Source organism: Mus caroli, unplaced genomic scaffold (assembly GCF_978045245.1).
Source record: "Mus caroli unplaced genomic scaffold, Mus_caroli_1 scaffold_11, whole genome shotgun sequence".
Taxonomy (NCBI): Eukaryota; Metazoa; Chordata; class Mammalia; order Rodentia; family Muridae; genus Mus; species Mus caroli.
This window is the reverse complement of record NW_028227266.1, coordinates 113,441,317-113,583,355: the sequence shown is the minus strand read 5'-3', so window position 1 is coordinate 113,583,355 and position 142,039 is coordinate 113,441,317. Positions and strand designations below refer to the sequence as shown.

The 142,039-nt window shown below is 47.3% G+C and overlaps 2 protein-coding genes, 1 non-coding gene and 1 pseudogene across 7 annotated transcripts; all 4 read left to right on the top strand.

Moving 5' to 3' along the window:
* The first annotated feature begins 3,323 nt into the window (after positions 1-3,323).
* LOC110302500 (small ribosomal subunit protein eS17 pseudogene) lies at positions 3,324-3,767 on the top strand (annotated as a pseudogene).
* Positions 3,768-10,937: 7,170 nt separating this feature from the next.
* On the top strand, positions 10,938-64,753 carry Cnot10 (CCR4-NOT transcription complex subunit 10). Of its 5 annotated transcripts, none has more exons than XM_021171734.3 (20): positions 10,938-11,219; positions 18,141-18,235; positions 18,926-19,087; positions 21,699-21,849; positions 23,298-23,440; positions 24,309-24,395; positions 24,886-24,969; positions 27,769-27,886; positions 31,328-31,477; positions 32,661-32,863; positions 34,702-34,823; positions 35,972-36,148; positions 38,950-39,027; positions 48,819-48,932; positions 51,540-51,670; positions 52,549-52,584; positions 52,773-52,900; positions 57,232-57,307; positions 58,270-58,446; positions 64,509-64,753. In XM_021171734.3, exons 1-19 carry the CDS (start codon positions 11,198-11,200, stop codon positions 58,422-58,424), a joined length of 2,232 nt encoding a protein of 743 aa, XP_021027393.1. In that variant the 5' UTR covers positions 10,938-11,197; the 3' UTR covers positions 58,425-58,446; positions 64,509-64,753. The 5 variants fall into 5 exon arrangements, with proteins under 5 accessions (XP_021027393.1, XP_021027392.1, XP_029337528.1 ...); XM_021171733.3 differs by having other exon boundaries at positions 38,947-39,027; XM_029481668.2 differs by having other exon boundaries at positions 11,216-11,350; positions 38,947-39,027.
* On the top strand, positions 47,922-48,026 carry LOC115031982 (U6 spliceosomal RNA). Its single transcript, XR_003837637.1, has one exon. It is a non-coding gene; the product is annotated as a U6 spliceosomal RNA (small nuclear RNA).
* Positions 64,754-87,414: 22,661 nt separating the features above from the next.
* Trim71 (tripartite motif containing 71) lies at positions 87,415-140,248 on the top strand. The gene is made up of 4 exons (XM_021173355.2): positions 87,415-88,358; positions 127,467-127,634; positions 137,027-137,161; positions 138,797-140,248. Exons 1-4 carry the CDS (start codon positions 87,546-87,548, stop codon positions 140,246-140,248), a joined length of 2,568 nt encoding a protein of 855 aa, XP_021029014.1. The 5' UTR covers positions 87,415-87,545.
* The last annotated feature ends 1,791 nt before the right edge of the window (positions 140,249-142,039 follow it).

The following is a 142,039-nucleotide window of genomic DNA, read 5'->3' as shown; positions in this document are numbered from 1 at the left end:
AGTTCAGAAGCAAAGGGTAAAGTCTCACATGCAGGTCTTGTGTGGGCCTTGGGGCAGTAACTACAGTTTTATCGAGGTAATGATGACCACAGGTGTATGACTCCAAGGAATAGCATCCCATAATCCTTCACTCTGTCTTCTAGCTCTTACATGCTTTCTTTACATGCCCTCTTCTGCAAGGTTTGCTGAGATTTAGAGAGAGTGATGATGTCACAGACTGTTGAGGGCTAGGACCTCACCCATAGCTTATTCTCTTCATCTTAAGCAGCCTCTGAGTCTCTGAGTTCACCACTGTTCATCGCACCGAGAGTTTTCTCCACCTAAGGCCAGCACTGCATGTGTCTCTCGGTATTCAGGAGGCCGCTTGCTGCTGTGCCGGTTTACGTCACTGAGAGATACTTACTCTGAGAGAACTAGCAGCATCCATGCTTTTCGGGTATGTCACTTCCTCCTGCAGACGTAGCCCCACCTCCGGAGCCCCGCCCCAATTAAGACAGCTCAAACCTGAGGAGCTGAGCAATAGATGCTGCCGGTTTTTACAGGTAACCGAACCCACATCACATGCATCTCTTGCCCCATTACACCTATGTAACAATGAGCTGAACATCACCACTGCCCTGCTTTTCAGAGGAGAGACTGAGGTTCACGAAACTTCAGTTAGGGGGTGTACAGGCTAGTTTTATGTCAACTTGACACTGGCTAGAGCTATCTGAAAGGAAGGAACCTCAGTTAAAAAATGCCTCCTGCCGGGCGTGGTGGCGCACGCCTTTAATCCCAGCACTCGGGAGGCAGAGGCAGGCGGATTTCTGAGTTCGAGGCCAGCCTGGTCTACAAAGTGAGTGCCAGGACAGCCAGGGCTATACAGAGAATCCCTGTCTCGAAAAACCTAAAAAAAAATTAAAAAAAAAAAAATGCCTCCATTAGATCCGACTGTAGGGCATTTTCTTATCTAGTGATTGATGGTAAGTAATGCCATCCTTGGACTGGTGTTCTGGGTTCTCTAAGACAGCAGGCTGAGCAAGCCACGGGGAGCAAGCCAGTAAGCAGTGCCCCCTCCAGAACCCCTACATCAGCTCCTGCCTCCAGGCTCCTGCCCTGACTTCTTTTGATGATGAACAGTGATGTGGAAGTGTGAGCCAAATAAACCCTTTTCCTCCTCAAGTTACTTATTGGGTATGGTGTTTCACTGCAGTAATAGAAACCCTAACTAAGACAGGATTGCAGAGCTAAAAGCGCAGCCGCCATGACAGAAATCAAAACGGCAGGATCACTCGCTTTTTCAAAATGACTCCCGGGCCACCTCACTTGAACACCTCACCTTAGATGTCTAGTGATGTGATGAACTTGTGACTGAAGAAAGGGTTTGTTCCATCTTATAGGTTATAGCTCATCTGGGGGAATACTTTTTACTGCCTTCCTCCCCGTTGCTAGATCAGCCTGCTTTTTGCTGTTGTTGTTGTTTTGTTTTCAGAGATAGGGTTCTTCTGGGTAGCCCTGGCTGTCCTGGAACTCACTCTGTAGACCCAGATAGCCTGCAATCAGCAAAGATCAACCCGCCTCTGCCTCCCTAGTGCTGGGTATAGAGGTGTGCACCACCACTGCCCAGTGAGCCTTGCTTTGTTTTTATACTGCCCAGGACACATGCCCAAGAATATCACCACAATGGGCTCAGACTGGGCTTTCCCACACCAAACACGATTCAAGAAATGACCACAGCCTTGCTGTAAGCCAATCTGATGGAGGCAGTTCCCCAACAGCCTCCCCTCCTCCTAGATGACTCCAGCTCATGTCAAGTTGACAAAAACCAAACAGAAAAAGCAAACAAAAACAACACCAAAGCTTGCCCAGCACATCCACCACCATTGGGGCTCATGCAGCAAAGGGAAGCCAACGAATGGGCCAAAGAAAGGATCTAAAAACATGAGTGTACCTCTGCAAAGCTGGGTTTGGCCCAATCCAAGCTATTTATTCCGATCTGCATTTGAGTGGGAAGGAGAAAATATGGTTTAACCTCTTCATTAGTCAGACCTCCCCACTCTGACTCAGCCCCATAAACAATAGAAATAATTAGACTGAACAATTGTGTTTGTTCCCCTGACTAGACACAACCTGCATTTAGTGACGGAGGGAAGCAGCCAGGAGAAGGCGGACTTGGCTTTTTCAATTCTTCCTGGCAAACATTTTTTTTAAAGACCTGTTGCTTATCTTATGACCAGTATTTGTAAATATATATAAGTAATATACATGTATATATTATATATTCAAGACCATAAGAACTTTATTTGGCTGGGGGGGGGGGTTTCAAGACAGGGTTTCTCTGTATAGCCCTGGCTGTCCTGGAATTCATTTTGGAGACCAGGCTGGCCTTGAACCCAGAGACCTATCTGTCTCTGTCTCCTGAGTGCTGAGATTAAAGGCGTGCACTATGACTGCCCCCAGCTTATTTCTTGTTTTGTTTGTTTGTTCGCTTGCTTGCTTTTGGGTTTTGTTTTGTTTTGTTTTGTTTTGAGACAAGATCACACTCTGTCTTGGAACTCACAGTGCAGACCAGCCTGGCCTCAAACTCACAGCATTCCACTTTCATCTATCTCCTAAGTGCTGGGATTACAGGCCACCATGGCGGCCTCGATCAAGTCTTTTTACATTCATGTTGGAACAGGATCCACAATATTGAAAGTTGAAACCCTTGGGGAAGTTATTGGTGGCCCACGCCCTTAATCTCAGCACTCGGAGGCAGAGGCAGGCGGATTTCTGAGTTCGAGGCCAGCCTGGTCTACAAAGTGAGTTCCAGGACAGTCAGGGCTACACAGAGAAACCCTGTCTCGAAAAAACAAAAAACAAACAAACAAACAAAGATCGAACACTCTCAAGGCTGTCTCAAAATGCACACTCTGAATGTAGTCTGTGAGATGGTGCCCTCTAGTGGCCAATCATAAATTCGGGTTTTTTGTTTTGTTTTGTTTTTTGTTTTTTGTTTTTTTTGTTTTTTCTGTTAGAAATGTGTAAGCAAAGTCACACAGTCTAAAAGTGATGCCGCCGTTTAAGGCATGTGCTGCAGTCACACGGGAGGTAAGTGTAGAGACAGCCTGGGCGGGGAAGAACATCTCTGAGGTCAGAATTTGAGGTTCTGGGACACAGATGACAACATCATCTGTGGACATAGTTCATGGAGGGTAAGGTGAGCCATCACTCAGGCTTGACCCCTTGGGGGCTTATAGCTAGGAACCTGAGATGATCTGAAGAGCTTTTTCATAAAGTTCATTTTTCAGGGACTGGTAAGATAGCTCAGCAATTAAAGAGTATTGGCCTCGTACCGAGACCCGCCAACATGGGCTGCGTTCGCACCAAGACCGTGAAGAAGGCGGCCCGGGTCATCATCGAGAAGTACTACACGCGCCTGGGTAATGACTTCCACACCAACAAGCACGTGTGCGAGGAGATCGCCATTATCCCCAGCAAGAAGCTTCGGAACAAGATAGCCGGCTACGTCAAGCATCTGATGAAGCGGATTCAGAGAGGGCCTGTGAGAGGCAGCTCTATCAAGTTGCAGGAAGAAGAGAGAGAGAGGAGAGATAACTACGTTCCTGAGGTCTCAGCCCTAGACCACGAGATCATTGAGGTGGATCCCGACACCAAGGAGATGCTGACGCTTCCGGGCTTGGGCAGTCTCTCTAACCTTCAGGTCACTCAGCCTACGGTTGGCATGAATTTCAAAACACCACGTGGAGCTGTTTAATCTGTTATGCCATATTTTCAATAAACCTGAAAACAAACAAACAAACAAACGAAGAGTATTGGCCTCTTCCAGAGGTCCTGAGTTCAATTCCCAGCACCCATGCATAAGGGAACCTGATGCCCTCTTCTGGTATGCAGATGTATATGCAACAGAGAACATCTTAAATAAATAAAATTTTTTAAAAAGCATTTTTTAAAAATTGTATTATTTTATTTTACTTTATGTGTATGGGTGTTTTGTCTGGACGCATGTCTGTGCACCACGTGCATGCCGGATGCCTACAGAAGCTGAAAGGACTTATCTGATCCTCTGGAACTGGAGTTACAAAGGTTATAGTTACAACCACCATGTGGTTGCCGGCAGCCAAACCTAGGTCCTCTGCAAGGGCAAGAAGTGCTCTAACCACTTAGCCATTTCTCTAGCTCCTTGGTCTGACCAGTTTGTGGTTGGTCTCCAAAATCCTAGGACACAGAGACTAGTCCAGGATCCCGGTGCTGGGCCAATGTTTTGGGCCAGGCTGTGTTTGCCTGACCAGGAAGGGGAATGGATAAAGATTTTTCATCTTAGGGTGGGGGAATGGTGCTCCAAAGTCCTATTGTGTTGTGTAACTCCAAGAAGGGTAAAGATTACCAGTCTTAGCACACTCCCAGGCTCCTGCAGGAACCGAGAAGGAGGCGGGAAGTCAAGTTTCCTGAAGGCTTAATGTAGCCTCTTTCTGCTAAGCTGTGATTGTTGCTTCTCACGACTACTTTGACAATGATTCGGCGTCTTCTAGGAGACACATCTCTGGGTGTGTTTGTGAGAGAGTTTCCAGAAAGGGTGAACTGAGGAGGGAAGATCCAGGCTGAATGTGGGTGGTACCATCTGTCTTCCTTAGGAATTCTATTGCTGCAGCAACAATAGAAGCAAGGAAGCATAACCAAGAAAGTAAGTCTGGGAGGAAAGGCTTTAATCAGCCCACATTTCCATCTTGCTGATCATCACCAAAGGAAGTCAGGACAGGAGCTCAGGCAGGTCAGGACCCTGGAGGCAGGAGCTGATGCAGGGCCATGGAGGGGTGCTGCTTACTGGCTTGCTCCTGGTGATTTACTCAGCCTGCTTTCTTTCCTTTTTTTTGGGGGGGGGTGGTTTACAAGACATGGTTTCTCTGTGTAGCCCTGGCTGTCCTGGAACTCACTCTGTAGACCAGGCTGGCCTCGAATTCAGAAATCCACCTGTCTCTGCCTCCCAAGTGCTGGGATTAAAGGCGTGCACCACCACTGCCTGGCTCAGCCTGCTTTCTTATAGAACCCAGGACTGCCAGTCCAGGGATGGTACAGTCCATAATGGGCTGGTCCCTCTCCTTAATTAATTGATCATTAATTAAGAAAATGTCTTTACAGCGAGATCTTATCAAGACATTTTCTCAATTGAGGCTCTGCTCTCTCTGATAATTCTAGCTCAGTGTTTTTCAACCTTTTTAATGCTTTGACCTTTTATGGATCCCCACGTGGTGGTGACATGCTACTTATTCATGGTTACTCCATTACTGTAACTTCGCTACTGTTATAAATAGTAGTGTAAATATCTGATGAGCAGGATGTCTGATGGTCAGGTGTCTAAGGGTGTCTCAACCCACACGTTGAGAACCGTTGCTCTAGCTTGTGTTGAGTTGATATAAAACCAGCCAGTGTACCATTCCGTGGCCTGAGCTCCCAGACCGAATAACTAGCAGGAAGAAAAGAGTATTCACACAGAGACCCTGCATAGTGGTGATGCCTTTAATCCAGGAACACAAGAGGCAGGGGGATTTGAGTTCAAGCCAGCCTTGTCTACAGATTGAGTTCCAAGGGCAGCCAGAGATATTCAGTGAGATCCTACTTCTAAACACTTTGTTTGTTTATTTGTTTGTTGTTTTTTGAGACAGGGCTTCTCTGTAGCCCTGGCTATCCTGGAACTCACTCTGTAGACTAGGCTGGCCTCGAACTCAGAAATCCACCTGCCTCTGTCTCCCAATTGCTGGGATTAAAGGCATGCACCACCACTGCCCTGCTCTAAATACATTTTTAAAGAGTATACTGACACATCTGATGAAACTATCAGGAGTTTCTGAAAGGACTCAGTAGGTAAAGGTACTTGTCACCAAGTCCAGCAATCTGAGTTCAACTCCAGAAGCCACATGGTGGCAGGAGAGAATTGACTCCCAAAAGTAGTTTTCTAACCTATACACACACACACATACACATACACACACACATGCACACACATACACACATGTACACATATATACACACATACTTACACATACACACATATATACACACATGCATGAACACACACTTTTTAAAAAAATGTGTATGAATATTTTGTTTGTGCACCATGTGCACTGTGCATGTCTGGGGCCTATGGAGTTCAGAAGAGAGCATCAGATCCCCTGGAACTGGGATTACAGACAGTTGTGGGTTACCATTTGAGCAAGGGAATAGAACCCCAGTCTGGAAGACCTCTGAGCTGTCTCTCTAGCCACATGGAGTCGTTTTTTTTTTTTTAAGATTTATTTATTATATGTAAGTACACTACAGCTGTCTTCAAGCACTCCAGAAGAGGGAGTCAGATCTTGTTATGGATGGTTGTGAGCCACCATGTGGTTGCTGGGATTTGAAATCAGGACCTTCGGAAGAGCAGTCAGTGCTCTTAACCACTGAGCCATCTCTCCAGTCCCTGTTTTGTTTTGTTTTGGTTTTGGTTTTGGTTTTTAAGTAGAACTCCAGCTGAGTGCTCCAATTCCCTTCTCTTTGCTTCTCCATCCATAGAGATGTAAACCAGCAGCTTCCTACTAAAGCTATGGAGATGCCTGCAGCCAAGATCTTCCCACTACAACAAACTGTATCACCTCAGACTCCAAGCCAAAATACACCCCCTCCTCTCTCAAGTTCTTTCTTATCATCTGTTTGACACAGAAAGAGAAGTAGCTAATACATTAGTCTAGTACCACTCCCCCATCACGAAGCTCACATACCCATAACTGGATTTTTATCAGTTCTGAAGCCTTGCATCTCTCTGCCTTCCAAAGAATACTGGTGACCCATTTAGTTTGTCTGTTTTGTTCTTGTTGTTTCTGACTCTGCACATTCCTTTCTGTCTCCTTTGGGTAGGCAGGGAATCTGTATGATTTACCCAATGGTGTAATTTATCCAGCCTGGCTTTTCCTCACTGGGAGCCAGCCATTGACATTTGTCAATATAGTTGCCAATGAATGGTTTCTATGGTAGAGGCAGAACACTCTCTTCTTGGTATGAAAGGTTCAGGAAAAGTCACAGCTCACACCAACAGTTCAGGGACATTTAACATCTTTGCTTACCCTCATCCTTTAACTTGCAGTGCCTCAAAAGTCCTAGAGACATAAGAGACTTGAAGAAGTTCACTATGGAGAAGGGACAGCTGTTTCATAAACTGGGACTCTCCAAAGGAAACTGGGGAAGAGCAAGAGAGAGGGTGTTCCGGAAAGATGAATAACTAGATGAGGAAAATCGTGTTTAATTCATCTAAAAGGCACTTGCATCTGCCTTTTCTTCAACCAGAATCCTTCACTGACATCTCTGCACAGTATGTGAAAAGAGATGAGTTACAAGGCTAAATACACTGTGGCTGATGATATAGCTTTATTGGTGGGATGTTTGCCCAACGTGCGTGAAGGCCTGGATTCACCACATATACCAGGTAGAGTGATGCATGCCTGTAGCGCCAGAACTTGGAAAGTGGAGGCAGCCTGTTTGATTGTCTTTCCTCTCTCTTTCTTTGTGCGCATGTGATAATGTCAGTGAGTGGAGGTGCCCATGGAGGCCAGAAAAGGAAATGGGATCTGCTGGAACTAGTTACAAGCTAGTTACTTGACCTGGGTACTGAGAACTGGACTCACGTTCTCTGGAAGAGAAGCAGGCACCAGTGGCCACTCAGCCATCTATGCAGTCCCTGCTCTGCGCACCCCCCTTGTTTGACTTTTTGTTTTCATTGCTGTTGTTTGTCACAGGGTTTCACATATCCTACCAAGCTGGCCCCGAGCTGGCTATGTAGCCACAGTTGTCTTTAGAAGTCTGCTCCTCCTGCTTCTCTGCCTTCCTTCCAAGTACTGTCGTGAGAAGCGTGTGACGCCTTGGGTCTTCCGAGACAGGGTGTCGCTCTTCACCTAGGCTTTTCTGGAAGTCATACTGATCCTCTGGACCACTACTTTCCAAATACTGGGATTAAAGACACATAACACCGTACATGCCACAGTACACATGCTACATTGCGCTTGTGAAGGTTAGAGAACAATTTTCATGAGTCCCCTCCTTCTACAATGTGGATGATGCCAGGGACTCAACTCAGGTCATCAGGCTTGATGGTGAATACAAGTCCTGAACCATCTCCCCAAGCCTTATATGTTTTTTCTTTTTCCTTTCCTTTCCTTTCCTTTCCTTTCCTTTCCTTTCCTTTCCTTTCCTTTCCTTTCCTTTCCTTCCCTCCCCTTCCTTTTCCCTTCCTCCCTCCCTCCCTCCCCCCTCTCTTTTTTAAATTTATTTTTACTATTTTTTTTTTTTTTTTTTTTGGTTTTTCGAGACAGGGTTTCTCTGTGTAGTCCTGGCTGTCCTGGAACTCACTTTGTAGACCAGGTTGGCCTTGAACTCAGAAATCCGCCTGCCTCTGCCTTCTGAGTGCTGGGATTAAGGCATGTGCCACCACACCCAGCCTTAAATTTATTTTTAAAGATTTATTTTATTTATTATATATAAGTACGCTGTAGCTGTCTTCAGACACACCAGAAAGGGGCATCAGATCTCATTACAGATGGTTGTGAGTCACCATGTGGTTGCTGGGATTTGAACTCAGGACCTTCGGAAGAGCAGTCAGTGCTCTTACCCTCAGAGGCATCTTGCCGTCCCTACAATAAAATTTTAATGATGATGTTGTCATACAGCTAAAATCCTCTCTATTGTTTGTATCTTAACAAATGGCCCTTAGCTCTGCAGATGCTCAAGAATGGTTTCCATAGCAATGTCTTTAAACTGTAAAATTAACAATAGCTGGGACTGGAGAGATGGCTCAGCGGGTAAGAGCACTGACTGCTCTTCCAGAGTTTCCCAGTTCAATTCCCAGCAACCAAATGGTGGCTCACAACCATCTGTAATGGGGATCCGATGCCCTCTTCTGGTGTGTCTGAAGACAGCAACACTGTACTTATATATAATAAATAAATAAATCTTTAAAATAAATAAATAAAATTAAATTAAACTTGAGATAAGATTTTGCTTCCAGTCTAGTTTGCTCTCAAATTCAAAATTCTCCTGCCTCTGCCAGCCAAAGCTGGAATATTATGCATGTGTCACCACATCTGACCTCTAAATTTTTTGCTCAAGATTTACACCAGCAAAGGACTAGCTTTAAAACCAGGAACCACTGTAAATATTTTAATAAAATATTTCATGACTTTTTTCTTCAGGCAGAGTCTGATCTTGCTTATATCCCTGATTGGCCTTAGAATAGAAATCTGATTTTGAAATCTATTGAATCCTGTGGTTGCATCTAACCATGATTTGCTTAATTTATTTTTTTACATTATTTGTTTGTTCGTGTGTATGTGTTTGTCTACAGATGTGCCACTGTGTGTGTGTGTGTGTGTGTGTGTGTGTGTGTGTGTGTAGGTCAGAGGACAACTTGTGGGAGCCATTTCTTTCCTACTACCATTTAACTTCTGCAAATCAAATTCAGGTCATCAGGCTTAGTGGCAGGCATTTACCCTCTGATCTATTCTGCTGGTAATTGGCTTATTTTTAAAAATAAAAATAAAAATTTCAAAGTCTTATGAGGAGTACCTGGTGTGATGGCGCAGTCTTTAATCCAACACTCGGGAGGCAGAAACAGGCAGATCTCTAAGGTCAGCTACACAGAAAATAGAAAAATGTAAACCAAATAAATAGCTCCATGTGATTTATTTATTTATGTACTTAACTATGCTCCCATCAAAGCACCATTTGGGTCACTTTACAATTCAGTGCTGTTGTCGTTTATATATGAAGTTCCCCTCCCTCAAAAGCCTCCATATAGGAGGCCCGGACCCCAGTCCTTGAGAGTGATAATAGGATTCCAACAGTTTGGAGCTATCCTTGGATTCATCCACTTGCATCATTAGGAAGTAATGGAAATTAAGGAGGTGCGGCCCAGTGGGGCTAAGTATCTCAGTTGCATGTGCCCTTGGAGGCTATTTCTTCTCCCAGCTTCCTCTGCTTCTAGCATCAGGAAGGCAACAACTTTACTCTGTCACTTGTGCCCTGGCACAATGCACTGCTTCACTAATGGTCCAAAAACAACGGAACCAAGTGACCTGGGACTGAAAACTCTGATACACAAGGCAAAAATCCATCCTTCCTCATTTGAATTCTCCTCCAGGGTATTTATCACAGCATCAAAAAGTCTTACACAAATGCTTTTAATGTCTGTTTCTCTCCGTGAAATGAACCTCTGTTATTATTGTTTGTTCTCTAGAAGGGAAAGGAAGGATGGAGTAGGTGCTTCTGGAACCCAAGGCTATGGTCATTGAGCAAAACCGGAACCAGTTCAGGGTTAAAGACTGCCAGACAGGGATACATAGTGAGATTCTGTCTCAAAAAATTAAACAAACAACAAACAAACAAACAAACAAAAACCTGTCACGATATGGGCTGGAGATGAGATAGTTGGGAGCTGGGTAGTTGAAGAGTGGGTATTGTTTTTGCAGAGGATTTGAACTTGAATCTAAATCATTGTGCTTAGTAATCGTGATGCATCAAGCTTTTGTCTTAGACCGACCTACCATAGTAAGTTAATGATTGCAGGACTCGCAATCAGAGAAACTGCATGCATAATGCAGTCTGAACGGCTTTTCCAATTTGGCTACAAATAACAAAACAGCTCTGAAACTTAAAAAAAAGTCTTTTTTATGGGGGAGGTGGCCTCCTCTAACAACACCTCTCTCATCCTCATTGTTGTGGGAAAACAGTCCCTGTGAGACTCAGCGCTTAACACATAAACCTCAGGTTTGGTGCCTGCCATTTTGCTGGAGTGCGGAACAGAAAGTCCCTCCCCTTCTGTGTTTCACTCAGGACCTGCACTAGTGCACTTCCGGGTTTGCAGAAGGACGCGCTTCCGGGGCCGAGGCCAGCCCCAATTCCCACGCCCAGATGGCCCCGCCCCGGAAGTAGCGTCTCCCTTGGCCGCGACAGGACGGAAGCCGTGGATGGCGGGGAAAACAGCCCTGCACCGGCGGATGTGTTGGCGCTGTTGCTAGACGACGAGCAGTGACTTCGTCACTTCCTCAGCCCGTGGCCCGCCCAGGACCTTAGCCGAAACGACTGGAGCGGGCTTGAGCTGAAGAGTTGTCCCCCGCCGGTAGGACTCACCACCAGCCCGGCGGCGGGAGTCGGGGCCACGCCACCTGCAGGGAAGAACTCGAGCCGAGGCGGGAAGATGGCTGCAGACAAGCCTGCAGGTGAGGCGCCCGCGCCGCGACCCAGGGGCTGACACTGCGCGCGGGGACGGCAGGGCCCGCGTGGGGGACCCGAGGGCCACTTGACTTCGCTTGGGTACTTGTGCCCTTCACTCTTCTCAGCTGTCTCTACTGTGAGTCCAGTGGGTTTTCTGCTGTGACCCATCTTGATTCCATTGCACCCCATCTTGATTCCACTGCATTTGCCTTGCTCTCCAAGTTAGTGCTGGCCCAGGAAGCTTGAATTTGTCACGCCGCTGTCCAGACGCTTCAAGGGAAAGTCTGTCCGGGCACACACGGTTGCCGTAAGGCCCCCAGGCTCAGCCACTGAAAAAGTTCCCTCTGGTCTGCGTGTCCAGTGGAGTCATTCTGAAAACTGTCTATAAAGAGGCGTGACGTTTCACTGTGTCTTCTGCCTGCTCTCACTTACCTTGTTCGTCATCTGATTTTTCCCGAGCTCCTCGAGATTAACTTCCTTTTTTAAAAGTCTTAATTATGTGTGTGAGTGCAGGTGCCTGCCGAGACTGGAAGAGGACATTGCGTCTACTGGAGCTGGAGTTACACAGTTGTGGGCCATCACTTGTGGGTGCTGGGAACCCAGTCTTGGTCCTCGGCAAGAGCAGCGAGTGCTGTTAACCGCTGAGCCATCACCTTTCCAGCCCCAAGATTAAGTTCTTTTTTTTTTTTTTAAGTTATTTATTTATTTATTTATTTATTCATTATATGTATGTACACTGTAGCTGTTTTTCAGACACCCCAGAAGAGGGCATCAGATCTCATTAAGGATGGCTGTGAGCCACCATGTGGTTGCTGGGATTTGAACTCAGGACCTTCGGAAAAGCAGTCAGTGTTCTTAACCACTGAGCCATCTCTCCAGTCCCAAGATTAAGTTCTTAATCTCTGTGGGTTTTCTGTGTTGCCCCATCGGGAATTTTTCCCATTAGGGAATTGAGAGCCCATTCATTACTTGGAAAGTCTGCTATATTTCTTTGAAGAAAGTAATGTTTAGAGAGTGGGGCGGGATTGATTGATTGATTGATTGATTGAGGCAGGGTCTCACTATGTATGTAGCCTTGGCTGTCCTGGAGCTTGCTATATATAGATCAGGCTGTTCTCAAACTCACTAGACATAAGGCCTCCTGAGTGCTAGATTAAAGTGTGCCATTATACCCACTACCATAGCATTTTAGCTAGGTGATCAGAGAAAATCTATTGTGAGGTGATTCCTTTTTTTAAAGTTATTTTTTACTTTGGGTGTATGCACGTGAGGACAAATGCCTGAAGATGCTGTCCGAGGAGTTGGGTCGTGCAGAGCTGGAGTTACAGGTAGTTGTGGGTGCTGGGAATCAAACTCAGGCCCTCTGAAGAGCAGTATGTGCTTTTAATCACTGAGCACCAAGGTGATTTGCATGTCTTGGCTTTCAAGGATCAAATCCAGTCATCAGGCTTGAATCCAACCATCCGGCCACAAGTATCTTTACCCACCGAGCCCCTGCTGATCCAACTCCTGCTGGGATAGTATTGAGCACAGATGTGAATAAAGTGAAGGAGTGATCCTGTTGGTGTGGGAGGCAAGAAGGGTGCCGATTGCCCGTCCAGGTCTAGACAGGGGACCGGGACTGTCCTTGTTAATCAAAACAGTGCTGCTTCTGCGAATCATTTCCCTGGAAGCAAGCGTCTTACCGGATCCAGGACTGCCCAGCCTGAGTTCCACCTCAGTCACATGGCATTCCCTCACTGCTTCATTCCTTCCTTCACAGAAAGTCTGGGCAGGCAACCTTCAGATGATGATGTGAATGTAAGACAGCCCTGCCTCTGAGGACCTGCACTCTGAACCTTTGCTGGCTTAAGTGGCATGGTTCTGGCCGTTGGGTCCTCGTAGTTGCTCTCTTACACTTTTCTTTTTTTTAGGTTTTTTTTTCGAGACAGGGTTTCTCTGTGTAGCCCCTGTCTGTCCTTGAACTCCCTCTGTAGACCAGGTTGGCCTCAAAAGCAGGAAATCCACCTGCCTCTACCTCAGAAGGCTGGCATCAAAGGCATGTGCTGACGCAGCTGCCAGCACCACTACCACCCGAGTAGTACTTTACCAGCACTTTACTCAGTGGGTAAAGGTGTTTTCTTTCAAGCCTGACACCTGAGTCCATCCCCAGGACTCATGTAGTAGAAGGAGAAAACTGCCTTCTCCAGGTTGTCTCTGACACACGCACACACAAGTAAACAGTAAGCAGCAGCCAGTGTTTCTCTCTGGTAGTGGTGAAAGGGGCAGAAGAGACATGTGAAACTTATTTGGAAAGTGCCAGCCCAGGGTCCAGGAAGTGAATGGGAGACACAGTATATTCCATCCCTGCTCTTGATCCACCATGAGCTCTGAGAAGCCGTGGCAATCACTTCGTGTGGGAGGTTTTTTAAGGGGCCTCACCGTGGGCCACACAGCCTCTGGAAGCCGTTTTTGAAAGTAGCACATGGGGAGAGGATTTGTCTGTGTCGCTTCCTTCTGCTTTCTCCTTCCAGTTGGTCAAGGGCATCTAAAAGGGAAGAACAGATTCCCTGTGTGTCTCCTTGGCAATTGATCAGCAGGATCCTAAGCTCGGATCTTCCCGCCTCAGCCTCCCGAGGTGCTGGGATCACAGATATGTGTCATCACGCTCAATTTACCTTGTTAATGGATGCTAAGTGTCCAAGAGCAAATGGCAGCATTTCAGCCTTTGGTGAAGCCCCGTGGCTGTGATACATGCAGGAGTGCCTGTGTGTGAGAGAGATCCAGTGATCAAACAGAAGTCAGCAGGCTGTGGTGACACACGCCTGCCATCCCAGCACCTGGGAGTTTGAGTCAGGATATGGACCCACAAGGTCAGTCTGGGAAATGTGAATTCCAGGCCTTTCTGGGAGATAGACTGAGACCTGCCTCAACAAAACCAGAGAAAGCTGCCAAAGAGCAGAATGGAGGTGGGGCTTGCCATGTCCTTATTAGTATTCAAAGCGGGCCTTCAATTCAGTGTCCCAGCCTCCATGTGCCACTGCGCTCAGCTGCCCCGAGGACAGACAGTGCCTTGCTTTAGTTTCGGGAACTCGTGGACTCCCATTTTTTCCAACTCCTCTTGTTTGAGGGATTAGAACTGTAGAATATAACCCCTTTGTATGTGTTCTCTCTCTCTCTCTCTCTCAGGGGGTGTGTCCATGTGTGTTGTGAGTGTGTGGTACATGCACATGAGTTGTATGGAGGCCAGGAAAGGACACATCTTCCACTCTCTTACTCTCTTGATATAGGATTCTTCAGTGACCCAGAAGCGAACTCTTTGCTACGCTGGCCAGCTGGGTACTGAGCTCCTGGCACCCTTCTGTCTCTGTCCTGGTTGGGTTCTCCTGGCACCCTTCTGTCTCTGTCTTGGTTGGTTGTAGTATGTGCAGCTGTTCCCAGCTTTGATGTGGGTCTGGGGAGTCAAACTCACATTGTCACACTTGCAGAGCACGCACTCATGCCCACAGAACCGTCTTCTCAGCCCATATTTTTTTGTTTGTTTGTTTTTGTTTTTCGAGACAGGGTTTCTCTGTATAGCCCTGGCTGTCCTGGAACTCACTTTGTAGACCAGGCTGGTGGGGTTTAGTTTTTCTTTGGGTGGTAGAAACCACATCTGAGCTGTCCTAAGAGCTCCCTGGTGACTTCAGTGAGGGCTGTCATGTCAGTGCCTGGAAGGTTGAGGGAAAAGAACCTTCAGGTTAATCCTTGGCTACATAGTGAGTTTGAGGCTAGCCTGGGCTACTTGAGAGCCTGTTTTAAAACCCAAACAAAACAAAAGGAAAAGACATTGTTTAAACTCTGCCTTGCCAAGGCATTGCTATTTTGTGTCTGTCTGTCTTACCCTTTCAGCATAGTGTTTTCAGTCTCCCTGGGACTGTGTTTGCACAGCACAGTTTGTAGTCATCCTCCAGTCAGCTTTGAAGTGTTAACATTCTGTGTTGGAATATGTCCGTGCTTTCAGTTAACTGACCTTCAGTTTGGAAGAGGTGTTACATTTCTTTTCTGTGTAGTTGAAATCTATAGGGGTGGGGTGTGTGTGTACGCGTGTGTGGTGTTGTTATTGTTGTTAGAAATGAAGTCTTTCAGTTTAAAGAGTGTCAAGGTTTGCACATCCGAGAGCTCCGTTGGCCTGTGTCCCCCGTGTTCACCAGGCCAGGGCAGGAGGGACGTGAAGCTTCAGGAGGGACGGTCGTACCCGCTCCCCATTGCCAATGGAGACACACTGTGGGATTATGTGCAGACACTGTCGGGTAAGAAGTCAGTAGCGACAAATAGTGCTTGTCTCTTATAACATTTGAAAACCAGGTTCCAACTCTGCAATGCACAATAAATTAAAAAAAAAAAAGTGATCTCATTGAAGTAGTTTTGTTATCCTAAGGTAAAAGATGTAGGTAAACGATGGCTTGACTGATATGGATGTAAAAGTATTTATGCAACTCAGTTCTCAAATGCACATAGAAGTGAGCTGCAGAGCTGGTCTCTTGACCTTGAGGTTGGCCCGTTTCCTGGGGAATTTTGAGACTTTTTTCTGTTTTCTAGGGATGATGACAGCAGTGTCCATATGAATCTGATTTTAGTGGTAGATAGATGCTTAAACTCTTCAGTGTCCTAGATGGGCATTGTGGCTCATCCTTTAAGCCCAGCACTTGGGAGGCTGAGGCAGGAGGATTGCCATGATTTTGAGGCTAACCATGGGCTTCATAATAAGTTTGAGGCCAGCTTGAGCTAGTATTAAAACCGTGTCTCGGTGTGTGTGTGTGTGTGTGTGTGTTGATTTTTGAGGCAGTCTCTCACTGTATTACTCAAGAAGGTCTTAGACTCAGTCCTCCTTTCTCCACCTCCCCAGCGCCAGAGGTACAAGAGTTCTTAACTAAAATCACTGATGCTTAGGCCCAGGTGACTCATTAAAGAATGTCCTCTAGACCTATTATTGTGCTGTACATCTGCAGTCTCAGGACTTGAGAGACAGAGATAGGAGAGTCAGCAGTTCAGAGCTGGCTTTGGCTGTATGGAGAGAATCCTGGGCTATCCTACCTCAAAAAATGGGCACACCAAAGTAAGAATAATTTATACTTAAATTTCTATTTTAATGTGTGAGTATTTTGCATGCCTGGTGCTCTCAGTGTTCAGAAGAGAGTGTTGTATACCCTGGAACTGGATAGTCATGAGTTAGCTGCTGAGCCATCTTCCTAGTGGTCAAGAGAATTTAAAGAGGAATGGGAAGTGGAGTGAAATCCTCCATCCCAGAGGTGATTATTTAAAGTTGGAAGAAGAGCCTTGAGTCTGTGAATATTCAGATGTTGTATGTATGTATGTTTGTCTTGTCTGTCTGTGTGCATATCTTTACAGTTGTTCTACCCCTAGTCACTTCCCATCAACACTCCCTGTGGTTCAGGGGCTCAAACCCAAGGCCTTAACTGCAGGCAAACACCTCTATCACTCAGCCAATTTGGATTGGTTTTGGTATTCAGTATGGAGCACTTGTGAGTCACCCTGTAACTAGGATGTAAACCTGCTGTCAAATTAAGTATTTTACTTTAAAAAAAAAAAAAGAAAACACAAGGCATCACTACCTTCCTGGGGTTGGTCTGGACTCCTGATTCTCTAGCAACTTCCTGTGTCAGCTTGCTGGGTTTTTGGTTTTGTTTGTTTGTTTGTTTGTTTTTCGAGACAGGGTTTCTCAGTGTAGCCCTGGCTGTCCTGGAACTCACTTTGTAGACCAGGCTGGCCTCGAATTCAGAAATCCGCCCGCCTCTGCCTCCCGAGTGCTGGGATTAAAGGCGTGCGCCACCACGCCCGGCTGTGTCAGCTTTCTGAACCAACAACATTTTTTGAGTTAAGAGTCTCCTGTCTTAGTCTGGTCTTGAGCTTGCTAACTGAAGATGACTTTGAACAACTGAGTTTCCAGACTTTACCTCTGCAGTGCTAGGCACCCCTGTACTTGGTTTATGCAAGGCTGGGGATTGAGCTGAGGGCCTCAGAGGTGGTAGGCAAGCATTCTGCCACCTGATTTCTGTCCTGTTTGCTTATTCATTTTTGGTGTTGCTGGGAATTGAACCCAAGACCTTGTATGTAGTAGATAAGAGCTTTTCCACTGGGTCATTGCAGTCCCAACTCACTATTGTCTAAACTCATACTCATTTGATGAATTAGGAGGTTGCATTTCATTTGCCTTGAAATAACTTCACAGGAAGCATGCATGGTGTGTGTGTGTGTGTGTGTGTGTGTGTATGTATGTATGTGTGTGTGTGTAAGCAAGCATATAACTCGGTTAATACTTAAACCTCAGCCTGACCTCACAGCCCTGAAATAGTCCTGAAGAAGTTATTAAGACTCTGTCCCTCTTCCCAATGGGGACACATTGAATAAATCCCCCTTCTACTTTTTACTGTTAATTTGGCTATTTTAATTACTTAGGAGGGATGGGTGGCCAAATTTTGTTGGGGCACAGGCTATGACCTCAAGTCTGGTAAGCAGAGCTCAAGGTTCTAAGTCCCCAGAACACACACACAGACACACACACAGGTGTGTAGGGGCACCTACACGTAATCCCAGCTCTTAAGAGGTAGAGGGAAGGAAGATCAGTGAAATACTAAGTTTGAGGCTATCCTAGACTACATGAGACACTGTCTCTAAACTTAATTTCCACCCCCAATCCCTGAAATACCAAAACAGATGGAGGAGAACAAACTCATTGTCGAACTTCATTTCTTGCGTGTGGGCAGACATGTGGTGAGCTGTGAACTCAGGTGGAGGTCAGGATAACGTGTGAAGTTAGCTCTCTACATCCTGTAGGATTTGGGATCAAACACAGGGGTCAGGCTTGCATGGGAACAAATATTTTTTCTTGCTGAACAGTCTCCAGTCCCCACTGCCACTTCTAAAGAAACCTTGTGTGTTTGCAGATCAGGGAGCAGAGAAGCATGAAGGGGCAGGCCAATCATCTGGGGTCACGGACCAGGAGAAGGAGCTGTCCGCCAGTGCCCTCCAGGCCTTCACAGTAAGAAGCGGCTTTCCTCTTCACCCTCTTCATCATAAGTCAGGAGTTAACTCAAAGGAGAATTAGGTTTAATTTTATGTAAATGTGGTAAAAAGATTAGAAGTACTTTTGGACTACCCCCAAGTTTTTGTTTTCACGGGCATGTTTTAACTCTAGCGATGTTTGAGTCTTCTAAATTTAGATTTGTAAATGTGTGGTCAGTCAGTCTTTACATTCCCCTGCTCTGTTCAGATTTTGTCTTGACTGTACTTGAAAGTGAAACACCAAATATTTGTTGTCAGAATTACAGCCTTCCTGACATTAAACAATATGGAAAACCCCTGTGTTAATTATGTACATACATTTGATATGCATTAGAAGAATTTGATTTGTATTCAAAGTATATTTGCTACATCTAGCCTTTGGAATAATTACATCCTTTTCTTGGCTAGTCTCTGCTCTCCATAACCTGCCAGCAGTATGTGTGCATCATCTCTCGTATCTGGTGTGCATGGTGGCTCTTATCTGCAGATGTAGAAAATACCCAACACGCTCGCTGTTCACTGACTCACTATTGCTATACGTAGGGGACTTCTGCTTTAAAACATGAGGAAAGACGAGGGAAACATGGAAAAGCTGTATTGTTCTTAAAGCTGATATGGAATTTTGTGTATATATGTGTGGTTTTGTTTGTCTTTTGTTTCTTTTTAGTCTGGAAATTATGATGCCTGTCTGCAACACCTTGCCTGTCTCCAAGATATAAACAAAGATGATTACAAAATTATTCTGAATACAGCAGTAGCTGAATTTTTTAAAAATAATCAAACAACAACAGATAATTTGAGACAAACACTTAACCAGCTGAAGAATCAGGTGATAATGAATTTAACTATAAAAGTTTGTTGTGCTAATCTGTGAAATACAAATAGTTAAGGAAAAGAAATGTTATTTCTTGCCTGATGTTGATGACAGAGTTTCTACTGATCTGAATCCTTTGTTGCTATAGTTTTTGCATAGGTTTAAATGATAGTCTAACCCCAACACTGAGGAGGCCCTGTCCAGCCAGCCTAACCTATTTAGCAAGCCCAAGGCCAGTGAGAAACGCTGTCTCCAGGAAGAGGTGGGGAGCAACAGAGGAGAGTACTGATGCTGACCTAGCCAACGCAGGAGCTTCATACACAGGAGCACACAGCAAGAATCTTAAATAAAGTAAAACAAATGCTACTACAGAAAGAGCTTCCTTCCTGTAGAAATGCAGTTCTCTCTATTCAGGACACTTCTTAGTGTATACATAGTGACTGAATAATGAATGGAGAGCTCTCTTGAGCAGATCCACCCAAGTCTTTTCTTCCCTGTGAATTGCCTGCTATGTCAGGCTTAGCATATCAGTGACTGAGATCTGATTATGGACCCCTGTGCTCTGTGAAGCTTTAGGTTCAACACCATCCGACACCAAGGTTGTCAAATCCATGTGTATTAAACCACGGCGCAATTTAGGGGAAATGCCAACCTTAGAATTCATCTAATAACCTTAGACAGTAATTTTGTTTTAATTTTCCTTTTTGAAAAAGCTTTTTAAGATCTATTCATTATATATACAGTGTTCTGCCTGTGTGTATGTCTGCAGGCCAGAAGAGGACATCTATAACAAGTCTTGTTATAGATGGTTATGCGCCACCACGTGGTTGCAGGGGATTTGAACTCAGGACCTCTGGAAAAGCAGCCAGTGCTCTTAACCTCTGAGCCACCTCTCCAGCCTGTGTTTTAATTTTTATGATGGCAAAGAAATGTTAGTTTTAATGTGGCTAGAATTTTAGTTACATGTGTTGTACATAATTAGAGACTTGTTGTGAAATGTAAAGAGGTTCTAGGCCAGCCTGGTTTACAAAGAGTTCTAGGCTAAGTCAGGGCTATATTATGAGACTCTGCCTCAAAAACACAAACAATAATCCTGGCATGTGGTGCATTCCTTTAATCCCAGCACTCAGGAGGCAGAACTCTATTAATTTTAAGACAGCCAAATCTATATAGTGAGACCCTGGTTTTTTTGTTTTTTGTTTTGTTTTTTCGAGACAGACTTTCTCTGTGTATCCCTGACTGTACTAGAACTCACTCTGTAGACCAGGCTGGCCTTGAACTCAGAAATCCGCCTGCCTCTGCCTCCCCAAATGCTGGAATTAAAGGCGTGCGCCACCACTGCCCGGTGAGACCCTGTTTTCAAACAAATAAAAAATGATAATAAAATACAAACCCGGTCTATAATCCTAGCACTTGAGAAGCTAAGGCAGGAGGATAACTGTGTTTTTGGAAGTCATCCTGGGCTATATAGAATGAGAGCTATATCGGAAATTTTTTTTTTTTTTTAAATATTGGGGAGATGGGCTAGAGAGGGGCTTAGCATTTAGAGTTAGGACAGTTACTGCTCTTGCAGAAACTCATGTGGAATCTGACAGGCATGCTTGTACCCTACAGACATGCATGCAGGTGAAACAGTCATACACAAAAATAAAATAATTAAACCTAAAAGTGGGCAGGGGAAAGAAAAGAAATGAAAATGTTAGGTCAGTGAGATTGCTCAGAGGGTAGACGCACTTGTGACACAAGCCGGTCCTCTGGGCTCCATATGTGACTGACGCTGGTCCCCCCCCCTCATCGTGTGCTGAAGAGATGCTCGGTGGTTCAGAGCACTGGCTACTGCTGTCCCAGAGGACCTGGGTCTGGTTCCCAGCATCTGGGGGGTAGCTCACAAGCATCTGTAACTCGAGTTCCAGGGCATCCAATGCCCTCTTCTAGGTGTACATGCATACCTGCAGGCAAACACACACACACACAGGAAATAAAAACAAAATCCTTTTTAAAGGCTTATTCTAACCACCAACTGCAATGCTTGGGTTTTGTTGCTTGCTATTTTTTAAAACATAGAATTTTTATTCTATGAGACTAGATCCTTAAATATACCCTGGTTTTGGACAACATAATTAAGACTAATCTCTCTCATAAGATAAATATTTGTATTCTCACTATGTAGCTTTGGGGACTAATTAAAACCTGAAGGTACTATTTTGTCCTTGTTTTGTTTTTTTGTTTTTTTTTTCAGACAGTTTCTCTGTCGCTTTTGCTGTCCTTGAACTCACTCTGTAGAGTAGGCTGGCCTGGAACTCAAGGATCTGGCTATTCTGCCTCCCTCCCAGTGGTGGGATTAGGACGTGTGCCACCAGCCTGACAGAGGTACTACTGCCGTGTAGGAAAATCAAAGATGTGTTGGAGCTGGGCATGGTGGCACACATCTGCACCCACAGCTATTCAAAGGCTGGCCTGGAACTCACTGTGTAGCCTCAACTGACCATGACCTTGTGTTAGTTCTCCTGCCTCAGCTTTAGGTGCTGAGCTTACGGGGGTGTGCCACACACCTCGCTGAGTTCTTTTCCTTCTGCTGTTTGTTTCCTTGCTGTTGTTAGAGTGCATTCTGCCCGGATTGTTTCAGGTCCACTCGGCTGTTGAAGAGATGGATGGGTTAGACGATGTTGAGAACAGCATGCTGTATTATAACCAGGCAGTCATTCTCTATCATCTGCGCCAGTACACAGAGGCCATATCTGTGGGCGAGAAGCTCTATCAGTTCATAGAACCTTTTGGTATGTCCTCTCTCTTGCAAATTCCTCTATTGCTTTTACCTAGATGACCTAAATCTAGCTATATGGGGGGAAAAGAATGGGAGAAATACATAACTCAGTAGAGAGCTTGCCCTGTGAGTGTGAGGGCCTGAATTCAGTGCCCAGAGTCCACATGAGAAGAGCTGGGCCTGTGGGACATGGCTGCAATCCACTGCTGGGGAGGTGCACAGGCAGATGTGTTGAGAATTCTGGCTAGATAGCCTGGCTTTCTTAAAGAGCTCCAGGCTAGTGAGATGCCTGCCTCAGACAACTAGAGACAGGGACTGGAGAGATGGCTCAGTAGGTAAGAGCACCAGCTGCTCTAGTGCATGAGTTCAGTTCCCAGCACCCACATAGCGAGCTGCTCGCTCTGACAAGATCTGATGCTTTCTACTGGCTTCATCAGGCAGCCAGCATGCATGGAGTGCACAGACATACATACAGGTAGAACAACTAAAGTAAACAGTCCCTAAGGAGCAACAGCAGAGATTCCTCTGTCTTCCACACACGTACACACATACTCAACTGCATACCTTTTTACACACATAGAAAATGACCAAAAAATTCTAAATTAGTTTTCAGTCTAGAGAAGGCCAGTTTTCCTTTAGCACTCTTTCCCACCTGGTTTTTAAAGGTCCCCCACATGCTGTCACATGCCTGTAATCCTAGCCTCCTGGACTTGGGCAGGAGAACCAGATGTTTGGGGTCATCTTCTGATACAGCCTAGGTTTGAGGCCAGCCTGGGCTTCGTGAGACCCTATCAAAAAGGAAGGAAGGGACAAAGAGGGAAGGAAGGGCGAAAATGAACTGTTGGGTAGTGCAGAAACTTCTTGTCTCTTCTTTGCTGTTGAATACTCTCTTAGGGACCTTTCTTACCTTAATTTACATGAAAGATTAGGAGGGCTGGACAGTGGCTCCGTGGTTTGGAGTACTTGCTCTTGTAGAGGATCTGGGTTTAGTTCCCAGCCCTACTTGGCAGCCAACAACTGTCTGTAACTGTAGTTTCAAGGGATCCAATGCCCTGTTCTGGTCTCAGCATGCACCAAGAATACACATGTATACAGGCAGGATTTTTGGTCATTTTCTATGTGTGTTCATGGGTGTGCAGTTGAGTGTGTGTGTATATGTGTGTAGAAGACAGGAATCTCTGCACACTTATAACACTCATGCACATAAAATAAACATTTGTTCGCCTATAATCCCAGCACTTGAGAGGCAGAGGCAGGCGGATTTCTGAGTTTGAGGCCAGCCTGGTCTACAGAGTGAGTTCCAGGGATAACGTGCTGCTTTCAGTCATGGCTTTAGCGGCATCCTTTGCTTGGGGGAAGACATGCTTCATTTTGCAGGGCGGTGTCCTATTTGTGGGTAAGCAGAGATGTATGCTCAACCTTGGATTATAACTTTTCCTATTTGTGTGTTTGTTTTGCCAGAAGAAAAATTTGCCCAAGCGGTGTGCTTTTTGCTCGTAGACTTGTATATATTAACCCACCAAGCTGAGAAAGCTCTGCATCTTCTTGCCGTCCTAGAAAAAATGATTTCACAGGGTAGCGGTGGCAAAAACGGGAAGAACGAGGTGAGTTCCAGGCGCTGGACTTAGAAGTGTGACCAGTGTCTGTTGTGTGAGATAGTATCCTAGCAGCTTATGGAGATGGAATTCACAGAAACTAATATCTGACTTACCCTTGTAAACTGTGTGTAAAGTGTTCCATTTATTAATGTTTACATGTTTCACATTTCTCAACCCAATAGGGTATGTTAGAGATTCCGGTTGAATGCTCTCAGCTTCACTCCTAAACCTTGTGTTGTCAAATATTTCATTTTCATAATATTTGGTACTGTTAATATTTGGTAAAATAGGCCTTAGTTCAGTAGGTGTGTGTGTGTGTGTGTCTGTGTGTTTCTGATCTGACAGTAGGAACACTTTATGTAATCCTTGTCCTCTGGGCCCTCTGCCGGGGAGGGGCAGATGGAGTACAGTGAGTTGAACAGTTTGACCTATCAGAAAAGGAGGGATGGAGCCGAGGAACTGGGGGAGCTGGGAAGGGAGCAGTGTCTGCAAGTGTGGGCAGTGGCTGGGGACATTTTCCCACTGCAGGCAAAGGGGGTTTGAGGTCAGGACGGTGGGAGATTGAGGGCTTCCTCAGGAAGCTGGGCTTCAATGGTGCTGGCAGTTTTTACAGTGGAGAAGGGTATAAAGAGACAGAGTCTGTCTTGGGTTTTAGAGGGGCAGTCTTGAGTGGCACCTGTGATTTTTAAATGGGTCCCTCATCTATGAGTTTCCTGTAAGTGTGCCACGTTAGTGTGCCATGTGACTCTCAGTCCCTAGGTGTGGGCTCTGCAGTAGCTTCAGTGTGGAAATGGCCTCTGGGTACTTGACTTAGCTCACCTGGAACTGAGTTAGCGTCCTAACAATCCGATTGACTTTGTTTCCTATTTTATAGACTGGCAATAACAGCAGCAAAGACGGAGCCAACCCTAAGGCTGAGAGTGCAGCTCTAATAGAGGCTGCCAAGTCCAAGATACACCAGGTACGCACGCTCACAGAGTGGGCAAGCAAGCGGCAGTGTGAGAGGCACGAGAGCACTAACTCAAGGCGGTGCGCTTACTCAGGTTCAAAGGCTTGGAGTTGAGAGCGCAGTTATCCCTCTAAATACATTTTGCTTGAAATATATACATTGTAACTTCTATAAATTACTGTATAGAAGTTTGAAGTAGCCTGTAGTGTATGATAAAGTAATATATTGAATTTTAAATTTATCTTATGCAGATTTGAGTTTGTAGGTTTTGCTCAGGGGTAGAGTGATGGCCTGCAATACATGAAGCCTTAGTTTCTATCACCAGCACCACAAGAAAATAAAAAGGAAACAGATACTTAAGATAATTTTAGTTGCATTTGTGTATGACTGGCTTTTGACTATGTTGTATGCAAATGAGAGTTAATGTCCTGGACTGGCGAGCAAAGCTTGAGCCTGTGCAAGTGACCCACCCCTCTTATATGTTTCCATTCCTCATTGGCAGTACAAAGTCAGAGGGTACATCCAGATGAAGTCCCTGAAGGCTTGCAAAAGGGAAATCAAGTCTGTCATGAACACAGCTGGAAATGTAAGTTCCTCCTGGGCTTTCCTCTGGCTGCTCACTTTCTGGCTTTCTTATTTAGACGGTGAGGATTGTCAGTTCGCAAAGGTAAAACATATGTCTGTCACCCCAGCTCTGAGGAGGGCTTGCTGGCTTCCAGCCTACCACTGGAAACACTCTCCAAGTTCAGGGGGAGCTTCAGCAGACTCAGCAGAATAGGGAAAGGGTAGGATATCTGCTGCCGTTTTGTGGTGTCTGCACACATGCACACACACACCTACACACATACACTCGAGTAAAGAAATCCTGGACTTTCTTTATGGATGGAGGGGTTGGTGTTTGGTTGTTTTTGTGTGTGTGGAGGGGGTTGTTCTGTTTTGTTGGGGTTTTATTTTGGTTTGGGGGGTTTTATATTTGTGTGGTTGGTTTGGGTTTTGGTTTTCGAGACGGGGTTACTGTGTGTAGCCCTAGCTGTCCTGGAACTCACTTTGTAGACCAGGAATGAGTCCCAAGCACTAGATTAAAGGTGTATACTACCACCACCCAGCTAATAAATCCTGTTTTTAAAACTGATACCTAGAATAATCCCTGAGACTACAGTTGCTTATTGACCAGATCTCTGGGCCGACAGAGAGAAAGGACCAGACCATAGACAGAGGGTATGTTAATAAGTGAGTAAGTAAGTCCTGGGATGGAGATCCTCAGAGAACAGTGTCCAGACCTTTGTGTGCATTTGCATTCTAAATCAGTGCTCTCTGGAGGCCCCTCCAGTGTGAAGATTTAATGAGAGTGGTACGAAATCCAAGCCAAGAATTTTGGAATAGAAAGATTGGTGCCTGAAAACAAAACTTTGGAATTTCTTCTCTTCATATAGGAACATGGTTTCTTTTTATACTTGCAAGAATAACTGGTTATTGGGAATTAATGAAAGGAGAACTTGAATCCTAAGAAAGGAGAAAGATTGGGGATAGCTCAGTGATACAGCACTGGCCTAGCACCACACAGTCGACCTTGGGTTTAGCCTCTAGCTCAGACAGACAGACACACACACATGGATTCAGTTCTATCATTTAAGAGGTGGAGGCATCAGGAATTCAAGGCCAGTCTGGGCTGAAGTGTGACCATGTAAAAACAAGGGCTAGAGAGTTGGCACTCACTGCTCTTGCAATGTGAGTTTGATTCCCAGCACCCACATCAGGCAGCTCACAATTGCCTGTAACTCCAGTTCCAGGGGATCTAAAACCCTTCTCTAACCTGCAATAGCACTGAACACTCATATACCTATAAATAATAGTGAAAATAAAACCTTAAAAAAAAAAAAAAAAAGACATCCCTCCATAGTGTGCACATAAATAGAAAGCTTGGGTGTGATGGCCCAGGCCTGCAGTACCAGCTTTGGGTGTTAGACTCGGGCGGACCAGCTTGGGTTCCTATGTGAGACCAGGTCTTTTCAAAAAAGCAAGGGTGGGGAGGCTGGAGGGGTTGTTCGGTAATCAGGAGTAAGTACTACTATTACAGGAAGACCTGAGTTTTATTCCCGTCAGCCATGTTGGGTGGCTTACAGCCTGCTATAAACCTCAGCTCCAGGAGATCTGACATCCTGTTCTGGTCTTCATAAACACCCATACTCAATGTGTCCCCCACTCCCACATACACTTACACATAAGTTAAAAAAAATAAAGCTTTGTTTTAATGCCTTATTGCTGTAAAGAGACTCCATGACCAAGGCTACTTGCAAAAAAGGAAGCCTTTAACTGGGGCTTGCTTACCATTTTAAGATTTAGTTCATAACGTGGTAGGGAGAGCGGACAACGGTGGCACAGGCAGACATGACACCGAGAAAGTAGCTGCAAGTTCTCTAGCAGGATCCCCAGACAGCAGGAAGGGAGAGCCTGGCTTGAGCCCACCCCCCAGTGATATACTTCCTTAACAAGGCCACACCTCCAAATCCTCTCAAGTAATACTTCGGACCAAGCATTCAAATATCTGAGCCTGTGGGCGTCATTCTTATTCAAACCATACGATCTTTCTTAAAAACAAAAAGAACTACAGAAGACCACTCGCTAAGTTACTGTTCTGCTGCTCTGAGGAGCCACCATGACCAAGAAAGACTCACAAGATGAATTGTTTAATTTGGGGCTCACAGCTCCCGAGGAATAGAGTCCATGACCATCATGCTGAGGAGTAGGCAATTGGGCAGGCATGGCGCCGGAGCAGTAGCTGCGAGCTTGCATTTGATCCTGGAGCACAAGGAGTAGAGAGCTATCTGGGAATGATATGGGCTTTTTAAACTGCAAAGCCTGGCCCCCGTAACACACCTCCTTTACCTGGGGATCAGGTTTTCAAATATATGAGTTTATGGGGCTGTTTTCATTCAAGCTACCATGACCATCAATTTTGCAATGACCATCAAAACAAAAGTTCTAGTTTGTGCTGTAAAACTGGCTTTTAATTAGCCAGACCCAGGGTTCTGTGCTTGTATTCCCAACTCCTTAAGAGGCTTAGGTAGAAGATCACTTGAACATAGAGCAGGCTGGGCGCAGGGAGGATGCAGGGAATGAAGACAGTCTTTTGATACTCTGCGCGTATGAGTTATAGTGTTGTTGTTGTTGCTGTTGTTGTTGTTAAGGTGGTCACTCACAGGCTTTTCTCTTTGAGACTTTGGTACTTTAAATAACAGGTCAGTGAGCATTTAGAAATTGTTTTCTATGGCATGATTTATCCGATTGATTTATGTCCTAAACACTTCCATGCACAGCAGTATGTCACAATCGTGCAAAAGACAACTGAAAACAAATTTTAAATCACTTTTATATTCCTTTACAGTCTGCACCTTCCCTGTTTCTTAAAAGCAACTTTGAGTACTTAAGGGGCAACTATCGAAAAGCGGTGAAGCTGTTAAATAGTTCAAACATTGCTGAGCATCCAGGCTTCATGAAGACAGGTAAAAGAAAACTGTAAAACTTTAGTTGATCTATTCCTTCTTGCTTGGGGTTCCTCCCACGTACACATCCCAGGTTTCTTCAGAGTGACTTCCATTCATTTTTAGGTAGAAGTGTTCTAAGCCTGGTATGGTAGCACACTCTGATCCCATCACTGCGCAGACTGGAGCAGAGAGAGGATTTTGAATTTGAAGCTAGCCTGGACTGTCTTTCAAAACTCTGTCTTAAAAAAAGGTTTTCATATTTCTTCCTGCAGAGCATTTACTGAGATTTTAGTGTATATATCATCTGCACATTGGAAGAGGACTCATTACATTTTTGCTTTATTTTAGCCTTCCCTGTTCCTGCTCCATTCTGAGAGGGAATGCTCAGTGTTTGCTTTTGTTTTGGATTCAGTTCAGATGCATGCATAGCATGTACCTACAAACCTGCTCCACCTGGCCCGACTTTGCTGTCTTGAGTTCACTGGAGAGTGGAGCATGTCTCTTTTTTCCTATTTCACAATCACTCTAGTCTCCTGGGTTTGTGTAGCTTTGAGTCTTGTGTATCATGTACGGATGACCTTGAGTTTTTGGTCCTCTACCTCCTCAGGGTAGAAGTACAGGCATGTACCACCACACCTGTGAGTGTGATGCTGGGGATTGATCCTAGGCCTAGTGAGTGCTAGAAAGCACCCAACCTATAAACCACATCGCCAGCCTGTTCCCCTGGGTTTTATTTCTGATGTTTTTGTTGTTGTGGTATAAAATGATCTCTCAAATCACAAGTGTGCTGTGAGGAAAGTCAACTGCAGGTCAAGAGCCAGACATGAAGTAGTCATTGAGTCAGTTCATTTGTCTGCGTTGTGATTTGCTAGTGTTGAAATCCTTAATTTTTTTCCATTATGATTTTTGTTGTTGATAAAATATGCTTATTAAAGAATATTTAGAAGATAAAAATGTAGCTTAAATTGCCTGTATGCCATACCTAGAATGAGTCTGTTGACACATTTTAGCGTGCTTACTCTTGTCCTTTGTTTTTCTTTGAGATACAGCTTTGCTGTACAGCCCAGGCCAGCCTGCCTCTTGCTGACTGTGATCAGACCCAAAGTCTGATTCGGAAAACGGCTTTTCCATCACTAAACTAACTTACCAGCCCCTTCTCTTCTTTTTAATATCCCTGCCTAATTTAGAGCTCAGGGCATACAGCCTTGGGAAATGGGCAGTGAATATCCTGTTACCAACTCGTCCGTAAGCTGGTGTTTTGTGTCATGAGGGTAAAGTAGGGCATGCTAGTTAGTACATTTACTGTAATTTTCTTTTGTTTTGAGACAGTCTCACTGTATGACTCTAGCCAGCCTCAAACTCAGAGATCTGACTCACTCTACCTCCCTACTACTGGGATTACAGGTGTGAAACACCGTACTCAGATTCACATACAGAAGACTGACTACCTTTGAACTGGCTGTGTAACCAAGGAGAACCTTGAACTTTGATGTTGCTGCCCCCACTCTCAAGTGCAAAGATTGTAAGCACATGCCGTCAACTCTGCCACCACACAGGCCTCAGGGAATGGTTCATTCAGAAAGTGAAAGCTAAGTTTAGGTTATTTTCGTTGAATCAAAGGGAAAAAAAAAATCTACCAACGGAAAGCATTGGAATGTAAAAATAATTAAAAGCTCAGTGGTTAGGAGTGCTGACTGGTAGAGGACCTGGGTTCAATTCCCAGCACCCACATGGCAGCCCACAATTGTCTGTAATTCCAAGATCTAACACCCTCACATACACATCCATGCAGACAAAACATCAATAGAGATTAAAAATAAAAAAAGAAATTGTAGAAGGAAACTGGAATGAATATTCTACTTTGTGGTGAAGAATGCTTGCTTGAACATTACCCACAATCTTGGAGAGATAGCTAAAGATTTGACCACAAAATACATTCAGCTTTTGTGATTAAAAACACAAACATGTGTTAGCACACACCTTTAGTCCCAACTCTCCAGAGGCAAAGATCTGAGTTCAGGGCTAGCCTGGTTTTCAGATCCAAGTTCCAGGACAGCCAGGGCTACACAGAGAAATCCTGTCTTGAAACAGAAAAACAAAACAAAACCATACAAGATCAAGTCACAGAACAAATGATAACTGTTGGTGGGCATGAGTTTTCCAAACATGTGACAGGTGACAAAGGCTTCTGTGACAGTCTCTAACTTAAAGGGCAACTGATAGGCCAGATGAAATAATGTATAAGCTAAGAAATAATGCTCAGGGCTTGAGAGATAGCTCAGCAGTTAAGAGCACTGACTGCTTGCCGGGCGTGATGGCCTTTAATCCCAGCACTCGGGAGGCAGAGGCAGGCGGATTTCTGAGTTCGAGGCCAGCCTGGCCTACAAAGTGAGTTCCAGGACAGCCAGGACTATACAGAGAAACCCTGTCTCGAAAAACCAAAAAAGAAAAAAAAAAAGAGAGCACTGACTGCTCTTCCAGAGGTCCTGAGTTCAATTCCCAGCAACCACATGGTGGCTCACAACCATCTGTAATGGGATCTGATTCCCTCTTCTGATGGATCTGAAAATAGATCTTCTAAAAAGAAAGAAAGAATGCCCAGTTGGGTATGGCAGATGACACCTGCAATCCCTGAACTCTGGAGGCTGAGGCAGAGAGATTGCTAAGCAAGCCTCAGTTCCATAGTGGTTGTAGGCCACCAGGACCAGTGTGAGACCCTCTCACAATGAGAATAGTGCCAGGGTCCTACCAGATAGTAGAGTTCACTGTCATATGCAAAGCCCTGGCTTTCATCCCTAGCACCACACAAACCAGGTGTGCTGGTATCTGTCTGTGATCCCTGCACTCTGGGAGGTAGAGGCAAGAGAATTAGAAGGTCATTTTCAACTACAGAAAGTTCAGACGAGGTCAGCCTTTTCTGCACAAGGTCCTGTCTGAGGTGGTTGTTAGTATGATGGATGGTAGGTGGATAGATGGAGTAGAGTGGACACTGAGGCTTAAGATGAAGCAGGCTTTGTAGACTCTGTTTTACCGCATACATTCTCCCTGCTATTCTTCATTTAATGTATTCTAGCTGCTTCTATGTGTGTGTATGTTCAACTTAAGACCTTGTACATATTAAGCCATCTCTACCATTGAGCTGAACTCTAGCTCCCATGTTTAGGTGCTTCACAGCTTACAGTTTGTACAGGATTTCACTGTGGATGTGTGGCATATATATTAAGTTACTGTTTTTTATCATTTGTTAAAAAGAATAAGATCAATAAAAAAGTATCAGGGTTGTTTTAGAAATCCATCAAAACAGGGTTTCACTCAGCTTTGCTCTATGCCTCGTGAACTGTCCTGTAGGGACTGACTGACTTTCCAAATCGGTCAGCTAACTGACAGCAGCTAGGTCCGCTGTCTACTGGAGAGACTGCAGAGACAGACGCTGTGTGTAAAGTCGTTGTGTTGTTCCAGGTGAATGCTTGAGATGCATGTTCTGGAATAACCTGGGTTGCATCCACTTTGCCATGAGCAAGCACAATTTGGGGATTTTCTACTTCAAGAAGGCTCTGCAGGAAAACGACAACGTCTGCGCCCAGCTCAGTGCGGGTAGCACTGATCCAGGTGAACAAGCACTGGGGACCTGCAGTGTCCTCCTTGACACACATGGTTGAAATAGCAAGTGTTGGGGAGGGATCTGGACGTGGGAGATACATTCAGGGCTTGGAGGATGAGACAAGATGTCCTAATCAAAGGAATAGCGATCATCCAGGGGGAGAGTGATTCCAGCCTCAGAGAGCAGAGCTGAGAGGTCCTGGAGCAAGCTGACCAGCTCATTCGGGAAGCTGCAGCTCAATGCCTGCTAGAATAAGACAGAAGGATGGCTGACGAAGATTCTCCACCTCAAGCTTGGGCTTCCACATGTACACACACACACACACACACACACACACGAAAACACATAGACATAGCAGAAAAAAAAGAAAAGACCAAAACATCCCATGACCCTCAGTTTGCTATGGACTTGGATCAGTAGTCCTGAGTGGTATGCCATCCAGTTTTGATTAGTCATTAGGATTTCTGACTGTGGGCTAATATTATTATAAATTGTTGGCAGAGCTTCACAAGTGATGGTTTGGTGGCATCTAAGAGCCTTAAAGCTGGCTGGAGAGATGGCTCAGTGGTTGAGAGCACTGACTGCTCTTCCAGAGGTCCTGAGTTCAATTTCCAGCAACCACATGGTGGCTCACAACCATCTGTAATGGGATCAGATGCCCTCTTCTGGTGTGTCTGAAGACAGCAACAGTGCACTCACATAAAATAAATCATAAAAAAAAAAAACCTTAAAGCAACTTGCTGAAGTTTGTCATTTACGTTCAGATTATATGGATCTTTGATCAGAAATGCTTAAAATCAAGCATCTTTCTAATTTTTAAAACCATAAACATTGATGAAAAATGTATTTTAAATGGCAAGTGGTAGTCTTGTAGACTCTGAGTCACTGAGAAAGTGTAGCACATGGTAACAAAGTGGCCAAGCAGTCTGAAGGAGGGCAAGGTGCTGTAGTTCAGAAAGCCAGTAACTCACTCAGCTCTTCACCTCCCTGAAGCAATACTGCCAGAAGAGCTGGCCCAAGCCTGGGCATCTGTGTCCTTCCTAGCACAGACATCTGACATGAGTGGCAAGTACTTGGGGAGTTAGGCATGGAGAAACCATCTGGGAGAGAACCATTACAGTGTCACATTGGAGTCACTGGTACTAAACATGGAAGTGTTTACTTGATCTATTCTCCACATTTTATCACAAGGCAAAAAGTTTTCTGGAAGACCCATGTGTACATTGCTGACCAACAAAAGATATGAGCTGCTCTACAACTGTGGGATCCAGCTGCTGCACGTCGGGAGGCCTCTTGCTGCCTTCGAGTGTCTGATTGAAGCTGTTCAGGTGTACCACGCGAATCCTCGTCTCTGGCTACGGCTGGCTGAGTGCTGCATTGCTGCCAATAAAGGGGTGAGTGCTGCTTGAGGAGCTCTTGAGTCTGTTTCTCCTCTTCTACACTTGGTACATGGAAAGCAAAAGATACTTGGGACTGGAGAGATGGTTAAGAGCACTGACTGCTCTTCTGAAAGTCCAGAGTTCAAATCCCAGCAACCACATGGTGTCTGAAACCATTCGTAATGAGATCTGACACCCCCTTCTGGTGTGTCTGAAGACAGCTACAGTGTACTCACATATAATAAATAAATAACTTTAAAAAACCTGGGAATCTTAAGACCTCATTTCCGTTTTCACTGCCACTGAATGTAAATCTTCTGCTAACTGTCACTTGCTTAGCTGTAATTCTTGGCAAAGGGTTGATGCCAGTGAGGAGTCTGTGTCAGAACAGTGAGGAGTGGTGGCTCCTGCCGGGCCTGGGCTGTGCTGTCTATAAGCACGAGGGAGGTCTCTGTCCCAGGGGGTCAGAGAACACCTGGCTCTGATGGAGTGTGGACAGGAGTGCATTAAACAGCACTCCCTCCAGTGACGCTGTGACAGTCACATATCTTCTCTGACACACCCGTCCTCAGTGTCTGAAACTGGGCTGCCCTGAGCTGTTCTCTGTTGGTAGCAGCCTCCTGAGTCTCTGGCTGAGCGGGGTCGCTGTAAATTGGGTGAAATAAGAATTACCAGGTGCGGGCTGGTGAGATGGCTCAGTGGGTAAGAGCACCCGACTGCTCTTCCGAAGGTCCAGAGTTCAAATCCCAGCAACCACATGGTGGCTCACAACCACCCGAAATGAGATCTGATGCCCTCTTCTGGTGTGTCTGAAGACAGCTACAGTGTACTTACATATAGTAAATAAATAAATCCTTAAAAAAAAAAATAAAAAAGTGGCTATGACAGTAATCCTAGCACACAGGAGGTTGAAGCAGAAGGATTGCAAGTTTGAGGCCAGCTTGAGCTACAGAACAAAATCCTGTCTCATACACACACAAAACACAAATTCTTTTTTTTTTTTTTTTTTGATTTTTCGAGACAGGGTTTCTCTGTGTAGCCCTGGCTGTCCTGACACTCACTTTGTAGACCAGGCTGGCCTCGAACTCAGAAATCCGCGTGCCTCTGCCTTCCAAGTGCTGGGATTAAAGGCGTGTGCCACCACTGCCCGGCTAAAACACAAACTCTTTTTAAGATTTATTTATATATCATATGTAAGTACACTGTAGCTGTGTTCAGACACTCCAGAAGAGGGAATCAGATCTCATTACGGATGGTTGTGAGCCATCATGTGGTTGCTGGGATTTGAACTCTGGACCTTCAGAAGAGCAGTCGGGTGCTCTTACCCACTGAGCCATCTCACCAGCCCAAACAAACTCTTAATTCTAAAAGTTGGTGCTGGAGAGGCGGACACTTGCTTCTCTTGCAGAGAACCTAGGGTAGGTTTGTAATCTCGTGGTCGTACACAGCTGCCTGTAGTTGGGGGGATCCAAGCCCTCGACAGCTTCCACAGGCACCAGGTGCACACGTGGTACATATTCATATCAACAGGCAAACATTTGTGTACATAAAATAAATACATTATAGAACATAATAACTGGGGCTGGAGGGATGGCTCAGAGGTTAAGAGCACTCACTGACTCTTCTTCTAGAGGTCCTGAGTTCAGTTACCAGCATCCACATGGTGGCTCACATCCATCTCTAATGAGATCTGATAATCTCTTCTAGTGGGTCTGAAGACAGCTACAGTGTACTCAGAAATAAAGACATCTTTAAAAAAAAAAAAGCCATAATACTTGTAAATTATTTGTCCATATTTTATGCCATTTTTACTGTTTCTTTACATTTTATCTTAAATATTTTTTGTTTTCTAGACTTCTGAGCAAGAAACTAAAGGTCTTCCCACCAAAAAAGGCATTGTACAGTCTATTGTTGGTCAGGGATATCACCGTAAAATAGTTCTAGCATCACAGTCAATTCAGAACACTGTCTACAAGTAAGTATTTTCCCATGAGCCAGTGTGTCTCTGTAATAACACTGTCCGTGCTGTGGTTTTAGTGGGCAGTAGCTGGGCTTGATCATTTCACAGGAGGAATTGCTTTGTGGTGACAGTTTATTGCTACATCAGTAAACAGGCCCAAACTGAGTAAGTCTGTAGTGAGTTGGTCTGTCCACTGTAATGATGGTTTAGTGCGTGCATCTGTGGATGCAGAAACTGTCCAGGCCCTAAGGAAGCACACTATGCATTGCCTGCCATGAGTCAGAATGTCCACAAGAGGGCATTTGTCTCCTTCTTAGCTCATGTCTGCTTCCTAGAGAATTACTCCTCAGCCTTGTCTGTGAGTTCCCATCCAAGGATTCAGCCAACCTCTGATGAAAAATATTTACAGGCAAAAAAATTATAACCGTGTTGACCGTGTACTGACTTAGGTTTTAAGTGTGCACCACATGCATGCCTGCTTCTCAAGGAGTTGAGAAGAGAGCATCAGGTCTCCTGGAACAGTTACACATAGTCCTGAGCCACCATGTGGGTGCCGGAAGTCAGATTCTACAAGAACAGCTGGTGCTCCTAACTGCTGAGCTGTCTCCAGCCCACCCCATCTAGCGTACCTCCATTCTCATGGCTCCACCTACAGTTGCCTTGCGTTAGTACTGGCAGTGCAGAGTCTCCTCCTGTTCTGATGTATGTGCTTGCAGTCCTTTGTACTTTTATGTCTTGTATGAGATTTGGGGTTGGATTTTTTTTACCATTTGCTTATAACTGCTTTTATTAAACTTTTTATACATGAGAGAAAGTTCAGTAACAGTTAATGATTCTGGGTTTTTTTTTTTTTGGTTTTTTTTTTTTTGAGATAGGATTTTTCTGTCTTTACCTCTGAGTGCTAGGATCAAAAGTATGTGCCATCACAGTTAATGATTCCTTATAGCAGAAAAGTCTGGCCGGGCGTGGTGGCGCACGCCTTTAATCCCAGCACTCAGGAGGCAGAGGCAGGTGGATTTCTGAGTTCAAGGCCAGCCTGGTCTACAGAGGGAGTTCCAGGACAGCCAAGGCTACACAAAGAAACCCTGTCTCGGAAAAAGAAAAAGAAAAGTCTGGTTTCTTTTTCTACAGTCTGTAAAGCTTATTTGTCTTGTTCTTTGAAGTGACGGTCAGTCTTCAGCCATTCCTGTAGCCAGTGTGGAGTTTGCAGCCATCTGTCTCAGAAATGCCTTGTTGCTGTTACCTGAAGAACAGCAAGATCCCAAGCAGGAAAATGGCTCCAAGAGCAGCAGCCAGCTTGGAGGGAACACGGAGAGCAGCGAGAGCAGCGAGACGTGCAGGTAGCCATCCGTCACCTGACACTTTCAGAGGTTTAGTCCATTCTTGTCATAGTAGGGCATGTGGTATCACACAGGCAGACATGGTGCTGAGTTCTCCGTCTGGATCCAACCGCAGCAGGAAGAATGAGATGCTGGGACCTGGCTTGAGCTTTTGAACACTCAAAGCCCACCCCTAGTGACACACTTCTTCCAACAAGGCCACACCTTCTAATCCTTTTAAATAGTGCTACTCTCTGTTGACTAAGATTCATATATATGAGTCTAAGGGGGCCATTCTTACTCAACCCACCACAGGAAGGCAAGGGTTTGGTCTTGATCGCATACTGTTGCGGGAAACTGGGACAGGAACTGAAGCAGACAGAAGCTGAGGAAGAACTCTGTTGCATGTGGTTTTAAAAAACACACCCCTGCCTTTGACCTAGACAGCAGCAGCCCTCTGGCCCCTCTCAGCTTAGCTCTGAGTGTGAGCGGGGCTGCAACTTGCCCCACTTCTGGCTGGCCTAAGAGCTGCCTCGCTCTACGGCTCGCTCTCAGCTTCTCTTGTATTCCTCTTGGCTTAGCTTCACCAGGCTGCCATAACTGACCCGTTTCTCTCTCTCTACCCCACTTTGCTCCTCAGATGGAAACACTCAAGACAGTTTTATTACTTTAGAACTTGCCTGCTAGCACAGTTGCTGGGCACAGAATCTCCTGCTCTAAACTTATCATCCCACCTGTACCAGCCAGCCTCTGCAGACCTCCAGTGGCAGCAGCCGCTGGTTCTAGCTTCTCCAAGATCTTGTATGATTGTTTCATGCTTCTCCTTCCAAAGCCTTCTCCTCCTGGGACCCAGAAATCCCACCTGTCCCTTCTGCCCAGTGATTGGCTCCTGGCCTCCTTTATTGACCAAATCAAGAACCAATTAGAGAACCAGATCTCAGTATCAGCACCTCCCCCTAGACAGGCCTATTCCACATGGCTTGCTTCCCATAGCTCACTGTGCTTTTTGACATAACCCAGATGCATCTGTCCAGGATGACACCATCCACAGTGGACTGGGTCTTTCTGTGTCAGTCAGCAGTCAAGAAAAAACCCCACAGACTTGCCTCTAGGCCTTGTCTCAGTTGAGGTCCCTCTTCCCAAGTTACTCTAGCTGTGTCAGTTTGACAAAAAAACTAACCAATGTACCCACCTTGGCAAAAGTCCTTTAGGATTTCTTCAGCAAACCTGTCTGTCTGTCTGTCCTTTAGATAGCTTCCCAAGCTTCCTCCAGCAGTTCCAAAATTCACTCATACCAAAGGAGAGACAAGTTGAGTGAGCAGAGCACTTGAAACAAGATAGGCTCTTCTTTCTTAAAGAGTGGCTTGGAGGCCAGAGCCAGGTATGATGGCACACTCCTGTGGCCCATTCTGGGAGCAGAAGGACAACAAGCTGTATACTAGCCTGGGATATGTAACAGAACCCTGTCTGGAGAAATAGGAAAGAAGAGAACCACAGTTAGGATAACAGTGGGGATATTTGAAAGTCATGTGTGCCAGAGACAGTTTTTTTTTTTTTACATTTGTTGACTATTAGGAGCCAACCTGGGGTGAGGTGGAATTTGCCTTTAAGCTAAGCACTTGGGAGACAGGCAGACAGGCCACTATGTGTGTTCCATAGCACATCTATGACCACAGATAATCACATACACACATTTTTAAAAGTATATATATATATGTGTATATATATATATATATATATTTTTTTTTTTTTTTTTTAAGTGCCAACTAGATGTGCTAGCACACACCTTTTATCCCAATAGTCAGGAGACAAAGACAGACAGAGGTCAGCCTGGTCTTCAGCTTGAGTTCCAGGACAGACAGGGCTGTTAAGCAAAGAAACCCTGTCTCAAAAAAAAAAAAAAAAAAAGAGTAAGCAAGAAAAGCCAAGCCTTTTTTTTCCCCCTGCAAATCAGCTTCAGATAGGTAGTGAGCCTTCTGCCTCAGCCTTCCTGGTGATCAGAGGTGTGAGCCACCATGCCCTGCTGGGAGGTCTGCTCTCTAGTATCACCTGTAAACTGCATCTCCATTCAACACTTTTCTTGATTATTAGACTTTTTTTTTTTTTTTTTTTTTGGTTTTTCGAGACAGGGTTTCTCTGTGTAGCTCTGGCCGTCCTGGAACTCACTCTGTAGACCAGGCTGGCCTTGAACTCAGAAATCCGCCTGCCTCTGTCTCCCGAGTGCTGGGATTAAAGGCGTGTGCCACCACGGCTCAGCTGATTAAAGGCCCACACCATCATGCCTGGTTTATGAAATGCTGGGAGGGAATGAGGGCTTTCATACTTGTTGGATGAGCACTCTATCAGCTGAACCACAAAACAGTTTATTTACTAAAGACATTTTGAGCTGGCCAGTGGTGGTGCACACCTTTAATCCTAGTACCTGGGAGGCAGAAGAAAGTGGATCACTTGAGTTTGAGGCCAGCCTGGTCTACAGAGTGAGTTCTAGGACAGCCATGGATACACAGAGAAACCCTGTCTAGAAAAACCAACAAAAAAAAAAGGAAAGGAAGAAGAAAAAGTTGAAGTGTGTAAATGTGCTTATGTAGTAGAGATGTTGCCGCCAGAGATTGTGTAAAAGTACTGTTGTGTGCTAGGGAAAATACAGTAGTGCAGTGAGATTGTTTGGAGTTAGCATGTTTGTAGTGCTAGGCCTTCGTGCAGTCATTGCTCCCATTTGCATATGTTGTTGTCAGAACTGGGTTGGCGTGGAGTAGGAACAGGAGAACAAATTGCACAGTGGTGTTTCTTTCCTACCTAAGAGTCTTTCTCTATTTCAGCAGTAAAAGCCATGATGGAGATAAGTTCATTCCTGCTCCACCGTCTTCTCCGCTGAGGAAACAGGAGTTAGAAAACCTCAAGTGAGTACCTTAGGTGGAGCAGCCACTGGGATGAGCACCTGCCCTTGACCCCATCACACCACTGCACATATGCATGGTGGGCCCCACTGTGCGGGTCTGCACTAGCTGGGGCCTCTGTGCAGCACTGTCTTCTGCCTGTGAGCATCCTACATGACCTAACAATCCAGCCTTCCCTTCCCTCACCTCACCTCACTGCTAAAGCTCCAGGGTGTGCAGCCACACCTGCCTTTTCCATGGGTGCTGGGAAGCAGAGTCGGGTTCCCACACCCACACGGCAGTGCTCTTACCCACTGTCAGCTGCAACCCCAGTAAGCTTATCTGAACAAACTGGGATGGTGAGGCCATAGTGCTGGGGAGGTAGGTAGTGCTGGGGGAGGGGTAGGTAGCCAAGGACTTGTGCATGTTGGGCAGGTACTTCATCGCTACCATTGAGCTAAGCCCCACCCCAAGTTATAAGATCCTGGTTGGCTCTTATTAGACAATACTTCTCTGAAAAAGTAAGTTTTCTAGTGAGCTAAACAAAGGATGTTGGCTCATATACAAAAAAAAAAAAAAAAAAAAAGGACTAAAGAAAACAAAGATAAAAGTCTCAAAACTAGGAGCTGAAGAGATGACTCAGGGTTTAAGAACACTAAATCTACCAAATACACTAGTCAGTCCAGGGAGCCGGGAGACCTGCAGGAGCCTGCCTCTGCCTCCTAAGTGCTTTTGGGTTTGGGATTTTATTGGTGGTAGTGGTTTTTGTTGTTGTTTTTTTGTTTGGTTTTTAATTTTTTAATATCACTGGGCCATCAAGATGATTTAGCCAGTAAAGACGTTTCCCCACCAAGTCATGTCCTTGTGCTCAGTAACACTGAAGGCACAGTATAGGGGTTTCCTGTTTCCAGCAGAGCCGATGCGGGGGAGTCATCTGCACCACTTTTTAAGATATATGATCAATCTCGAGTTTTCATTTTTCTCTTCTTTCTTTCTTTCTTTCTTTCTTTCTTTCTTTTTTTATCATATATATAGTATTCTGCCTGCATTTATGCCTACATGCCAGAAGAGGTCATCAGATCACAGTATAGATGGTTATAAACCACTATGTGGTTGCTGGGAATTAAACTTAGGACCTCTGGAAGAACAGTCAGTGCTCTTAACCACTGAGCCATCTCTCCAGACCGAGTATCAGTTTTTCATGTGCATATAAAAGAAGACAAGTCTAAAAACTCCATTCTAAGCAGGCTAAAGACAGGTAACAGATAGTTGAGGTACTTAAGAGATTCTGTGTTAAATCAGAGTCTTTCAGAAGCCTCCTGGAGGCTGGGATGTAGTTCAGTTGGTGAATGCTTTCTTGGCATTTACAAAGTCCTGGATTTTTATCCCCAAAGCTAGCCCTGGTCACACAGGCCTGTAACCACAGCACAGTGAAGGTGGAGGCCGGAGGGTATAAAGAATAGATAGCCGGGCAGTGGTGGCACACGCCTGTAATCCCAGTACTTGGGAGGCAGAGGCAGGTGGATTTCTGAGTTCAAGACCAGCCTGGTCTACAGAGTGAGTTCCAGAACAGCCAGGACTGCGCAGAGAAACCCTGTCTCAAAACACCAAAAAAGGCCGGGCATGGTGGCGCACGCCTTTAATCCCAGCATGCGGGAGGCAGAGGGAGGAGGATTTCTGAGTTTGAGGCCAGCCTGGTCTACAAAGTGAGTTCCAGACAAACAAACAAAAAAACAAAACACCAAAAAAAAAAAAAAAAGTCAGCCATGGTGGTTCCCGCCTCTGATCCTACCAGTTCAGAGATAGAGAAATACTATCTCAAAAAACAAAGAGAAATAGAAACAGGGCCTGGCTTCTTGCTGAAGGGCACTTGCTATTTTTCCAGAGGAGACCCAGGTTCAGGTTTAGCACTCACAGTCAGTTGGCTCACGGCATTGTTAGCTCCAATTCCACAAGTTAATGGGAGGCCTTCTTGTGGCTTCTATGGACACAGCACACAAATTGGGCACATTTACCCACAAAACCATTCATACATCTTTTACGATGTCAAGATACATCTTTTTAGGAATACTGATTTCCCCCATTGGGAAGTGTTTCAGGATTGACTGATGGGGCTGGAGGTGTGGTTTTGGTGCTTCAAAGCCCACGCTGGGGTTGGAGAGTTTTGTGAGGACCTGGGTGGGATTCCCAGCACTCATAGTTACCCACAACCGCCTGCAACTCCAGTTCCAAAGGATTGCATGCCCTGTCTGACCTCCATGGATAACAGGCATGTACATGGTACATATACATGCATATAGGCAAAGCATTCATACACATGAGATAATGCACACAAATCTTTAAAAATCACGTGTTATGGGCTGGAGAAATGACTCAAAAGGTAAGAGTTCTGGCTGTTCTTTCAGAGGTTCTGACTTCAATTCCCAGCAACCACATGGTGCCTCATACAATCTATAATGAGATCTGGTGCCCTCTTCTAGCATGCAGTCATACACTCGGACAGAACACTGTGTGCATAATAAATACATCTTTAAAAAAATAAATAAAAACAAAAAACTTGTTGCTCTTCCCAAGATCTGGTGTTCCATTCCCAGCGCTCAGGTCAGGTAGCTTACAGCCTACTGTGATTCCAGCTCAGAGATCCAGTGCCCTTCTCTGATCTCCAAGAGTTCCTGCTCATATGTACCTGACAATATACACACTATTAAAAATAAAATTTAAAAAACGAAGAAAGAATGTGAGCTCAGGATGGCACTAGGACTCAGTAGACAGAGATAGACAGCTCTGAATTTGAGACCATCCTGTTGTGTATAGCAAGTTCCAGACCAGCCTAGGTTTATAATGATGACACCGAGTCTCAGAGAAATAAAAGTGCAGAGCTGGCTGCCCTTCTAGAGGACCTGGATTCCATTCCCAGCACGCATGTGATAGCTCACAGCTGTTTATCCCAAAGATGTCAGAAAGACCATCAACCCAAATCATCATGGCCAAATTAATTAAGGCAAGCTTTTTTATTTATGTACACGGGCTGCCACTCCTGAAGACAGGGTTCAAGAAATCAGCATTGAACATGACAAAGACAAGGTTTTCATAGCTCAGGGGTAGGAAGTTCCTAAACGGGGGAGGGATCTGGCTGACAAATAAGTTGGTTATAACCTTCTGGACAAAGCCGTGGTTGTAAGGTAGTCATGGCAGCGGGTGGGCATAATAACATCTTGACAGATGGTTGTGACCTCCTGAATAAAGGAGCGCTTGCAGGTAGTCACAACACCTTCTGAAACAGAGATGCAACATTTTCTTAGAGCGGATACTTTGAGAGAACATATGATGTTTAGAAAGGATATAGGTATAGTCCAACCAACAGTGGATGGTGCTGGATGGTATTGGTATGCCTTGCCATTCCTTACGGGTCACTGTTGGGCTTGGCTGACGATGCTGGGTGAAATTGGCACACCTTACCATTCTCTTGTCGGTCATCATTTGTCATGACTTCATAGAGACCAAAAAACATCTAGTGGTGTTCTGGTGGCTTCTTGCCACTTCTGCAGATCCAGGCTTATTAATAGAGCCTTACAATTTCTTGTAGGTCACTGCCATTACTAATTCGTAAATGGTGTTTTCAAATGGATCGAACTGCCGCTACTGATTTGTGTACAATAAACTGCTGATATCCTGACAGCACAGATTAGATTTGCTCCAAAAAATATTTCTAAACGGTCTACATCCGTCTTTGCTCTAGTAGTCTTTCCTTTCCACTACTTTGGTGGGTAATGGGCTAGAAAAGAAATTAAAACATATAAGAGCCCTTATTTAAAGTAGGTTTTTTTAAACCTACAGAGAAGGTTTCTGTTTGTCTTTACTGTAAAATGGCCCAAGGTGAATGCAGGCTGGTTTATCAACCATTGTTCCAGTGTCAGGTGACCTGATGCCCTCTCTGGGCTCCATAGGCATGTACACAATATACACACACACACACACACAAAGTCAGTAAGACAACAACAAAGGATGCTGTTATCATAGATAATATTGATCAGGACTGGTTGAAACTTGGTGGCCTTTATGTCCTAGACTTTGTGTTCCATGCCCAACACTGCCAAGAATTTATTTGATGTTAAAAATAAGGTGCTAGAGAGTTGGCTCAGTGGTAAGAGCACTGGCTGCTTTCCCGGAGGATCTGGGTCCAATCCCAGCACCCACAAGGCAGCTCATAACTATAACTCCAGTTCCAGGGATCTGATACCCTCACAAAGACATACGTGCAGGCAAAACAATGTACATAAAATAAAAATAAATCATATTTAAAATAAAAATAAGCTGGGTGTGGTGGCGCACACCTTTAGTCCCAGCACTCAGGGAGGCAGAGGCAGGCAGATTTCTGAGTTTGAGGCCAGCCTGGTCTACAGAGTGGGTTCCAGGACAGCCAGGGCTATACAGAGAAACCCTGTCTTGAAAAACAAACAAACAAATAAATAAATAAATACATAAATTAGAGGGCTAGGCAGTGGTGGCTCACACCTTTAATCCCAGCACTCAGAGGCAGTGACAGACAGATCTCTCTTTGAGTTCAAGGCCATCCTGGTCTAAACAGTGAGTTCTAGTACAGCAAGGGCTACACAGAGAAACCTTATCATTTACAAAAGGAGGGGAGTGAGGTGTGATGATGTATTCATGTAGATTTGTTCATATAATCTCAGCCCTGTGGAGGTAGAGCCTGGGAGGTGAATGGTTGAAGGTCACTCGCAGCTACATAGCAGCATAGAGTTTGAGGCCAGCCTGGTATACAGGAAACCCTGGCTCAGAGGGGCCTGGGGGCATTGATGAATACAAGGTCATGGAGGCTTACTGTATTTTCCTTTCTTATGTGTGTATGGATGTTTTGCCTGTACTCAGTACACATGCACATGATTTAGGATTTCAGAAAAGATGACAGCAGTGCTAGGGAGGTATAGGAATCATTGCTGGAACCAGGCTGGGGAACGTCTGTACAGGAAGTTAGAATCAAAGCACACAGCGTAAAAGCGAGTTCTAAGTTGTCTCTTAGTAAGAGGTTCCAAATTGGATAAAAGGAAATGTTCAGGACAAACATAATTAGTTAGCCCCAGTGTAACTATTGTACAAACATAAATCTTGGAAGGTTAGGTAATTCCCTAGCTCCTGCTGTGATACCCTTTGAGTTCTTTCTCCGTTGATTCAAAAGACCTCCCAGGGATTGTTGTTCAGAAAAGGAGTCCAACTGAGAACTGACTGAGAACATGCAGGAGGCAAGCGTGGTTAAGGGTTATGTTTGTCTTGAGGTTTTCCCCAGGGCAGGACAGGTGAGACCTGCTGGGTGCTCTGCCTTGCCTGGTCTTCTCTGTATTGTTCTTCTTAGGACCCAGCCTACCCTCCCCATTTCAATTGGCTTTTGGGCTTTTTGTTTTGTTTGTTTCTATTCGATGCATAGCCATACTGTGTAACCCATAGTGATCCTCCTGCCTCAGTGTCTCCAGTGCTGAGGTTACAGGTATTTTATGACTTAAGTATGGTTTGCTAAAGCCTGCCTATCCGGTAAATTCTCCAGAAACGAGCCTGCCCTGTCCTGCACCTTATTTGCACTGTGTCCACCTTAGCACCATTCCATGTGCCTCCAAGGAAAAAAAGAATCCTGAGAATGTGGTAGCTCACACCTTTCACCCCAGCACTAGTGTGGCAGAGGCAGGAAGATTTTATGAGTTCAAGATTAGCTTGGACTACTTAAGTTCCAGGCTGGCCAGGGTTACATACTCCTGGAGGTGCTATAGCCACATGTAAGGTCCGTACTTGTAATCCTAGGACCTAGGGGGGAGAGCGAAGTGAATGGAAAGGCCAGCTGAGGCTACTTTAGCAGACCTCTTGGGGACTGCAAATGTGGCTCTTTCCATAGATTGCCTAGCAAGTGCTAAGCCTTTGTTTCTGATCCCCACCACAGCATAGAGGACATGGTGGTCACACTCTGAGAATCAGATTATAGCTGGCAGGTATTTTTTTTTCAGGATTTCTTGTAGAGAAGTAGAATAAGCTTTGTAGTTTGGGACTATTTGTTCTAGTTTTGTTTCTTTGAGTTCTTACATTTTTCACTTTTGTCGTGCATTGGTTTTGTTAGCCAATTTTTCAAATGATACTTGTTGTGAAATTGCATTGTAAAGACGTTTTCTTTTGGAAAATGGTGGTTTTGGCTGTGTCAGCCTCTTCCCCTTTGGTTGGGGTTTGCAGTGTCTGGACTGCTTTCCTTTCGTCCCCAGGGCATCCCTCCCTCGGACAGTTCTTACTGCCTTGGCTTCTGCTGCTGCTTAAGGAGACATCCCCTTCACCTTTCCTTCCTTCCTTCCTTCTCTCTCTAGTTGTTGTCTGAGGACTTAGCTGGCTCCTCAGGCATGTGCTGTAGAGTGAGGGTTTTGTCAGATTCTCCACAGGGGGCAGAAGCTCGAGTGTCCGTGCCCTTGCCTCTTCCATCTTCCAGTCGGATGAGCTGTCAGATCCACTGAGCGTCAGGTAAAACAGATCAGACAGTGACTCCAGGGTGTAGTGTGTGTTGGGGATGGGGAGTATTTTAAGTAGCAATGATCAAAAGTAAAATGATTTCCTGCGAGGGCTTAGTAGATAGAGCGGGGCGAGTTTCTTTTTGTTGTTCAGAGCCTATGGGAAATAGTATTTTCTAACAGGAAACTGAGTGGAATGGGTGCTAAGAAGTGATCTGGAGTGTATTATCAGGCCCCAGGAAGAGGCATCGTAAAAGTTGGTTCAGGGCAGGGAAGCTGCCTAAATTCCCTTGATCTGGATGCCAGCCATATTTGTTGGTTTTGGTGCTGAGGACTGAGTGTTAGCTAAGGTATCTACTACCGAACCATCCCCGGCCCCCAATTTTATATTGACATATTTAAATGTCAAAGGAGGTTGATTTTACTAATAGAATCTTTTTTTTTCTCCTAGAGACAGGGTTTCTCTGTATAGCCCTGGCTGTCCTGGAACTCACTTTGTAGACCAGGCTGGCCTCTGCCTCCCCAGTGCTGGGATTAAAGGCGTGTGCCACCACGCCTAGCACTAATAGAATCTTACTGGTGCTGTGGTAAAGGTTGGGGAAACAGTGACTCTCTTGCACATAGGTATGCTGTGGGCTTGCTGGAAAACTAGCCTGCTGCAGAGCTTCCGTGATTGACTTCTGGACCCACAGTGACTTGACAGTGGGCTGCAGCAGTAATAGCCACCTACTGTCAGGAAAGCCTGCCTCGTGTGGTCCTGTTCTGGGCACCAGGAGCTACAACGTGCTGTGGGAACCAAAGAAAGAGGGGTCTACTGCAAGTTTTGCTTTTGTTGTTTTTCTTTTGCTTTTTTTTTTTTTTTTTTTTCTCTGAGACAGGGTTTCTCTATTTAGCCTTGGCTGTCATGGAACTCACTCTGTAGACCAGGCTGGCCTCAAACTCACAGAGATCCGCCATCCTCTCTGCCTCACAAGTGCTGTGATTAAAAGCCTGCACCAACACACCCAGCTTGTTGTTTTTCTTGAGACAGGGTCTTGCTGTACTGTCTATCCTAGCCTTGACCACTGTCCTCCTGCCTCTGCCCCCAACGTCTTGGAATACAGATGTGTACCACCATGCTTGGCATAGCCCATATTCTTTAACAGTACCTGTATACCTCCCAGAGAATAGTGCAGTGTTGATAAGTGTAGAAAACTGTGCTGCTGCTCTTAAAGAACTTACTTTTTGCCTTCATTGGAAGAGCCACGGGTAAAACTGGATTTAAAAAAGGATTAAACATTGGACTGGTGGACTTCTTCCGCTGCTGGAGACCCTTATCCTCAGACTGCAAGTGCAAGGGTCTGCATTCAGTCCTAACACTAAGTAATTTTATTCTCCCTTCTAACAATACAGGTGTGACTGTTATTTTTTTTTTCTTTATGTGTATGTGTGGTTTCACTGTTTGTACCTGGTGCCTATGACGGACAGAAGATAGTATGCTATCCCCTGGAGCTAGAGTTACAGACAGTCGAATCCAGGAATCGAACCCAGGTCCTCTGCAAGAGTACCCAGTACTCAACTTCTGTGCCATATCTCGAGTACCCCCTCCTTCTTTAATTTTATTTTTCTAAATGTAACCAGGTGCCCTGAAACACAGTATGCTTTTGCTTCTGTCTTGGTGCACTGTGTATTTGGAGAATGTATAGCATTGCTGTTCTTAAATAAAAACACAAAGGGGTTAGACCGGAACTAGAAGGTAGCTCAGACATGCACATTACCTTACTTTACTGGGTAAAAGTGCTTGCCGCCAGTAAGACCTGAACTCAGTCCTCAGAATGTACACGGTAGGAAGAGAGAGCCACCCCGACGAGCTGTCTCTGGCCACTCTCCATGTGATGTAGCACATACATGTTCACACACACCCAAGATAATTTCATTCAAGTAAAAAGGCTTTAAAACAAAATAGGAGTAAGAAGATTGGTGTGAGCCGGGCAGTGGTGGTGCACACCTTTAATCCAAGCACTTGGGAGGCAGAGGCAGGCAGATTTCTGAGTTCGAGGCCAGCCTGGTCTCGAAAAAACAAAAAAAAAAGAAAGAAAAAAAAGAAAGGAAGGAAGGAAAAAAAAGAATCAGAGAAAGCCAAGTTCGGTGACATTGAGCTTTCACCCCAGTATGCTAGATGCAGAGGCAGGTGGATCTGAGTTTGAGGCCACTCTGGTCTATCTAGTAAATGCCTGAAAGTGACTCGTGTACAATCCTAACATTGGGGAAGCTGAGACAGGAGATTTGCTGTGCGTTTTGAGGCCAGACTAGACTACAGAATAAGGCCCTGTCTTTCAGCAGTTGATGGGGCTTGAGCCTGTCATTCAATACTTGGGAAGCTCCTGTCTAAAGCCCGTCTAGACTGTAAGTTTGAGGACAGTCTGTAAGACCCTTTTTTCCATCCTTTAGTTGACAGCATATATACCAAAATTGGATCAATGCAGAGATTAGCATGGCCCCTGTAGAAGGATGACATGAACATTTGGGGAGAGGTAATGGGTATGGAAGGGCAAGGACGGCAGTATACATGGCAGGCAGTATACATGGGAGGCAGTATACATGGCAGGCAGTATACATGGCAGGCAGTATACATGGCAGGCAGTATACATGGCAGGCAGTATACATGGGAGGCAGTATACATGGCAGGCAGTATACATGGGAGGCAGTATACATGGCAGGCAGTATACATGGCAGGCAGTATACATGGGAGGCGTGGAGGGAGAAAAGGGAAGTGATGCAATTGTAACCTCAATGAAAACATGTGTTAAAAAAACAGAGCTCACCATGCAGCCCCATCCCTCCCATCCCTGTCTTCCTCCTAGTACTGGGATTCTAGTGTGTTTCCAAGCATGAAAATATATATAGGTACATATTTGAAAAGTGTATTTGGGCCGGGCAGTGGTGGGGCATGTCTTTAATCCCAGCACTTGGGAGGCAGAGGCAGGCAGATTTCTGGGTTCGACGCCAGCCTGGTCTACAGAGTGAGTTCCAGGACAGCCAGGGCTACACAGAGAAACCCTGTCTCCAAAAGAAAAAAAAAAAAGAAAGAAAAGTGTATTTGGAAACATGTCCTACATGTCGCTTCACCCTTAAACCTTTGTGTTTTAGATTACTTTTTGAGATTATGGTATAATTACATCATTTCCCTTGCTGTCTCCTTCCCTTCCCCCTGCTCTCAGTCCGTACAGTCTGCTCTGTCCTCACACTGTTACTTGTTTTCACAGCCTTTCAATATTGGACAAAGGCACCGCTGACATCCGTTTAACTTGCATCTGGTCTCCTCTCTTTGTGTTGTAGGTGCTCCATCCTTGCTTGCAGTGCTTATGTGGCTCTGGCCTTAGGTGATAACCTCATGGCTTTGAACCATGCAGATCAGCTCCTGCAGCAGCCCAAGCTGTCTGGCTCTCTTAAGTAAGTATGACTTCACCTGCACTTTGCTTGTTTCAGAGTTTCTCATGGCTCTCTACATGGCTCGCTCTACTCTCCAGTGGGATGTGTGCCAGTGAAGAAAGCACGTGGGCAGGTTAAGACTCTTAATCCTAGGACTTAGGAGTGGGGACAGGAGGATCAGGAATTCAGAGCCAGTCAGATACTTACCAGGTTACCCTGAGCTACTTGAGACCCTGTCTCAGGTTAAGAAAAGGAGGGAAATACTACTCAGCTATTAAAAACAATGAATTTGGGCTAGAGAGATGGCTCAGTGGTTAAGAGCAATACAATTTGCAAAACAAGAAGAAGGGAGACCAACGTGTGGATACTTCATTCCTCCTTACAATAGGGAACAAAATACCCATGGAAGAGCCGGGCGTGGTGGCGCACGCCTTTAATCCCAGCACTCGGGAGGCAGAGGCAGGCGGATTTCTGAGTTCGAGGCCAGACTGGTCTACAAAGTGAGCTCCAGGACAGCCAGAGCTATAAAGAGAAACCCTGTCTCGAAAAACCAAAAAAAAAAAAAAAAAAAAAAAAATACCCATGGAAGGAGTTACAGAGACAAAGTTTGGAGCTAAGACGAAAGGATGGGCCATCCAGAGACTACCCCACCCTGGGATCCATCCCATAATCAGCCACCAAACCCAGACACTATTGCATATGCCAGCAAGATTTTGCTGAAGGGACCCTGGTATAGCTGTCTCTTGTGAGGCTTTGCCAGTGCCTGGCAAATACAGAAGTGGATGCTCACAGTCAGCTATTGGATGGAATACAGGGCCCCCAATGGAGGACCTAGAGAAAGTACCCAAGGAGCTGAAGGGGTCTGCAACCCTATAGGTGGAACAACAATTTGAACTAACCAGTACCCCCATAGCTCGTGTCTCTAGCTGCATATGTAGCAGAAGATGGCCTAGTCGGCCATCATTGGGAAGAGAGGCCCCTAGGTCTTGCAAACTTTATATGCCCCAGTACAGGGGAATGCCTGGGTGGGGCGGGGTGGGGGGTGATAGGGAACTTTCGGGATAGCATTTGAAATGTAAATAAAGAAAATAGGGGCTGGTGAGATGGCTCAGTGGGTAAGAGCACCCGACTGCTCTTCCGAAGGTCCAGTGTTCAAATCCCAGCAACCACATGGTGGCTCGCAACCACCTGTATCGAGATCTGGCACCCTCTTCTGGAGTGTCTGAAGACAGCTACAGTGTACTTACATATAATAAATAAATAAATCTTTAAAAAAAAAAAAAGAAATTGTGCTCCCTTCTTAAAAAAAAAATAAAAAAAAAAAAAAGAAAATATCTTATTAAAAAAAGCAAAGGAGGGAAGCAGGAAGGACAGACAGGCAGTGGTGGCTCATAACTGCAAGCCTAGATCGAGAAGCTGAGACAGGAGGGTTAGTTGCTTTTAAGTTCAAGGGCTCTGTCCTTAAAGACAAAACAAAGAAACACAAACCAACAAATCCACAAATGTTAGTCCATAGTGTGTTTGCCTCTCATGCATGAAGTCCTGGGTTCAGGTATAGCATCCACATTGCGTGTGCCACATATGCGTGTCATCCTGGCATTGGTGGTCACGGAGTATGGGCACCAAAAGCTGAGGGTCTCCTTGGAACAGTACTGCGGATTTTATTTCCTTTTAGACAGGACTTCAGTATGTGGCCCTGGGTGGCCTGGCTGCCTACCTCACCTCCTGTGCTAAGACTAAAGCTGTGCTCCACTGTTCCTGGCTTAGGATGTGGGTTTTGTCTGTTTGTTTTATTTTGTTTGAGGGGTTGTAAATTTAATTACTAGCACGTGTGTGAATGTAGGTGTACAATAGCCATAGCATATGTGTCACACTCACAGGGAAAAGTCAGGGGACAACTCCAGAGGCAGTTCTTACACTCTACCTCTTGTGGGTTCTGCTGTGGCACTGTGATGTGGGTGGGGCAAGACATCACAGATGGCCAGTCGATGGCAGGCATATAGGCCTTCCCATAATGCCCATGTGGAGCTTGGAAGATGGCTGTGCTTGGCATTAGTTCTGACTTCATGGGGATTGAACTCAGATCCTTCAATGTTTTTGTTCTTGGATGTTGTTGGTTTTGTTTTGTTGGGGTTTTGGTTTTTGTTTGCTTTTAGTTTGGTTTGGCTCAGTTTTCAAGATCGAGTTTCTTCTGTAGCCCTGTCTATCCTGGAACTCACTCTGTAGACCAGGCTGGCTTTGAATTCAGAGATCTGCCTGCCTCTGCCACCCAAGTGAGCATGCAGCTACCGTCACCACCACCCAAGCTGTTGTTTTTTAACTGTATTACTTGTTTGTCTGTCTGTGGTATTTGTACAGATAGTGGTTGGGGTGGTACATATATGTCATGGTATGCATGTGGAGATCAGAGAACAGCTTACAAGACTTAGCTCTTTCCAGCACACGGGTTGGATTCAGGAAATAGGCTTGTTGTAAAGAGTTAGCCTTCTTGCTGGTTAGACGAACCTAAGTAAGCTTAGCTTTCAGGTCAGGGCGTGAAGTATAGGACATGCATGCCCAGTGTCTCTATGCATTTAGCATTTCTGTGATGACCTGTTACTCAGACTGGAATTTGCATTTTCATTTCAGATTTTTGGGCCATTTATATGCCGCAGAAGCCCTCATCTCCCTCGACAGGATATCTGATGCCATTACACACTTGAACCCAGAGAATGTCACTGATGTCTCCTTAGGGATCTCTTCAAATGAGCAGGACCAAGGTTAATGAGGACACATTGATGAGAACTCGCCCCTGTGGCCACTCCCGAGCTGTGTAATTCAGGACCTGTAGGACCCGAGGGTGTGGCTGTGAAGGGAAGGAAGTGAAGCTGGCCCTCCGCGCTTACAGCTGTTCTTACTGTGTAGTAATTGTTGGCTACAGAAGGCTGGGCACTGCCTGTCTCATGGCCTAAGTTCTCACTCAGAGGCTGAGATGTTAGGATTCTTCCCTTCCCTTCTATTCCCTCCTCCCTTCTTCCTTCCTTCTTTCTCCTTACCTTACCCTTCCTTCCATCCATCCGTCCATCCTTCCTTCCTTCCTTCTTTCCTTTCTTCTTTCTTCCTTGCACCCTACACACAACTCCTTCCCCTTGCTCCCAGTTTTTTGTTTGGTTTTTTTTGTTTGTTTGTTTTTTTAAAGAGATGTAATCTCACTGTTTGCCCAGGCAGGCTTCAAACTTCTGGGCTCATGCCATCCTCTGACCTGGCTGGACCTTTTGAGTGCTAAGATTGCAGATATTTGTGCCAGCTCACATGGCTTAAGATTTATTTTGGTTTGGTTCTGACACCTTTTTTTCTATGAACTGATTCCACTGTGCAAGAAGGAATGGAGACATGGTTTTCAAACAATTTTCAGTCATATTTAAGTATCTGAAAATCACCCATGTAAATTAGACATGGGTGATTCCATGTGGTCCCCTCTTGACGACTCACTCACTCAGGTGGGGTGGCAGTGAGCTTGCAGCCCGATACCTTTAGCAGAGCCTCCACAACTCCAAAAGCAAACACTTGCTCTTGTTAAGTTCCTACTTGGTAAGAGACTTAGGTGTTAGAAGATGTGCTGTTGTCCTGCCTCAGATCTATTTTCATGTATTTGTAGGATCAGACAAGGGTGAAAATGAAGCAATGGAATCCTGTAAGTAAGAAGTTTTGTAAATCCTTAAGTAGCCTGGCCTGCATCCCAAAGACTTAGACCCTGCATCTCTGTGTCCTTCGTGTATCTGTCAGCCTGAAGAGTAGTGCTTTGTCCCAAGTGCTCAGCGTGGAGCGGTGCTCTCTGTCCTCTGCACAGCCCCTTCATCCGTATCTACGCTCTCTCCTCAGCTGGCAAGCGCGCCCCTCAGTGCTACCCCAGTTCTGTGAACTCTGCCCGGACTGTGATGCTCTTCAACCTGGGCAGTGCCTACTGCCTGAGGAGCGAGTACGACAAGGCCCGCAAGTGTCTGCATCAGGTGAGAGGGCAAGGGGAGAGGGTGGCCCTCATGCACACCAGCCATGAGAGGACCTGGGAGTTTATGGAGTTTGTGACTTTTGATTGAGGTTTGTGGTCAGTTTATTAAACACCTGAAATATTTTTCCAGGTTTAAAATATTATTGGGAACATGGCGGGGCACATTTTTAATCCCAGCATTTGGAAAACAGAGACAGGTACATTTCTGAGTTCAAGGCTGAGCTGACTTACAAAGAGTTCCAGGCTATCCAGAGCCTCCTAGTGAGACCCTGTGTGCTGCCTGGTTTGTATTAGCTTTATAGAAGCTAGATTCATTTAGAAAGAGTGGCTCTTTAATTGGAAAAATGCCTCCATAAGATCTGACTGTGAGCCAGGCGTGGTGGCGCACGCCTTTAATCCCAGCACTCGGGAGGCAGAGGCAGGCGGATTTCTGAGTTCGAGGCCAGACTGGTCTACAAAGTGAGTTCCAGGACAGCCAGAGCTATACAGAGAAACCCTGTCTCGAAAAACCAAAAAAAAAAAAAAAAAAAGATCTGACTGTAGGACATTTTCTTATTTACTGGTTGGTGGTAGGTGATGCCATCCCCGGGCTGGTGGTCCTGGGTTCTATAAGACAGCAGACTGAGCAACCCATGAGGAGCAAGCCAGTAAGCAGCACTCCTCCATGGCCTCTGTATCAGCTCCTGCCTCCAGGATCCTGCCCTGTCTAAGTTCCTCCTGACTTCCCTGGATGATAGGCTATAAACTTCAAGTGGAAATAAACCCTTTCCTTCCCAAATTGATTTGGTCATAGTGTTTATCACGGTGCATGCCTTTTATCCCAGCACTCAGGAGGCAGAGACAGGCAGTGAGCTCGAGGCCAGCCTGGGCTATAGAGCTACTTCCAGGACGGCCGGAGCTACACAGAGAAACTCTGTCTCAGGAAACAAAACAAAAAGACATTATGAGAGAGCCTGCCTCCTCACATTATTGGGGAGACTGTCACTGAGAGTGACCCCACTCCCAGGAGACATGGCAGCTTCCAGACACTGGGCTCACATAGGCAACCTTGGTGTGTGTACACGTGACGGCTTTATCATGGGAAGTAACCATCTGAGAGCTTGGTGGTATTTAGTCAGCATTTCAAATACAAAATCAAAACATGGATGCTGATCTCTCCAGGGAGACTTGGAGGGGCTGAGCAGGTGAGCTGTAAACTGCAGAGAGGTGAAATGTCTTGTCAGTGATGGAGCTTGGTATGTACCAGCCCTCTGATGCTCTCTGACCCCAGGCCCTGTGGCCAGCAGGGCTTTGATCTGCAGTTAGTGTGTTAGTCCCATTCAGATTCTCGTACGGCAGGTGGTCGTGGCTGCTGCCTTGCAGGAAGAGACAGATGAGGTCAGCTCTGTTGGGGTCTCTCTCAGGTTTGTTTGTGGTCTCTGTTCTTTGGGTTAATCCAGTGGCAGGGCCGTTGTTAATTGGGAGGCCCACCGTGTCTAGAACGACAGAACAGTGACTTGGAGAGTCAGAAAGGGCTCTGAGCTGATGATTCCAAAATCCCCCCACCTGTGATTCTGAACAGTCAGCAGCCACGTGCCATTAAGTCTCAGGAAGTTGTTACCTTGAATTCTCTTATTCAAGGCGAGCGAGCAAGACAGACAGACAGACAGACACACAGACAGAGACAGACAGACTGTGGTCTATACAAGGAATAACAGCAAATGACCTGTGGTTACTAGCCCTAAGAGAAAATTGAATTAAAAACAAAAACCTGCACATGTGTATGTGTGCATGTGTATAAGTTAGAAAACAACTCGAGCCGGGCATGGTGGCGCACGCCTTTAATCCCAGCACTTGGGAGGCAGAGGCAGGCGGATTTCTGAGTTCGAGGCCAGCCTGGTCTACAAAGTGAGTGCCAGGACAGCCAGGGCTACACAGAGAAACCCTGTCTCGAAAAACCAAAAAGAAAAAAGAAAAAAAAAAAGAAAACAACTCGAGGTTATTAACTTAGTTATTTCCTTTACCCCTGATCATCTCAACACCTTCACCCCCAAACAAAAATGAAGATGTGAGTATCCACAAAGTGTATTGGTGCTGCCCACATAAAGCCCCACGTGCAGGCATTACCTTCCAAAGAAAACTGTTAGCCGCCTGTGTGGGAGAAGCACATCTTAAGAGCGAGTCCAGTCTCTGGGGAAGGCATAATGGTGCACTAGGAGGCAGAGGTGGCACAACTCTGGGTGAGATGTGCAGCAGTCCTACACATCTGTGTCCACCCTCAGCCTTCCTTCCATGCATTTCACATTCTCTGTCAATCAGGTAGGCGTCTGCCTTACAGAGCAGCCGTACAGAAAGAAATTTAGTCTCAGCTTATATTCACATATTCACTTGCCTCTCTTCCACTTGAGTGAACTTTGCTTGTTTATCATTAGGGAGTCTCCTGTCTTAGCTGGGCATAGTAGCATGCACCAGTATTCTCACTAAAAATTTAAGGCTGGGCTGGGCTACAGTGAGAGACCTTGCCTCAAGTAAATTGAAGGGGGGGGGAGGGTATTTGTACAAGAATATTTTCCTACTTTTATTAAAGAAAGAAGCAAAGTGGTGGGGAAACAGAGTACTGAGACTCCTGAAGAGGACAGCCAGGACCACACAGAGGGAAGGACCCTGTCCCAAACAAAAACAAAGTAGCCAGGCCTTCTGAGCACACCTATAGTTCCAGCACTCAGGTGGCAGAGGCAGAGGCATGTGAAACTCTTTGAGTCTGAGGCCACCTAGTTTACAGAGTTCTAGGACAGCCCAAAGAAACTCCCAGAAAATTTTTATTCTGAATAGACAGGAGTAAACCTGGCTGTGTGACCAGAGTATAGACTCAGTAATGCGCAAAGCAGCAGAGGCGTAGTAAGAGCTCCCAGGAAAGGGGAGACACAGTCTGTTGGTGCAGCCCTGTAATCTTCCACCTGGGGAGACAGAAGCAGGGCCATTGAGATGTTAGGGTCAGCTTGAACAGCTTCATGACCTACCATCTCCAAACAGTGAGAAGCTGGGCATGGTGGCCTTCAGTGGAAGGCAGAGGCAGGTAGACCTCTGAATTTAAGGACAACCTGACCTGCATAGCAAGTTCAGACATTCCATGGCTGTGCAGTAAGAGACCCTTTCACGAAGAAGAGATGTAAGATAAAAAGTCAAATTTGTGGTGCTGCTGAGGTGGCTCAGCAGTTAGAGCATGTAGAACACCCTGTTAGGTGTTGACAGTCACCTGTTGACTCCAGCTCTAAGGATCTGAAGGAGTAGATATGACCTCTGAGGAAAACAGGACCAGAAAGATGATTAGCTGGGAAAATTCTCACCCTCGAGCCTAATGGCCTAAGTTCAACACCCCCAGGACCCAGTGGTGGAAGCAGCTTGTACTGTGGCACATGCACTGCCCCACACTTGCAGTAGAAAAGGAATTAGGGACTGGAAAGAGTGCTCAGCTTCTTCTGTTTGTTTGTTTTCAAAACAGGATATCTGTAACTCTGGCTCTGACTGTCTGAGAACTCACTCTGTAGAGCAGGCTGGCCTTGAACTCAGACGCCCACTGCCTCTGACCTTACTCGGCTGAGGTGGCTCAGCTGTTAAGAGCACTCCTTCTTGCAGAGAGCTCAGGATTGGTTGCCAGCATCCACCTGCTGGCTCACAACCATCTGTAACTCCAGTTCTGGGGATCTGAGGCTTCTTCTGACCGCCTCAGTTTGCTGCCGTGGATGTGGAGTACGTGCATGCATACATGTAGACTGGCAAAACACATACACATAAAAATAAACTGTTGTAGTCACACAGACCTGTAACTCAGCCAGGTCGAGGTCAAGGTTAGAAGTTCAGGGTCGTCCTTGGCTGAATACCCTGGGGTTGCTGTCTCAAAAAATAATTAAGGGGTGGGGAGCCAAAGGCAGTGCTGGGGAAATGGGTGGAGGCTGCGTAACCTACGTTTTCATCCATACATGAGGGAAACACTTAGTGAGTTTAATAGTCGTTAGGTTTCCAGAAAAAGCAATGCTAAGTGAGGTGGCGTGTTCCTGTACCCTGTATCCTGTACCCAGCGTATGCGGCCAGAACATCACCCTGTGTTGAATGCCTATCATCCCCTTTTGGCCATAAATAGCCAAGCATAATAGCTCCAGGCACAGGACATTCAGTGTAAGAGCAAAGGCAGCTGGAAGACAGCATAGGCACCAAGGGGTCCTGAGAACAGGACTCTAGAGTCAGCCTGCCAGCCTCTCATGGAGAATGTCTCTGGGGACTTTGTGTCTGTTGTGATATCTTGGAGTTGTGTCTTAAACTGTTGGTTCTCACTGGTCTCTCTTGTGGGCAAAGGCGGCATCGATGATCCATCCTAAGGAGGTGCCCCCTGAGGCCATCCTGCTGGCCGTCTACCTTGAGCTGCAGAATGGTGAGTGAGTCTCTTCAGGGTGTTGACCCTCAAAAGTGCTCAAGAATTTTGGTGTAGCTGCCATCTCTTCAAATTCAAACTCAGGACAAGGCATGTTGGTTTGTAATTAATAATGAAAGCATTTGAGAGGTAGAGACAGGAGGTGATCAAGACTCTTCTGTCTCTAAAAGAATACAATGTAAAGCTTCACCGTCCTTGTGAACATGGCCCATGATTTCTCTTTCTTTTTTCTTTTGTTTTGTTTTGGTTTGGTTTTGGTTTTGGTTTTCGAGTCAGGGTTTCTCTGTGTAGCCCTGGCTCTCCTGGAACTCACTCTGTAGACCAGGCTGGCCTCGAACTCAGAAATCCTCCTGCCTCTGCCTCCCAAGTGCTGGGATTAAAGGTGTGCGCCACCATGGCCGACTCTGGCTTGTTATTTTTATTCTTTTGTGTTTGAAATGGGTCTCAGTATGTTGCCCTGGCTGATCTGGAACTTACTGTATAGACCAGGCTGGCCACAAACTTATAGATCCACCTGCCTCTGCCTCTTGACTAATATATATGATTAAATGTATATGCCACTGCTCCAGACCCATTTGTACAAGAACTGTCAAAACAAATCAAAGCCAGGCACTTGGGAATCGAACCTGGGTCCTCTGGAAGAGCAGCAATGTTCTTAATCTCTGAGCCATCTCTCCAGCCACTGCTGTTTTTATAGTTGAAGGGACATTAAATGCCTGGCACCCTGAGGGCTTGGCTGGCTGAAAGCCAGGACATCTGAGTTGGTAGTCCTGAACCCCTTCATTTGTACAGCCTACATGTATATAAAGACTTGTCTGAGCATTGGTTCCCTGTGTTCATGTGCAGCCAGGGTGGCAGGGCAGACCGTCTAATAGGGCTCCTTCATCTCCTTTTTAGGGTTCTGGCACCTTGTTCTATGAAGTGCTGTGTGCCTGGTTCTCCATAATGGACTGTTTTTCTAGGTAATACGCAGCTGGCCTTGCAGATGATCAAGCGGAACCAGCTGCTCCCCGTAGTAAAGGCGCACTCTGATGTGAGGAAGAAGACAGTGTTCCAGCCCGTGCACCCCATCCAGCCCATCCAAATGCCAGCGTTCACCACCGTGCAGAGGAAGTGAGAGCTTGCCTCAGGAGGCCAGGGTATGTTCAGGAGCCTTTCCGTTGTCCTGCAGGACAGTGGCAAAGGTGCTGGCATGGAAGACAGTTTGAGACTATTGTACCTGCTGGGTTTTATGCCAGAGAGTTACTTAAAATTAAGGTCTTACAACCCACTTTCAGGTTTTATTTAATATCTGCAGTCTTTTAATTGTGAACCATTGTGTTGAAATGTCTATGTCTAGGCATTAAAACATGTTCTTATCAGAACAGTTTCGTAGTCTGTTTTGGAATAGTTTAGCAACAGATTTATTGTCAAAGTTGAAAAAAAAAAACCTAACAGAAAGAAACATCAGCTCTAACCCTTTCAGAAGTTGACCTTGGGGTATAGGAGGTGAGGTAAATTGGTTCTCACCTGTAGGGTCTAGTCACTGCTCTGTTGCTGAGAAGAGATGCTGTGAACAAGGCAACTTAGGAAGGAAAGCAGTTAACTGGGGGCTGCCTTACAGTGTCAGAGGGTCAGTCCATTATCAGTGTGGCAGGGAGCTTGGTGGCACATGAGGCGCTGGAGCTGAGAGCCACATCCTGTTCCGTAGGCCAAGAGTGACTCTGGGCTTAGTGTGGGCCTTTGAAACCTCAGAGCCCACTCTCCACACTGCCTCCAACAAGACCACAACTCCTAATCCTTTCAAATAGTGCACACATCCCAATCCCTGATGACCAAACATTCAAATCTGCGGGCCTCTGAGGCCACTTCCCATCAAACACCACAGGGTACGACTGAGTCTAAAGAGACAACTAATACAATAGGACTCTCATTTACTGAAAAATTCCTGACAGTGCAGCTGGACAGATGGCCAGTGCTGAAGATTATGCTGGTCTTGTAAGGAGTCAGAGTTCTGTTCCCTCCACCCAAGTGACACACAACTGCCATAGCTCCCAGTGCAGGAGTATCTGAGAGCATCTTCTGGTCTCTGCAGGCACCTGCACAGATGGAGTGCATATAAGCTCAGTGATGGCTCACACGTGTGGAGGGGTTTCCATCCAGCAGCATGGCTGCTCTGATGAGGGATCACGTCCAAAGACCTTCTGGGTCTATGTGATCGAGCCAGAATGCAGACATGCCCTGGATTACAGTATGATCTGGCTGGAGTACAGCCAGGTCCGTAGTACACACCTTTAATCCCTAACAGTGAAGGTAGGGTTAGCCTATAAAAGGAAGCAGCTATGTTTGAAAGTGACGTCTAAGTGACGGGCTGACAGAGTGCCAAATCTGAGAAAGATTTAACTGAATGAGTCAGATAGGACACACCCAGCTCTCAGGAGAAGAAACAGAAAAGGGTTTTGGTTTTTTTTTTTTTTTAGAATTATTTATTTAGTATGTGAGTACACTGACGCACCAGAAGAGGGCATTGGATCCCATTACAGATGGTTGTGAGCCACCATGTGGTTGCTGGGAATTGAACTCGGGACCTCTGGGAGAGCAGTCAGTGCTCTTAACCACTGAGCCATCTATCCAGCCCAAAAAGGTTATTTTTAAAGAGCAGCACAGAGAGGGTAGGGAGTGGGGTGCAGTTTTACAGAGACAGGTTACAGGTGCAGACAGAATGAGCCAGAGAATAAGGATCCAGATTAGAACAATTTGCCAGAGTTTGAGGCCAAGCACAACAATTCAGTGAGAAACTGAGAGAAACCAGATTGAATAGTCAACCTGTAGCAGAGTTTGAGCCAGAACAGCTGAGTTGAACCAGCCTGGCAGTTTAGAAAAGGTGAACTTATTCAGTAGTAACCCTTGTTGTTGTTGTTGTTAAAGATTTATTTATTTATTATATGTAAGTACACTGTAGCTGTCTTCAGACACTCCAGAGGAGGGAGTCAGTTCTTGTTACGGATGGTTGTGAGCCACCATATGATTGCTGGGATTTGAACTCAGGACCTTTAGAAGAGCAGTCAGTGTTCTTATGCCGAGCCATCTCTCCAGCCCCAGTAATAACCCTCTTAAGACAACAATTACATTTGTCAAATAAAAGTTACTTTTACACACATACACATAAACACATAGATAGATAGATAGATAGATAGATAGATAGATAGATAGATAGGTGGGTAGGTAGATAATCTGTTATGGTATGGCCCTCCTTTAATCCCAGCAATCAGGAGACAGACAGGCCAATTCCTGTAAATTCATAGTGAGTTCCAGGGCAGCCAAAGCTACATAGTGACACCCTATCTCAAAAAACAACAACAAAAAAGAAACATACTACAGCCCAGCATGGTGGCGCACGCCTTTAATCCCAGCACTGGAGAGGCAGAGGCAGGCGGATTTCTGAGTTCGAGGCCAGCCTGGTCTACAAAGTGAGTTCCAGGACAGCCATGGCTACACAGAGAAACCCTGTCTCAAAAAACCAAAAAAAAAAAAAAAAAAAAAAAAGAAAGAAAGAAACATACTGCAACAGCAACAAAGAGAAACGATAAAAGTCAAAACCAGAGAGACAGGCACATCCCTGATCTGGCCTGCTTCAGCCTGTTCTAGTCTTAAGAACCTTACCAGGCAATTCAAGGGTCATTGCAGATCCCTTTACAAAGGAGCTGGCGCTGTAGCCCGTTTGTACATTAGCAGAATGCTTATCAACATGAACAAGACCTTGATTTCATCCCCTGCACTGCAAAAACTTGGGTGTGGTGGTGAATGTCTGTGATCCCAGCACGTAGGAGGTGGAATAGGAGTTCAGGTCTGCATTGGCTACCTACCAAGTTCAAGATGCAAGCAGGAAGCCGGGCATGGTATTGCACACCTTTAATTCCAGCACTCAGGAGGCAGAGGCAGGCGGATTTCTGAGTTCGAGGCCAGCCTGGTCTACAAAGTGAGTTCCAGGACAGCCACTGCTGCTACACAGAGAAACCCTGTCTCAAAAAAAAAAAAAAAAAAAAAAAAAAAAAAAAAAAAAAAAAGATGCAAGCAAGAATTTAAAAGTTTAAATGCTTTTTCACAAAATAAGGTGTGTGTGTGTTGTGAGATTGCAATTCTGACAATTTGTTGATAGGCCACACACTAACTTTAAATTGGAAAATAATGTGGCTATCCTTTAGAAAATATAAATGCCTCCAGGAGGCATTGACCAGGTGTGGTGCTGGGCAGGTGGTTTTCATTTAGGGGTGCTCTTGGTGTCCTCCCTCCCTCCCTTCAGGTCCCTGGTGCAGGGACCACTTTACCACGGGAAGTGTATATACCAGCTGTCTTAATTATTTTGGCAGCCTGTTTGGGGCCTGCAGTTTCAGAGGGTTAGAGTTCATGGTCATCAGAGCAGGGAACAGGGTGTTGGAGCAGTAGCTGAGAGCTCCTGTGTTAGTCACAAGCACAAGGCAGAGAGTGGAGACTTCACATGGCCCTCTATGACATAGCCACACCTGATCCTTACCGAGCAGTTCTGCCAACTGTGGGACTGAGCGGGCTGTAAATCATCCCAGCCATACCTGCTGGCTTCTCAGGCCCAGTCAGAGGCAAGTGGACAAAGAACTTCTTCAGAATGGGCCTCACTCAGGTGAGCTGCACGCCAAGTTTAGCCAGGCTGCTTCAGGGATGGTGGGAGAGGAGTGTTATCTGCAGAGGCTGTGAACTGAAAACTGCACGAATAGGTGTTTTTCTGGGGGTTCTGTAACTGGAGTTACAGATGCTTGTGAGCCACTATTGCGTATGTAGTAGGATGGAACCCATGCCCTCTGCAAGAGCAAACAATGGTCTTGTTTGAAACGGGCATCTCTGTAGACTAGGCTGTCCTTGAACTCACAGAGATCCACCTGCCTCTGCCTCCTGAGTGCTGGGATTAAAAGCATGTCCTACAACACCCTCCCTGCTCAGCCTCCAAATGCTGAGATTACAAGGTGTCTACCATCACGTCCAGCTTTCCTAACTCATTTGTATAGAGCAAGTTTCTTCTGTTAGCAGTGGGTGTGAAAATTAAAGTAGGATTCTTAAGGGAAAAAAGGCCTGAAGAACTTGCCCCACAGCTGACCCCAAGCTGCACCCATACACCAAGAAGGACTTGACCAGAGCTACCCCCTAGCTACTCCCTAGCATCAATCAGTCAAACATTAGTCTGGGGCTGGGGAGATGGCTCAGCGGGTAAGAGCACCCGACTGCTCTTCCGAAGGTCCGAAGTTCAAATCCCAGCAACCACATGGTGGCTCACAACCATCCATAATGAGATCTGATGCCCTCTTCTGGAGAGTCTGAAGACAGCTACAGTGTACTTACAAATAATAAATAAATAAATCTTTAAAAAAAAAAAGGATAGTCTGGTTGTCTCAGATGTACTTTCAGACCGTTTGTGATTGTTCACGCTCTTGCTTCAGAGCACCCACCTACCTGTCGGCTTACAGTAGTCATTCAATTAATTAGATGCTTGCCAGGGTAGACACCCCTCACGTGCTCCCGTTTTTCCTATAAAACCTTGTCCCAGTGAGAGTTCAGGGCTGCTTCACCAAACCATCTTGTGGGCTGGCGGTGAGTAAGCCCACACTCGAGTCTGTAACAAAGAGACCCTAATGTGATTGCATCGGAGTCAGCTCCTGGTTGGTCTTTTGGGCTCACGAAGGAGGCACGACAAGGCCAGACTGGGCTAGATAGGGCTCCATCTCTTAAAAAGGCAGATGAAATAGTTCAGTGGGAAAGGAGTTTACCAACGAGCAGGCTGGGCTGAGGTTAGTCCTGAGGGTCCACGTGATGGAAGGAGAGAGCCCGGGACTACAGACTGTCCCATGGCCTCATGCCTGCCTGTGTTGTGGCACACTAAGTAAGAGACAGTTAATATACTAATAAAAATAATTAGTACAGTTGGATGATGGTAGAGGAGAAGCCTGGCCCACAGACCGGATGAATCCATTCGCCTTCTGCTGCCTGTGGGCCCTGAACGTTTGAATTCACACTGCTCCCCCTCCTGTGCACAAGTCTCTCTGGACCCTCATTATTGGAAGCCAACAGAAAAAACTACTGAAAATGTCATGGATCCCATGTCAGTCTGGCACTTGATTCTTTGTGCCTGAGCTTTGCTGAGTGGCAAGGATGCCATGCTCCATGGAAAGAAAGGACCCGTTGTATTGGTTGACGCCACACAAACCAGTACCAGTCACCTGGGAAGAGGGAACATGACTTGAGGAAATGGCTTCCCCAAACTGACCTGTAGATAAGTCTGTGGGTCATTGTTTTGATTGTTGATGGATGTGGGCTCAGCCCATTGTGGGCTTTACCACTTGTGAGCAAGTATAAAAATGGTGTCCCAAATTAAGCCTGGGAGCAAGCCCAAGGCACTGTGTCTCCATGGCTGCTGCCTCTGATCCTGCTTGAGTTCCTGCCCTGATATTTTATTTATACATTTTATATTTATAAGTTAATATTATTATATGAATTTATTAGTTATGTTATAATTTATAAATCATTAATTTATATAATATTTATATTATTTATACACACAGATATATAGATTTTTTTTTTCATTAAAAAAGTGAGTGGGCCAGTGGTGGCACAAACCTTTAAGTCCAGAACTCCGGAGGGAGAGGCAAGTGGATCTTTGAATTTGAGGCTAGCTTGGTCTACAGAATGAGTTCCAGGACAGCCAGGGTTACACATAGAAACCCTGTCTCAAGAACAAACAAAGTAGGTAGGGGTGTGTGTGTGTGTGTGTGTGTGTGTGTGTGTGTGTGTGTGTAGGTCCCATGTAGCCTAGGCTGATGTAACAACACAACAACTAAAACGTTTATTTACTTAGCTATTTTGTGGCAGTTGTCTTAGTCACTGTTCCAGTTGCTGTGAAGAAATACCATGACAGGATCTGGAGAGATGGCTCAGCGGTTAAGAGCACTGACTGCTCTTCCAAAGGTCCTGAGTTCAATTCCCAGCAACCACTTGGTGGCTCACAACCATCTGTAATGAGATCTGACGCCCTTTTCTGGTGCATCTGAGTTACAGTGAACTTATACATACTAAATAAATAAATCTTAAAAAAAAAAAAAGAAAGAAATACCATGACCACAGCAACTTAGATAAAAGGAAGCATTTAATTGGGGCTGGCTTACAGTTTCTAAGGTTCCCTTCATTATCTTCATTTCAGGGAACATTGTGGCAGGAAGATGGAAGTGGTGCTGGAGAGGAGACTGGAGAGAAACACTGGGCCTGTTCCCTGTGATGCACTTCTGCCAGCAAGGCCACGCCTCCCAGTCCCTTTCAAGCAGTGTCATTCCCTGAAGATGAAGCATTCAAATATGAGTCGATGAGAGCCATTCTTGTTCATGTCGCCATAGTAATGGAGGTTGGACCCAGCACCCAAGACTGTTATAAAGAATTTTTGCTTTGGTGGTTGTTGTTGTTGTTGGGTTTTTTGTTTTGTTTTTGTTTTCTGGGGGGTGTGGGGTAGAGACAAGGTGCACCCCAAGCCTACCCTCAATGACTCAGTGGCTTTATCAGCTGAGCTGTGTCATCACCAGACCTTTGAAAAGGTTTTGGCCATCATTCTAGCTCTCTCTCTTGGTGTCTCTGTCTCTCCTTCATGTCCCCTCTCCAAGACTGCCTTTCCCCCTCCCCGTCAGTCTGTTGCAGAAGATATGTTGCATGGTGTGATCTTTCCGGTAAACCTTGCCTGTAATCTGCCAAGGTACTTCCATGGCATAAGTCCTAACAGTAGTAGTGTTTGCTTTTGAAACAGGGTCTCTCTATTCCTGATGCCCTTGAACTTGCTTGACCAGACTAGCCTCAAACTCACAAATCCACCTTCCTCTGCCTCTCAGCACACCAGAAGGCAGAGAATGACAGATTTCTGAGTTCAAGGCCAGCTTGTTCTGCAGAGTTCTTCCAGGACTTCATATACAGTGTAGCCAGGGCTAAGCAGAGAAACTCTGTCTCAACCAAACAAAAAACAAAAATTTGCAAAATTTGAGTGACATTGAAATATGTGAGATTGAAGCCATTCTGGACGGTATAGCAAATTCCAGGCCAGCCAGGGTTTCATAATTAGACCTGTCTCAAAGGGGAAGGGAAGAGAATAAGAAGGAAATTAAGAAGATGGGTGAGAGGAGCTGAAGGTATGCAGAGGATGGGGCTCAATTCCCAGAATCCACACGGTGGCTCGAAACCATCTGTAGCTCCAGGTCAATAGAGCTGATGCCCTCGTCTGGCCTTCGTGGGCACATAACCTGCTGGCAAAACACTCATGTAGAGTTTCATGCTATTTTTCTTTCTGGGCTTAGCAGTGTTCCCAGGGGCCTGAAATAGGGTGGCCCCTAACAGCCCCAGGGGCCCTCAGTATTTGTGTCCCTTGCCCCTTGTGGAGTAAAGGTTGAGCAATGGCCCAGGATAGGTGCCTTTGTCAATGGTCAGACTGGATCCTAGAAGCCAACGGGCCCGCCTAAAGCAAGCACCCCCTGACACAAAGCTGGGAGGCTGGCGCAGAGGCTCGGCTGGCCGGGTGCGAGTGGGCTGTCACGGAAGGAGGCAGCGAAGTTCATTAGCCTCCTCATTTGGGGCAAAGCGAATCCGTGTGGTGACACACAATTGTCTTGGAGGATTTAGGGGGATTTGCCCGAGTGTCCCGGTGGGCCCCTAGCCTCCTCCTAATCCAGTCCACATTTCAGACTACTTAGGAACGCATTAAATGTCAAAGCCGGCGTTTAGGAAAATATCTACATTTCGTATGCATCGCCCGGGTCAAAAGAAAAGCCAAACCGAACCTTCCAGCTTTTGGCGCGAGAGGCACTCTGTGTGGTCCCCAGTGTGAATGGGGAGGGCCTCGCTCCCCTCCCAGGAATGCGGTCCTTTCTCTAGGGGAAAATGCTAATGTTTTGTTTCTGCCTTGGCTTCCCCAGGCGCGGGGGCGCCCCGCGCGATTGTCACCACCACATTAGCATGTGAGCAGCCCCTATCCCCACCCACACACCCCAGCGCGGTCCTGACTGGGGACTTCTGGGACCCGGGCAATGGCCAGCTGCCAACATCTTGCCACTGTCCACATCTCCGCTGAGACCTCAGGAAGCTAACCGAGGCAACCCTGCAGGTGGGGAGTTTTCACTCCATACGCGTTGATTCTTTAATGTACGAGAAAAAACTTTATTGTAGCTGTCCCACCAAGGAAATCAAAGTCATTGGAACATCTGGGGTCCCGCTGCGATCTGTGGCCTTATCACCAGGGTATCCTGCACACGATGTGACGCTTCGCACGACCTCCAAGCTATTCCCAGCGGGGACAACCGGGAAGGGGTAAGGCCAGCCCGCGGGATCCCTCTGGGAAGCAGCAGAGAGGCAGAGTCTCAGGACGCCGCCGGGAACCCGCGTGGACCCCGGGACGCCGAGCGCCACCTAGCGGCAACGCGGAACAGCCCAACAAATTCTCCGTTCTCTTCACTGATGACTAAGCATGCGTCATCCGTTCCTTTCCACTTGATTCCCTTCTATTTATTTATTTATTTATTTATTTTTTTCGTTTTTTGAGACAGGGTTTCTCTGTGTAGCCCTGGCTGTCCTGGCACTCACTTTGTAGACCAGGCTGGCCTCGAACTCAGAAATCCGCCTGCCTCTGCCTCCCGAGTGCTGGGATTAAAGGCGTGCGCCACCACGCCCGGCCCCCTTCTATTTATTTTGTTTTACTTATTTGAGTGGTTATTTGACTAGGGTTTTTTTTTTTGGGGGGGGGGTTTCGAGACAGGGTTTCTCTGTATAGCTCTGGCTGTCCTGGAACTCACTTTGTAGACCAGGCTGGCCTCGAACTCAGAAATCCGCCTGTCTCTACCTCCCAAGTGCTTGGATTAAAGGCATGTGCCACCACCGCCCAGCCTGAGTTTTTAAAGAAAGGAAAAATACTGCTTTAGCTAAGTACTCCAAGTATTTTGTCAAGGACAATATTTTATGGCTTTATGCCGAGGCTGGGCCAGGCAAGCATCTATTAGTTGGATAAATACCATTAATAAGTATTTCAGCTGGCATTGTGGCAAACGCCTGTCTTGCCTGTAGTCCCTAAGGTAGAAGATTGTTCAGAAGTAAGCTTGACTCGGGAGGCAGAGGCAGGCGGATTTCTGAGTTCGAGGCCAGCCTGGTCTACAAAGTGAGCTCCAGGACAGCCAGGGCTATACAGAGAAACCCTGTCTCGAAAAACCAAAAAAAAAAAAAAAAGAAGTTTAAGCTTGGCTGCATGAAACAATGGAGTGAGAATTTGTCTCAAAAATCAAACGACAGAGACTGGAGAGATGGCTCTACAGTTAAGAACACTGGCTGGCTGGCTGGGCTGGTGAGATGGCTCAGTGGTTAAGAGCACCCGACTGCTCTTCCGAAGGTCCAGAGTTCAAATCCCAGCAACCACATGGTGGCTCACAACCATCCGCAATGAGATCTGGCGCCCTCTTCTGAAGACAGCTACAGTGTACTTACATATAATAAATAAATAAATCTTAAAAAAAAAAAAAAACACTGGCTGGCTGACTGCTCTTCTAGAAGACCCGGGTTCAATTCTCAGTGCCCACACATCTGCAATTCCAGTTCCAAGGGATCCAACGCCCTCTTCTGGTTTCCTCTGGGCACTGCAAGTGGTGCACAGAATACATGCGCGCAAAACACCCATATACAAATAAAATAAAAATCAAACGAGGCCAGAAAGATGTGGTTGGTTGCCCGTACCTTTAATTCAAGCACTCAGGAGGCAGAGGCAGACAGATCTCTGTGAGTTGCAGAACAGCCGGGGCTACAAAGAAAGACCTTGTCTTCAACAACAACAACAACTTCTCCAGTTGCTGTAGTGTAAAAATAAATAAATAAATAAATAATGATGATGATAATAGAAAGTCAATTATTGGTCAGTTGAAGGTCAGTCAGCCTTTTTTTTTTTTAATTTATTATATGTAAGTACACTGTAGTTGTCTTCAGACACTCCAGAAGAGGGCGCCAGATCTCGTTACGGATGGTTGTGAGCCACCATGTGGTTGCTGGGATTTGAACTCTGGACCTTCGGAAGAGCAGTCGGGTGCTCTTACCCACTGAGCCATCTCACCAGCCCCCAGTCAGCCTTTTAAAGCCCATCTAGGAACCTGCTCTTGGCAAAACACAGTGCCCCAGAATGAGATTGGTAGGGTAGTGTAGAGGAGTCCAGGATGAGTTGGAGAGTGGACTGAAGGTATATATAATTGAAATACATGGTGAACATCCATGAAATTCTCAAATAATAGGTTTAAAACATTTGAAACATTTCCGTTTAAAAAAAAAAAAAAAAGTATGTGTATAAGTGTTTTGCCTGGATGTGTGCTGGAGCCATGGAGGCCAGAAGAGGGCGCTGGACCCTATGGAACTGGAGACAACTGTGCTCTGCTATGTGAGTACGAGAAGATACCCCTGTTTGCCCTTTTAACGTGAGGCTTCTGTTGTTGTTTTTGTTGTTGCTGTTGTTACTATTATTATATTCATTGGTGTTTTCCATGAATGTCAGTCTGTGTGTAAGGGTGTCAGATTCCCCTGGAACTAGAATTACAGCCAGTCGTGAGCTCCCACATGGGGGTTGGGATTTGAACCTGGGTCCTTAGGAATGGCCAGTGCTCATGACTGCTGAGTCATCTTACTAGCCCCTAAAACAGGCTTCTCTATACTTGGCTGGACCGGAAGATTTTAAAAGTGAATGCCACCATGGCAGATAGCAGGAAGACAAAAAGACAAGCGTGCTTCCTCTAAGTTTTGCCGTTTTGTTTTGTTCTGTTTTTTTGGTTTTTTGTTTGTTTGTTTGTTTTGTGGTCTCTCTACACAGCCTTGGCTGTCCTGGAACTCATTATATAGACCAAGCTGGCTTGGAACTCACAGATCTCCCTCTGCCCTCTGCCCCAAGTGCTGGGATTAAAGGGGTGTGCCACTACCACCTGGCTTTCAGATTTTATCTAAATAAAAGGTAAACTGATTTCCTGAAAGCACCCGTCATCTGTTGGTTTCTTTTACTGGTGGTAATCTGTCCAGCCTCCCGAGTGCTGGTAACCCAGGCACATTTTACCTGTTAGATTCTAGTTCTAGTTCTAAAGATCGCCACTAGGGGGCAGAGGTGAGCTGATAAAGGAAAAACAAACAAAACAAAACAGACGCATCGAATCCTAGTTCCCTCTCTTCCTAGCGGTGAGAGCCTCCTGTGCTTCTTGGCCTCTCTGAACCCGTTTCCACTATAAAATGAAGCATGCGCTCACTTCCGGGCCAAGACAGACAGATTTAGCTATGCTGCCAAGGAAAATGGGAAGAGGCCTCAAGGCAGCCACTGCCTGACGGAAGGAAGCACATCTGATCCTTTACTCGGACTCAGTCACAACGGCAACCAGGTGTAGTGCATTAAATCTGTAATCCTGCTGGGCGAGGTAGTCCATGCCTTTAATCCCAGCACTGGGGAGGCAGAGGCAGGCGGATTTCTGACTTCGAGGCCAGCCTGGTCTACAGAGTGAGTTCCAGGATAACCAGGGCTACACAGAGAATCCTTGTCTTGAAAAACCAAACAAACAAACAAACAAAAAACAAAAGCAAAAACAAAAAGCCAGATTTGATTAACCCCAGCCCAATACAATGATAGAATAAGAGAGAGAGCCTGGCTCTACAGCCAAGATGGAAAGGGAACCCACGGTGAAAAACTTGCCCCCACGCTTTCAAACGAGTGTAGTATGAAGCACACACATGGTTGCACACAGAAGCAAATTATTCTCTCTATTTGATGTGCATGACTGTTTTGACTGCATGCGTGTCAGCACCATGTATGTGCCTTGTGCACAGGAGGACACCAGATCACTTCAGCCCCAATCGCTTGTTTTAAGTGAAAAATAAAACACAGCTCTTACAATGGGAGCCATCATCAGAGACAACTACAAAGAGGGTGACCAACCAGGGTTCAGGAGAAGGCCTCAGAGGGAGCCTGTGCTTAGCATGCAAGGGAAGGTCTGAACTAGGAACCCCTCCAGGAGGGAGGGAGGGAGGGAGAGGGAGAGAGAGAGAGAGAGAGAGAGTGGGAGCAGGGATTGGGGGCAGGAAAATAAGAAATTTCAGTTCAGCCAGGCGGTGGTGGCGCACGCCTTTAATCCCAGCACTTGGGAGGCAGAGGCAGGTGGATTTCTGAGTTCGAGGCCAGCCTGGTCTACAAAGTGAGTTCCAGGACAGCCAGAGCTATACAGAGAAACCCTGTCTCGAAAAAAAAAAAAAAAAAAAAAAAAGAAATTTCAGTTCATCTTCAGCAATATAAGTTCCTGGTCAGTCTGGTATGAGAAATTTCTTTTGGCTTGTTTACTTTTTAAAGATTTGTTTTTATTAGTAGTTGTTGTTTCAAGACAGGATTTCTCTCGGTGTAGCCCTGTCTGTACTGGAACTCACTCTGTAGACTCAGAGATCCTCCTGCCTCTGCCTCCCAAATGCTGGGATTAAAGGCATGTGCCACCATGGCCTGGCTGGCCTGGCTAGTGTGTGTGTGTGTGTGTGTGTGTGTGTGTGTGTGTTTTCAGATGCCTGTGGAGACCAGAGGTATTGTATTCCATATTCCACCAGAGCTAGAGTTTATGAGTTTTTTAAAAAAGGTTTATTTACTTATTTTATGTTTATGAGTGCTCTATCTGCATGTACACCTGCATGTCAGAAGAGGGCATCAGATCCCAGTGTAGATGGTTGTGAGCCACCATGAGGTTGCTGAGAGTTGAACTCAGGATTTCTGGAAGAACAGCCAGTGCTCTTAACCCTGGAGCCATCTTTCCAGCCTTCAACGAATTGTTTATGAACAGGAACAAAGGAAAGAAATGGACCTAAGGGGGTGCTGTGTAGTATACCTCAGGAAAGCCATCCTAGGACCTAGGAGTCCTAGGTCCACTGGGTCAAGGTGGCTAGATCCAGCCCCACAGCTAACACACAGTGTCCTCTCAGTCAGAGGAGGGAAGGGACTCTTCACTAAGATCCAAAGTGGGGGTGTTAAGTAGCGTACCCCGCCCGGTCCCACTCTGCTTGAACAGGAACCCTAATTAGGTGCACCCGTGAGGGTCCACCTGCCAGACCTCGAGGGCAGTCCCACTGAATTAAGATTCAATTAATCGAACTTTAAGGGCAAGAGAAAGTATTTGTAAAAAAAAAATCATTAAACAGCACATAAAAGGCTTTGAGGGACTTGCAAGGATGGGAGAACACAGCCTGGCTTTTGTTAAGGTACTTCGGGCCCAGTGAGTTAACTTTTTCCAGGAATTTTAACAAGATAGTGGTCAAAGTGAAATTTGTTCGCGTGGTTTATTTAAGGTTTTACAAGGCCCTGCAAAGAGTCGATGCCCTGAGTCTGGAAGCACAGAGCTGCTGACAGAGGTGAGATGCCGTAAGAGAGGGGAATTCTTGAACATGTGGCCCGAGACAAAGAAACCCAAATGGAGAGCTCTTGGGGTCCCGAAAGAAGGCATCCTGGGGGCTGTCTTGGATCCAGGGGACCTGACAACTCTGCACTTGTGATCTTGAGGGAAGGAAAAACAAACCCAGACAGGACATTGAGACAACCGATGAAATGTGAACGGACTGTGGATTAGATAGTAGACTTGTATCAACATGGGATTTCCTGATTTTGATAACGGCACTTTGGTTGTATAAGATAATGTTCGCCGTCTTAGGAAACGCACCCGGAAATGGTTGGGGTGAGAGGGCCACAGGCAGAAGCAGAGAGTTGATTCGTAATTGGCAGAGCCTGGGTGGCCAGGTGCCTGTGAGTTGGTAGGCATTATTATGGGTTTTGTGGCTGGGGTTTGTGTGGGTGAAATAGAGTCTTTCTGTGTAATTCAACACAGCCAGGAACTGATGGTTCTCCAGGATTCCCAAGGGCTGGGATTGCAGGCTTGTGGAGTTTTCTTTTCTTTGCGGGGTACAAGACATCTGGAAGGGCGTTGAAGCTAGAACCACACACAAGCTAAGTATTGAGCTGTATCTTCAGCTTGCCTTTTTTGTTTTTTTTTTAAGATTTATTTATTATTATACATAAGTACACTATAGCTGTCTTCAAACACACCAGAAGAGGGCATCAGATCTCATTATGGGTGGTTGTGAGCCACCATGTGGTTGCTGGGATTTGAACTCATGCAGTCAGTGCTCTTACCAAGTGCTCTTACCCGCTGAGCCATCTCACCAGTCCAGCCTTTTGTTTATTATATGTGTTTGTATGTGTATTTGTGTGTGAATGTGTGCGGGTACACTTGTGTGTGTATGTGTGTGTGTGTGTGTAAGGCATCAGGTTGATACCACCACCACCACCATCATCATCACCACCATCAATTAAGTAATTTTGGCAGCGCTGGGGAATTAAATACAGCACCTCCCACTGTAAACTTCTTTTTTTGTTTTTGTTTTTGTTTTTCGAGACAGGGTTTCTCTGTGTAGCCCTGGCTGTCCTGGAACTCACTTTGTAGACCAGGCTGGCCTCGAACTCAGAAATCCGCCTGTCTCTGCCTCCTGAGTGCTGGGATTAAAGGCGTGGGCCACCACGCCCAGTGATTTTATTTTATTTATTTATTTAGACACAGGGTCTCACTGTGTAGACAGCCCTAATTGGCTCACTCTGTAGACCAGGCTAATCTTTTTTTTTGTTTGTTTTGTTTTTTTTGTTTTTTTTTTTTTGGTTTTTTCAAGACAGGGTTTCTCTGTGTAGCCCTGGCTGTCCTGGCACTCACTCTGTAGACCAGGCTGGCCTCGAACTCAGAAATCCGCCTGCCTCTGCCTCCCGAGTGCTAGGATTAAAGGCGTGCGCCACCACGCCTGGCCAGGCTAATCTTAAATTCCTTTAAAGTCCACCTGCATCTGGTTCCCCAAGTGCTGGGATTAAAGGTCAACCAGGAGAGCCAATCTGCCCACATTTTAAAAGGATGGCTGGGGTCTGGTGGTGTTAGCACATGCTTTTAATCCCAGCAGCACTCAGGAGGCAGATAGGGGTAGAATTTATATGAGTTCTAGGCCAGCCTGGTCTACAGAGTGAGTTCTAGGATAGTCAAGGCTACTCAGAGAAACACTAGCTTACAAAACAAACCAAAACAAAACAAAAAGACAAAAAAGAAAAAAAAATAATAAAAAATTTTGAGGGTGTGAAGAGATGGCCCAGCAGTTAAGAGCTCTGACTGCACTTCCAGAGGTCCTAAATTCAATTCCCAGCAATCACATGATGGCTCACAATGGCTCAGAACCATCTGTAATGAGATCCGATGCCCTCTTCTGATGTGTCTGAAGACAGCTACAGTGTACTCATATACATAAAATAAATAAATCTTTAAAAAATTAAAACTAAGTTTTTTTTTTAAGATTTATTTTATTTATTATATGTAAGTACACTGTAGCTGTCTTCAGACACCAGAAGAGGGAATCAGGTCTTATTATAGATGGTTGTGAGCCACCATGTGGTTGCTGGGATTTGAACTCAAGACCTCCAGAAGAGCAGTGAGTGCTCTTAACTGCTGAGCCATCTCTCCTGCCCCAATTTAGTTTTTTTATAAAGATTAAAAAAAAAAAAAAAAAAAAGATTTATTGGGCCGGGCATAGTGGTGCATGCTTTTAATCCCAGTACTGGGGAGGCAGAAGCAGGCAGATTTCTGAGTTTGAGGCCAGCCTGGTCTACAAAGTGAGTTCCAGGATAGCCAGGGCTATACAGAAAAACCCTGTCTCAAAAAACACCAAAAAAAAAAAGAAAGAAAGAAAGAGATTTATTTATTTAATGTACACGAGTACACTGTAGCTGTCTTCAGACACACCAGAAGAGGACATAGGATCTCATTACAGATGGTTGTGAGCCACCATGTGGTTGCTGGGAATTGAACTCAGGACCTCTGGAAGAGCAGTAGGTGTTCTTAATCCCTGAGCCATCTCTCCAGCCCTCCAAGTTTATTTTTAATGTATTACTTTATTTTTTTCATGTGTTTGAGTGTGTTGCATGCATGCTTGCATTTATATATGTGTACCGTGTGCATGCTGGGTGCCTTCAGAGGCCAGAGGAGAGCATTGAATCAGTGGAGTTACAGACAGTGTGAGCCTCCATATGGGTGCTAGGAACTGAGCCTGTGTTCTCTTGGAAGAGCAGCCAGCCAGTGCTCTTTCCTTCTGGGCCTTCTCTCTGGTCCCTACTTGTTTGTTTATCTATTAATGTTAAGGATGCTGGGCATAGTGGGGTCCTTTAATCCCAGCACTCTAGAGGCGGGTGGATCTCTGTGAGTTTGAGACCAGCCTGGTTTACATAGTGAGTTCCAGGACAAACAGAGATGCCAAAATAAATAAATAAATAAATAAATCCTTTAAGGTAAGTTCTCATGCTGGCTTTGAATGAACAGAAATCTGTCTGCTCCTGCTTCCAAGGAATGCCGGGGTTAAAGGAGTGGGCTCCCTCCCCAGCTTGTTTTCTCTTTTTAAAATTATTTTCACTTTGTTCATTTTTTTTTTTTTTGGTTTTTTTTTTGTTTTTCGAGACAGGGTTTCTCTGTATAGCCCTGGCTGTCCTGGAACTCACTTTGTAGACCAGGCTGGCCTCGAACTCAGAAATCCGCCTGCCTCTGCCTCCCGAGTGCTGGGATTAAAGGCGTGCGCCACCACGCCCGGCTTGTTCATTTTTTTAGTGTGAATGGGTGTGTGTATCTGAATTGTGGTCTACCTATGAATGTGTGGGGACAACTTGCAGGAAGACGTGGGTCTCTCCTTCATCCATGTAGTTCTCAGCATCAAATGAAGGCTTGAGACAGTCTCACTGCTAGCCCTGGCTGAGGTGCACTCTGTAGCCCAGGCTGGCCAGGCTCCCATTGAATTCACAGCAATTAGCTTCCTGCTAAGTGACTGCAGAGGCTCCAGGTGTGTGCCGCCAGGCCTAGCCTCAGTGACTCAGTGACCAGAGATCTGAGGGAAGATAGGCCACAGGATTGGGAAACTACAGACAGGGACAGGTCCCAAACACCGCCAGGCCTGACCTGTGTAGACAATACTTGGAGCCTCCAAGTCTGGCCCAGGTATGGTTGCGCAAGGGGCTCATTACCTGAAGGCTGCAGGCCCAGTCCCAGGTCCCCCAGAACCGTCTGGAAAGGAATGTTAGAGAAAATGTACCTGGTATAGCCACTGAGGCACTACTGTAAAGTTTCCCAGTAAGGGCAGTACCTGACAACAACCTTGCCCTACTTCCAAGGCTGTACCCAGAGAAGCCGAATTTAGCATACCGGAGCAATTTCTTGAAGATTTGTTACTTTTTGGTTTTATTTTTGTTTTTTGTTTTCCAGACAGGGCTTCTCTGTATAGCCCTGGCTGTCTTGGAACTCACTCTGTAGACCAGGCTGGCCTCGAACTCAGAAATCCACCTGCCTCTGCCTCCCGAGTGCTGGGATTAAAGGCGTGCCCACCACGCCCGGCAGGATTTATTACTTTTATGAGTATGAGCATTTTACCTGCATGTGTGTATGCATGTGCACCACCTGTGTGCCTGGCACCCTAGGAGGTCAGAAGTCAGCCTCAGATGATCCCCTGGGACTGAAGTTACATAAGGTTGTGAGCCACCATGTAAGTGCTGGGATTTGAACCCAGGTCCTCTGGAAGAGCCACCAGTGCTCTTAACCACTGAGCCATCTCTCCAACCCTATTAATCTTATTTTTAATTGTATGTGTCCATGTGTGGATGTGAACACATAGGAGCCGTACCCTCAAATGCTAGATCCCTAGAGCTGGAGTTCCAGTTTCCTTTTTTTTTTTTTTTTTTTTGAGACAGGATTTCTTTGTGTAGCCCTGGCTGTCCTGGAACTCACTCTGTAGACCAGGCTGGCCTTGAACTCTGAGATCTGCCTGCCTCTGCCTCCTGCATGCTGGAATCAACTATGTTCAGCTCAGCGCTCTACTTCTTAACCTCTAAGTCACCTTTCCAGGCCTTACTTGGTCTTCAAAAAGGAAGGAAAGCGGCTAGTTTTGACAATATGGAAAAGCCTGGACGACACCAGGCTCAGTGAAGGAAGCTGAGCCCAGAAAGATGAGCAATACATGATCTCAGGTGTAGAATTCAAAGGCCGTACATTGGCATGCATCTCTCTGCCGTTCCACTTACTCAAGAGGCTGAGGCAGGAGAATCGGGAATTTGATGTCAGCTTGGGCAATAGAGGCAACATAATGAAAATCTGTTCATAAAAGAAAATTGTGGGGGCTGGAGAGATGGCTCAGCGGTTAAGAGCACTGACTGTTCTTCCAAAGGTACTGAGTTCAAATCCCAGCACCACATGGTCGTTCACAACCATCTGTAATGGGATCCAATGCCCTCTTCTGGTGTCTGAAGACAGCTACAGTGGAAATAAATAAATCTTTAAAAAAGAAAAAAAAAAGAGGGGGTGCTTAGCAGTTAAGAGCACTGACTGCTTTTCCAAAGGTCCTGAGTTCAAATCCCAGCAACTACGTGGTGGCTCACAGCCATCTGTAATGAGATCTGACACCCTCTTCTGGTGTGTCTGAAGACAGCTACAGTGTACTTACATATAATAAATAAATCTTAAAAAACAAAAAAAAAAAGAAAAAGAAAATTGTGGGCTGAAGAGATGGCTCAGTCGTTAACAGCACCAGCTGCTCTTCTACAGGACCCAGGTTTGATTTCCAGTGTCACGTGGCTGCTCACAACTCTTTCTAACTCTAGTCCCAGGGAACCAACTACAGGCAGATCACTGTGAGATTGAGGGCATTCTGGGCTATCTAGTGAGTTCCAGAACTACATCCACATTGAGATCTTTTGTTGTTTTTATTTGTTGTTTTTTGTTTTTGTTTTGTTTTCGAGACAGGGCTTCTCTGTGTAGCCTTGGCTGTCCTGGAACTCACTCTGTAGACCAGGCTGGCCTCGAACTCAGAGAAATCCACCTGCCTCTGCCTCCCGAGTGCTGGGATCAAAGGTGTGTGCCACCACGCGGGGCCCACATTGAGATCTCGCCAAAAACAAAAAAAGGAAAGAAGAAAGAAAGTGGGAGTGGTCACACGGCTTTAATGTCATCACTTGGGAGACAGAGGCATGTGGATCTCTGAGTCCAAGGCCAGCCTGGTCTAAAGGAAGGGAGAGGAAGGGAGGAAGTTGTATAGTTAGTTGAGTCTGGTAGTGGTAAAGTGTTTGCCTATACTTTGCATACAGGAAGTCCTGAGTTTGATCTCCAGCACTGCATAAACTAGACCCTAGTGGTTCAAGCATTTGGAAAACTGAGGCTGGAGGATCAGAAGTTCTAAGTCATCCTCAGCTGCACACTTAGTTTAGAGACACTGTCTCCAAAACAAGCAAATAGCCCTCCTCCCTCAAACAACAACAAAACTAGCAAACTAACAAAACCTGCCAAACAAAACGTTAGCACAGCATAAATCAACTCAAAGAAATTATTAGTGTGTCAAGGTCAGGGGCTGGGGATATCTCCTGGGCAGAGGACTTTGACCAGTGCAGGGGAGACAGGGTTCATCCCTCTAGGGAGGGAGGGGACCTTAGGTGCTTGGATCAGGTGCTTAGATGTAAGGAAGTCTGGAGGTGGGGGGCTCTGTTGTTTCAAAGATTGATTTCTACACAGCAAAGGACTTTAAAATTTAGTAACAGAACTATCATGAAGCTGAGTGTGGTGGTCCAGACCTGTGGTCCTGACCTTGCTCTGGAGAGGCACAGCCAGGGGGATTGCCACAGACTTCAGGTCAGCAGGGACTAAATAGTGAGATCCTGCCAAACAAAGAGGGCTGGCAAGATGGCTCAGTGTGTCAGGAGGCTTGCCGCGGAGCCTGAAGGTCTACATTCACTCCCCAGGATCTGCATGTGAAATGGAGAGAGCCAACGCTCACTGACTGTCCCCTGTGCTCTTACATGTGTGCACACATGCACATACACATATGCATGTACCCATACATGCAAACTAAGTAAAAAATGTAATAAATTTAGGGCTGCAGAGGCAGCTCAGTGGTTAAGAGCACTCTCGCAAAGGACACAAATTCAATTCCCGGGACCCAGTTGACTTCCCAATCATTTGTAACTTCAGTTCCAGGAGATGTAACGTTGTCCTCTGGTCATGGGCATCAGGCAGACTTATGTAGGCCAAATATTGGTCCATCATTTTAAAATTCCATCTGTCTGTCTACCTACCTGTCTGTCTATGTATCTATCTATGTATCTATCCATCTATCTATCTATTGATCTATCATCTACTTATTATGTGTGAACATATGGGTGCATGTATGCCACAGTGTTTGTGGCAATCAGATAACAACTTCTAAGAATCAGTTCTTGGGCTGGAGAGGTGGCTCAGTGGTTAAGAGCACCGGCTGCTTGCTCTTCCAGAGGTCCTGAGTTCAATTCCCAGCAACCACATGGTGGCTCACAACCATCTGTAATGGGATCCAGTGCCCTCTTCTGGTGTCTGAAGACAGCTACAGTGTACTCATATAAATGAAATAAATAAATCTTTTAAAAAGAAAAAAAAAGGGGGGGTGCTTAGCAGTTAAGAGCACTGACTGCTTTTCCAAAGATCCTGAGTTCAAATCCCAGCAACTACGCGGTAGCTCACAGCCATCTGTAATGAGATCTGATGCCCTCTTCTGGATTGTCTGAAGACAGCTACAGTGTACTTAGATATAATAATAAATAAATCTTTGGGCTGGAGCAAGCAGGGACCCAAGCAAGCGGGGTATTCCAGAGCGAACAGAGGTCCTAAAATCAATTCCCAGCAACCACACGAAGGCTCACAACCATCTTTACAGCTATAGTATACTCATATACATAAAATAAATACGTAAGTAAAATAAAAAATCATTTCTTTCTCATGCTGTCAGGTTTAGTTGCAAGTCTCTCTACCCACTGAGCTATCTAGGTGGCTCTCCCACCATTTCTTTCTTTTTAAAAATATTTATGTATTTTATGTATATGAGTACACTGCTGCTGTCTTCAGACACTCCAGAAGAGAGCATCAGATCTCATTACAGATGGTTGTGAGCCACCATGTGGTTGCTGGGATTTGAACTCAGGACCTCTGGAAGAGTAGTCAGTGCTCTTAACCCCTGAGCCACCTCTCCAGCCTGGCACTCTGTCATTTCATTACAGCTCACAGTTTTGTGAACGAGGAATTCAGACTGCCTAGACTGGGCTATTACTAGCTTGGAGAGGTTTCTTTCCAGATGGCTTCACTCGTAGTATACCTGTCTGGACAGCCAGGAAGCTGAGTACCAGTGGCCCCTCTGTGTTCCATGGAACCTCTGAGGCTCTTCTGGAAGGGAAGTCAGTCTTCGTGGTGGCTTGTCTCCAGGGTTAGACTGGGAAGACCTTGCTTCGCATCTTCTTTCGGAGCCTTGCCAGTAGGATTCTAGCGGAGGGGCTTAGGGACCAGACTAGAGACAAACTGGAGGGAGAGGACTGGGTAGGGACAGTCAGGCCAAGCATCTTGGTGTCCATTTTCTACTTAAAGGGGATCCCTGAGAGGAGGGACCAGGGGAAAGACTGAAGGATGATATTAAACAGAAACTGGGAGAAATGCACACAGCTTTCCCACCATCCATTCAGATAGCATTTAGCATTGTTTTTGATAGCGTTTGTTTTGTGTGTGATGGGGGTGTGTGGAAATGGCATGCACGGGGGTGGGGTGGGGGGGAGATTCTATCCTTCTGTATGAGTCCTGGGGTTCAAATCCAGGTTGTCAGACTTGGTAGCAAGCTGAGCCATCTAGCTGGGTGTCCCCTAATGATTATTTTAAAAAGTCTACTTATTGTGTGGTGGTGGTGGTGATGGTGGTGGGGCGCTTGACTTTAATCCCAGCACTCTGGAGACAGAGGCAGGTGGATCCCCGAGTTTGAGCCCAGCCTGGTCTACAGAGTGAGTTCCTGGACAGTCCGGGCTACACAGAGAACCGTGTCTCGAGTAAACAAAAAATAAACAATAAAGTCTATTTGTTGAGGGATGGAGAGATGACTCAGTCGTTATGAGCACTGTTCTTCTAGGGGACCCAGGTTCAGTTTTCAGCATTCTCAGAGTTGCTCACAAACGTTTGTAACAGTTGTCCCGGAGGCTCCAATGCCGCCTTCTGCCCTGCGCAGACCCGGCACACACGTGGTTCGCGGACATACATACAGCGGAACGCCCATACATATACAAAGACTTGGGAAGCATCTGTTTACTGAGCTTGTATGAGCTGGGTACTATGGGAAGCTCTGTGCATTTAGAAGCTTATTCAATTCTGATTGGCTTTTTGTATTATTCCACTTCTGTCGACAGAAAACTGGAGGGACGCAGAGTAATGGAACCAAAAGGAGTTCTAAACACTTTGTTTCTGAGACCAAGTCTCAGGTAGCTCAGGCTGGTCTTGCCCTCGCTGTGTAGCCAAGGATGACCCTGAATTTCTGACTGTTCTGCCTCCTCCTCCGGACAGCTGGGACTAGAGTCCCACAGTCAGCCTTTCCCTCCTCCTCTTTCTGGTTATTCTGAGCAGTTGTGCTTAGGAAACTCTTTTAGCTGCTGCATGCAGTCTGGAGTCACTTCTACTCAAGTCACCTGAAGGGCTGTCAGCATTGTTCACCATTGTGCTATTTTTCTTCTCTCTCTTATTTTTTTAAATATTTATTTATTTATTTATCTATTATATATAAGTACACTGTAGCTGTCTTTAGACACTCCAGAAAAGTGCATCAGATTTCATTACGGATGGTTGTGAACCACCATGTGATTGCTGGGATTTGAACTCAGGACCTTTGGAAGAGCAGTTGGCACTCTTAACCGCTGAGTCATCTTACCAGCCTCTCTCTTTCTCTCTCTCTCTCTTCTAAAGATGTATTTATTTTTATTTTATGTGCACTAGTGTTTTGCCTGCACGCATGTCTGCATGAGGGTGTAAGATGTCCTAGAACTGGATGGCAGACAGTTACGGGCCGCCATGTGGCTGCTGAGAAATGAACCAGGATTCCGTGGAAGCGCAGTCAGCGGTCTTAACCAAGCCACCTCTCCAGCTCCCCTAGCTTTCTTTTCTCTTCCTCTATCCTTCCTTCCTTTCTTTGACGGTGGTAGGTGGGCCTCTGGAGCCATCATCTTTCTGGCACTACCTTCCTCCCCCTTTCTAGCACCTCCCCGGGGCATCTGTCCTCCCTTCCCCCATCTGTCCTCCCCTCCCCCATCTGTCCTCCCCTCTCCATCTTTCCTCCCTTCCCCATCTGTCCTCCCCTCCCCCATCTGTCCTCCCTCCCCCACCTGTCCTCCCTCTCCATCTGTCCTTCCCTCCCCCATCTGTCCTCCCCTCTCCATCTGTCCTCCCTCCCCCACCTGTCCTCCCTCTCCATCTGTCCTCCCCTCCCCCATCTGCTTTGCTCATTTCCTTTGTTTTAGACTTTAGATTTTTAGAGACAGGTTTTCTCTGTGTTACCCTGGCTGTCCTGGAACTCACTCTGTAGACCAGGCTGGCCTCAAATTCAAAGATCTGCCTGCCTCTGCTTCCTGAGTTCTGGGATTAAAGGTGTGTGCTGCTCTTTTTTTAAAGTAACAAATCAGAAGTCCAGGAATTAGACCAGCCACTGGACTGATTGCATTGAAGGCAGGGAAGCTTTGACTCTTACTTAGCACATAATAAAGCTAGCTAAATCTGGCTTGGTGGTGGAGGAACCGGAATGGCACTTGCTTGCCTCCCTCCCTCCCTCCCTCCCTCCCTCCCTCCCTCCCTTCTTTCTTTCTTTTTTTTTTTTTTTTTTTTTTTTGAGACAGGGTTTCTCTGTATAGCTCTGGCTGTCCTGGAACTCACTCTGTAGACCAGGCTGGCCTCGAACTCAGAAATCCGCCTGCCTCTGCTTCCCGAGTGTTCGCCACGCCACCACAGCCCAGCTCCTCCCTCCCTTCCTTCCTTTTTTCCTTTCTTCCTTTCTTCTTTTTGTGACAGGGTAGCCCAGGTTCTCCTGGAGCCTGTTCTGTAGACCAGGACGACTTCAGGCTCCCAGATCTGTTTACCTCTGCCAGGCAACTTTATTTTTTCTTTTTCAGAAAACAAGTAACAAATCCTGCAAACAACAATAACAAAACTGAAGTCAGTCACACAAAGGAAAAGAAACAAACTGAAAAGTTCGTCAACTATGTTTACAGGCAGGTCTGCATGGTGGAAAAGCACTGGGGCACACAGACTCATCACTACCTTAGGTTTTTTTTTGTTTTTGTTTTTGTTTTTTGTTTTTTGATACAGGGTTTTTCTGTATAGCCCTGGCTGTCCTGAGCTCACAGGAACTCACTTTGTAGACCAGACTGGCCTCAAACTCAGAAATCTGCCTGCCTTTGCCTCCCAAGTGCTGGGATTAAAGGCGTACGCCACCATCGCCTGGCCACACTACCTTTGTTTTAATAATTTATTTTTTTATTTTAGTACACTGGTGTTCTGGCTGCATGTATGTCTGTGAGGGTGTCAGATACCCTAGAACTGGAACTACAGACAGTTGAGAACTACCACATGGGTGCTGGGAATTGCACCCAGGTCCTCTGGAAGGACAGCCAGTGCTCTTAGCTGCTGAGCCATCTCTCCAGCCCTACTACTTTCTGATTTTTTTTTTTTCGAGACAAGTTCTCACTAGGTAGCCATGATTGTTTTGGAATTAGGCAGGTAGACCAAGCTGGCTCTGAAGTCACACAATTCTGCCTGTCTCTACCTTCTGAGTGCTTGACTAAGGTGTGTGAAATTGTTCCTAGACACAATTTTTTTTTTTTTCAGGATTGATCTATGTATCAGAGGGTCTTGTCTGCATGTGTGTATGTGGATTGTGTGTGCCTGGTGCCAAGGCAGGGAGTGGGATCCCCTGGAACTGGAGATAGAGGGTCGCGAGCAGCCCCAATGGTGCTGGGAGCTGAGCGTGGGTCCTCTCCAGCTCCTAGCTAGCCCTTGAGATCATAACAGAAGAATCATGCATTGGTAACAGGCAGCACTAGCCAAGCATGTGACCACTGCCTCAGACACTTGGGAGGCTGAGGCAGGGTGATTATTGAGGTCAATATGAAGAGAAAGTAAAAGATACCACAAGAATGTCCTTTCAAAGATCCCAGATCAGATGTATACCTCCCCCCCCCTTCCCCCCCTAAATACAAACACACAGAATTTTCTTTTCCGAGACATGGCTTTCTGTAACTCCTTCTGTAGACCAAGCTGGCATTGAACTCAGAGATCCATCTTTTTCCAAGAGTTGGGATTTAATGGATGTGCCACCACTGCCTGGCCACCCTGCAGTTTATTTATTTATTTACTTACTTATTTTTGAGAGAGGGTACCACTATGCAGCCCAGGCTGGCCTAAGCACTTCAGTTTTGCTAACCCGGCCTCCCACATGCTGGCATTTCAGGCTGTGCCACCATACCAAGCTTCAGCCCCTAATTTTATTGCTTTGTCTTTTGAGACAGAGGCTGGCCAGGAACTGACTGCAATGTTCCTGCCTTAACCTCTGTGTGCTGAGATTGCAGATACTGAGACACCATGTCCAGCTTCTGCCCCTATTTTTTTTTTTTTTTTTTATTTGGTTTTTCGAGACAGGGTTTCTCTGTGTAGCCCTGGCTGTCCTGGCACTCACTTTGTAGACCAGGCTGGCCTCGAACTCAGAAATCCGCCTGCCTCTGCCTCCCGAGTGCTGGGATTAAAGGCGTGCGCCACCACGCCCGGCCCCTATTTTTTTTTTTTTAATCAATACAACGTTTAGGTGCTGTAGAGATGGTTGAACATTTAAGAGAGCTTATTGCTTGTCTTACTTAGGGTTTTACTGCTGTGAACAGATACCATGACCAAGGCAACTCTAATAAGGACAACATTTAATTGGGCTGGCTTACAGGTTCAGAGGTTCAGTCCATTATCTTCAAGGCAGGAACATGGCAGCATCCAGGCAGGCATGGTGCAGGAGGAGCTGAGAGTTCTCCATCTTCATCTGAAGGCTGCTAGTGGAAGATTGAACCCAGGCAGCTAGGACTAGGGTGACACACCCACCCCCAAAGGCGACACCTCCTAATAGTGCCACTCCCTGGCCCAAGCATATATATATAAGCCATCCCACTGTTCCACCGGAAGGACTGGAATTCAGTGTCCAGCACCCATATCAGCAGCTTGAGAAATTCCTGTAACTCCAATCTCAAGGAATCTTAACACCCCCTTCTGGTTTCAGTGGAGACCTGTGCACACACCTATACGACACAATACATCTTTAGATAAACTTGTGTTACACTTTACACTTAATTTGTGTGTATGCGTGATGTATTCTTGCTGCCACAGAAGATAATCTGCTTCTCTTCTTCCACCCTGTGGTCCCGGGAACTGAACTAAAAATTCAGATTTATTAGCCAGTGCCTTTACCTTGCAGAGAGATCTGTGCCCAAATGGTCATTAAAAATTTTTTTTTGAAGCCTCCCTAACAATTTTATTATAAACAGAAAGGAGAGTTCCTTTTGGTCCTCATTTTTACATTATAAAGTCTCCCATCTTTGTTTAGGGGAGCTCTGTTCAGTTTTGGGGGGCCCATAGTTAATCTTCACTTCCACATCCCAGGAGTAGAAGGTCACAAAGGGATCTTCGATGTTGTTTGGACAGTGGAGCTCTGGAAAGCAGAGGGGTCTCTGGTCTTCCCATGATGCTGTAGGTCACTTGTGGGGGGAAGAGGCGCTCGTGCGTGCGTGTGTGTGTGTGTGTGTGTGTGTGTGTGTGTGTCTCCTCCCTGAAGTATCTGAGCCCCAAGGGATCTGCCTCTTCAGCAGCCTGCCCAGAATGGATTCATGTTTCTAGAATGATCTTTTCTGTTGTTGTTGTTGTTTTTCCCCATGAATAAAAGGCAGTATCTAGAATTGCATCCTATCCGTATCATTACGATCCAGGAATGGTCACTCAGATTGGAAGCTACATTCTCTTCTAGGCTTTCATAGTCATACACACACACACATAGACACACACACACATATGTCTATGTGGGGGTATTTGCACATGAAGCCAGAAGTTCAGAGCCACCCAAAGCGGGGTTCTGAGAACTGAACTCTCCTCTTGACGGACTACAGAGCTAACCTTTCCACTTCTTTCATCACTTTCTTGAGAGGTTTCATGTAGCCCAGATCTTGAACGTGTGAGGGTCCAGCATGTATCGTCTTTTTCCTTTCACAGTATAATCTACAGAGTGAAATTTTATACACAGCTTGATGGCATTTGTTTATGTATTTTACTCGCGCGTTAATTTGACAGAGGGTCTCACAGTTTAGTTCTGCCCTGCCTCTTGCCTGCTGAATTATAATGGGTACACCACCACACCCATCTTAAGTAGCATTAAAAAAAAAAAGTTCTGAGAGCAGCCTTTCCAAGTCTTTCTTCTGAGAGCCGTAAAGTTCCACCCTCAGAAACGCCTGGGGCACCACCCAGATGGCCGCTGGGCCGTCAGTGGGTCGCCTTCTCTTAACAGCTGCCTGGGCTCCCATTAAAACTGAGAGCAACCAGCCCCTTGGACGGCCAGAATTCAGAGTCGTTTAGTTCCATGCATCCAACTGCACAACTGTGCGATGCTTCGAGGTCGGTCTCAGCTGTGTAGAGTCCTAGAGAAATGTAAAGGGAAAGGAAGAGAAAAAAAAAGGGGGTGATGGTGGTGTTGGGGGGGGGACCTAGCTCTCCGGGGTAGTGGCCATCAGCTTCCAAGAGGCAAGGATTCAGAATGAAGTCTTTTTTTTCTTTCTTTCTTTCTTTTTTTTAAATAAACGGAAGAGTCGCTCTGCCTTCCTCGCCCAGGAGGTTCCAAAGGTCGCCACACTGAGGCCTGGGGGCGATCGTCTCCCCCGCGGCCGGAGCGGGGGAGGAGGGTGGTGGGAGGAGGGGAGGCGTACACAAAAGCGGGCCGGGCCAAGAGGGCTAATGTTTCCTGTTTGCCTGGAACCCCCTCCCCGGCCTCCCCTCCCCCACCCCTCCCAGCACTCGGGCGGAAGTGAGTTTGCTCCTTTGGAGATTAAAAGGATTCCGAATTCCGATCAGTCCCAATAACCCGCGTTCTGAGAGGCGGCAAAGCGGAGAAAGAAGGGGGACACGCGCACGCACACAGCCCCCGGTTCTGGGGAGTCGTGCAAAATAAAACCCAAAGCAACCCAGGACACCAGGGCATCGGGAGAGCCTGAGCCCGGTAGGCGCAGCGCAGCCGGGGCCACCCGCATCCCCGCTCGGCGAATCGTTCCTAGGAGGATGACGCAGGCGGGAGCCGCGGGCGGCGTTGGCCACGCGGCTCCCGAAGTGGCCGCGCGGGTCCCTCGCGTACTCCTCTGATTCCAGCAAGCCCGGGAGGGAGACTCGGTTCCCGAGGCTCCGGGATTGAAGGGGGGACCCAAGCGAGGGTGAAATGGCCCGATGACAAAGGAAATGTGATCCCCCTTCGCTGCCCAGGTTTCGGAGAGGACGGCCGTGAGGAGGAGGGGCGCGCGGCGCGCGCGGAACGCGGATAGCATTGCACGACGGCCCCGCGCGGAGCGGGCGGCCCGTACATCCAATATCTTCCCGCCGATGAATAATTCAGGGCGGCCCGCGGGGACCTGCGGCCCCGCGCCGCGGAGCGCCTGAGGCCGGAGAAGGGTCGGAGCGCGCGCTAGAGAGCGAGCCAGGAGGCCGGAGGACACGCGGGCGCCGGGCCGCGTGGGGCGCGCGCGCGTGTGAGCGCACAGAGACCGCGGCCCGGCAGGGCTGCGCACTGGCGCGGAGCGTGTGGGGCGCGCGTGCGTACTTGGCACGCGTGCTTCCGCGGGCCGGGGGCCCCGCACGAGGCGCAGCTGCGCGCCCGAGCGGACCGCGCCGCGGGGGAGGTTGCGCCTCGGCCGCCACGCAGGAGCTCCTGCCGCCGCGTCATGCGGTGGGGCGGCCGGCGGCGCGCGCGGGGACTTGGACTGCTGCGACTCCCGGACGTTTTCCCCTCCCTCCAGGAGGCTCAATTCATTTAGCCGGAGGGCAAGAAGAAAAAAAAAAAAAGCAACACAAGCAAGACTCGTTGGGACCAAATTGGTTTGCGCCGCGGGGACCGGATTCCACGGCGGACTTTGAGACTTGTGCGGGCGCTCGCTTGCGGCGGAGTAGCAGTGCAAACCCGCCCTGCCGAGGTGGCCCAGGGTCGCCTCCACCGCGTCCTCGATGCGCTCTGCTGAGTGAGCCGCGCGCCTTCCTCCTCCTCGCCGCGCGCCCTCTGCCCTCCAGCCCGCCTGCAAATGGCTTCGTTCCCGGAGACCGACTTCCAGATCTGCCTGCTGTGCAAGGAGATGTGCGGCTCGCCCGCGCCGCTCTCCTCCAACTCGTCCGCCTCGTCGTCGTCCTCGCAGACTTCCACGTCGTCGGCGGGCGGCGGCGGCCCCGGGGCGGCGGCGCGGCGTCTTCACGTCTTGCCCTGCCTGCACGCCTTCTGCCGGTCGTGCCTTGAGGCGCACCGGCTGCCCGCTCCCGGAGGCGCGGGCCCCGCCGAGGCGCTGAAGCTGCGCTGCCCCGTGTGTGACCAGAAGGTGGTCCTGGCCGAGGCGGCGGGCATGGACGCGCTGCCATCGTCCGCCTTCCTGCTCAGCAACCTGCTGGACGCCGTGGTGGCCACCGCCGAAGAGCCGCCGCCCAAGAACGGGCGCGCGGGCGGCGGCCCCGGGGGCGCGGGCGGCCACAGCAACCACCGGCACCACGCGCACCACCCGGCCCAGCGCGCCGCCGCTCCCGCGCCGCAGCCGCCGCCCGGCCCGGCCGCCTCCCCCGGGTCGCTGCTGATGCGCCGGCCGCACGGCTGCAGCTCCTGCGACGAGGGCAACGCCGCCTCGTCGCGCTGCCTCGACTGCCAGGAACACCTGTGCGACAACTGTGTCCGCGCGCACCAGCGCGTCCGCCTCACCAAGGACCATTACATCGAGCGCGGCCCTCCGGGGCCTGCGGCCGCCTCCGCGGCGCAGCAGCTGGGGCTCGGGCCGCCCTTCGCAGGCGCGCCCTTCTCCATTCTGTCGGTGTTCCCGGAGCGCCTCGGCTTCTGCCAGCACCACGACGACGAGGTGAGTGCGTGTGGGGCGCGGGCGAGGGCAAAGGGACTTTTTATTTTATTTTATTTTACTTTTTTTTTTTTTTTTGGTCGACTTGTATTATCGCCTCTCCCGAACCCCCAAGTTCCTCGGAGAACCAGGACTTGAGGATTGTTTCCTTCTCTGCATGTCTGAGGAGTCCCAAAACACGAGATTCCCCCCTTTTTTGTTTCATTTGTTTAATTTTAGTGGTGAGGTTCGAACCCAGAGCTTATGCTACCCAACTCTACGCTTGGATTTCCCTTTTTTTTTTTTTTTTTGCCCCATTTATTTGTACACGTGTGTGTAGGTCAGAGGATCATTTTCAGGAGTCGCCTCTCCTCACCAAGTGGGACCCGGGGACCCAAGTCAGGTCTTTCAGGTTTTACGGCAAGTGCCTCTTAAACAATAAGTCATCTCTCTAGCCAAACTTCATTTATTATCATTTTTTTCCCTGTGTGATAAAATGTACAGTGGGCTTATCTTGTTAGGCACGAGTTGTGTGGAGATGAGTATGTTTGTGGAGTCGTGGACTTCTTTTGTGTGGGCCCGCCAGAGGCCGCCCAACGTGCTGAGAGGGCTCTTGGGAGGGGAAGGGATGGTTGCACCGCGGGGTGGCTTCCCGCGTGCGTGGTTGGCCAGGCGACTTGATTTTTGTTGTCATTCGCACAGGTTGGCATTTACCGCGTTGTCTGCCAGGATGTTGGTAAGGGGCCTTGCCTATGTCATTTTACTAACCAAGGGACCCCGTATTAAGTCCTTATTTTTAATTCTACAGTTGTCTTACGCACTATGTAAAAGCATGTTCTGGTCGGTGAGTACCCACGTGCAGTGACCATGTGACCTCCTTGGTGGCCCTTGAGAGAGAGAGAGAAGCCAGATTGGGACCACCGCAGTTGGGTCTCTGGTCCCATCTCCCGTCCCGCGCGGACCGGGTAGCCACCCTGCATCCTCAGGCGCTCTACTTGCCTTGGAAAAACTCGGAGCCTCCCGCAGCTCGGACTGGGGCGTACAGTATCTGAGGGCTGCACTGCCGCCCTCGGACCTGACTACCCCTTTAGGCAATATTTTTATTTTGGTTTTGGCCCCCCTTCTTCTGTTCCCGAGAACCCCACTGGAAGCTGAGAGCAGAGGCTAGGCGGGACCCCTCTTATCCTTGATGGGTTAGGTAACCTGGTCTCAATCTGCATGTGTATCTGAGACCCTGTTCGATTTGCGGAGGTATTCCTGGCGTTAGGAGGGCAGCAGGGGACAAACACAATCCCGCGTGACTAAGTTAAGCGTGGGATTGAGACCACCGCCGCAGCAGGGTACGCGGTCTAACGTTATTGGGGAGGAGGGCGGAGTTATCCTCTGACGGCCTTAAATTGACTGAGGTTGGGGGAAAAATTAATTGTAATGCTAAGAGTAAACTTTTTAAAGTTTTATTTTGAAGTGAAGTCAGTGACACACTTGGGTTTTCAGCCCAGGGTTGACTCCCGTTTTCTCACATTTGTGGTTGGATGTTTCTGGTATGTTCTTTCATTACTTTTAGAAAATCCCCTGAGCAGGAAGATGGAGCCGGTTCACTTCATCCTACTCTTAGGATCAAATTCGAGGACCAGGCAGGGAAGGGCTCCTTGAAACGGGATTGTTTTCCCTCCATTGGGGGAGAGGAAGTGCAGCAGTGTCACCTTTTTTGTTAATTTTTATTCACAGATACTCCAGTCGGCTGTAGGTGTTTGGTAAGGCTGATTTGAGGAAGGCTAACTCCCTGCGTGTGTATTTTGAGACTGGGTCTTGTCTAGGCTGGCTTGGATCTGTGTAGCCCAGGCTAGTTGGTCTCAGATCCAGTCATCTCCTCCCTTAACTTCCCAAATGCTGACATTATGGATGTGAGCTACCATGACAGGCTTTACCTCACAACAACACAAAACATTTTGTAGTAAGCAGACAAAATGAATCTCCCGATGGCTTCTTTGTATGAATGCTTTCTTTCCTCCATGCCTCCTATCACCTGCCCTCTTGCTCAGTTTTCATTCCGTTTTCCTGTCATAAATACATACCTACCACGTTGGGGGTCTGAGACCATGTCAGCTTTGGTAGTATTCCTTTACAGCTTCGAGGAGGTGGTCCTCCGTCTACACCTTTGAAGCCCCCCCTTATCCCTACAGTACACCTTGAGGGAAAGCCAGGGTTTTCCCTCCTTGGAGGATGGACGCCCCCTTTCCACTCCTTTCTCTGCAGATGACAGTTTCATTATTTGCCATGTCTGGTTTATTCACTGTAAATTATTGGAGCATTTGAACAGCGTGGGAGAGGCTCTTTCTAACCCGGGCCTGACCCAGATGTCTTTAAAGTCCCTCTCCCGTGCGTGTGCAGTTAAGATTGGGGTCTGTTGAAGGGGGAACCTCAGGTTTGCTGAGTCAGTTTTCTCAGCTTTTCATTAAAGCTAGAAGCTTGGAAGTTGCTAGACTCTTGAAGATGACAGAAAGGTACTTTGGATAAAAAGACCCACAAGCCTCCTTCTCCCTCTGATGGAACTGGGAAAGAGTACCTGAGGCTCCCAGGGAGGGGGGTGATGGATAGGTGGACTGCTGTCTTCACTTTTGGAGGGGGTGATAGATGGACCCCTGTCTTAACTGTTCTTGGTACACAGGACTTCTCCTTTGAGCTCCACTGTGCCATCCTGTGTTTAAAATATGTGACCATGTTAAGTTAATCCTCTTAACAGGGCGAGGAGATTTGGGGTGTCTCTTCCTTTTGGGGGACTGATGGTAGTGATGTGGCTGGAGTACCTTGCTTGTCAGGCAACATCTTGGGAGAAAAACAGTTTCCCCGGGAAACTGTATCCATCAAGCCCCCCGATTTGGAAACTGAAGCAAGATGTCTGAATGTTCAGTTGGTTTAAGTAAAAATTACAAGGACTTTAAAACTTTGGAGGAGCCTGACAGTCCGTGCAATCCCAGGGTGAGTCAGGAACGTGGCTATGATTCTGAGGCAAGCCTGGTCTACAAAGTGAGATCTTATTTCAAAAAAACTTAAAAAACATATTTTTTTTAAAGGAGGGTTTTGGGTTCCTGTCAAAGGGCGACTGCTTGCTTGGGCTTTTGAGTAGTTTTGCACCTAGAGAGCCAGTTAGTCCTGAGAGGCACTGTGTACCCTCAAGAAGAGGCAGAGGCACTGTGTACCCTCAAGAAGAGGCAGAGGCACTGTGTACCCTCAAGAAGAGGCAGAGGCACTGTGTACCCTCAAGAAGAGGCAGAGGCAAGTTTTCTGATCCCAGGGACAGGTACTCCATGCCACATATGAAAAGCTCAAGGTTTCTGAGATTTGTCTGTTTTTCTGAGGTGTGTCACTGAGCTGGCTGCTACTATAGCCTACCAAGGACTCTTTCATCCCTCTCTCAGTGGCTACCCAGGATGTGAGAGCCCTTGGCTACTTTGGAAGCCTCATTGGGAAGGAAATCTGTGTGAGTGTCCCAGGGCTTGGTAAAAATGGCAGGACTCTTGGGGACCTGCAGGACAGGTAGGTGATGATGTATGGCTGTAGGGGAGGCCTGCCTGGGATTTGATGGAAAAGAATCTTGAAATTTTGGTTGGAAGGTGGGGGTGAAGGTCCTGATAGAGGGAGGGGTTCAACCAGCCTGAAGCTGGGTTCTAGAAAGATCTAGAATTCAAAACCGACTTTTAACTCAGAATATGGAGTCCTGTTGGGACCGCCTTTCTCCCAGAATCCTGATCTGGCTGGCTCAGGCCTCCCATCACGTTGAACAAGATAATTTTCTGCCTAAAACAATTACCGGTAAAGTCAGTTGTCTTGAGTTTCTGTCTCTGATCTTACGGTGAGCATCGTCATGTCTGTATTCTGTATCGATACTGGTTTGTTTTGCCTTCTAAGGATTTAAGCTGCTTTGGGTTTGCAGGGACACTCAGTCTCTCTTATGTCTCTGGTTTTAAAACTGTACAATTTTGTTTCTCATACGTGAAGGGTCGGAGTAGTTCTTTCTTGATACCCCTCTCCCCCCACTTTGTTTTTAAGTCAGGATCTTCCTCCATAGACCACACTGGTCTTCCCTTGTCCTGATTCTCCTGCTTCAGCAGGCCAAAGGGTGCTAAAGTTACAGGAATGCCAGCTGGTGCTAAGAGATGAGACCCTTTTCACAACCTAACTGACCAAAAAACCCACAACTCTCTATTCTACCATTTTTGGAGATAGTATTTATGGAGTTTCTACAAAAAAAAAAAAAAAAAGGGGGGATTGAAATAGGAATCTCATTGATGGGAGAGAGATGGAGGTCCCAGGTCACACACAGTGCTTATATCTCATCTGTGGGCCACAAAACTAAACTTTGAGTTCCTGTGATTACAGAGGCTGCTGCCTGTTAAACTTTGTCCATTGTTACCTGGGAGAGTCATTGAAGTGCATAAAGCAGGCTTTCCTTAGCGCGGATAGTTTGACCAGTCCATGCCTGCTGATAAGGCTGCCCTCCGACACAGGAAAAGGCCATAAACTGGAATAAACTGGGGCCCTGGTGTCTTCCTGGTGTGGGGACCCCTCTGAAATGTATGCTTCTGAAATCATTTCAAGGAGGGGAGGAAAATCTGCAAACTGCATAGATTTGTTGGTTGTTTATAAAATTTGGTTTTCAGTGTTTGGATTTATGGACTTTTGGATATCAGTGAAGATATTTTAGGAGGGAAGAGGAAACGTACAGGCTTCGCATTCCTTTATCAGGAACGTTTTTCTAAGTTGTAGCTGAACTAGAGGAATCTTGAAGGTGTTTGGAGACTGAGATTGCTCACCCTAACACCTGGTGTTCCCTTTGTTTTAGTCAGATAAATGCTACTTTTTAGGAGAGAGTCCCAGCCCTCCATTCAGTAGTCTTGCTGTTTGTTAAAAACACTCCCTTAAAATGGCTGCAAGTTTCTCCTGAATGTCTGAGCCACTTTCTGAGCCTAGCCTTTTGTCTTTTAAAACAACTTGGTTGTGAGTCTGTCCTTGAGGGAGTGGCTAATGTGGGGTTTCTTTTAAGTTTGCCTGGGTGGAAGGTGTGTCGTTTTAATTTATTCTAGATTCTGATCTGTTCTTCCCCATCTTTAGTTTTGCTCTGGTAGCCTCGGGACTGGCTTCATGGCTTCAAACTCGGTTTTCCTGCCTCAGCCTCCCCAGTGGTGAGAGAGGGCACGAAGGTCTCACTGGGCCCCCTTGCTAGAGCTATGCAGTTTAATCCCTGCTGGCGGCTCAGTCACGTGGTTGGCTTGCCCTCGCAGTTTCTCCATCCAGTTCCAAACATAGGTCAAGGTTTATTGGAGCTGGGTTCATTCTTAGCAAACTGTGGTGGGAGATCATCGAGCTGAATTTCACCTTCCACCTATATAACACAAAGATGGCCATGCCCCAAAGGCTGTTTTGGAAGACAGCAAGAGATAGGATAGGATCTAGGATCAAGAGTTACAGTTGCAGCCGGGCATGATGTTTGAGGCCAGCCTGGTCTACAAAGTGAGTTCCAGGACAGCCAGGGCTACACAGAGAAACCTTGTCTCGAAAAAAAAAAAAAAAAAACCAAACCAAAAAACAAACCAAAAAAGAGTTACAGTTGCCAGCGAGGCAGCCTGATGAAAACCCTCCACAGCCTTTGTGATTGGCTCCCTCCGCTTTCAGTTCTTCCATCATCCCGCCCACTTGACCTGCTTGCTTCATAGTAAACTTTTTGTGTATCCGTGGTCACTGTGAGTGTGTTTTAAATCACCTTCTACTTTCATCTTTGAGACCCAGGTCTCTCAGGGACCCTGGCTCGGCAGAAGTCCTGCCTGGAAGCCAGGTCCTCAGGAATGACTAGAAGCAAGTTGCCACCTACCAGCAGTCTCCCAAACCCCTTTGTTTGCCTTGAAACCAAACTGATCGACTGGCTCTCGGATTAGGGGGGCTGTAGACAAGGTGCTATTTTATTTGCATCTGAAAGTGACTTAGCTTCCCTTCCTGGGGTCAAACTTGGAGACACCACTTGTTCACCAGTGGCTTCTTTAGGGAGCTTGAGCTTAGCTCTCCTCCATCCGAGCCTACGGAGTATTTTGGGAGATCTATATTGGGTTGCTTAAGCTACGAGTGTGTTTTTTTCTTAAAGTAGATTTCTCCAGATTAGTTTTAATTGATGGTCAGATCAGCCCGACCTATTGGAGTTGCCTCTCCCAGCAGTGATGTTCTCAGCTTAAATTTTCATACGGACCTCCAAACCTTGCCAACCCAGATGGCTGTGGAGGAGGTGGCCCTTGAATGGGGTTCTGTCTTCAATGGGTTCATTCTGTTAATCTGAGTAGGTGTTGTTTATTTATTTATTTATTTGTGGTTTTGCTTCTTTTGAGATAGGGTCTCACTACTAGCTCTTTGGCTGGTTTGAAGCTCAGATCCTCTTGGAATGGAAGGTGTGCCCTACCAGGCTCAGGTCCTATAATCTTTTTTAATTTAATTAGTTTTATGTGTGAGTATTTTGCCTGTTTGTATGTCTGTCTACCACAACATGTTCCTGATGTTGGAGGAGGTTAGAGGAAGATGTCCACCTGGGACCAGAGTTACAGGGGGCTGTGAGCTACCACGGGGTGCTGAGAGGGGTCCCCTGAGAAAGCTGAACACTCTCCAGCGCCTCCTGTTGACTTTTTTTTTTTTTGGTTTTTTCGAGACAGGGTTTCTCTGTGTAGTCCTGGCTGTCCTGGCACTCACTTTGTAGACCAGGCTGGCCTCGAACTCAGAAATCCGCCTGCCTCTGCCTCCCGAGTGCTGGGATTAAAGGCGTGAGCCACCACGCCCGGCTTCCTGTTGACTTTTGATTGCAGTTCCTTTATCTGTAAGCATTTTCTTGGGACAGCATGTGTCCGTGGTAACAGATTGAAGGAAATGGACTGAGGACAGGGCCTTGTGGCTTTGCCTCCCTGTGTGTGTCTTGAATTTTGAAGCATGACTTGGTGAGAAGCTCTGAGATGGGGCAGTGGTGACTTAAACCTTTAATCCCAGCCCTCCCGGTGGCAGAAGCAGGCAAATCTCTCAAGTTCAAGAACAGCCTGGTCAACAGGACAACCAGGGCTACACAAAGAAACTGCCATCTTGGGAAGCCCCCTCCCCACCCCCCCACCCCCGGTATCTCACCCATTGCCAGCTAGTAAATTAGGGGATGTTTGATTAGCTGCCTTCTAGCCATAACCATTTGCAGAGTTGGAAAAAAAAAAGTTTCTGTGGCCAGTTGGCTCATCCCTTAAGTTCTATGCCTGGCACACACTCCTGCAGCACGAGACTAGCTGAGTTCTGTGGGTAGCTACATTGATGTGTTTGTACACATAGTTAAACATTAGTTTTTCATCCGGGGTGGTGGCTCATGGACCAGCCAGCTCTCCTGCAGTCCCATTTAGTCTGGAGGGGCAGGGCAGCAGGGGCTAGGCTATCCTGCCGCCCAGAATGCAAACTGCACCCTGATTCTGTACAAGTAAACCCCGTTTGTTCTGTCTTTTCCTTTGGAACCTAAGGCCTCCTGCAAGCCACAGAGCACCTCTCCGTTGAGCTGTGCCGCCTGCCAGCTGAGGCACAGCAGTGCATACAACCTGTTGGGCATTTTAACACCTGCAGTTTGATTCTGTGCCCTCTGGGATCCATGCCAGAGGGAGGGAGGGAGGGAGGGTGTTGATTTAGCATCCATCCTTGGCTGCTAGCCAGTGTCTTTCCCAATGTGTGCATAAGCGTGGGGTAATAGAGTCAGGTATAGTAGAGATAAATAATGCATCATTTTGTGTGTGTGCATAATGTGTGGTGCACAGTGGAGGTCAGAGGTCACCTTTGCGAATGGAGTTCGTTCCCTCCCCTCGGCTTGAGACAGGGTCTCGCTGTGTAGTCCTTGCTGGCCTGGAACTTGATGTGTAGAACAGGCTGGTCTCAGAGATCTCCCTCCCTCAGCCTTCAGGGTGCTGGGGTTCCAGATGGGCTGGGCTGGTTTCCTCTGCCTTTATTGGGGGTTAGGCCTACTTACTCAGCCTTTTCATTGATTTAAGAAGCCCAGTCATTGCGCTGGCATTGTGGGTATGGTCCTTGCCTCCTGGGGCCTGTTTGTGCTCCTTGTAAAACAGTTTTTTGTAGTTAGTTGTACCTGTAGCTGAGGCAGGGGGATTGAAATTTCCCAGGCTGTCCCTAGGTTACAGAGCTTGTAAGACTTGCTTTTGGGGCAGAAGTTTCTGGTTGATGACCAAAGTGATACTCTGAAGGGCTTTGGGTGGCTTCTTAGTCACAGAGCCTGTGGGCTGGAGATTCCGGAAAGGGGGCAGGGTGGGAGGTCTCAGCCTTCTCAGTGTGGCTGCTTTACCTGTGGTCTGTTGTGTGAAGTCCTAGTGCTAAGGATCATGGTAGCACCAGACCGGTCAGCTGCATAGCAGGTGAGGGGCTGAAAGCCTTGGAGAATGGGGGAGGGGGGTTAGATGTTGGACCTGACTCCACCTACTGTGGGTGGAGTCTAGCAAGTGTGTTGGGAGGGGGAGCGTCACTCCCTTTTTTAACCTCTTAGGAGGATATGAAGTTCCCCTTCCTGGAGCCTGGTGGGCTCTTTTGAGTGGATCAGCTAGGAGCCAGAGAGCTTTGGTTAGACCTGAGACTGGGCTTGGTGGCTTATGTTTGTAATTCCAGTACTTGTGAGGCAGAGGCAGGAGAATTGCCCTAAATTCAAGGCTACATAGGAAGTCCCTGACTAGACAGGATCAGTCAGATGGCCAAATTGGTCAAGTCTGTGTCCACCAAGCCAGAAGACGCGAGTTCGGGTTCCAGGATCCCACATGGCAAAAGGAGAAAACGTGACTCCCTGCTGGCTGTCATCTGCCATGCTTGTCAGGCCTTGGGTTCAAATAAAGCAAACAATGGTGAGCAGCTTCCAACCCAGGTAGAAGGGCGTGGGGTCCTGTGGGGCGAGGCTGCTCAGTTAGTGCTAAATGGTAAATCTGTTGATCAGGGCAAGCAGAGGTTTTTTTTTTTTTTTTTTTTTTTGCTTTGTTTTTGTTTTGTTTTTTTTAATTTATTTATTATATGTAAGTACACTGTCGCTGTCTTCTGGAGTGCCACCACTGGTTGCTGGGATTTGAACTCAGGACCTTTGGAAAAGCAGTCCGTGCTCTCAGTCACTGAGCCATCTTTCCAGCTTGGAAGCAGAGTTTTTAATGATTATTTCCTTGGTCTTTTGAGACAGGGTTTCTCTGTAGCCCAGGCTGTCCCAGCACACTCACTCAGGCCAGGACCTTGCTGGGGACTCCCTCTCAGGCTCAGCAAGTGGCCGTGAGCCTTTCTGATTGTTGTGTTTGTTTTTCTTGCCTGATTGAAGGAAGGCTGAAACACAAAAGTGCCCAGGTTTGCTGGTGCTATGTGGGTGGCTGCCCTGGGAAGACAGCACAGAATGCGTCCGGTCCAGGTGGAATTTGCCATTGCCTGTGGTCACAGACTTGGGGTGGGAAGGAAGGCGCAGTGCTGGTTGCAAGAAGGCAGCCAGATTTGGCACCTCCGTCCCTTCCTCCGTCGCTAGCCTCTCTTGGCATCTGCTCTCTAGAGAAATGATGACTAATGGCTGCCTGGGGATTCCCTGCTTGGATGGTTTCCTTCATAGATTTTTAGCATTATTTGGCAACACCTGCTCTTTGTAAATATAAAAATGGCGCTAGTTTCCCAGGTGTGGTGGCTCAGGCCTTTGCTTGGGAGGCAGGGGTAGGTAGATCTCATCTGGTCTACACAGTAATTTCCAGGGCAGCCCGAGCTACACATCGAGACCCTGTCAAAAGCAAACTAGCCTGCCAGATCTTTGGGGTGATCCCTGAGAGTCTTTGATCGCAGTTGGTTTCCTCCCTGTGAAGTGGGGAGGACTTAGTGGGGTCAATTTTTCAGGCTTTTTTTAAAAAAAAAATTAAAGATACTTACTGTTATTTTTAAAGTTTATGGGTATTTTGCTTTCATGTAGTGTTTGCAGCACATGTGTGCTTGCATGTATGTTTGCAGTGCATACATGACTGGTGCCCACAGAAATCAGAAGAGGACTGGGGTCCCCCACGGTAGTGAGCTGCCACCTGGTGCTGGGAATCAGTCTGAAAGAAAAGCTTGTCCTTTAACCTCTTGTCATTTGTTTCAGCCCCTTGTTTTATGTATGAGTGTGTCTGTAGTGCAGTACAGTGTCTGTACTCATGCAGAGGCCCAGCGAAGGCACAGGAGCCTGGATCAGGCTCTAAGCTGCCTGCCATTAGCACTACATGTTCTTCTTTGGTTTGGTTTTTCGTTTGTCGAGACAGGGTTTCTCTGTGGATCATCAGCCCTGGTAGTCCTGGAACTTGTAGACCAGGCCAGCTTCACAGAGATCTGCCTGCCTCTGCCTCCCGAGTGCTGGGATTAAAGGTGTTCACCCTCTGCCTGCTTTTAGTGTTTCTATTGCAGTGATAAACACCATGACCAAAACCAGTTTGGAAAGGAAAGGGTTTATTTCCACGCGTGCGTGAGTGTGCACACAGTACATGTAACCATCTCTCCAGCCCCCAGTGTGCTGAGGTGAAACTGCCTTTCGAGTATGGGTTTTGTGGTTGTTTTTTGTTTTGTTTTGTTTTTTTTTGGTTTTCCGAGACAGGGTTTCTCTGGATAGCCCTGGCTGTCCTAGAACTCTCTGTAGACCAGGCTAGCTTGTTTTTGTTTTGAGACAAGGCTTTCCTTTAGTCCAGCTGGTCTATGTGATGTAACCCAGGGTAGCCTCATCCTTAACCAGAGCTGTCCTGTTTCAGCCTCCTGGGCTGGGACTACAGGCAGGAGTCATTACACTGGTGTGTCTACTCTATTTTAATGTATTTATTGCTGTTGGCAGAGAGTCCTTGTGACTGCCTACGGACAGCGGGTTCATACAAGCCAACACTGCGTTACTTACCTGCATTCCTACCCTTTTCCCCACACTTTGTTTTCATTTTTTTTTGGACATTATTAAGATTATTATTTTAGGTTCATGAATGTTTCGGCCGCATGTATGTCTTTTTTTTTTTTTTTTTAAGGAAAGTCTGGCTTCCTAGACTTTCAAGATAACTCAGTTGGTAATGTACTTCTGTCTTAGTCGGGGTTTCTTTTTTTTTTTTTTTAAAGATTTATTTATTTATTATTATATGTAAGTACACTGTAGATGTCTTCAGACACTCCAGAAGAGGGCGCCAGATCTTGTTACAGATGGTTGTGAGCCACCATGTGGTTGCTGGGATTTGAACTCTGGACCTTCGGAAGAGCAGTCGGGTGCTCTTACCCACAGAGCCATCTCACCAGCCCCACATGTATGTCTATGCATTGCATTCAGGCAATGTCTGTAGAGTCAGAAGAACTCCCTGGACAGAAGGTTGTGAACCACCACGTGGGTGCTGGGAACCCAGACCTGGGTCCTTTTAGCCTTAGCTCCATCTCACTGGCCTAGTACAGAGAGTTCCCCCTCCCGATAATGCCGGGTTAGGTGTTTCAAGTTCTCTCATTACCTTCCTCCCAGATAGCATCTTACTACGTCACCCAGGGTGGCCTTGAATTATTATTATTATTCAGGGGTGAGTGTCGAAGCCAAGCACAGTGTTTGAATTTATGCCGCTTGTCTCTTCAGGGACTCTGCTTTTAGGCCCACAGAGCTTGTTTGCAGACTGCGGTATGAGACCAGCTTTTCCGACCAGACCCTTTACTGTCCTCTCTGAGTTCCATGTTGTGGTTGAGTGACTGTCCCCTCTCTGTATGAAGCAGGCTTGCTCTGTTGACAAGAGGGACACAGATGGGTGTACACAGCCTGTTTATAACTGGCAGGGCTCTTGCCAAGGAGGCACCAAGTTTGGGGGGGTGGTGTTCTATTCCCAACACCACATAAAATCGTACTTCAGCTGCTTCCATGACACGTGAGACAGGAGTTCGGGATGGCAATTTTGTTTTTATGAATCATGTTTCTTTAGTCACACTTATCCTCAAGTTCGCTTATAGACGTCACTTACCCATTAGGAGGATGCTTTTCCGAAATCTGTCCAGTTTTTCAATCTTTCTCTTCCCTTCTCTTTGCTGCGTTTAGTTTACTGCTGGATGGGCAGCTATTCCTTGTTCCTGGTCGTGAGGTGCATTCATCTGGTTCCTCCTTGTCCTCATTCGACATACCCCATTGTATGTGAATGTGATCTTTAGGTTATCTGTAAATCCCAGTCAGTGAGATGTATTTATTTTATATGTATGAGAATTTTGTTTACGTGTGTGTGTGTGTGTGTGTGTGTGTGTGTGTGTACACCCACGTGTGTGCCAGGTTCTCATGAGATTTGGAGAGGGTGTCAGATGCCCCGGACTTAAGAGTTAGGGACTGCACAGCTATTGTGAAGAGCCACCTTGCTGGTCTCTTTCTTTTTCTTTTATTAGAAGCACCACGTCCCAGTTTCTTCCTAGCAGCCCTGTGTACACAGAGTGAGTGCTAACCTAACCGGCTGTCTGGTCCTTCCTGTTAAAGGCTGTGGTCCATCCCATTGTCTTCACTCTGTTGGGCTGACAGGAATGTTTGGCCCCTTCCAGCCTCTCCTGGCCTGGTTCCCCCACTGCAGAGCTCTGAGACTCCACAGAAGAGGCACATTTGACCTGAGACGTTAGTAGGCCCCCATGCCTTGCTCTTGAGCCATCTCCACCAGTACATTTCCTCCTGCTCTGTCTGCCCCCTTTGCCACCAGTCTAATGGAAGAAAAAATGTCCGGTCCTGTTCTACCTCACCCTCCATGATTACCAGAAATGGCTGATGGGTGTAGTATGTGTGGCCTATTGCTCGTTTGGGCTTCCTCCAGTTCTCTGCTCATGTAATTTGGCCAATTTCTTACTCTTTTTGAGAATTCTATTGTATTTATCTTTACATTGCGTGGAGGTCAGAGGACAATTTGAGGGGGCTGTTTTTCTCCTTCCACCATGCGTTGTCTTGAGGGTTGAACTCTGGTCATCCAGGCTTAGCAACAGACAGACTCCTCCACCTGTTGAGCCATCTCCAAGATCTCCAAGACCCAATAAAACAGATTTTGGGAGGGGTGTGTGTGTGTGTGTGTTGAGACGGGGGTTTTTCTTTGTAGTCTTGACTGGAACTCACTCTGAAGATAGACCAGGCTCGCCTTGAACTTGGAGATCCCCTGCTTCTGGCTCCCAGAGTACTGGAATTAAAGGCATCCCTTGATCAGTAAAATAATTTTGATCAGGAGAACATGAACACTACTCCCGCCCAATGAGTGCGCCTTAATGGTGGAAGTTGCCATGCCCTGGCTGCAGTGCAGGAAGGATGTCTTTACCTGGAAGCCCCCTAGTCTCCTGGAGACCAGTGCCTCTCCCCCACCCCCTCTATTATAAACTCTTGCTGTTTCTGGGCCACAATGCAAATGGCCAGGGCACATTGTTTGCTACAGAGCAGATGCCTGCTGGGAGGCTGGTGCCTCGGGGATTGCCTGGAAAACGTGGAGGTGAAGTCCATCCCATCAACAGCATTCTCATGCAACAACCGCCTTGCTGGAGGTGTTTAGGGGACACAAGCAGAGTTACATTCTGGGAACCCTTGCATCCCCAGAATAGAGAAAGACAATTTACCCAGCAGCACTTGGGGCATTTTGTTGGTAAAAGTGCTTTATGCTTATAGTAAATAATTTTTAAAAAGTTAATCAAGTAGCCACACTGGGTAAGGTGTAGAGAAAGCAGAAACCAGCTTTTGTGTGCTGTTACAGAGGTGGCCAGGCAGGACGGGGGAACCAGGAGCTCCCTTTAGTATTGACATCATATTTTCTGCAGGGACAGTTCAGTCTGAGGTCAGTTACCTAGGCCGACAGCAGTTTTTTGTTTTTTTTCCACTAGAAAGTGTTGATCTTTGAGCCTCTTGACCCGAATGTAAACCGTGAAGAGGATGAAGATGAGGTCGGGCTAGGCAGACACTGCCAACTGAGACATCTCCCTCGCCCACATCAGGACAGTCTTCCCTTGGACCAGCTATTGTAAATGCTTTTCAGAATGGCCTTCCGCTGGCAATGAGGTCCCAGGGGAAGTGACCTGATCCCACCAGTTGGGAGCACGTGACTCCCTGGTTTTTACAGCAGGCTGCAGGCTGCTTCCTTCCTGCGGGGTTTAGAGCTCTCCTTTCTCACCCCAGAAGCCCGGCTGTGGGCTGTGGAGGAAGGCTCCCTCGACAGCCCTGTTAAGGATGCTAAGTGGATTTCTCAGCTTTAATTCTTGTGTAACTCTTTCCTCCTGGGCGGTAGGATCGGAGTATGTCGGAAATGGGTGGGAATGGGTGGGAGTTGGGCCTCGTGATGGTCAGACTTGGGGGACTGATGTGGGTGGTACCCAGGGAAGGGAAGAGACCGCAGTGGTGGTCCCAAAAGACCCGGGAGCCTTTGAGTGATGGGTCTTTGGAAGTCTGGGAAAAGGCTGGGCACTTAGAGTTCCTTCCCATAGACTTTCAGTTCACCCAGTGTCAAGCTAATTAGACTGGCTGCCGGAAGCTGTTGGGTTCCACTGAATATTTGCTTAATTAAGCTAATTAAGTTATTTGAGAGAGAATCTCTTACAGGCTATCCTGGGACCCGCTGTGCAGCCCAAGTTCTTGAACTTGTAGCAATCTTCCTGCTTCAGCCTTTCTATGGCTGGGCAGTTAGTTGCTATGCCTGCCTGGCTTGTCCTCTCTGCCCTCAGAGAAGAGAACCATGTAGGTGTGCAACCCCCACCCCCTCCAGCCTAGGTGGCTCAGTTGTCACACTCCCCCCCCCCCCCCCACCATGTGATCACCCTAGAGTCAGCAGGCAGGAACAGAAATGACCTCTCCTGCATTCTATCTCTGGTGGAATCTCCCTGCATCATCTCCTGTGGTGATGGTGATGCTGAGCTCCTGTTTAAACAACCCCACCGTCCAGGCTTTGAAGGGCAGGAGTGTTTGCCCTAGTTACCGCACCGCACCGAAGGCACACAAAGGAGACCCTCGAGACACAGTTAATGATTAAAATCCAGGGCTTTGGGCCTGTTTTCCTCCGAGATTGTTCCTCCTGAACTTTGCTCCCTCACGCCCTGGGACTCACCCCACCTCAGCCAGCTTGTAGACCTTGGTTTTGAGGTTCTCCTGGAGCCCGACATCCTGGGGACAATCTGCTCCTTGCTACCTCAGGCTCTGCTGTAGGAATTCCTATCTGGGCTTTGTTCCCCCAAAGGCTGGGAACAACTGCCTCCTGCTGTGGGGAACAAGATGACCTTGCCTTGGATGGGTGGCATCACAGATGTCTGGCCCTGCCCCTCAGGAGTGGGTATACCTGGCTGTACCCGGACCCTCTAGACATCCCTAAGTTGGACTTACCAGTTAGCTTTTGTCCTAACTAACTTCCTGGGGTTTGTTGGGTTAGGTAAAAGGCCTATGAATACCTGCGGAGTGGTCTACCAACCATTTATTAGGCTCAAGTTGTGGATTGTCTTAAATCCTAGCCTTTTCCTGTAAGGTGTGACTTGTCCCCACAGTTTATCAGGGAGCCCCCCTCCTTGCCAAATGCAGATTTGAATTCCAGACAATGAATTATCCTCATGTTTAGTATATGTGTGTCCTCTGTGCAGTGTGAATTTGCCTTGTGCTTGACGTGTGCATGGTGGCCTCACGCAGGCGGTCCTGAGAGCTTCCCCTACCCACTCGACATTTTTAGTGATCTTGAATAGGACCTGGGTTATCTGCAATGACATCCCACCCACTCATGCCCCAGGCAAGGGAGGAACCCCATGCTTAGGCCCTGCCGGATGTGGGCCCCCATCCCCCCCAAGGCGGCCGGAAGGAAGAGCTGCCTGTGGCTCCCAGAGCTACAGCATCACTGTCCCTTGGCCTCTCCTTGAGCTGAGCCATGAGACCACAGACCGTCATTCCAGAAGAGGATTTTAGGGTTCCGTTGCTTTGTGTGTGTTTCTGTTGTTGGTTTTTATTCATTCATTAATTTTTTAATTTTTTTTTTAATTTTTTGTATGTTTGTTTGAGATGGTTTCCTGGCTGTCCCAGAACTAACTGTGTAGACCAGACTAGCCATAAACTCAAGAGACCCACCTGTCTCTGCCTCCTGAGTGCTGAGATAATGTTCCAACTGAAACCAGCTGGCTAGGAATTCCTGAACTTTCTATCTCCGCCATGCACAGTATCAGCATAGACTTGATAGCTCAGAGAGATTGCTGCAGACTTGGGTGGGTAAGGTGCCCGGCCGATTCTCACCTGCCCTTTTCTGGTTTAGCATTTTGGACTGCCCAGTGAGAAGTCAGGTTGATTATATTTCCGCGTGGCTTTGTTCCCTGGGGGTGGGTGAGGGTCTGTCCTCTTGTACTGATTGTCTGATCATGGTATAGCTGTGTGCCGGGAGGCTTCACCTTACTTGCGTCTTTCCAGTCAGCATGCCTCTTAATTTTTTTTTTTCTTTTTTGATGTGTGTGTGTTTTGAGACAGGGTTTCTCTTGTGCAGTCCTGGCTGTCTTTGAACTCACTCTGTAGACCAGGCTGGCCTTGAACTCAGATCCGCCTGCTTCTGGTTCTGGAATGTTGGAATTAAAAGCAGTCAGCACCACCATTTGACACTTTTTTTTTATTTATTTAAAATTTATGTGTATGGATGGTTTGCCTGCATATCTACACACCACGTGGAAACACTGCCTACACAGAGGTCAGAAAGCGTCAGACGCCTCAGGACTGGAGTTACAGAACATTGAATTGGAGTGAGCTCAGGTCCTCTGGAAAAACAGTAATTAACTGCTGAGCCATCTTTCCAGCCCCTCTTACTTCTCTTGACTCAGACTGCCTGCTTTGTAATTGTTTATCTGTGTCAGGTGTACGTTGTGAGGTATTCATCAGAGAAGACTGCTCAGATGTGGGTTTAAGCCAATGGGGAAAGTCTTTATTAGCTTTTAAGCACAAAAATCATGATCTAGGTTGACATAGTTAATAAAACAGTAAGCTAGAAAAGTGAAAAAGCAATGTAAATGTACATTTTGAGGCTTTCCCAGTACTATATGGGCCTTGCTGGACTAAGCCTTTGTTTTAGTTTTGGCAGGAGGTGCTGTCTCCCTGCTTCTTCTTACAGCCTGAATGGCACATGGTGGTCATTGAGTCACGGAGTCAGAGGTGCTAAGGTCTGGGGCCCTGTTACAATGTGGTGGCTTGGGCCTGTAACGCAAGCACTCCTGTGACAGAAACCAGGAAGATGGCAGGAGGTCACTCAAGGCTGCTTAAGGGGTTTTTGAGACATTGTGGGGTGTGTGTGTGGCTGTATATGAGTCCCAACTCTCAGGCAGAGGCAGGGAAGATCTCTGAGTTGGTTCTAGGCCGGCCTGGGTGAGACCACATCTCAAGTGTGTGTGTCTGTGTGTGTGTGAAAGAGAGAGAGAGAGAAGTCACATTGTTAGGCCTGAGTAAAGCTGCTAAATGCGTCTAAACTGAAGTTGCAATGTGAGTTGGGTGTGTGGCGGCGCACGCCTTTAATCCCATCACTTGGGTATCAGAGTTGGTCTCTGTGAGCGCAGAGCCAGGCTGTTCTACATAAGTGAGTTTCAGGGCAGCCAGAGTGAGACTTTGTCTCCAAACAAACAAACAAAACAACAACAAAAAAGGAAACAAAACAGGAGCGGGGTTCTGAGACTTGAGAGATGGTTGCCCAGGGTAAGGACAGTTTGACACCGCAAATTTGACTGATGGAATGTAAAAGAATTAAGCCATTGTGCCATCTCAGCACTTGGCAAACAAATGCTTAATCCTCCAGGGCTCTGCTCCGGTTCTTGGACAGAGTCCAGACCCGTGCCAAGGGACGGGCCAAGAGCACTTGGTAAAATAGCCATAACAAGATCGGAGTCACTTGTGGAAATCAAAGCACTAGGACCCTCGGTTGTTTCCTCCCCGTGCCAAGACTCGAGCCAGGTGTAGACTCTTCTGATATTGTTGCCTCCCCCCCCCTCCCCCATTCTGCAGTTTGGTCCATCTTGAAACCCCCTTCTTGAGAGGTGGGAGGAAGTGGTTAATCTCCAGTTCCCTCCCTGGAGTTTTATGAGCCTCTGGAAGCCTGCCTTACCCTGTCTTAATGGTCATAAATGACCCCCTCCTCTGAAGGCGGGGCCAGGCCTCTATCATTCTGTGCCTGAACCCCAAGCGGGTTGGCTTATTAAGTGCTTTTTGATGGCAGTAGCACTGATCTTCTGTGGGAAGCTTTAGCATCACCACCATGGTGTCTGGAAGGCCAGCTGAGAATGCTGTGTCATGGCCAGCCTGGGGCCGCCTCAGTGTTGGAGCAGGGTCGCCAAGCAGTTACTGGAGGAGGATATATGAATGGGGAACAGACAGCCATGACCTCAGCCTCTCTGCTCCCAGCTCACCGTATCTGGCCCAAGAGATGGTGGACTGGCGTGTAGGAGACTATAGATGAGAAAAAAGCCCAGCTTTTGTGCTCTGGACGTTAGCATTGTTTGGCAGCTCTCCCAGGGTGCCCGAGTTTTGGTGCAATGGGCCTTTGGGGTTACAGGACTCCTGGAGGCTCCAAGTGGTGTTGAGGTGCTGGGATGAGTGGGTGTCTGTGCTGTGCTCTGCCCATGGACATTGGTCAGCGGAGGGCTGATTAGCAGCAGGGCCGATCTCCGTGGCAGTCACCACCTGTCCTGCTAATAGGTTCTTCTTTTCTCTGCCAACTAATCCTCCTGTCAGTGTTTTAACGACTGTGCTCAGTCTTCTGCAGGAAGAAGGCTTTAATGCCCACCTGTGTGCTTATCCTGTTACTCTGCTGGGTTTGAGAGCTGATGCCAAAGAGGCACCCCCTCTACCCTGCCCTCTTTCGGATCCTCCTGAATTTTATTTATTTATTTAATGTGTGTGAGTACACTGTTGCTGTCTTCAGACACACCAGAAGAGGACATCCGATCCCATTACAGATGGTTGTGAGCCATCATGTGGTTACTGGGACTTGAACTGAGGACTTCTGGAAGAGCAGTTGGTGCTCTTAACCGCTGAGCCATCTCTCCAGCCTCATCTTCCTGAATTTTAATGTTGTACAAATAACTCCAGGCTGTGGAGTCCTGGCTAAGTACTCAGTACTCCAGTGCAAAATAGGTGTCAGAGAAACAAGCTGCCACCAAACTGAGAGCAGGAGCAGTCCTCCTGCCTTGACTTCCCACTGGTGAGGGGTTACAGGCACAGTAATTTTTAATTGCGACCTGCTTGCATGGTTGTCATATGTATTACATTCTTGGCTAGTGTGATCCCTTAAATCAGAACCCTCTCTTGTTTCCTCTTAATGAGTTGGCTGAGGCAGGGCATGGCTGTGAATTCCAGGTGCCAGATGTTCCTCTTAACCTCTCAGATGTCCCCAGTGTCCCTGGCCTGGCTGAGCAGCTCCTTCTAGGGAACACATTTGCTGTAGGTCCTATGGGTACTGCTCCTCCCCCCCCCCCCCAATTCAAAGAAAAATTGCCTTGGGATCTTCTTGAGTGACATTGCCTTGGGCAAAACTTAGCTGTTGAAAATGGGGATGAGACTGGTCATCAAGCTGCTCCCTCATTCACCCCAACCATCCCATCCCCCCCCCCCCGGTTTTTTTTCCCCTGAGACAGGCTTTCTCTGTGTAGCCCTGGCTGTCCTGGAACTCACTCTGTAGAGCAGGCTGGCCTCGAACTCAGACATCCGCCTGCCTCTGCCTCTCAAGTGCTGGGATTAAAGACGTGCACCACCACTGCCCGGCCCACTTAAAATTTTATACACACATACCATACCTTGTGTTTTTTTGTTTTGTTTTGTTTTGTTTTTTAAAGGCACGGTTTCTCTGTGTAGCCCTGGCTGTCCTGGAACTTGTAGACTAGGCTGGTCTGAAACTCACAGAGATCCCCTTGCCTCTGCCTCTTCCTTCTAGTGCTGGAATTATAGGTGTGGGCCACCACTGCCCCCCCCCCCCCAACATTCTACTTCTCATTGATAAATTCAATGTGACTGTTTAGCTCATTAGCATACTTACCGCTGAGTTTTGTGGAATGAAGCAATTTTGAGGTAAGCAACTCGTTCATTGAGGTCACCAATGCTGTGCAATACGTTACTTGACATATTATTACATATGTGTGTATACGTACGCATGTTAGGGTTCCCAGGACAACTTTCAGGGATCCTCCTTCCACTGTGGAATCCAGGGACTCATATTCATCAGGTTTGTGTGGGAGCTTTTTACTCACTGAGCCGTTTTGCCTGGCTCTCAACTTTTTCAAAAATTAGTGAATAAAAATAATAATTAAGCCGTGCAGTGGTGGTACCCGCCTTTAATCCCAGCAGTTAAGAGGCAGAGGTAGGTGGATTTCTGAGTTCGAGGCCAGCCTGGTCTACAATGTGAGTTCCAGGACAGCCAGGGCTACACAGAGAAACCCTGTCTCCAAAAACCAAAAAAAGAAAAAAAAAAAAAAAAAAAGAAAGAAAAAAGAAAAAAAAAGTAGAGCTAGGGCCTTGTTCTAGCTCTAGGTAGCCTGAGACTCCTGATCGTCCCACCCTGGGTGTCCTGAGTGGTGTTTGCAGTGCTGAGCTTTTAAGGTCCCCAGGTAAGCATTCATCCACTGAGTGGTTTGTAGCAAGGCAGCAGGATGAGATGCAGCATTTGCTTTTTGGGTTGGCGTCTCCTGGCCTATGGTTGTGTGCAGACTGTCACACATGATGGAAGTTGGCAGAGGCAGGCAGGTCTCCCAGTTTGGAGGCCAGCCTGGTCTACAGAGTGGGTTCCAGGACAGCCAGGGCTCTTCCGGAGAAACCCTGTCTCAAGGCAAAACTGAACGATGGCATTTCTTTTTGAAGAAATGGTGTAAGGAATGGTGGGGAATACATGGTTTAATTGGTAGCGTTTGTCATAGAAACACAGGGCCTGAGTCAGATCCCCAACACTCACATAAAAGCTGGACCCGGAGGCTTATGTGACAGGGGTGAGGTGAGGGGGAGTGAGAGAGCAGATCCCCAGGCCAGCCAGCTAGCAAACAGTTACAGATTCAGTGAGAGACCAACCCTGTCTCAAAAAATAGGGTGGTGTGTGATCAGGGAAGACACTCACTTGGCTTCCATATACAGGCATATATCCACACACCCGCAAAACATACACCACACATGTGCAGGGATAAAATTAAGGCTGAAAGCTACACACAGCAGCATGGCGGCTTATGTCTGTTGTAATCTTAGCACTTGAGGGTATTGCTAGGATATTGGGTTAGCCTGGGCTAGAATAGCCCATCTTTTTTTTTTTTTTAAGATGGCGGTGGTCCTGTGTGATGTGTTAGTGTGTTTTTGTCCCTGTCTTATAGGCCGGCTGCTGACCTTGTGGATGATGTTTTCCTGACTTGTGAATGTTTTCACACATTTAAGTGTACTAGGAAGATAACTGTGTACACATTATTTTGAGAGCCCTCCACATACACAGCTAGGCCACAGCTGTCTGTCTGCTCTAATGCATTTGGCAAGTGTGCCTCTGTCTAACCTCTGCTTTGTTCTCTGCACTCAGTTGAGCCTCTTCCCCCCCCCCCCCCCCCAACAGCTGAGATTAGCCCTGGGCCTGCCTTCTCTCCATCTCCACATGAAACTCTATTCTCTCTCAAAGTCACACTGGGAAACCCCCAAGCTGTGTGTTGCAACACTTTGTGCAAGAGTGTGTGCTTGGCTCTCCTGGCCTGGGATTCCTGGTTGACAGGCTCATCATACCTCTAGTGTCCTGCTAGAGCAGGAAGCTGGTCTCCAGCTGTGCTCCTGGGCCTGGGGCGAGTTCTTCCCTGCCCGCCCCCTTGTTCTGGGGTCAGAGGAATCCTGCCTAGGGAGTTCTGCGGGGTCTGGCCTGCCAGCTCTTATCTGGTCTCCAGAAGTCAGCTGGTCTGCCCCTGTCAGGAGGCTGAGTCACCAGTGCTGCTGGGGCAGGGTCCTCCTAAGAAAGGCAGGACACCTGCTGCTTCTCAGCTCTTCTGCACGTACACAGCTGACCAGTCCTGTCACACAGAGATATTTGGGAAGCGATGCCCTGACATTCTTAGCTTAGTCCAGGCATTATACCAATGCCAGGGGTCTTTCTGCCATCACGCCGCTCCTTTTCCTCCTCCTCCGACATTCACTGTGTAGCCTTGGCTCCCCTGTAAACCATGTAGATCGGGCTGGCCTTGAACTCACAGAGAGCTTGCCTACCAATGAAGGTTAGGAAGGGGAACTTGGGCTGGGAACGTCTGATCCAGGGCACTAAACTTCCAGGGTTGGGTGTGGGGCGGGCAGCTTGAGGCAGATCCTGTGGGGGCACATTCTTGGTTTTTTCATTTTTCTTTTTTCTTTTTTCGAGACAGGGTTTCTCTGTATAGCCCTGGCTGTCCTGGAACTCACTTTGTAGACCAGGCTGACCTCGAACTCAGAAATCCGCCTGCCTCTGCCTCCCAAGTGCTGGGATTAAAGGCGTGTGCCACCACGCCCGGCTGGTTTTTTCATTTTTCAAGACAGGCCTACTCTGTATTCCAGCCTGTACTTGAACTCAGAGATCAGCCTTCCTGGGCTTTCAGAGGGCTTCCAGAGGGCTTCCTTTTCCCTCTGATGCCTGGGTGCCCCATTTTGATCATGTGATTGACCCACCCACTCTCTTGCTGTACACTAAACTCAAGGCAAGCACAAGGCTACCTAGGACTTTTAAAATTTGAGAGCCAGTCTAAACTTATTAAGTAGTAGCCCAAGCTGTCCCAGAATGGCATGTTTCTGCCATGTTGTCTGGCCAAGTGGCAGGCATTCCCCACCAGACCGGAAAGGTTATGCTTGTGAGAGATTAGAGCAGAGCTTCTCAACCTGTGGGTGGCGGCTGCCTCTTGAGGTCAAATGACCCTTTCACAAGGGTCACCTAAGACCATTGGAAAACAGATTTACATTCATAACACCAAAAATTACAGTTACGGCCGGGCGTGGTGGCGCACGCCTTTAATCCCAGCACTCGGGAGGCAGAGTCAGGCGGATTTCTGAGTTCGAGGCCAGCCTGGTCTACAGAGTGAGTTCCAGGACAGCCAAGGCTACACAGAGAAACCCTGTCTCGAAAAACCAAAAAAAAAAAAAAAAAAATTACAGTTACGAAGTAGCAAAGAAGTCATTTTATGACTGGGGTCACCACTGACTGCGTGATGAACTGTTAAAAGGTCAAAGCATGAGGAAGGTTGAGAGTTGAGAATCTGGTGGATTAGACGAAGGAGCCTGGGTAGGGCCTAGTGAATAAGAAATTGAATAAGGGGCTGGTGAGATGGCTCAGTGGGTAAGAGCACCCGACTGCTCTTCCGAAGGTCAGGAGTTCAAATCCCAGCAACCACATGGTGGCTCACAACCATCCGCAAGGAGATCTGACTCCCTCTTCTGGAGTGTCTGAAGACAGCTACAGTGTACTTACATATAATAAATAGAGTTCTTTAAAAAAAAAAAAAAGAAATTGAATAAGAAATTACTCTTAATTAGCCATGTGACCTTGTGTAGGCCCAAAGTTAAAATAAGATAGACGGGCTCCCAGCTGGCCTGAAACTCAACGATTGGGTGCGTGTCTGGGAAGCAGGGCATGTTCATAATTGTGTACACACAAATTGACAGGCCCCAGGATTATTGGAAACTTGTGCATACATTTTATTTGTTTATTTGCCTGATTTTGAGACAGGCTCTGAGAGGCAGGCGGATTTCTGAGTTCGAGGCCAGCCTGGGCTACAGAGTGAGTTCCAGGACAGCCATGACTACACAGAGAAACCCTGTCTCGAAAAGCCAAAAAAAAAAAAAAAAAAAGAGACAGGCTCTGGCTAGCTTGGAACTCACTTTGGAGACCTCGCCGGCCTCAAACTCAGAGAGACCCACCAATCTCTACCTCTGTAAGGTGCTGAGATTAAAGGTACGGGCCACCATGCCAGGTTGTGCTGTGCACACATTTAAATGTTGGTCCTATCTAGCTAGGTGATGGTAAGCTTTTGTGGCCCAAAATAATCTTGGGGTACTTCATGTTTTTTGGTTTTTCGAGACAGGGTTTCTCTGTGTAGCCCTGGCAGTCCTGGAATTAATTCACTCTGTAGACCAGGCTGGCCTCTAACTCAGAAATCTGCCTGCCTCTGCCTCCCAAGTGCTGGGATTAAAGGCGTGCGCCACCACTGCCTGGCATCAGTGTTTTTTAAAGCAAGATAACCAACCACCTGTTTTATTTCAAAAGTGGAATAAAACCAGAGGCCCATTGGTGTGTCTGTCTGTCTCTCTCTGTGCCCCCACCCCCATACCCCCAAACATCTAACTTCCCAAGTAGCTCTTTGCTTATTGTGTGCGTGTACATGTGCATTGGTGCCCTCCCAATGTGTGTGTGTATACAAACACACACACACACACACACACACACACACACACACGGTTTCCTGGAACTCCCTCTGTTACACTAAGCTGGGCTTCGAGCTCAGAGATCTGACTGCCTTGCCTCCTGGGTGCTGCTGGGACAAAGGTGTGTGCTACCACTCTGCTCCGAGCAGCTCTCTTAATGATTTATATGTATGAGTGAGTGTTTTGCTTGAAGAAGGCATCAGATTTCCTGGAACTGAAGCTACAGATGGTTGTGAAGCCATGTGAGTCCTTGGAACTGAACCCCGGTTCTCTGCCAGAATAGCCAGCTCTGAGCCTTCTCTCTCCAGCCCCTCAGCATTGGTCCCTGGAGGTTCCTAGTGACAATCCATTTGAGTTCCACACATGTTTCAGGGTATATGATAGATAATGGGTGAGAAAACCAGGGCCGATTGGAGATTTTGTATAGGAGGCTGTGATTAAAGGAGAGATTCACACCATTAACTAGGAATATGGATTTTTGTATATGATTCTCCTTAATGGTTTAATTGTTTAAAGTGGGGGCAAAAGCTAAGAGAGAGAATTGTTTTCTTAAGGCCCAGGGGGAGGCACCCCCTCCCCCACTAGGCTTCCTCAGTTTATATACTTTGAGAGTGCCGATGTCAAAGCGATATTTTATATTTTGACTTGTAGTTTCTTTTAAATAGATTCAGCATATTCCTTGTTCCCATTAATGGCCAGCATGGTTCCTGCCAGAAAGCGGAGATTGCCCTGGATTGTCTTAGTTTACACCTACGCCGAGTTCTTCTCCTGTCCAGCTTAATCCTAGGCCGTGCTGGTGCAGGAAATTAATCTCGGCATCAGGGAGGCAGAGGAGTTTGAGGCCAGCCTGGTCTACAGAGCAAACTGCAGGACAGTACAGAGAAGAAATTCTGCCATCAAAAACAACAGCAATAACAAAACTAAACAAATGAATTCTGGACACTGTTTGCAACCATTGGCAGTGTAATCCGCTCAGTGGCCTCTGAGAAAAACTAGCCTGTGTAGACTGGCCCTTTGGGTTTTAAAACTCACTTTTGTGGGCCAGATCTTTGAATCTTTGAGCCATTCTTTGGCCCGTCCTTGTGTGTCTCTCGAGTTAAGTCATTTCCTTTTGACCTTATGCTGGGCTCTTAAACATGTTGCCTTGATCACATCCCCAAATCTCATCTCCCCCAACCTCCCCCCCCCAAACCCCTTCTGATAGAAATCCTGAGGGCTGGAGGGCTAAGGGTTTGAGCAGACGGTAAGTAATTTATGAGGATGCAGAGCAGGAAAGCAGATTGTCAATGTTTTGAAAATGGCCTTCTCCATCTTTCAGGATTTTGTTGTTCTGGTTTGGAGCAAGTCTTTTGAAATATTCTGTAATGTGGCTGGAAGGCCTGACTTCAAATGGTTTTAAAAACTTGGATGGCTCAGTATTTAAGAGCACTGGCTGCTCTTTCAGAGGACCTGGGTTTGATTCCCAGGGCCCACAGTGTCTCACAACTGGGCTCCGGATGTGTCTGTGGGCACTGAATAGCAGCACACGGTACACGTGCACACATGGAGGTGAAACAAGTGATTCCCATTGAAATATATAGAAACTTGAATTCCTATCCCACCGTGACAATCTTCCCCAAGATTCATTTTTACTATTTAACAGTAGCCCTGGCTGGCCTGGAACCTGACATGTAGACTAGATTAGCCTGGAATACACAGGTAGAGATTAGATTGCCAGGCTCTGTTTCCCAGGTGCTGGAATTAAAGGTGTGTGCCACTACACCCAACTAGACTTTGATGTGTGTGTTTTCCTGCATGTTAAATGTGTGTGTGTGTGGACTTGACAGAGCTGATGGTAGTTGTTTCACGATTGAGAGTCGAATTGGGGCCCGCTAGGGTAGGCGTCTGGGTGTTTTTTTAGGTCTCTGGCTCCGGACACATTTTTCTTATTAGTTGTACGTAGTTCATATAGAACAATTTCAGGGTGCCATAAAACAGGGTTGGCAGTGCATGCAGAGAGTGGGCCGCTGTTCTGTCCACCTTAGGGCTGCATTCTTTCTTAGTGGGGTCACAAACATTCTGTTGTTCCCTCCCCACTGGTCTGGACCTCTTTGTCTGGTGAGACAGAGGAGCAAAGGTCCTATTCTGGACCAGCTGTGCGTCCTGGACCAGGTTATCTCACAGGAGCTTCTGCTTTGGACTATAAATTGATCATAGATTCCCTGGGGGGTTGTAGCCTTTTGGATTTTGGGGGCAGGATAATGTCGTGGCCTGGGCTGGAGCATCTGGGGCCCTTCTTGGAAAAAGACAGTGAGGTCTGTGTCCTCCTGTCTGACCAGAGGGAGGGTGGGGTTGGGTTTCTCCAGTGTCTCCATTTCTGCTGCTGGGTTTTACCCTGGAGGGGGTTGCAGAGAAATCAGAGGTATTGGGAGAAGCCTCGAGAAGGAGTTAAGAATGCAGAGTGATAAGAGAGGAGCCAAGGACTCGGGGACAGGACAAGGCATGGCAGCATCTGGCCAGAGATCTCACCCCACCAAATGCTCTGGAGGTAGGCTATTGATTTTAGGCCTGGTTTACCCAAGAGGAATTTATTCTGGACCTGTTTGTGACATAATGGGGAGCCACTGGGCTGGCAGGCTTCAACAAAGAGGTTGTCAGTGGCTGTAGTAATAGTTGGATTGCAGGGGCCTGACTGGATAGGTCTGGCGAGGAGTCAAGTTACAGCCTGCCAGGCAGAGGAGCCTACTGGTTTCCACACTGACCTGGGGCCACTTTCTAATTGTCCTTGAGCAGACTAACTCATGCATGCCTGCTCTTCATCTATAAAACAGTGGGTAGTGGAGTAGCCATCCCATAGTGTAGTGACCAGAGCAGGACAGAAATAATACTTGGAAGCACCTCTGACAGAATGGTTACCCCCATGAGTGTGTGCAAGCGCACGCGTACACACACACACACACACACACACACACACACACACACACCAGTGAATGAGTGAATGCCTCTTGGCTCTGATAAAGCTTGGGTGGTTGACCCCCAGGGTGCCCTTAGCACTATTAAAAGTTTCTGTGTGTCTTTTATGGGGAAAGATAGCGACTCGAGGTAGTCCAAAAGGGTGGTGTGTGATAGGTCTAGTTTTTAGGGTTGGATAAAGAGATGACTCCCCAGAGCCTCAGTTAGGATCACTATTATGGGTCACCCTTGCAGTCTGATGCTTTCCCTTGATGTACCGTGTTAAGATCTGCAATTACTATTACTATTATTTTAGATTTACTTCTATTTTATGCATATGACTTTTTACCTGCATCTGTGGGTACTATGTGTAGATCTAAGGGTCTCAAGAGGGCAGGGATCCTCTGGAATTAAGAGTTTTGAAAAGTGAGTCACCTTATTAGTGCTGGGAGCCCAACCTGTGTCCTGTAAGAGCAACAAGGGCTTTTAATGACTGAGCCATCTCTCTGGTCCCTGGGGAGGAGGGAGAGAGAAGGAGAGAGAGTGGGTGTGTTTTGAAGATAGGACATCCTAGTTCTGGCTGTCCAACTTAGGTAGACTAGGCTGGCTTTAAACTCACCTGCCTCTGCTTCCTGAGTGCTGGCATTAAAGGTGTGAGCTACCGCATCCAGCTTCTTCTGTCCTTAAAAACAGCAAAACAAGATGGTGGCATTTGTCATGACTCAAACCTATAATTCTAGCTATTAGGGATACTGAGACAGGAGGATGGAGGGTCCAGGGCAACAGCCCAGGAAACTTATTTGAGACTCTGTTTCAACTCTAAAGAGAAGAGGGGGCTGCCGCTCTTCCTCAGTGGTAAATCGACTTAGTAGAACCAGTGCCTTGGTTGACCCCCACCCCCAGTTCTACAGCTCTCAGGGCTGCATCACTGGAGGAGACTGCTCAGTGGTAGACGACATGCTTGCATAGCATGTTCCTGGCCCTGGGTTCAGTTTTTTGTGCAATGGATTTTTTTTTTTTTTTTTTTTTTTTGGTAATGTAGGGTGTGTGAGGAACAAGTGTTGGTGTTGGCTCTGAGCCTGCACTGGTTTTTACATTTTACTAAGATAGTTTTGCAGAAAGCAATACCAAAATATTGTGTGGACCACATGTGGGGATTGGGGAGCTATGGCTGCCACTTGTTATTGGTTATTCTGGCCCTCTGCCCCACAGAGGCTCCATTTTGATGGAATTAGCTGTATAGGCTGAGCCAGGAAGAAATCTCGAGTGTCCTCATTCCCAAAGCCTCTTAGGTAGCAGACGGGGCTGGCCAGAGATAGCCAGGGAGTGTTCCAGTGTAGTGGTCTAGTCTACTGCCCCGCAGTCAGCCTGGCTGGAAAACCACTCACATGCCTGCCTGCCTGCCTGCCCAGCCTCATCAGTCTCTTGTACTGGGACTCCTGAGCAGGGGACTACTTCCTTTACATCCATGGCCTGACAGATGGCAAGGCCCGCCCACACATTTCAAGGGGAGAGAGCTTTTGTAGGGAAAGCCTGACATTCAGTCACCTTCTCTCCTGGACACTAGAGTCTCCAGGAGCTCACATTGGTAAACATGCTTCCGGTGGGCTAGTTGTGTGTTTTCTGTCAGGCGTCTCTTCTCTTGGCGTCTGTTGTTTGTAGGGGTTGTATGTGCTTTGCAGTTGCCCGCCATTCTCAAGATTCCCCATCAAATTGCTGATGGCTTAAGGGGAACACTGTGTCTTTCTGTCACAGTTTTATTTTGGTAAGATGCCAGTCTGTTCCTAAATTGAATCATTGTGTTCCAGAAACCACTGTCTCCTCCTTTCTACCCTTCCAACTATTTATCGAGTGTAGAGCTACCAGATGTGTGATTTCTAGGGTTGCAGCCAAGCTATGAACAACAGCAGCAACAACCACACAAAAACCACCACAGCCATGTTTAAATTTTAGGACACAAACAATAGGTACACACACACACACACATACACACACACACACGAGAAAAGTGCTAAGTGAGAACTATGGGCAGGTGGCACACACCTGTTGCCCCAGCTAATGAGGCTGGGCGAGATGATTACTTAGGTTGGAGGCCCTCCTGGACAGCCCAGGAGACCCCATTGCGAAACAGAAGGGCATGGAAACAGGGTTGGACCAGCATGGTTAGTAGTGGGAAGTGTTTGAGGAAGTGATGGGGGAGCAGCCACAAAGTAGGAGCATTTGACTCTAAATTCATCATTGCACTCAGTGTAAGGGGGGAGAATCCCAGAGGCAGCATGAGTAGCATCTCACGGTACTGTTCAGAGCAGGGCCTGTTCAGCTCTGGTGCTGTATGGTCAGCAGGCAAGCTGGGCCCTAACTTGCTTTTTCTAAGGACAGGGATTAGAGCATACACTGCCGTCCATGCCTGGGCCTTAGACCTTTAAAGGACTCTGTCCTCGTCACGGGGAGAGATCATGGACTGGGAGGTCCTGGGATTTTTCTCACTCTTCTCTCTCACTGGTGGTTTGCTGGACTGCGCCCCGGGTAGGACAGAGCACAGTGAGGAAATGTGCAGTTGAGAATCTGCCACCAGGAAGAGCTGCTCACTGGCTCCTCACTGGACCTGGGCAGCTGCTAGCCGGCAAAGGCGGTTGGCCTGGAGCAGTGTTGGGGGCTATCATTCAGCGCCCCCCACACCCTTCCAATGCGGGCTCCTGGGATCATTCAGGACTCTTTCCAGCAGGCATACAAATTACTGAGGCTAGAAAAGGCTGGCCAAAAGGCCTTGTTTGTGGCACCTTCTTTCTTCACCCAGACAGGGTCTCCTGTAACCCAGGCTGGCCTAGAGGCTGCTCGTTAAAAACTCTGATCCTCCTGCCTCTGCTTTCTGAATGTTGGGATTATAGGCCTTCAGGCTTTGTGTGTGCAAGGCAAATAGGCACTTGACCAATTGAGCTGCGTCTCTGGCCCCACATCTCCCACAGATGTCCTTCCTGTCACCTCTTCAGGCTAGGGCCTTACAAACTGGAGGACACAATTATTCTTTAACTAGAGTTTTGCTATCAGCCTCACAATTCTGTTAGCCCAGGCTGGCCTTGACTTCCTCCCCATGCTGTTGAGGATAATTGTGAACTGCTGGACTTCCTGTTTACCCTTTTTCAAGTGCTTGGATTACAGATGTGTGCCACCAAGTTTAATGCAGTGCTCAGGACTGGACCCAGGACTTTTTTGCTAGTCAGATGCTGTCAAGACCTTGCCTTTTTTTTTTTTTTTTTGAGACAGGGTTTCTCTGTGTAGCCCTGGCTGTCCTGGAACTCACTTTGTAGACCAGGCTGGCCTCAAACTCAGAAATCTGCCTGCCTCTGCCTTCCAAGTGCTGGGATTAAAGGTGTGCGCCACCACGCTCGGCTAAGACCTTGCTTTGATGGTCTTCTTGAGTTTGGGTTGTGTCTCTGCCATCCCGGCGTCACACCGGGATACACTAAGGATTTACAGAGCTGAGAGGCCACATGAAGTCCTCTGCTTCCCAAAATGGTCCCCTTCACAACTTAAACACGGCCTGCAAACGCTTGGGTTAAAAAGAATACTTAGTCCTAAGACTGCAGGTGGATGTGACCCTGTAACCAGGAACCCAGGGGCTTTCAAGGAAGGACAGTGTTCGGACAGTGTTCCTTCCTGTCACCCCAGAATCCCGATCGATCCATTCACCCTGGGCAGAGTGATGCAGAGCCCAGCTACCAGGATGTAGAAAGAGATGGTTAGCAGGATGTAGAGAGAGACAGAGACAGACAGGTCTGTTATTTTTTGTGACAGGAGAAAGTCTGGTTTTCTGAATATTTATGAAACCTCGTATTGCTAGCTGAATTTTTTTGTGTGTATGTATGCATGCATGCATGCATGTGTTGGGGGTTTGTGCAGGCGTCCTGGGAAGCTGGAACATCTAATCTGGGACTGGACTGAATTCTGTAAGAGCACACTGTTGTTAACCAATGAGCCGCCTCGCTGGCTTCTCCAAAACAAACAATCTGTGCGCACGCACATGCATGCATGCACGAGACTTCCATGCCTGTGCCCGTGTGTTTAGTAACTCAGTAGGTTATGTCCCAAGCCCTGTTGGTTTCTGAGTTTTTTGTTGTTGTTGGTGGTGATGGGTTTTTTTGTTTTTTGTTTTTCTTCTCATCTTGGCCAGTTTGTGTTTTCCCTGGCTTTCAAAACCATCCATCACCATGGCTTCCACCAAGCAGGCAGCAGTCCGAGGAATGAAGCCTGCTTTGGCTACTTGAGGGAGTAAAAGGGTTTCGGGTCTGCAGTCCTGGTAGGTGGCAAGGGATGGGGTCCAGTTCCTGGCCATCTTTGAGTCCGACTCATTTTAAAGTCAAGTCCCTCAGGTTCCCCTTCTTGCCAGCCAAGACAGCACCCTGTTTCGTACAGCCTCAGAGGCAGCAGGAACTGAACTCTCAAATGTCTACTGCTAGGTGCGTCTGGTTTGAAAATCCATAATTTACATGAGCAGCGAGCTCCGTGTTTGGACAGATCTCTCTTATTTCCGGCTGGAAGCTGAATAAACCGCTCATTAGAACACCAGAGGTCAGATTCGCGCTGGGCGGCAGCTGGGTCACTAATGATTTCATAGGCTTTGTGTGACCCCCTGGCCAGGGGTGCTGTAAATCGGACTGGAGAGTCTAATTTTTTTTTCCCCTCCCAAACCTCCAGGGAGTTGGTCTTCGCTCGCCTCCTGTGAGATAGAACTTAAGATAGCATTTCGTGGGAGACACAGTAGTAACAGCTAATGGGAGATTGTGGGAAGGACCCTGGTACCCTGGAGAAGTAGATTGTGTGGGGCCACCAAAGCTAACTCATTTAGAGGCTCCTTATTAGGGAGAGTTCCACGGGGGGAGCCTGGTTTTGAGCATTGCTGGATTGAGGTATAAGAGTACAGTTTGAGGTCTTTTTGGTTTGCTTTTGTTTCTAATTTTTTTGGATTGATGAATTTTTATGTGAATGAGTCTTTTGCTTGCATGCATGTCTGCACAGCATGTGCGTGCCTGGTGCCTGCTGAGGTCAGAAGAGGGCATTGGATCCCCTGGAGCTGGCGTTGGGGATGCTTGTGAGCTCTGATTACATACCTGTGTGACCCCCCCCCCCTGGAGCGCTGAGGCATGTCCATCACAACGGAGCGAATCCCCGAGGGCTGGGCTTGCTCTTCGTCTTTAGGGTCCCAGCCTTTTCTCTCCATGAAGAGGAGTGGTTTTTAGATTCCTCTCTGTAGTTGACTCAGCGAGTAGCCGATGCAGAGGCTTTATAGTGGTGGTTTTGATTTTCATGAGACAAGGTCTCACAGTGTAACTCCGGCTGGTTGGGGACTCAGTATGTAGACCAGGCTGGCCTCAACCTGCCTCTTGTCTTCTGACTGCTGGGACCATGCTTGAACAGTCTTTATTTGTGAGACAAAAGGTTCACGTACCCTAGGCTGGACTATAACTTGGCCAGGTAGCTGAGGGTGACCTTGAACTGCGGATCATCTTGCCTCCACTGACGCTGGGCTACCACTACAGCTGTATGCTTGCATGTTGCTGGAGATCAACCCAGGCTCCATTCACGCATGCAGGCCAGGCCAGGCCTACACCCGTAGCCATGTTTTTTATATTTAAGTTGCATGTGCATCTGTGTAAGGCATAGCATGTGCCACAGTACACACCATGTCAGAGACACAAGTACACTGTGTGGGAGGCAAGGCAGTCACTTCTGTTCCTACCCCCTATTTTCAAGGATTCAAACTCCGGTCCGGAGCTGGTGGCAGGCAGCATCTCCACTTTGTATTTATAAAACACTCCAAGATTTGTGTAAAGGAATTTGGGGCTGTGCATGGTGGCACATCCTAGCACCCCTGTGGGTTTGAGGCTAGCCTAGTCTACATAATAAGTTCCTACGTTCCAGGAGTATGGGGAGAGACCCTGTCTCACTCTCACCCCAGAAATAAACAAATTTGTTCAGTATTTTGGGAGAGTGGGATTGGATCTTCACCATTGCACGGTCTCTCCATTCCACGGCTCCGGCTCCTTGCACCAGGTACTGGTTAATGTTAACTGTGATTTGCTCATACGGCCACGCCCTGTGATTATTTAGCCATGATGGGGTGGAGTGTCCCAGAACGTTCAGGAGGATATTTGCCAGCAATCTCAGTATCTGGGAGACTGAAACGGAAGGATGCAAGTTTCAGGCCAGCCCTGGCTACAGTTTTTTCAACCACAAAAACAAGCTAAATATTTCTGGTCACAGTTGGGGCTATAGGCCAACAGCAGGAGGGAGCTTGTGGAGAATATATATGCAAGGCCCTCCCTGGATTCCATTCTCAGCACTCTCCCAAAACAGTGCAGTGCACGCAGAATACAGGATACTCTGGTTTCAAGCAGCAGGCGGGAAGTTTCTCTTTTTTGTTTAAAAAAAAAAAAATGTTTGAAAAAAAATTGGTCTCAGCCAGGGGTGACACGTGCCTCTAATCCCAGCATTTGGGAGTCAGAGGCAGGCGGATTTCTGAGTTCAAGGCCAGCCCGGTCTACAGAGTGAGTTCTAGGACAGCCAGGGCTACACGGAGAAACCCTGTCTGGAAAAACAAGGGAAGAGTTCCCTCTCTGCATTGCCAGTGCTGGCTTCCAACTGCAGAGCTGATCCTGTTCCTGCTGGGTGCTGAGGGCCTGGACAGCCAGCAGCTGGAGCTCCCATGAATTCCAGATGGGGGAGATTGTGGAGAAATCACTGGTGAGTGTGTGTGTGTGTGTGTGTGTGTGTGTGTGTGTGTGTGTGTGTGTGGTTTTCCGAGACAGGGTTTCTCTGTGTAGCCCTGGCTGTCCTGGAACTCACTCTGTAGACCTGGCTGGCCTTGAGCTGAGAAAAGCGCCTGCCTCTGCCTCCCGAGTGCTGGGATTAAAGGTGTGAACGCCGGGCTGTGAGGAATCAGGAATCGCTGTTCTTACTGACAGCAGTGGGGGACTTGGACAACCAGCAAGAGAGGTAGAGCCATTGGATCCAGCGTTCAGTGTTTCTATGGACTCCATGAGAACTGTCAGTAAAGAAAGAAAAGGACATGCCTGGAGGGATGGCTCCTCACTGGCTTCATACTCACAGATAACTGACACCCTCCCCTGGCTTCTGAGGGCATCGCCTGCAAAACACCCATATACCTAAGATCAAAATAATAAAATTCCATACCATCTTACAGTGCACAGCATTAGTTTATTGGTAGTGCTGAGCACACACAACAACACACTTCCTTCCTTCTTTCCTTCCTTCTTTCCTTCCTTCCTTCCTTCATTTTTGAGACAGTTTCTAGCCTTGGAACTTGCTATGTAGACTAGGCTAGCCCCAAACTCACATCTTCCAGCCTCTTGTCTTCCAAGGGCTGGGCCTAACTAAACCTCACCCATTACCGTCACCTATCTTTAAAAGTTTGTGAATCGCCCTTCTCTTTCTGCCAAAGAAGTCTAAATGGTTTTCTTCTGGCTCCCCAGGCCTCCCGGTTGTGGGGTCCCAGGCATAGGCTTCTGCTGAGGGCTTGTTTACTGTTTGGTTTGGAATCCCAGCTTTCCCTTGAGTTGTTACTTGTTGTGTGTGAACCCAGGGAAAGGTTGGAGCTAGCAGCTCTCTGAGTTGCCAGTTGCCAGACTTGGCGGCAGCACCCTCACCCACTGATCCCACAGAGCAGCCAGGCCATAAAACCCGGGTCTGATGGCCCTTTTGTTTTTGTTTTTAAAGATTTATTTATTTTTATTTATAGGAGTACACTCTAGCTGACTTTAGACACACACCAGAAGAGGGCACCAGATCTCGTTACAGATGGTTGTGAGCCACCATGTGGTTGCTGGGATTTGAACTCAGGACCTCAGGAAGAGCCAGTTGGTGCTCTGAACCGCCAAGCCCTGGTTCTGATGTTCTTTATTTAGCTGGTGGTTTTCTTGGCTCCCAAGCTTGGTTTATGATTTTTGAAGCAAGTCTCTGGCGCGTGTGCAACACACAGCACATGGATTGGGGAGGTTGGCCGATGGCCAGTGTGTGCCTGAGCCTTCCTTTGTGAGAGACCAAGTGACATTGAAGGAGAAACAGACTTAAAGAGTTTTAAATAAGTAAACGATAAACAGAGGTTGATAATGTACTTCAGTTGAGACATTTCGACAAACTTGAGACTTGGCTTGTGGGCTTTCCCCCTGTATTAATATTCCTCGCTGATGTAGGTCCCTGGACTTAGAACATTGCTCCTGTTTGCCCAACATGTCCTCCGATATGTGTGTGTGCCAGCTTGAGCCGGATGGAAGACTGAAAAAAATCACGGACACACTCACGGACACACACACACACACACACACACACACACACACACGTTGTTCACCAACAAAGCATTTTATTTCAGGAGGTACATAGGCCGGCCTGCCTACCTTGTGTTGTTATTTATTTTTTTCTTTAGTCTTCCCCACCCCCCATTCCACCCCACCCCTGTTCCTTTCCTGCTGGGCCCACATTCCTTGGTCTTTTGTCTCTGCTTGGTATTTTAGAAATTTTGGGAGAGGAAGGCTGGGAGAGGTGGGACGTTCTAGAAGCTGGGGGCAGGGAAGGGGGTGGTCACTTGGAGGGTCAGAGGTCAGGCTAGCTCCATTTAGCTAGAGCAGCCAGATTGTCGCCAGGCTCGAGGGGGCGTGTCCATGCATCTGCCGGGGTAGCCCCAAACAGGCGGCACGTAGGCCCTGGAATTTCTGCCACCAGCGGACTCCACCCCTTCCCTTTCTGCTTCCCCATAGTGGCTGCCACTTTTGCAGGGTGGGGGCACAGGCTCCTATCTGCATACTCTGTTCCATTTTTTTCTTAATAAGGATCCCCTGCCTTACATTTGTTTGGTTTAGGGGTAGGTTGTATGGAGACTTGGTGGAGTCTGTTCTGCCCACGTGTGGGTCCTGGGATCACCCATGGCCTTGCTTGGCAGGCAGCACCTCGATTCCCCAAGTCCTCTCCTGAGCCCCCAGTTGCAACTGATCATCCAACTGTTGATCGACTTTCGGAGCGTCCTTCCTCATTCATTGAATATATGTAGTTCTAAAATTCTGCCTCCCTAGTCTTAGAAATGGCAGGTAGATAACTGAGACAGTCTAAAAATATAACTCCAATCCATAACTAGAAGACTTAAAATTGTTCTTATTTTATGGTTTTGCCACCCTAAAGTTGCATTGTCTTAAGTTTTGATTTAAAACTTAACGATTTAAAAATGCATTTTAAAATTGTAGTTTACTAGTTATGAGCACGACGAGGCTGTTGTATGCATCTGTAGGTTTTATTACTCGCCACTCGGGTGCCACCGCCCCTCCTCAGCCCAGCTTGTCTGCATTCACAGCGCATCCGGACTTGGCTCCCATCCGTTGTGACCTGAGTCCGGGCCACGTTTCATGGCAGACACCCTTTGACTCATTTTAGAAGCATTTGGGCTGTCCTGACACCACCGCCTGCTCTGGCCAGGATTTCTTTCCCATATTTGCAGAGTGCTTCCTTGAGGCCTACTCTGAGGCCTCAGGGGAATCTCCTGTGCCTGGCATCACGGAAGCCCAGTTGCAGGGTCTACCAGGCCTAAAGGTCTGGGAGTTTGCTAACGTTTGGACAGTTTCAATTTGGAGCCCAGTTTCTTATCTCAGCCCAGAATTACCTGGAAGCTTTTTGCTTCCTGTTGTCCTCCGGTCCCCAGACAGGCTGGTTCCTGAGATTTTTGAAGGCTGGAAAGGGGTCTCCTGAGGTAGCAAGTCAGACCCCATTTGTTTCCCAGTTTAGAGGGAGGTTCAAGGCAGGCAGAGGAAGTCACTGGACAGGTGTCCTGGCTCAGGAGCCTGGGCTGTGGGTCAGTTGCTTTCACTTACATCTGGAGAAAGCAAGGGTGCCCGAGTCCATGATCTCAGTGTAAAAGGCACCTTCTGGTGGCAGGTTTCCACACAGCCCTTTGAGGGAGCGGTTGTTGGCGGCAGGGGGGTTAAGGGGGGAGGGTTGCTCCTTTCTTCCCTTAGGAGGGGGAGGGGGCTGAGGGAGGGACTGTGGCAGGATTGCCTAGCTCAGTAAACTTGCTCTATCCCCACATGGAAACTTACTAGGGGTTGCTCCAGATTCATTCAACCCAGCGTCTTCTTGCTGGTTGTTTGGGATTCTCTCCGGAATTTTTAGATGTAGCACCTGAGTCTGACAGGATAGACTTGCTTTAAAAGTGATTGCTGCCGAAGGCTTTAGTTTACAGTGTTAAAAAGTGATTAAAATTGGTTACTCAGTCACATTTCCTTGTGCAGACCCAACAAAAGATCTGATCCATTTCTCTGTGAGATTAAAAAAAAAATTTCAAATCTCCTATCTCTGGACGCAGGATAAATTACCAGTAACTTACAGGCCCTAGTGGGACAGCACATCACATTTCACCCCTCAAATCACCCGAGAGGGGGACAGATCAGCATGGGAAACAGCATCCTCCTCACTGTGGGTCTTCCCAGCTCCACTCTGGGGATCTCTGCCTAAATTATTTTCTGTTAGCCCCTCCCTCCTCAGCCTTCAAAGCTATCTCCCATCTTTTCCTGGCTACTGGGTCCTGGCTACAAGACTCTTGAAGTGTTTTGTTGTGGGTGGGGTAGCCAGCCCTGAGCTACGCTTGGAGCGCCCCTGCTGTGTGGTTCTGAGCCCCCGCCACATCTCCTGTCCTCATGTGGAGATCCAGTTTACACATTGATTCCTTGTGTCCCTGTGGCAGCTTTCTCCTCGCCCCCAGCTGCTCATGAAATCAATCCAACAGACAGTAACTGAGGGAGGAGAATGGCTGGTTTCCATGCCGAGCCCTCTCTCCCGAGAGCCTCTTGCCTGTCAGCAGGTGAGGGGTGTCCATCCCTTCTCTCCCCCAGCTCATGGGCTCTTAGGGAAGCTGTCCACTTGGGCAGGCTGACCTTACTGTTAGCATTGGCCTTAGTTCCGGATGCTTCCTCCCATAGATGCTGGAGTGCCCAGGAGATAGACTGGTCGCCTGACGGAGGGAGGGCCGGGAAGTGGTGTGCTGTGTGTGCTGTGTGTGCTGTGGTGTGCTGTGATGTGCTGTGTGTGCTGTGTGTGCTGTGGTGTGCTGTGATGTGCTGTGTGTGCTGTGGTGTGCTGTGATGTGCTGTGTGTGCTGTGTGTGCTGTGGTGTGCTGTGCTGTGTGTGCTGTGCTGTGGTGTGCTGTGCTGTACTGTGCTGCTGCTGCTGCTTCCTCCTCCTCCTCCTCCTCCTCCTCCTTCTTTCTTCTTCTTCCGTTTTCGAGACAGGGTTTCTCTGTATAGTCTTGGCTGTCCTGGAACTCACTCTGTAGACCAAGCTGGCCTCGAACTGAGAAATCCGCCTGCCTCTGCCTCCCGAGTGCTGGGATTAAAGGCGTGCACCACCACACCTGGCACACCGTACTGCTTCTTGACCTTGCTTCACATACAGCGTGACCACAGACAACTCTTTCGTTCAGACCATCAATCCCAGAGCAGAGAACCATAGAACTTTCTAGATCTGTTCAGACACAGATCTCGGCCCAGCTTGTCTGCATTCACAGCGCATCTGGACTTGGCTCCCATCCGTTGTGACCTGAGTCCGGGCCTCCCTGCTTAAACCCCCTAGACTGTCTCTATGATCTCTGACTTTGTGTGTCTGGGTTGTGATCTGACTCAGGCTGGAATGGGATATGAATGGCACCTGGGTTTGAGGCATGCAGGGAAGGGTATCTATTGTGACAGTTCTGCCTGTCTTGAGGGAGGGGTACACACTGTTTGGAGGAGGACTGTGCTGTCTCCACTCTGTTCACACCTGTCTCTCTGGTCCATAGGTCCTGCATCTATACTGTGACACCTGCTCTGTCCCCATCTGCAGAGAGTGCACACTAGGCCGCCACGGTGGCCACAGCTTCGCCTACCTCCAGGATGCCCTGCAGGACTCTCGGGCACTCACCATCCAGCTGCTGGCTGACGCCCAGCAGGGCCGCCAGGCTCTCCAGGTCAGTCACCTATCTCATTGATTCAGACCTCTCTGACCCCTTCTAAAGGACGTGTGGAAGGTGGGTAGGCAGACAAACTGCCTGGAGTCATGGACTGGAGACTAGAGACAAGAAGGGCTTGACACCCCAGCTACTGAGATCTCTAGGGCTCCTAGCAGTGTCCAGAGGATGCTGTGAGTTACTGGGTTACTTTGCTGGTTGTTTCAGCTTTCCCCTGAAGCTAGCATTGGTTTTTGGTTTTTTTTTTTGTTTTTTTTTGTTTTTTTTTGTGGTTTTTCGAGACAGGGTTTCTCTGTGTAGCTCTGGCTGTCCTGGAACTCACTTTGTAGACCAGGCTGGCCTCGAACTCAGAAATCCGCCTGCCTCTGCCTCCCGATTGCTGGGATTAAAGGCGTGCGCCACCACGCCCGGCTTGGTTTTTGTTGAGACAGCAGAGAACATGGGCACTTCATCTTTAGCCGTTTGGGTATTTGGTGCACAGATTGACTAATTGAAGGCTGAGATCTGAACACAGGGCATTTGATGTTCAGTGTCTTGCAACTGTCCCTGGGTCATAAGTCCTTGTAATTTGAATGTTTGTTCTTTTATGGTTGGGTAGGGACATGCATGACCGTTTGAGAACTGACGCAGTTCTCCCACATTGCTATGCAGCGGTGTATTACATATAGTTGATGGATGTTAAGTCTTGCCTGCTATTCTACCTGTCAAGCGTTTAGGAAATTATGACAGTTTTTTTTTCCATGAAGTACAAGATAAGTTTGAAAGACAAGAAACCTGTAGGAAGCTTGTTGTTTACATTTTAAAATATTCAAGTTAAGAAATTTTTAAGTCACCGGGCGGTGCTGGCGCACACCTTTCATCCCAGCACTCGGGAGGCAGAGGCAGGCAGATTTTTATTTTTCCCTCCTGATAAAGCCTGATGCTCAAATACAGGTTAAAGAATTTATATTTCTGGTGTGTCAGATCTTGCCACCAGGATTGGTATTTTATTTTATCCTTTTTTTTTTTTTTTTTTTTTTTAAAGATTTTTAGTTTACTTCATGTGTTTGTCTCTGTGTGCAGTGCTCATGGAAGCCAGAAGAGGGCATTGAATCTCCCATCCCTGAACTGGGAGTTAACAGATATTTTAAATTTGCCATACAGGCACAGGGACCCAAATCTGGGTTCTCTGCAAGAGGAATTGCTCTTAAGCAATGAGCCCTCTCTCCAGCCTTCTTTGAAAATGCCTCAGCAGCTCAGGGGACTGCCCCTTGACCTGGAACTCTGGAATTCCAGGCAAGCCTTGGCCACATGAGGTCCGGTCTCAAGACAAAAAACAAAAGGCCTGTGTAGTGTGCCCTGTCTTAAGTTATTGTGTCTCCATTGTTCTGCTTTGTGACAACATGATTTCGTTTCCACAGATATCGTGCCCAGTGTCTTCTCTTGTACTGTTAAAAAGTTAGGATTCTCTAAAAACTGTTTTGCCCTGTCTCCTGGATAACTGTGTCCCTGGACACTGCCTCTGACTTGAGGCGAGGAGAGCTGCAGTCACCTGTCCCACTTTCTAGATCTTTGTATAGTCTTAAATTCCCTCTTCCTCCCCCTGGTGTTTTGTTTTTAAATTGAGATGGGATCTTCTTCTTCTTCTTCTTTTTTTTTTTTCTTTTCTTGTTCTTTTAGAGATTTATCTATTTTATTTATACCAGAAAAGGTCATCTGATCCCATTACGATGAGCTGTGAGCCGACATGTGGTTGCTGGGAATTGAACTCAGGATCTCTGGAAGAGCCTACCCTACAATGCTCTTAACCGCTGAGCCATCTCTCCAGCCCCAAGACAGGACCTTTCTATTGACTCTTGACTATTCTGGAACTTGATTTATAGACCAGGCTGACCTCATCTTCACAGGGATCCTCCTGTCTCTGCTGTTTAAGGAGGTGCTTTAAGTGAGTGGTTAAATAAGGAGATCTCACGTGCTTTCAGCTAAGGAAGAGGAGAGGGATAGGAGGTTTTTGCTCAACTGCCTAAGCAGAAACCCCAGGTGTAGACCATGGAGGCCAAATATTAGTTGGTGATCAGTATCCAGTGTTGGTCTGGAGATCCTGAGGCATGCTGGGTAGAGGAGCAGGGTGCCAGGTGGGTGCCTGCACTGGGATGGAGGCATATTATGCTAATGGATACACCTGCACAGACTGTGCGGCCACCCTCCACCCCCACCCCCGTGCATGTGAGCATGCCCCCTAACTGGGCTCTGAGTGCTTCTTCCCTGAGGAGCCAGCCAGCGTGGGGTGGGGCAGCTAAAAGATGAGGTCAGTTGGCTTTCCTGAAGCCATAACTGCTAATCTAGTTTATTTCCCGCATAAACCACAGGAGGGAAGGTTGGTGTGGCCCAGTTTTTACAGTATACAAATGTTTGCACCTGGGCTATTGGTTAAGACCAAACAGAGTTCTCTGTTGCTAAAATAGGTTGCTTAGGAACCAGGAAGAGGTCATGATGTGTGAGCCCCACCCCCCAACCTCGGAGAGCCTATTAGCTGCTGGTGACACTGTATGTGGATGGAGTCGTCCTTGTTTAAGTCACAAGAGCACACATTGCGAAAGTCATTGGGAAGAGCACTTAGAGGACATAGAGTTGTACTAGGCATAGTACATCTGTTTGGTTGGCGTTTGTTTTTACACAGTGTAGTGCTGTGTAAATTCATCCAGGCTGGCACAGAACATCCTCTGTGCTTGCTCTGAGTGCTGGGGGTTTGGGGGTGTGCGTTGTTATGCCTGACCACGTCTTTTGTTTTGCTGTGAGAGTGTTTGAATTTGCATATGGAATGTATATGTGACTATCCTTTGGTGCCCAAGGCCTGGGAAGATGGGTCAGCTACTGATCCACTAATTGGGTCTACTCACCAGATGTGTAAATGCCGCCATCTGTTAAGGCTCTTGTCACTCTCAAGGAGGACTCAGGTTTGGTCCCTCACTCACACCCCACACCCCGAATAGGGTGGTACACATTGCTCCAGGGGACCAAACTCCATCTTCTGGTCTCTGTAGGCACTGCAAGCGTGTGGCTCAGTAGTTCAGAATACTTACTGGAAGCCTGGGCAGTGGAGGTGCTGCACAGACGCCTTTAATCCCAGTACTCAGAGGCAGAGTGTTACAGGAGTCTCCCCACAAACCACACAAACTCCCATCTCAGTTAAACAGGGATGGCTTATTCAGCACACCCCCCAAGACTGTCTAGCTATGCAGTAGACATCTCTCAGGAACAGCCTAGAAAGGCTAAAACCACAAGAACACACAGTGAGCTCAAACACAGGCACTAGAAGTACCGGCCAGTCGTCGGCCCTGACTCAAGCCATTTTAAGATAAAACAGTCCATATTGACCTTGAATTTGATGGGCCCTACATGAAATTAATAGTCGTGGAGTTTCTTAAGATTAACAAACTTCATACAGAACATAACAGGGTATGTGGTCAACATGACCCTTCTCTGAGTCGTTATTTTTTCTGCTGCAGAGTTTCTTAAAATTTGAATTTTAGATCTGGGCAGCTCTTTGATTTGATGCCCTGCTTTGCATTCATCTGGATACACACATGCACATTCACTCAGACATAAAATAACGAGCCGTTCCTAATATGAATGAGAGGGAGGAGAGGCAGTCACTGTGTCTTGAAAGTATTACATAGAATGGGGCCCTTCATTATATATACATACACACATACATATATACACACACATGCACATACATGCTTATATAATTAAATATATTTAAATAAATTCTTTTTCGAGCATTTTTGATTTGCTTGCATGTATGTCTGTGTGAGGGTGTCAGATCTTGGAATTATAGGCAGTTGTGAGCTGCCGTGTGGTTGCTGGGAATTGAACCCATTAATTTATGTTTTCAAAAGTCCCTTAATAAAATTATTTTCTTCCTTACAGAAAGTTTTCATTGGTGTCTGAGTATGGTTGTGCTTGGGCCAGGCACTGACTGCTGTAGGGTGTGTGGGAGCTTTGATTTCTACTTAATGGCTTCTATAGCAACACACACACATACACACACACACAACCTTGAAGGTACAGGGATCAGAGAGTAGAAAGACTGACTGCTCACTGTGGAGTCCCAGCTATGATCCTGCATTGTGCTGCCAAGACTCAGAGCTAGGATTTTTTTTTTTTAAGATTTATTTATTGTTTATATGTAAGTATACTGTAGCTGTCTTCAGACACACCAGAAGAGATCGTCAGATCTCATTACGGATGGTTGTGAGCCACCATGTGGTTGCTGGGATTTGAACTCAGGACCTCTGGAAAAGCAGTCAGTGCTCTTAACTGCTGAGCCATCTCTCCTGCCCCAGGATTTTTTTGTCTTGTTGTAACCATCACATATGAAGCCTGGCTGGCCTACCAGCCTACCTGTGACTTTCACAATTTGCTGGTGTTCTTGAATAGTAGTTGGACTCTTTCCTGGCAAGGTGGGTTTTTTTTTTTTTTTTTTTTTTTTGAGATGGGTTATTCTGTGCAGCCCTGGCTGTCCCGAAACTCATTCTGTGGACCAGGCTGGCCTCGAACTCACAGATTTTAAGTGCTGGAATTAAACATGTGGACCACCATTTTTATTTTTTTTTAATTACTTAAGTTCTTTCTATGTCCACTGACTGGCAGTCAGAGTCCCTGGATTACCACTGGGTCTACAGCTTGCCTTGGGAGACTGATAATAAGTCCTTGAACGTACTTGGGAGGCAGAGGCAGGCGGATTTCTGAGTTCGAGGCCAGCCTGGTCTACAGAGTGAGTTCCAGGACAGGCAGGGCTATACAGAGAAACCCTGTCTCGAAAAAACAAAACAAAACAAACAAACAACAAAAAGTCCTTGAACATAAAGGTTGTTCTGGAAAGAGAACCCTCGACCCCCAGCGTTGCGAGGTCTGTTCAATGCAATAATGCATTCAAGGGGTCTGGGCTAGGTTGCTTTTATCCTGTCTCTCTTTTTCCCCCCGCTCCTGGAGATGTAATATTTTGGTCATGGATGTGGTTAGATCTGTTGGTGGTGGTGGTGGTGATGGTGGTGTGGTGGTTGTGTGGTTGGTTGTGGAGGTCAGAGAACAGCTTGAAGGAATCTGTTGGCAGGAAGCACATTTGCCCACTGAACAGAGTTGGTGGTGGCAGTGGATTTTTGTTTTGTTTTGAAGTTTAAAGTTCAGAAATTGAATTGTGTATGTCAGTGTTTTGCCTGGAAAGCCATGTGACTGCTCAGTACCCATAGAGGCAGGAGGCGGCATTGAACCCTGGAACTGGAGTTACAGACAAGTGATTGTTAAATTGTTGGCTGTGTTTAACATGGTGGACTGTAGGAGGGTCCTGTTCCCAATCTGAGAGTCTTCCAGCAGCCGAGTTCCTGGCTGTACCTTGGAAACAGGGTTCATCCCAGCCTAACCCACACAGCTGCCGCTCAGGAGTTAGTAGACCCGGAGTGCAGACCTGGAGTCGACCTGCCCTGGGTTCTCATCTTTTCTGGAAATGTCCAAGTTACCTTCCTCTTATCCCACTCAAAACTGTCTAGCTCCAGGCCCACTGCTGGCCTACGTGGATACAGCGGGCTTTCAGTGCACAGACATGCATGCAAATACTCAGACACAAAAGTAAAGGCATGTTTTTAAAATACAGACAATGCTCTGTGGAGTGGAGATCTCTAACTGCTAAGCCTGCCATGGAGTCCTTTGCCCTGCTACCTCTGTTACTTGCCTGGCCTGGCCTGGCCCGTTCATTCATTCATTGGTTGCAGGGCCTGCAGATCCTGTACCCGCTGGGATGTGATCAGAACAGATTCATTGCTCCTCGACACAGTCTTTTTTTTATTATTATTATCCTTAGGAATGCTGTGACCCTTGCTCAAATGGTTTGTAGTTGTTCAGGTGCCATTATACTTCTTCTACCTGTTGGAAGAAACAGATCTTCCAGTACACTCAGCAGTAAATCTCTGGGAACATGCTAGGATGAATGCATACACTCACACACACACACTCTCTCTCTCTCACCCTCACATACACACTCTCTCTCACTCACACACACTCAGACCTCATACGGTCACAGGAGAACACATTTGTCCATGCCTGTGTGAAACAGGCAGTCATTCTCCTGCCCTCTACTGGTCTTGCTTGGCAGGAGAGAGGAGAGTCAGTTTGTCCCTGAACATTACATTTGTATAGTGTGTTGACTACTTTTGTGTCAACTGCACACAAGCTAGAGTCAGAGAGAGAGAGAGAGAGAGAGAGAGAGAGAGAGAGAGAGAGAGAGAGAGAGAGAGAGAATATGCCTATGGCAGACCGGCCTGTGAGCAGGCAGCCTCTCCTTCCCAGGTTAGTTATTGTCCTCATGGTTTTTATCAAGCCCTGAAAACCCCAAGACACAGTTGTTACTTTTTTTTTTTTTTTTTTTGGTTTTTTCGAGACAGGGTTTCTCTGTATAGCTCTGGCTGTCTCTGGAACTCACTTTGTAGACCAGACCATTTCGAACTCAGAAATCCACCTGCCTCTGCCTCTGCCTCCCAAGTGCAGGGATTAAAGGCGTGCGCCACTACGCCCGGCTACCAGTTGTTACATTTTTGAAAATCACTTTAAAGATAATGATTGGCATAAAGATGGTATCACATTAACATAAAATGATAATTTACTAGATAACCATCTATCTGGTCCACGTAGTTTTATTTAGGTAGCTATGTATGTAGGAATTTGATGTACCACCAATGTCGTATGGAGGAAGGTCGGGAGGAGGACAATTTTGTGTGTTTTTCCACCACTTGGGTTGTCAGCTTGGAGGCAAGCACCACCCCTCATTTGCATATTTAGAAAGTAGCTCATCTTTCCGGCTTGCTTTTTTCCTCCCCTTTCTTTTCCCCCTTCCTGTTCTTCCTCCCCCTTCTCATTCTTGTTCGGGGATAGCCAGAGCCGCACGGAGAGACCCTACCCTGTCTTGAAAAAGAGACAGTGCAGCTTGTTGTTGGCTCTGTGTTAGTGACCCATCTGAAAAGAGGGGATTGGTCATTAAATTCTACACAATAGGGTCTGGAGGTAGCCCTGGCTGTCCTGAAACTCTATAAAGACTAGACCAGCCTTGAACACAGGGATTAGAGGTGTGCGGTCCTTTGGCCAGGGAGCTTCAAATCCAACAGCCTGGAAACAGGGACCCTCAGGACTCGGTTTAGAAACACAGACTTCATAGAAGTTCCTAAGTGATCTAAATCTAACCCCTGAAGGGACTTGCACTTACTGCTTATTATACTCACACGAATGCACGCACACATATGTACATTTATTAAAAGTAACGTCTTAGGGTTTTATTGCTGTGAACAGACAGCATGACCAAGGCAACTCTTTTTTTTTTTTTTTTTTTTTGGTTTTTTGAGACAGGGTTTCTCTGTGTAGTTCTGGCTGTCCTGGAACTCACTCTGTAGACCAGGCTGGCCTCGAACTCAGAAATCTGCCTGCATCTGTCTCCCAAGTGCTGGGAATAAAGGCGTGCGCCACCACTGTCCTGCTCAAGGCAACTCTTATAAGGACAACATTTAATTGGAGTTGGCTTGCAACAGGTTCCGAGGTTCAGTCCATTATCATTAAGGCAGGAACATGGCAGCATCCAGGCAAGCATGGTGCAGGAGGAGCTGAGAGTTCTACATCTTTATCTTGCAGAATACTGGCTTCCAGGAAGCTAAGAGGAGGGTCTCAAAGCCCACACCCACAGTCAGTCACACACCTACTCTTAACAGGGCTATACCTTCTACTAGTGCCACTCCCTGGGCTGAGCATATACAAACTATGGACAAGTAATCAAAGATGGAAGATGGAGGGGCTGGTGATGGCTCTAGCGGCTCTTGCAGTGGACCCAGATTCAAGCCGCAGCGCACCCAAGGTCACGGTCATCTATAATGCCAGATCTTAAGCGTTTGATACCTTCCTCTGATCTTTGCTGGCATTTGGCATATACGTGATTGATTCATAGGCATACATTCAGGCAGAACACTCAGACATAAAACAAATCTTAAATAGAAACCCTTTGTTTAAAAAAAGATTAAGATGGGGGGACAGTAAGCCGAAGGACAGGCATTGGGTGCTCTCAACCTTGGGAAGAAAGTGAAGAGATTCATAAGCTGAACTTGAAGTTGGGAAGAATTTAAGGAGTGAGAAGGCATCCCAAGCCATGTACACAGCCATAAGCATACAGTCTGCCTAGAGCCAGAGAGAGGTCGGTAGTCAGTGGGTATTGAGGGCTTGCACAGTGTCCCTTCTAATCCAGCCCAGGTGGTGTAGCATGTAGGAGTCCCTGCTGGGAGGACAGGGCAGGGCAGGGCACTTGCCACTGCATGCAGTTTGGGGAAGAGAATTCTACTCTGGTGGTTGCACTCTGGATGCAGAATGTCCCTGGTGGTAGTTTTGACTCTGGCAGCAGCTGGCTCTTTGCATGTTTTTCTCAGGTTTCTTTGAAGGCCTCTGGCCAGGTTTGAGAGGATTGTAGTAAATGCCTGCTTAGAACCTAGTAGGAGCTGAGATTTGAACCTGGGTTACCTTCATAAAATACCTCACCGGCCTGAGGTGCCGAAGCCCTCCCAGTCGCACCACATCCCATCTTGTATCCATGGTGTCCTGCCCAGGCAGGTATCTGTGTACTGCTTGCTATCGGTTCAGCTCCATCTATGCCTCACGCTTGCTTTATATACATACTATGGGTAGGATCATCTACTCTAAAAATGGGTTCCTCTGACAGTCAGGGCGGAATCTCCATCTCGTCCCTCCGTGTCTCAAAGAAATCCTTGCGGCTTTTTTGACACACTTCATGTAATATTAATGAACACACCAGGCCTTCTGTCCCAGTTAATTTTTTATGAACAATATGCCTGATTAAGCTTCCCGATGTACCGAGGCTGGTGCTGTAAGATGGAGGCCCCGGACTGCAGGGCGTGATTGAGGATTTTCTTAGGTTAGATGAGGTGATAGATACCCTCAGAGTGCACATTGTTGGCTTAGGAGAGATGGCTGGAAAATGATGCACACGTGGCGGAGAGACCACTAACCTCCGTTCGCCCTCCTGCGCCCTCAAGAGGGACCTCTCTGGCCTTCAGGTGTGGGGAGTAAGTCCAGGAAATCCGTGCAAGCTCAGAGCTACTTTACACCTGACGGTCATTCCCAGTATTCCACACAAACGCAGTCACGCCCATGACCCTGTTGTTAAAGAGTGTCCCTTAATAGTCTGATAGTCACTGGAGGTGCCACTTCGGAGACAAAGAGGCTCAGCCTTTGCCAGCCACTCTCAGTTTACACACCCTCGGGTGCCAGCCAGCACGAGCCCTACAGGCCTCTTGGAAGTTGCTGTATGTGAGGTAAGAGGTGATGTCCCTTCCAATGCCTCAAGGTTTTGCTTGCTTTTGCAGCTGAGCATCGAGCAGGCCCAGACTGTGGCAGAACAGGTGGAGATGAAGGCGAAGGTGGTCCAGTCTGAGGTCAAGGCCGTCACAGCTCGCCACAAGAAGGCCCTGGAGGATCGGGAGTGTGAGCTGTTGTGGAAGGTAATAGGCTCACAGCTTCCCCTGTCAGCTCCCTCAGGCGGGGCGTGCACAGCACTGGAGCCTCCTTTCAAGATCTGAGGCCCAAGCTTTAAGTTTAGAAAGAGTTGGTAATTTTCCAGAAAGTTTGAGGGGGGCGGTGTCCCTGGAATGCTGGGTGTCACTCACGTAGCAAAACAACAAGAAATCCTTTCAGAAGGGCCCGGGGAGCCAGGAAGGCCGGGGTGCAGGTTTTCTGTTGTGCACTCGGGGAAAGGAGGCCAGCCAAAGGCAGACAATCAACTCTTGTTAGCAGAGGGCTGGGGAGGAAATTGTCCTTATTTTGGGTTTCCCGGCTGGTTGCACTTCTTGACCCACGTGGTAAAGCCTTCACTTGGGGGTGTGGGGAGTGAGTCTGTGTCTTTCCATCCGTGTCCTTCCTGTTGAAGGCAGGGACGATAGCTGAGCATCCTGGTGGGCTTGCAGATAACAGTCAGCTGGGAAGGCTCCTACCGTACAGCATTGTAGCCTTTCTGGTTATGTGTCCTCTCCCTAGCCATGGCTACCTTTCTGCTGGTGAGCAACCTGCTTCTCCGGCTGTTCTGAACATAGGGTTGCAAGGTTAACTTATAAGAGAGGCCTCCAGTTGGATGGCTTGTTTTGATCTAATACTGTGTTAGAGATAGCTTCTTAGTAATGTGTTCCCCTCCCCCCTCAATACCCTTAAAATTAAAACAAAACAAAACAAAAAACAATGTGTGGGCATGTAGTTGGGTGCCTGCAGGGGCATAGGATCCCTCTAGATCGGGAGTTTGGGTGTGCTGAGTGGCACGCGCCTTTGAGGTAACAGAACCTGTGGAGCCCAGCGCAGGTAGGTTTCTATGAGTTCAAGTGCAGCAGGCCAGTCAAGGCTACGTGATTAGACCCTACCCTCAGAACCCCCCCCCCCAAACAAAACATGAAACAAACTAGTGTGTGTGTGTGTGTGTGAGAGAGAGAGAGAGAGAGAGAGATGAATGAGAGAGCATGCACATGTGCGTGTACACACTTCCATGAGACCAGAATTTTGGCTTCCCAGGAATCCAGCACCTCTGGCCTCTGGGCACCTGCACTCATGCACACACACAGTTAAAATAATTTTGGGGCTGGAGAGATGACTCATTGGTTAAGAGCACTGACTGCTCTTCCAGAGGTCCTGAGTTCAAGACCCAGCAACCACCTGGTGGCTCATAGCCTTCTGTAATGGGATCAGATGCCCTCTTCTGGTGTGTCTGAAGACATGTGTACTCACACACATAAAATAAATAAATAAATCTTTTTTTTTTTTTTAAATACATTTCTTTAATTTCTAAGCCCAGACCTCAGAAAAGTTGTCCCCTGTGTCCATAGTCGGTTTTCTGTAGCTCTCAGCTTAAGAGCACTAAGAGGTCGTGGTTCCCCCTAAGCAAAGTGTGTGAGTTGGTCTTTTTACCTCAGAGGCTGGGGCAGTCTACCTGGGTGACTGTTAGGGTTTGAATGCAGAAAAGAGAAAGGAGGGAAGGAATTGTTCTGTTTGTCAGGTGATAATTGCCCATCTCTACCTCCACTCGAGATGGCCGTGGGTTCCCCACCCTCTGCTCTCTGTGCTTGGTTCTAAGCGTCTCTTTCCTCCCTCCTCAGGTGGAGAAGATTCGGCAGGTGAAGGCGAAGTCTCTGTTCCTGCAGGTGGAGAAGCTGAGGCAGAGTCTCACCAAGCTGGAGAGCACCATCAGCGCCGTGCAGCAGGTCCTGGAAGAGGGCCGCGCCCTGGACATCCTGTTGGCCCGAGACCGGATGCTGGCCCAGGTGCAGGAGCTCAAGACCATCCGGGGCCTCCTGCAGCCCCAAGAAGATGACCGCATTATGTTCACGCCCCCTGACCAGGCCCTGTATCTCGCCCTCAAGTCTATTGGCTTTGTCAGCAGCGGGGCCTTCGCCCCACTCACGAAGGCTGCAGGAGATGGCATCAAGCGTGCCCTTCAGGGAAAGGTGGCCTCTTTCACTGTCATGGGCTATGACCACGATGGTGAGCCCCGCCACTCGGGAGGTGACCTGATGTCAGTTGTGGTCCTCGGCCCCGATGGAAACCTGTTTGGTGCAGAAGTGAGCGACCAGCAGAATGGTACTTACATAGTGAGCTACAGGCCCCAGCTTGAGGGTGAGCACTTGGTGTCCGTGACATTGTACAATCAGCACATAGAGAACAGCCCCTTCAAGGTCGTGGTCAAGTCGGGCCGCAGCTATGTGGGCATCGGGCTCCCCGGGCTGAGCTTCGGCAGTGAAGGTGACGGGGAAGGCAAGCTCTGCAGGCCCTGGGGTGTGAGTGTTGATAAGGAGGGTTACATCATAGTGGCTGACCGAAGCAATAACAGAATCCAGGTGTTTAAGCCCTGTGGCTCCTTCCACCACAAGTTTGGTACCCTAGGGTCTCGTCCTGGGCAGTTTGACCGACCGGCTGGGGTGGCTTGTGATGCCTCCCGCAGGATCATAGTGGCCGACAAAGACAATCATCGCATTCAGATCTTCACCTTCGAGGGCCAGTTCCTTCTTAAGTTTGGTGAGAAAGGCACCAAGAACGGGCAGTTTAACTACCCGTGGGATGTAGCAGTGAATTCTGAGGGCAAGATCCTGGTTTCAGACACCCGGAATCATCGCATCCAGTTGTTCGGACCCGACGGGGTCTTCTTGAACAAGTACGGCTTCGAGGGATCTCTCTGGAAGCACTTCGACTCTCCACGGGGCGTGGCTTTCAACAATGAAGGTCACCTGGTAGTCACCGACTTCAACAACCACCGGCTTCTGGTTATTCACCCTGATTGCCAATCTGCCCGCTTCTTGGGCTCGGAGGGCTCAGGCAATGGGCAGTTCCTGCGACCACAGGGTGTGGCTGTGGACCAGGAAGGGAGAATCATCGTAGCCGATTCCAGAAATCACCGCGTGCAGATGTTTGAGGCCAACGGCAGCTTCCTGTGCAAGTTTGGTGCTCAAGGCAGTGGCTTCGGGCAGATGGACCGCCCCTCAGGTATCGCGGTCACCCCGGATGGATTGATCGTCGTGGTGGACTTTGGCAACAATCGAATCCTCATCTTCTAATTGTGTCTTCTGGGGTTTTCTGTGTTTAGTGTGTGCATGTGTGTGTCTCTCATTTTTTAATTTCAAAGAAGAAATCGTCTCAGGGATATTTCTTTTTCTTTTTTTCCCCCCTTTATTTTTATTATTTTTTTTTTTAAAGAACAAAAGTACAACATTGCCTAAGTCCTACCTCAGCTTAAATTTTTTTTTTTTTTTACAGATGAATGTAATTCTCTTCTGTGCAGGGCTTGAGCCTGTGAAGTGATAATTTCTATCTACCTCAACTCTTTGCATTTCCCTCTCTGGCAAGCCTCTTGGCTCACATCCTCTTCCCTCCTGAAGGCCTAGGAGGCACAGGACCTCCTAGGTCCTGCAACCTTGAGGGCACTGGAAGCATATGGTGGGGTGCATGCATTTTGTAGATTGAGCCAAGGAAACCCAAAAACTACTAAGTAAAAAAGAGAAGTATAAGATGTTGGAAAGATAGGATTTAAAATTCATAATTGTAGTGTATTTGTGTTTTTGAGAATACTGTGTTTGTGTGGGGTTAGGTTGTGTGTGGTTTGCTCTTTTCTTTTTTATCAATGCAACAGGGCTTTTCTCTGTTTACCTCAGTGTGTCTGACATCTCATCCCTAGGAGATATGGCTGTGGCTTGCTAGCCTAGAAAAGCAGACCATTCATATTTTCGGGTGTCTCATCTTTGTATCTGGTAAAGAAGGGTGTATGTGTGTGTGTGTGCACTCGCGTGCATGTTTGTGTTTCAAAGCCATCTTTGCTTGAGGAGAAAAGCTGGACTTGACACATGACATCCCAAGCAAATTTCTTCCCAGTTTGCTAAGAAAATAGATTTAGCTCAGGACTCTAGGTTGAAAGTGTTCTCAAAGGTTAAGTTATCTGTGTTTTTGTTGTTTGTTATAAAGACTTAGGTATAAGGAAATAAGTTAACCTTGTTCTCAGAGAGAGGGGGGCTTTTCAGATGTGGACCAGGGTGCCACAGAAGTGGGGGTTGCTGGAGAAGTGAGGCACCCCCACATCAGGGACTGTTCAGGAGGGCGGGGGACCTCGTCTCTATGTGTGAGGGTGTGGTGGGCAAAGGGATAGCTTTGATTTGAGAAGCACAGTGGTTTTTCCTGCTTGTGGGAGCACCTCGCTCCCTAACCCTTGGCTCAGGCCAGTTTCTCAGGAACCTTCGCTAAGTCTGAGCGGAGTCAGACCTCAAGGTTAACACCAACCCCGCTCCTCCCCCAAAGGCCTTTGAATGTAAAGGATTTACAAACCAAACCACCCAACAGCAAGTGTAGGACACAGTATATGTCTTTTTTTTTTTTAACTTAATTTTATTTTTTTAAAAATTAAAAACTGTACCAAAGAATAGAAACTTGGGGGCCTGTGGCTCCCATCCCATTGGAGTCTGATGTGTTGTAAGCCACAGAGTGGGTCTTCTTGACATTCACCTCTGAGAATGAGGGCCCATCCCGGTTCTCTGTATTCTCACTGCTGAGATCAGACCAGATTTGAAAGAGGACAGAAGAGTGCCCAACGTAGATCTCAAGTTCAGTTTCTGGCCCCGTTGCACGGCAGGCAGGAACTTCACAGAGGAAGAGGCGGTGGGGAACAGGATAAGGGGTCAGTCAAATTGCCTTGGGATGCTCAGTTTGCCTGTGTGAGCTACGACATTCATTCACGTGACTTGAATTTCAGGATTTCGGGGTGATCTGAGTGGGGCGGTGGGTGCTGGGGGGGCGTCTCAGCAGGGAGAATAGTACACAATCAAGGAATTCCCGAAGGTAGCTTTAACTGCTGATCTCCA

Excerpts from the sequence above, each read along its gene's own strand:
- Cnot10 (XM_021171730.3), top strand. The coding sequence starts at position 15,308 with ATGAAGTCTTTCAGTTTAAAGAGTGTCAAGGTTTGCACATCCGAGAGC. Across the intron at positions 21,850-23,297 it reads TCAGTTCATAGAACCTTTTG|AAGAAAAATTTGCCCAAGCG; the intron begins GTATGTCCTCTC and ends TTGTTTTGCCAG. Across the intron at positions 27,887-31,327 it reads TCCAGGCTTCATGAAGACAG|GTGAATGCTTGAGATGCATG; the intron begins GTAAAAGAAAAC and ends GTGTTGTTCCAG.
- Trim71 (XM_021173355.2), top strand. The coding sequence starts at position 87,546 with ATGGCTTCGTTCCCGGAGACCGACTTCCAGATCTGCCTGCTGTGCAAG. Across the intron at positions 88,359-127,466 it reads GCCAGCACCACGACGACGAG|GTCCTGCATCTATACTGTGA; the intron begins GTGAGTGCGTGT and ends TCTGGTCCATAG. Across the intron at positions 127,635-137,026 it reads AGGGCCGCCAGGCTCTCCAG|CTGAGCATCGAGCAGGCCCA; the intron begins GTCAGTCACCTA and ends TTGCTTTTGCAG.